Source organism: Pseudopipra pipra, chromosome 3 (genome assembly GCF_036250125.1).
Source record: "Pseudopipra pipra isolate bDixPip1 chromosome 3, bDixPip1.hap1, whole genome shotgun sequence".
In the NCBI taxonomy this organism is placed as follows: domain Eukaryota; kingdom Metazoa; phylum Chordata; class Aves; order Passeriformes; family Pipridae; genus Pseudopipra; species Pseudopipra pipra.
Window position 1 is genome coordinate 66,593,569 of NC_087551.1, and position 127,531 is coordinate 66,721,099.

A 127,531-nucleotide genomic window follows, 5' to 3' on the forward strand; every position below is an offset into this window, starting at 1 on the left:
GGAATTCACATATTACATAGTAAATATATCCGAAGATAAACCATTAGCTCTGAAATGCCTGACCATGAAGAATTAAGAAGAAACAAAGATGAGAGTTCTTTCTTGGATTTAAGGACCTTCAGGGCATGGAACTCCTATTTATGTTGTCCTGTAGATTTCACAAAACTTAATTCTTGCATGTTCTTTTGGTCACTTGGACATGAAAGTGAGGGTAATTCAGCTTTGAGCAGCTTTGCTTACAACTGTCTTTTTTCATACAGGAAATCTACATATTCCCCATTCCCATAGATTCTGACGCATTCACACAGACTGTCTAGAAAGGTAAGACACTTTATTGAATTTTTTGATAAATTAAGAAAGGACTATGAACCAAACTTATGGGTCACAGGTGCTTGTAAACAGACATCGATTCCTTCCCATAGAAAGCCTGACTCCACGTGCTCAGCCAGAAGTCACTTTCCCCAGCGTTGCTCACAGGCTGCATAGTGATGGAGGGCAGAGAAAAATTCTTCATAGCTGATGTTTAGGTGGGAAGGCAAAGAACTGAGAAAGCAAGATAGAGAAGTTAAAATATGCTTTTATAAACACATTATTTGTGTGACCAGTCAGGAATATCATTAAAGGCAAGCTATTGTCTGAGTAACCTTGTGAAGTTGTTCTCAGCATGGTTATTGTCACTCAACTCTAGTAACTAAACCAGCTGTTAATATCCTGTCACCCTCTAAATTAAAGCCTCCTGAGCACACTTCAAATTAGTGAGAAAGCTGGAGCTACAAAGGTGTGTCCTGATATTTCAATGCCCTATAAATTCTTTCAGATTTAAGAAGTACGGCAAATCCAGTCAGTTCAGTTATTGCTAAAATTGGAAAGTAATCCAGATGCACGATCATCTTATTTTATCGTATTTCCATTATATCTTTACTTTCCCCATTAGAAACCTGTAAGCCACTTGAAATCAACATAAGGAACACTGATCACTGAGACTAGGTGGTGACAGAAGTTATTCCTTAAACCTGAAGCATGAAGCCTGCTGTTGCCTAATCAAGACTAGAAAAACAACAATGAATGGTGGACAGGTTTCATTTAATAATTCTTAAACACCCTCAAATCTATCTCCAGACACTTGTTTAGATAAATCTCCTCTTACAGCTATTTCCATAAGCTAACGCTTGTTTAGCTAGATATTATTCCAGTCTGTTTCACAGCATTTGTAAGCAACTCACATGATCTCTGTCAGTCTGATGTGCCATGGAAGGAATCCTAATGTGCTGTCCACAGGACCAAACTTCAAGACTAAATCAGGATCAGGAAATCCATTTGTACCTGTAATAATAAGTTAGGTTTTATTTAATTCACCAGAGGATTTGTTTTAGTTCTAAACCCTAAGGCATTTGCTTTTTTAGTAAACGCTTCCCCCCCCCTTCTTTTAAATGAAGCTCCCAAGGACAAGTCAACAATTAAAAGCTCAAGAGGACAGACTGATCTTGAAACGTCTGACACAATCAACTGAACAAAAGCTTAGGCGGCCACTGCAGGCCCAGCTGGCCTCTTATTTTTATGCCAGGTAGTTTATAGAGACTTCATTTGGAAGTGACAGGAACAGTTACATTGTTTTGAACAACAGCAAACCTTAACAATGCAGTTTAATCTGATTTGCTCTAGTTTTGTCTTGGCAAACTCTACTTTAGTAGCATAGAACATGCTGTACCCTGATCCTACCTACTACAGTCCCTACTCAACTACATGGAGCTGCAGTCAAGTAAAAGGACTATTAACACAAAAAAAGCTTAGGGAGATTTCACTGAAGAACAACTTAATATTACAGGGCAGTATTTTTTTTTCTCTGTTACTATGTGGACATCATGACCCATTTCAGGGCAGAGCTAGGTAACACTGATGAACTTCATCAGGTGCCCACACTCTTATTACCCATACCTTAAAACCCCAGCCACTGTCATTTCCTTAGTAAGAGCACCCTATTCATCTCTTGAGGCAGAAAATAATCAGTGGCCAAACACTACTGCCTCTGTCTCCCTTCCATATATTTCTGCAGTGCCTAGGCTACTCCAGGCTAAAATTGGAAGACAGGAAATAGGCTCAGAATGAACAGCATGAGTTCAGCTTTTCCTGTTAATTCTAGCAAGTTGATTAGAGGAACATGTGAAAACCAGTAGAGCACCCCAAGGGGATCCAAGAAGCTAGGCTGTTTTTCTTGCACCTACCTAGCTCATATGAAAAGCATTCCAGCAGTCAAACCCCTACTTTGCTATCATGCTGCAATTAGTCATGATTATTGCGTGCTATTTCTTGTCATCCCTTCCATTATTCACCAGTTCTGCAAGTTAGCTGCAAGAGTGCTTATACTGCATAATGACTACCTCTAGCAGATAAAGTTTAATACTGCCTATTTGCTCCAAAATTCAGGTATTTTCTCTCATTTTTTTTTCATTTGTTTAAAAAACAAACAAACAAAAAATAACACTAAACAAAAGCAGTCAAGAGCCTTTTAAAATTTCCAGTTTAGTTGTAGAGCAGCTTAACTAAGGTCCTATCAGATTTTGCTCCACCCAGGTTTTCAAACTGAAGCTGGAGACTTCAAGAAGTTCACATTCACATTCTCCCTCCCCACTGAATCATCACAATAGTCATCCTTTTACCAGAGGTAAAAGCAAGTGCATTTCTAAGGAAGGATGAAATTTACATACAAGTGTCTTGTGCCACAGTCCAATCTTATCTCAAAGTTAAGAAAAAAATTGTAAAGCAAAAGCCACTTATGTGTTCAGAAGCCAGTATGTTAGTGCGAAAGAGCTTTGCAGGGAAGCAGTGAATACTTAGAAGTGGGGACTGGAGGAAGTGAACAGCTTTACTCATCAGCTGATTCAGTAGCTGAGTACTCCTCAGCTGGTTCAGCGGCAGGATCTTCAATACTGCAATGGCTTTTCAAACAGGAAAAGACCTTCAGAGAGCCCAGTTAATTCTAACATTTCCTTCTGGTTCCTAGCTGAAGGAAAATGAAAATGCACACTGTAGTACTACTGTCAGAACAGCCTATTAAAAAACACAGTACACTGCTTCCCACTCTACACCTATTCCTCTAACTAAACATATCAGCACTACATATAATTTACATTTGGAAGCTCCCTCAGAGCTGCTAGAGTTACAGCAGTCTTCAAGTTTAGAACACGCAAGAGAGAAGGATTTGGGAGCAGTCTTTAAAAAAAAGAGACCAAAAGACTTGCACACTCAAGGGATGGCAACCTGGCAACATCCCTTCTAGGTCAGGAGTTGTGCAAGGGGAACATGAAGCAATTGGTAAAACTGATAGCACAACTTTTCTCCACATAGATTTTACAGGGCAACTTGAGCAGCCTTAACTGATAGTTATGTTTTTTACTGTAAGGCAGACAGCAAGTAGAGACAATATTACAATGCAGCTGGCACCTACTTTTTTTGAAAACAAGCTGGTTAGCTGAGGCATTGCTCAGAAGAAAGTGCTCTGACACTGCAGAAAACTCAAGCTGTAAGAATTAATTGCATGACTGGATTAAGAATGAAAAAAGCCATACCATTTTAGGACTAGGCTTCAATAACTGCATCCTAAACATGAACAGAAAGTTTAAAAACTACATTATCAGGTATTTAAATCAAAATGTGAAAGCCCAGAACTTACAGAAGACACCATGAGCACAAACCCTAAAAATATAACTACTCAAGTATTGGTTTTCAGAACTCATTCTCAACTTAGATCAGTAACTCACAGATGTTTGCACTTGATACTGTTTCATTAAGGATGCACAAAAACTAAATTTGCCCACAACTAAAATGAAGTTTCACAAACGGCTGCTAAATAAGTCATGAAAGAATACTTCACCTCCAACAATGTCCTAAACATTAAACCAAAGCAAATTAATAAACAGGACTAGTTATAGATATTATCCTCGGTTATTAGCCACATAGATTAAGCAGCCTGTTTTCAAAGTTTGCAGTTTTGACAGGTTAAAAGTCTAGGAGATTTCTCCTTCTATGATCAGCTAGCATGCAATACTTCAAAAATAAATATGCTTGTTTTAAGACTGGACCTAATACTTTTAATATATCCAGACACTTACACAGACAGAAGATCCCCCAACAAGTGTTTGAAAAGCTTCAGTTACACATAGTTGGCCAAAATTTATAGATGGGTATCAATTGTCACCAGTTCAACATTTAAGTAGTGACTGTTGTAAAGAAGCAATTATTAATTTCCTTAAATTGCCTTTGGGGTATAACAGGACAGATGTCTTAAGCTACTTCTTAAGGTGCCTTAGTAAATACGTTTAATTATTCTGCTACAGGAGAAGCTCTGATGTAGCATGTTGACAATAGCGACAGAATTCAGGTTGAAGTGTCCAAACTGACACGGAAGTCCATTCACAGAGCAATTCAGCTGACCATCCACTTGAAAAACAGAAATCACTCTCTACAGTCCAATTAATGGAAGTCACACTACAATAATGTGCTCACAGGCATCCAAGTTGAAGTCTGCAACCCAAAACTTGAACCCTGCCAAGCTAATTACAGCTGCAATCGACATGCATTGATCACCAAGGAAAGCTGAGCAACTTATTACAGCTCCCTAGTACCACTGGAAAAGTGGACGCTTGTTCGAAACTACTTTTCCCAGATGTGGTATTTAGAGCAGCCCTGCCCTTTTCACAGCTATTACATATAGCCACACACCTCAGCACAGAGTCAGGAACCTGCATGAATTAGTAATGAAGGAAACTAAACTAGTGTGGGTTATACAGCAACAAACGATCACCAGGTGCTCTCTCATTTGCACTCAGGGTGGTAGTCAGGCAGCAGTAACAGCTTTAATCACTGTAACCAGATCTGGAAAAGACTCTGTGCATACCCACATTTGCAGCACACTAACTTGCAAGAAGTTAACTTTAGTTAGAATAGTCTAATATTAGGTGATCCCAGCAGTACTTTTTTCAGAAAGCTCATTGCAGAACATACCACAGAGGCTGTAAACTCTGAAAAGCCAAGATTCTGCAATTTAGCTTAATGTTTCCTTTTTTTGCTTAAAGAAGCAGTTCAAAAGGGAGTAAACCAGTAAGAAATTTTTAACAGAAGACTGAAAGCCATAATCATAACTTATTCTGATAGACTAAACATCAAGATGCATACATTCCAAGCAATAAATATACTACAAATCAAATCTGTTACGGTTCAAGTACTCTTTCCCTATATACCATATTATACTTACTACTTAATAAGTTGTCTAACACATTCACATCCAGGTCTGTGTGTGTTCTTTGCTGCTGTGCTACCAACTGACAGAAGTTCTGAGCAGCTTTTACTATATCTGCTTTTCCATCTTCTGGAGACAGCACCTTCAATGTAGATTGGCATTTTAAAACTGAAAGTACAAAACACAGTTTAAAAGCAGCAGAAATATAATTGTTTTGCATATGCTTTAGATATTCACAGGAGGCAATTGCAAGTAACTTGTAGTTTACTTCATGTATTACAGCTAGCCATAAATAAACCTTATCTATCTTAGAGAACTGGGTAAGAGTTTTCCAGATTTGCTGTATTACTAAAACACAAGCTTAAGGCAACTATTTGGGGTAGTCTTACGAAAAGGGGTTTCTTTAATTCAGTCTTGAAATGGAGAGTTTCCCAGGGAATCTGCATTGGTTCTTACGCTGTCAGGCAAAGCACTGAGAGGAAAGGTGCCTGGGTAGTAAACTAAGGGGTAGCAAGCAATGCAGAAAGACCTGCAGTTCAGGAAAAAGAAAAAAGAATAATCTAACTCCTACCTTAAAACAGAAAGGGGTTTTTAACAGCTACTGCGGACATTCATGTGTCACTATGATTAAGCCAGGGCCCTCCCTCAATGTGATCACAGATGTTCCAGCAGCACTTCAAAATTGATGCAAGAGTTACAAGTTGATCTAAGATTGCTACAGAGAAGCTAGGAACCAGATAATAGTCCAGAATTCACCTATTTATCAGTAATAATGGCTGCAACTTAGGAGGACACCTCACAACAATAACAACCTTAATGTCTGCACTATTGTGAGGCAAAGTCTTCTCACACTCCGTGATGCATCACTGTCAGTTCTGGTAAGGTACCTAAGACGTAAACTTACCAAGGAAGCTGAAGGCTACATATAGTGCACTACAGTCAAATGAAATAAGTGGGCTGAATTCTAGTGTATGAACACATTAGACTTATACTGAACTTAAGCTAGTTAAAACCAGATACTTTAGAACTGTAGAACTTGACTGCAAAGGACCACAGAGCACAGTCAAAAGCCTCATAAGATCACCTAAAAACCCTCAGCCACCACAATGAAAATAATTGTTCCTTGATATTGCTTGAGTTGTCAAATGTCCTGTGTTAAAGAATATTTCTCTAACAGTGTTTATAAGTGTAAGATACATCATTTTGCTTTTCAGAAGAAGTGAAAAACTGCAGCTTATTATAATAAACTGGATAGACATCAGTTTGTTCAGTTCAAAGCATGAAGGATCTGACCTGACTCTGAAGTCTTCTAAGAGAGAATGAAAATTTTAAAGAGAACAGAAAACACCCCTGCTTTTCACAGTCTCCAGTACAAAAGGTTCCTGAGACTTAAATGCACTCTTTCCGTCAACAAGTCCAAAGTCTCTCAGTAGTTCATTTGGTGTGAACATAAGTATTTCTATTTAGGTAAGTGCAGCTAAGCATGCTGGAGTTTAACATACTAACAGCCTCTCTACCCCATTTTCTGCTGGTTATTTCAACCCTCACAGGAATAAGAAGTAGTAACGTGAAACTTGGGTGCTTCCATGTAAATGCTAACACCTTAGGCCAAGTTGTTCATAAGGCAAGCTCATGCTACAACACTGAACTTTATACTGGAAAACTGGCACAAAGGATTTTGGCACCCTGTCATCTCTTGTAGGGTAAGTAAAACTCAGCCAGTAGCATTTTAAATGCAGTTGGAAGGGCTACAGTTTGTGTAGTCTTTTCAGAAGTTTTTGAACTATGATGGTCTTTAAACATAAGGGTTGTTTGGCTTTTTATTACAAGATGTATTTAAATATTACGAGTCGTATTTAGGACAGCTGCAAGCACTAACCTATCCCTTTAAGACAAATGCCTGCTTTTTTAAGTACATGCTTGTGATTTATTACATTTTGAACAGACTTCTAGCATTTGTGTTAGGCAGCAGACCTCCAGTAATGAACACTTACAGCAGATATTACTGAATAAGGAACATTAACCTTGAAACATACTCCTGCCTTCCACATCTAACCACATGCAAAAGCTGCTATCACCAAATTTTATTTTTTTTTTTTAGAGTTATGCCCTTTACCTTCCTGGTGTCATTATATATTGTCATGACAACTAGCAGTTCTGCTCTTTCCCTTCTTCATCTCCAAACATACCCCTCAAAGTGGGAAAGTGGAAGTGTACACATTGTTAACTTGACATCAGTTCCCTTGCTAGTATTCTAGTGCTTTTTCAAGTTTCAGTAAAAGAATTCACTTCACTGAAACAGTGGGGAGTTGAGGTACATAGCTGCATTGAAGGGGTCATGGCACAGCAGTCAGGCTAACAGGAGAATCAGGCCACCCAGTAATGATTACTATGGCAAGGAGAGAGCAATGCTTAGCTGTTAGTTAAGAACACATAAGCATAATCAAAGTTTAATACTAGCCCAGGAAGGTTGCATGTGTTCTGATAAACAGTGCTTAAAGAAGGAAAAGGTCACTGTACACAGGAATGTGTTTAAGTAAAAGCAGAATCATGATTTACATATAGCAATTTAGAGCCATAACAAGCCCCCCTTGTAGTTATCTTACCTTGACCAGTTTTGTCTTGATTTGCAAATTCCACTGTGTACTTGGAACAATCTAGTCCTATGAGTTCTTGCTGCTGTTTTAAAATTTCATCCATCAATCTTGAATTATTCCTCTTGAAAATACCTTTAAAAAAAGTTGCATGTCAGCCAACTCCTATAAAGGGTGCTACAAAACAAATTTGACACTAGGCAGGAAGAAAAAAGTAGTCAGTACTGGTTTCAGACTGGAGTTCACAAGCAAATGCTACTGCACGTGACTTAATCTCAGTAACCTTGGAAAGAACTCATATGCTTTTGTTCCTCTTTCATCCACCTGATTTAAGTAGCAAGCTGAAATTGTGGAGGACTTACTTTGTTGTCCTTAGTATGCTAGCAATAGTTTGAGAAAGCAATAACCTACCAGCACAGAACCACCAAGTCAGATTAACACCAAATTTCTTCAATGCCCACATTGCTGAAGTCTGCTACCACTTACTGCTCCACCCCAGGGCTGCAGGCTAACAAAGCAAGTCACCACTAAATCAGCATTTCAGGTCTTGGTAACCATCCACACTTACGCCATGGCCAATACCACACATTTCCTAATAAGAGAATTTCACAAGCTGTATATTCCAAGGAGTTAATGCAGTCCGAGGCCTTTCCATACTTAAATAATTATGGCAGACACATTTTGAGTGCAGGAAATTACAAAAGCTTGCTTAAGCAAACACACTTGGGTTCCTGTACTAAAATAAATTCTAGCTTTTAAGAAACATAATGCAGCAATTTCTAGTTAAAAGCCACAGTAGAAACTAAATGTTACAACTTAAATATTTACAATCTAAAAGCATAGTTAGGCATATTACTTAGGAACTGGACAGTGCTTTTATGTATTATATTCAGAGGTTGATACCAAGTTTCATTCAGAAACCTTATGTCAAGCACCTCTGTTAACCAGTCTAAAAATGCCCATACACTGATCTTACAAGACACACTGAATCTGTATGCAATTTTACGATCAGGCTTATGATTCATCACCTCAATCTGGTTCTAGCATTTGGAAATGCTACAAGTTTCCACATCAGCAGAGGTCAAACAGTATATAAGCACTGGATTAAGACCATAATACACCGGGAGTTTGTTTGCAATATGAAGCGATACAATACGTTTATTTAATATGCTAGCCCTTAGGTCTAATGAGTTACTACTTTTCTACTGGTTTCATCAGAGGTTTTAATAGATGGTAAAGTATCTGGTTTTTCTCCCATACTGGATACTTCCTGTAAAATAAAATACTTTATTTCATTACAGAAGTTTTAGTGATGTTTATAACTGACTTCACGTGCTTACAGGCAAAGAATCTTGGTAACGCACCAACCCCTACAGAAAAGAGAGTAAATACTTTTGTCAAGTCTAAACTAAAGTTAAATTGCTAGATTTGCTGCTCCTGCTTTGTAGTGTATATTTATACATAATAGCAATTGAGAATGTTGCTTTGAATAATACTGTTTGATACAACTCCGCTTGGCTAAGTCTGTTTCGTGTTAGGGTTAGCACTGTCTTCCCTACACCTACAGCCAGCAGCAGTGCTGCTACTGCAATTGCTAATCCTGCACCCTCTTCAACTAAGATCTGTACAAGGTCGCATGTGCTTCACCTCTAAGACTCATTTGACTTCCATACACTTTGAGATGAGAAAAAAAAAAATATGTTCAGTATCCAGACAAAGACATGACATAATTAGGAAAGGCTCCCAATCTGGGAAACAGGCAGTTGCTCTCTTCTTCCCCTTCTCCACCCAACACTAATAAAACCAAATACTTTCTCATGAAAGGTTTTTGCCTATTCCTGTCAAAGACCAGAATAATAGATTTAAGAATCCTCACTCCAGCTCTAAAGTAAATGAGGACATTTAGGACAACAAAAGAACAGACCAAGGTGTTTTCTGCTCAGTAAGACCAGACATCAGATAAAGGACTTGGTCCAGCTCTGAAGTGAAGGTCCTTAAACACAGCAGATACAGAAGACTTGCTACTTGTGTTATTAAGATTTATCTGAGTACCACCCTTCTATTCTCCTCATTTATCTCACCCAGTTGTTGAAACTCAGGTCCTGTGTGGCTCTTAGAACAGCAGTTTAACAAAAGCAGGAAGCTACTGTAGTTGTACCATACAGTTTCAGTATCCATTTCTTGGAAAGGCCACCACATCTAAATTCCCACTGATGCAGCAACGTTGATACATATGCACTTTTCCTGAAGAGAAGATCTTGAAGCACAGCAGAAGGTAGTAAAAATCCAAACTAACTGAAATCTTCATTTAAAACTAGTAGCATTTGGGAACTTTACTGCTTCAGTGTTTTGTCTCTCACTCAAGTGAACAAGACACTTATGAATGTATATGACTGCAAACACAGTCCTGCCAAAGGCAATGTTCATGAGCCAAATTCATATTTGACTTCAAACATTTTACGTAGTTGTGGCTAAGATATACGTTCCTTTCCCTTGCAATATCTCAAACCCCCATTTGTCTACAAGGTTCATTTTTTAAAACCTTGGAAATATACCTAAGTTAGCTCTGGAAGATGCTGCTGCTAATTTATACATGAAAAATAAGAGCAAACAAGTGCACAAGTAGACCAACTCACTAAGAGAATTAAAGTGTTCCTTTAATGAAAGTCAACAAAACTTAAGTCTTGATTTACTGCTGCCTTACAACTTTGTTCAGTCTCCCACATAAATTGAAAGAAAGTCCATAACATGATTTTAATGTTCCAGAAAGTTAACATTTAACAAGAGGTCTAATAAATTTTAGCAATACAACAGCTGTTTGCTGTTAAGTGGAAAAGATTTCAGCATTACTACTATTTCTAATATGGAACACAAAGATGAAATCATCGTTTTCTCATTAGAAATAATTTCTGGTTTTGAAAAGCAGAAATCGTTTTGTTCAGTCAGAACTCTGAAGCCTTTGCAAGTTCGTGCAAATGAATTGTTCTAAGAATTACACATATTTAAGCACTATAATTCCCAAAGTAAAAGTATAAAAATTCTAGTTTTGTGCATTTGTTTGTTTTGGGGTTTTTGTTTGTTTTTATTTTCAACTACTGAGAACCTGTGAGCTGTTTTCAGGGATAATACTTGCTTTTACAACAGAAGCTGCAAATATGCTGTTGCTCATTAGTTCCCACTGGAGCTGAGGCCAACCAAAAGTGTTTCAGCTTCCTGCAGTAGTCCTCCATTACACAGGTCTTTTCCAGGGCACATACCTTTTGCTTGGATTTACAGTAGCTACAAGCCAGGCCCCTTTGCTGGCAACCATGGTGGTGCAGCACTTTAGGGTTAGAGACTGACAAACAAAATTTGTAATTAAGAGGCTGAGAGTTCAGCAGAGGCAAAAGTGACAAGAATTGTGAACTAGAAGTCAAAAACTTTCAAGGCACAGAGAAACACCTGAGGATGTCAAGCATTTGTTTGTCTAACTAGACTACAACAGTCACCACCTGTTAACGCCTTGGTGGCATCTCAAAGTTCAACATTCTCAATTGGCCTGCTTTTTAAAGCAGCAGAATCTGGTAAAACACAGAATAAGAGTCAGCTCTTCCTTACAAGGGACGACCTTAACTGGAATGCTGTGGCAATGTGTTCTTCCCTATGCCCAACTTTGGTTATCTGCTTTTCTTCAGCTTCTTCCAGTGCTAACAAGTTATTGTAATTGTTATAAGGTAACAACCTATTTAAAGCATCAAAATATTAGCATTTTGAGAAACGTCAAATCAATCCACTTCAAGGAATGTACAAGCAAGAAACTTTTTGAACACATGAAAAAGTCTTGCCTACATCCTTGTGTTGGATCACGCTGGGTGATAATGGAGGATAACATGGTCACTACACTGGACCTCACAGGATATGGAAAGCCAGAAGAAAATATCTTTATTCCAAGAGCCTAGCAAAAAAAAAAAAATTAATTCAAGTTTGAATACAGCTGAAATAACTTAAATTTCAGCCAGATTAAAGCCACTTAAGATAGCGCTAACCAAACAGAAAGAATCTGAGTTAGAACCTTGTAGGTGACCATTCCTCACACAGTTCTTCTTGAAGGGGCATTCTGCACCAGAAGAACAGGAGATCAGCAACTGAGAGAAGAGATACTACTTTCATATCTCCCATACCTTTAAGGACATTACCTACTACAGATTAGCGTTAACTCTTTTAAAAAATGTGGTCTGAGAACTCCTCTCAACTCAACACCAAAACACAATTGTTGAACATCAAGTTTCACGTGAGTGAAATCCCACAGCAGATGCCATGTGATAGCAGTATCTCAAGTGTTCCTGTGACACAAAACCACAACATACTCATCTTCCTCAGTTAAATGAACACACTACACATCCAAAAAATTTAATGGATTGATCAAATCAGACAACTACCAACTAATTTGGAGGAGACTGAAAGCCTACGTTTGGGGCTAATTAAATAATTTCTTTTGCATACTGGAGTACTCTAGCCTTTCAAAGAACTTCTAAGAGAAAACTGGTCAGAAGCAAGCAGTTCACTGGAAAGCTAAAGCTAGGAGGAGGAAACCCAGGTTCTCAATATAGTCACACTGTACTGAGAACAAGAAACCTTCAACCTGAAGCATCTATTTGGGAACCCAAAGTACCCAAATACTAGGATTCAACAAGCTCCCAAAAATCACTCCAGACTTGTCCCCAGCTACTTCAGAAAAGCTTCACTGATGGACAGAAGTAACATTCAGGCAAGCTTTCCCAAGTGGCAAAACAACAAACAAAAGAAAAGTTTAAGTACATAGCACTGGTCAAATGCTTCTGCTCCCCAGAAGATATTTTAAATGCTACTACATAATTGCACAATCACTGCCTTTTGACTGCAGGAAGGCTTCAGTATTTCCTCAGAGATAAGGTCTTGACCAGCATCATGGCTGGATTTCTACCAACTAATAGGACTGGCAATACAGCAGACAACAGAAATAAATCTTGATCAAACCCCTACAATTTTAATCAAACTGCATTTACTAACCAAGGCACTCCCCGCAGCATTAAGTTTATTATGGCTTTGTTCTGCTGCACATCAGTGAAAATCGGGATAATGAAAAGGCCCCCTCCACACAAGAGGCAGTAAAGCCGGGCCACCTTAGGCCTCCAAGTGTGCTAGGGAAGCAGAGAAAGTCTCAGTTCTGAGCCCTGTACAACTCCAGCCAAGTTGCCTTTACAGTTACTGGTGCAGCTGCTGTAGCAAACCGGCGTCAGCTGGAATACAGCTACTATTGGACACTGAAGAATACACAAACAACCCTCTATTTAATAATTTTGTTAAAAACATAGAAATTCATACTATAAACAAACAAACAGCTTATCTTGCACTTCTTCTGCAAAGAACTTCATATGCTCTCTCTTCCTGTAGAGGTGGCAATTAAGGACACACTTTGAATTTAATCCTTCTGCAAGAAACTGACACATTATTTCTTCCAGAAAATGCAGCCATGGAAGACCACACTTACAATCAAAGTTTTCTGCTGCAATCCAAAGAATCTCAGCACTATAAACATGCAATGAAGGAAAAGGAAACAAATTAAAGTATACCTCACTACAGTTAACATTGATTCAGAGCACTCATCACTGGTTTTCCCTCTCCACCACAACCAGCATCAGTGGGGGCTTTCATAAGGCAATAGTTGGTACAGTTGTATGAACACAGAACCTTACTGAAGCACCTCAGCTTCAGTCCACAAGAGTCACCATCTGAGAAGACGGAAACAAGTGCACACTGTAATTAAGGTTCACCCCCTGCTACTGATAAGAACAAACTGTACCTGACTTTATTAACCTTCACTATACCAGTGTTACTGTTCAGAGTTCCAGACATCATTATTATTCATGACCAGATTTAGCAGCAACTGCAACATCCTACTTAATGACAAGTCTATCTGGAAATGGTGTAGGCTCAATCAAGACACCATAAGGAGCTTAGCACCAAAAGAAAGGCAACATATGTGCTATTACCAGAAGTAAGCATATACTAAATATACATGAATAACTACTTGCTCACGCTCTGAAACCAAGTCTAAAAAGCTCCGCTGTGCAACAAGCAATTGTGGCTGCTATCCTAGACAGTCCCACTGAACACCTGTGAAGGACATGGATGTGTAATGGCAGGTTGTTCTCATCAACCCTGAAAGTTTGGCTAAAGCCACTGATTTAAAACAGTTTAGTTCTCTGCATTGTCTTGCCTTCTTCAGTTATGCTCCAACAAATTGGAATTCAAGCTGGCAAATAAACTAGCATATTCTGGTATCAGATGATCAACAGAAGAACAAAATACTGAAAAGTATATGTTTTGATAATGAAATCACCAGATCATAGCAATATTTCCAGATCTCAAAGGTGATAGCAAAATCTCTTAACACGTAACTTCAGAATGAATGAAACAATACATGGAAACAGCAGAAAATAATGCAATTTCTTTTTTCTGAACTGCTAGCAACAACAATTGTTCTGCAAGGTCATTTCAGCTCTTCAGAGGATAAAACCTTCTCATTTCTGGTCATGACACGTAGTCTTGCAACAGTCAGTCTTAGATCTGACTGGATATCAACACACTTGGAGAAGCAGTAGTAGCTTCTCGAAAATTAATGCTTCGGACACTGCTACAGCACTGGCTCCACCTTGCTGGACAGCAGCTCAGCAGCAGTGGCTACCTAAGCACTGGCTGGTGCTTTCTCCCTCCTCAGAGTTGCACAGTAAGCAAGCTGAAAGCCAAAACCAACAAGAAACAAGATTCTCTGCTTCATCTGCTCCTCAGTCCAGTTCTCAGATGCATAATTTGTGCAGTACAGTGCTGGAATCTAAAAAGGACCTAACCACACATACATATAAGACAATACTGCTCATAGCCTACTTGAGGTGAGACGAAGTTAGAGATCCCACACAATAAAATGTCTCTCTTAAGGCTATGAGGGAAATTCTCACTCTTCTTTGGTACTAATGTTCGCTCTGCAGCATTACACCTGGCTGAATGCTTTCCAGAGCAAAAACTGTCAACATACAAATGACTTCTCAGAAGATGCTGTTTTCGGTATCCTTGAGATATTATACAAATATTTTATATCATTCCTTGACTTCCAAATGAGGAAGTGTTCTCCCTCTGAAACACAACATAATCAAGTTCCACAACAGCCCTGCACAGATGGCCAGTTTCAAGTGCTGACCGGTATTAAGCCCAGTTTCTTATAATTATCTTAGAGAAACTAGTGAAAGTCAAATCCTTTGAGTCTTGTTTCACACATGAAGGATCAGACGTGAAACAGAATTATAAATGGTGGTGGTTTAAAATAAAAATTAAAAAAAAAAAATCACAAATGCCTATACTCAAGGAGAAGCCTGCATACCTCAGATGCTTTTGATTATAAAAAGCTTTTAGCTTTTAGACAAAAAGGTTTTAGCTCCTCAATAGGAAAAGTGAGGAAGACAGATTTGTTGCATGACTACTTCAGATTGTTAAATCCAAACTCTGAGCTTATCTTTATGATACTCCATGATGTGGAATCAACATATCGGCAAGAGCAAGAGTTCAACAGCCTTACACCTGAGACCCAGTAACAAATAAAACCACATAGCAGATATGAAAAAAACACCAAAGTTTCCACAAGCACTGGCTCAGGCTTAATTCAAATGCCAAGCAGCACCAAATGCAGACCACATAATGGTGGTCTGGAAGCACACAAGACACACATGATTACGTTTAACTACCTGTCCATCCTATCTTTTCACATAAGAGTATGTGAAAATAGATGGCTACTTTCATTCATTCACTTCTGGAAATTCACATATAGCTCATGAACAGTGCTCATAAGAGCAGGCAGCTTAAAGCTCTTCCCTACTCCATCATGCTTTCGGATGCCAGCAGCCCCTGCCAGCCCAGGGCTAGGGACAAGGCTCTAGAAAGGCCCTACCTTCTGTTCCCTTCGGTGTGCAGGCAGGACAGGGTCACCCCGACACACGAGCCGGGGCAGGAGGGGCATTCCCCAGGCCAGGAGCGCTGCAGCGGCCAAGCAGCTCCAGGGGACGGGAGAGGAGCTGCTAGCACCGAGGCTGGCACCGGGCTTGGGAAGACCCCAGGAGAGGGCGGCCCCCTGGCTCCGCGCCAGGAGGCGCTGCTGGGGCAGGCACCGCCGGGGGCCTGGACTCGGGGCTCCCGCGCCGCCGCTCACCGTTGTGGTCGTAGACGCTGACGTAGGAGATGCCGACGGCCATGCACCACACCACCAGGCTGGCCATGTCGGCGTAGCTCGGCTCCTCCTCGGTCACCACCAGCCCCACGTGCACCGGCAGCTTCCCCAGGGCGCGCCCGTCCGCGCGCCACCGCTGCCGCCCGCGCGCCGCCGCCGCGCGCCCGGGCGCGTGCCGCCGCTGCCGCCGCCAGGCCGCGCGCACCTCGCGGAGGCCGAGCGCGCGGGCGGCAGGCGCGAGGAGCGCGCAGGAGGCGGCGGCGGCGGCGGCTGCGCGGCCGCGGAGGCACGCGAGCAGCGCGCGCTGCAGGCAGAGCAGGGCGCGCACCAGCGCGTGCAGCGCGCGCCACGCCAGCCCGCCCGCCCCGCTCATGGGACCGACCGACAGGAACGCGCGGAAAGTGCCTCAGCCGCGGCGCGCCGCCCGCCTCGCCGCCGCCATCCCCTCACAGAGCCCGCGTTCCCCGCCCGGCAACCACCCGCGCCGCCATCTTCCGGCCGCCCCGCCTGCTCTTTCACCTCTCGACCCGCCACACGCGAAGCGCCCGTTGGCCGCCGGGCGCTAACGTCATTTCCGCCCGCGGAGCGTGAATTACGTGGCCGCGAGGGAGGGAAGGGGCGGGGCCAGGGGTGGAGGCGGGTCCGGGAACGGCCCGGGGCCGGGCGGGGCGGCCCAGGGAGGGGGCGGGGCGGCCCAGGGAGGGGGCGGGGCGGCCCAGGGAGGGGGCGGGGCCGCCCAGGGAGGGGGCGGGGCCGCCCAGGGAGGGGGCGGGGCCGCCCAGGGAGGGGGCGGGGCCGCCCAGGGAGGGGGCGGGGCCGCCCAGGGAGGGGGCGGGCCGGGGCAGGGCCGCGCCTCCTGAGGGGCGCTCCAGTGGCGGCCCCGCGGGTAGCGGGTCGGGGGTAGAGAGAATGGCGGTGTGTGGGCGGCGGGCGTGGGTTCGCGCTGACTTCTGCTCGGCCCTTGACCATTTCTCGGGCTGGGCCGCAGCGCTGTCCAATCTCCTGGCTGCTCCAGGGGCCCGTTCCTCTCTCCGAACACAGCCTTGGTCTTCCTGGCGCCCGCAGCGCCGGCGTGTGAAGCGAGGGCGGGGAGCACATCCGAACGCCGGAGGAGCGGCCGCGTCTCATGGGTGTCTTTACTGAACAGCACGTTTCAGCGTCAGAGCGTCCTGGGAATGCTCACTGGGTGATTCTGCAGCACGGGCGTGGGAAACGGGGGGCGGCGCAGCCCCCGAACCTCGGGGAGTGTGCCCCTGCAGCGGCCGGGACCCACGTTTTGCACTCTCCCGCAAAACCTGCAGTTCCCGGGATTTTGCTGCCTCACTAGGAGGTACCTAGTGAGGTAACAAACTACCTTGTCTTGTGACGGCCCAAAGGTCCGAAGATGGAAACGCCGCTGCAGGCGAAAGATAGAGCAAGCTAACAAGCCAGCCGGGTGCTCTCAGGCACATAGGTGGGCTGAAATGACGCAGTGAGATATTTAAAGCACTCTATTGAAAGAATCTGCCAATGTAAAATTAAATGAAAAATTGTGTATCAGGAAAATATTTTTCTTGCTCAGAAAATAGCTACTTCCCAGTCTTTTAATACAGACCAGCATTAGCCAGCAAAATGACACAGTCAAACCACAAGAAAGGCTTGTGCTATTCCATAAATATCTGAACGCTTAGCTACCAAAAATGTGGGTGACTGACCGTATAATCATAGAATCATTGACGTTGGAAAAGGCCTCTAAAATCATCAACTCCAACTGTTAACCCAGCACTGCCAAGTTCACCACTAAACTATATCCTTAAGTGCCACATCCATGTCTTTTGAGCACTTTCAGGGGTGGTGATTCCACGACTTCCCTGGGAAGTTGTTCCAATGCTTGACAATGCCTTCCATGCAGAAATTTCTCCTAATATCCAATTTAAACCTGCCCATGGACTGCTTGAGGCCATTTCCTCTGGTCCTGTCACTTGTTTCCCTGGGAAAAGTAACCAACCCCAACCTTCTTCAACCTTACTTCAAGTATTTGTAGAAGATAAGGTCCTCCCTGAGCCTCCTCTAGGCTAAGCTGCCCCAGCTCCCTCAGCTGCTCCTCATATGACTTACTCTCTAGACCCTTCACCAGCTTTGTTGCCCTTGTCTGGACCAGCTCCAACACCTCAACATCTTTTGTGTAGTGAGGGGCCCAGAACTGGACAGAGGACTCAATGTGCGGCCTCACCAGTGCCAACAACAGGGGAAGAATCACTGCCCTGCTCCTGCTGGCCACACTATTTTGAACATAAGCCTGGATGCCATTGGCCTTCTTGGCCACCTGGGCACACTACTGGCTCATATTTAGCCAGCTGTTGACTAGCACCCCCAGGTCCTTTCCCGCTGGTCAGTTTTCCAGCCACTCTTCCCCCAGCATGGTGGTGTTGTGATCCAAGGGCAGGACCTGGCACTTTGTCTTGTTCAATATCATACAGTCGGCCTTGACCCATTGGTCCAGCCTGTCCAGATCCCTCTGTAGAGCCTGATGGTATGTAAATGTAAAGAAAAATGAGCTTAGGTCTTTCTGTTCCAGTTGCATAGCTTAAGAAACCCAAGTATCAGTTGCATTTGCATAGGTAACATAAACAAATAGCTGTGCTCTAACACCTGACAAATCAGCCTCTGAGAAGGTGAGTGATTGCTCAGTTACTGAACGCCAAGAGAAGGTAAAAAATAATAGAAACTGTTTGCTTTGAAAAGTAATTTGCTGATGTAATTACTCCTCAGTTATCACCTGAAATCATGAACTGCCAGGAAACCCTTTAGGTTACTGTTTGTAAGTCACTTCTTTTAGTGGACTCAGTAATCGAGTTTTGTTTAATTTTCACACGCTTTGGGAACTGCTTGATAAAATTTGTGCATGCATCAGAGTTAATGCATATACCATTAAGTAATTTCTTTTTGTGTGTGTGCAAAAGTCTGGAAAGTTCCTGCCAGTGAAGGGGGATACTTGCAGTGTGTATTTGCACATTAAATACACCTAACCCAAAAGCGTACACACAGCATCTTAAGCTATATTGTAACCAATTAGCTATTCAGATACCAAAATAAACTCTTGCAAAAATTCACCTCACTTGATCTTATCCTAATATTTGCCAGAGGTAGAGATCTATTTCCTGAGAATCTTTCTTCTTTTGTTTACAACAATTGAATAAGGTCAACTTTACCCCACAGTTTTCAGTCCTCACTATTAATAAACTTTGGAACTAATATTAAATCTTATTAACCAGGACACTGATTCTTTGTTTATTTCATTTGCTGTGATGAAGATTTTGTGCTTTGCCTGGAGCTCAACTAATTTTGTCTAATGTCATTTAAAATAGTCTCAAATAAATGAGGCAAATGTTACAGAAAAACTGAAATCAGTTTCTCAAAAGCAAGAATTTCTGAACAATCTCGAGAAATTTTTCACATCAGTGTAACTCTCTATCTGAAACTGCAAACCCTTGAGTTTAAATGTGTTGAATACCAGACTCCCAGTAATAGCATCTTGTGGTATTGCAAGATTTTATTTGTGGGGGTTTTATGCAATTATAAGAATTATAAGAATGTTCTACTATAAAAAGGTCCATACAGAGTTACAGGCTGCTTTTCTAAGAGATAGTATTTGTATTCTTACTTCCCTCAAACTACATAGTACTAATGGCATAGATAAACAAATAATTTTTTTTTACAATATGCAGTTCACAATGGGATCCTTACTACAGACCTTCTCTCACCAGTTATTACCTCTTATAGTACAAATAAAAGAGGAAAACTAATGACAGATGAGAAGGCTGCTTGCCAGTAGAGACACTGGTGGCAGTGGGCAGCTCTAGACAGCTTCAAGATTCAGTACAGATAAACCATGGGGTTAATCTAATTCATAATCATAGTAATCATCGTCCGTGTTTACTCCAATGCTGGAGGCTTCATTGGGTTTCATTTTCTTTCTATCCTCTTTATCTGTTTCTGTGGAAGATAGATTGCCTTCACACTGCTGCAGAATCTTTTTGGAAGACATCCAACTTTCTCCTCGGCTTTCTGCCGGCGCTGCACACTGCCCTCCCTGGACATCCGTTCCTTTGGCCACCAGCGCTCTTCTGGTTCTGAGAAGGTCACAGGTGCAGTTCCAAGGGTTTCCATCTAAATACAGATGACGAAGACGGGGTAAATACTCCAAGACTTTGCGATCCAAGGCAGATATCTTGTTATTCCGTAAATTTAAAACCTGAAGCTGTTTTAAGTCCTTCAGCTCTTGTTCTCCAACATCCTCTATGCCATTTCCTTTTAGATCCAATCTGGCAAGGGTGTCTGGAAGTCTGAATAAAAATAAAACAACACAAAGATGTTATGTTCGTAAGTGGTATTTGCTGATGGTTACTTTTCCAGGCACATCTGATGTACTAAAATAAAACTATCACTAAAAAATGCAATCTTCTGCAAAAAAAGATGGTCATGTTGAATTGGGAGTATTTGAGGGGGTTTATTTGTTTATTTATTTGTTTGTGGGTTTTGTTTGGTTTTATAAGTTATAAGTATACTGCCTGTGTACCCTTGAACTCTTTTCCCAAATTACTGCAGTTCTGACCTGCACTGACTGTGCTTGTGCAGCTGAACTAAACAGCAGCCTTGCTGTGCTATACTATGAAGAAAATTATGTTTGAGTGTCAAGCTTAAAAATACATTTCGTACTCTTCAATGCCATAAGCATGGCAATGACCAAATTATAGCACCATGAAAGATCAAAAGTTTAGAGAATCATGGCAATGCTGCTCTTTCAAGTGCTCCTATATATGATTTGTTTAAAAAGCTCTTTTTATTCATAAAGAACTAGAATTTTTCTTCTGTTTTGTTCTCCTGCTCTCATAAGACTCAAACATTAATCATCACAGCAGTAGTCCATCTGATGACATCCTGTTAATAAATCTGCAACAGGGAAAATACAAGTGCTTCTTGATGGTCTTTTTAAATTGTACTTCGCAGAATTAGAACTGGTTATATTTAAAAGAAAAAAAAAAGCTGATAATCTCTGGACAAGATACTAGACAGGTTAGTATAATTCTTATTTTCATACATATTACAATTTTTTATGATAAGACTATTATTTCAGAACTCTTGCTCATTTATGACCTAATTTTCTTCTGCTATAGTTAGTGACAAGTGCTTAACAAAAAAGCCACTTAATTGGTATGGAATATCTTTAATACAATTTATTTGAAAGTATCTTAAAAATCACTTTCGTATGGTAGTATGCAAGGTGATGAAATTAAAAGTCATAGTTAGAGATTTTAAGGAAACTTATTGACTGAAACTCTCAGGGAAATTATAAATAATACTACCAAGACCTATTTATAATAGAAACAGCAGTATACCACAACTGGTATAGATTCATGTGATAGTTTCTCTCAATGTAATAATATGAAATACCTTTGAAAATGACTAAGAGGGTAATTGTGGCCCTCACCAACTGTTTTTTGTGAAGCTGAGTTTGACCTCTTAAGCTGAAAAATGGTTCCCAAATTTATGAAAATCTGACACGTTCAGTGGTACTATTTCAAGAGTAGTGCAGATCTGTATTTTGCGATATTTCCAGTGGAGATGAGAATTTCACGTGTCGATACGGTGATTCACTCCACAAAATTTGATCTTACCAAATGCTTGTGCCTGCAATAAATCTGTTTTGAAACCTAACCACAGGCAATGACTATATTTGCTCAATATGACACTATAATGTCAGAAGGGTACTCTGGGGCACCCAGAGTGCCACTAATGTCAAGGGCAGTGGGAAATCACTCAAGATGTTTATCCAGACTGATTGCAGTCCAAAGCCTGACCAGCAAGTCCTTAAGCCTGTTAAGAGTCCTGTTGTACTAATGTTAGACTTAGGCTTTGTGGCCATATTATTTGACTTGAGGTTATGTAGATCTTGAGAAAATAATGTCACTGGAGTACATGATGACTGACCCTGCTGCTAGAAGATGAGCTGTGCTCACTCAGGAGCTGACTGTGGCAGCCACCTTGTGCTACTACCACTTTAGGGCACATCATCAGACTCTTCCCCACACTTGCACCACTCCCTGCAAGATTTTAGAAAGTACAGACTCTTCTCTAAAAGTCCTGAAAATACTTGGACTTAATGGATTATTTTCTTCTCAGAAAAGAAACAAAAGAAGTTTTCCTTGTCCTCATTCCTGCCAAAAAAAAAATTGCTAGGATCTATTCACTTTAGCATATTATCCATATTTTTTAACCTTTTACAGTGGTGACAATTCTCAGATAGCTGTCAAAAGTAATACTTCTATTTCTGTATATCCATTCGTACCTGGTCATCATCAGACAAATAAATTAAGTACATAAATTTTACATCTTGTAATTTTTTCCCCTCTTATGTGTTTACAGCCCTCCCTGGAAATCTGTATTCATTGTTGAACTGAAAATAAAAGCCTCTGATATCTCCTTAAAAGTTGTACTGTTTAAAGACTAATAGAGAACTCCTTCCTGTTAATTCTCTTCACTGCGAAGGTTGTAAAGTAAGATGGATTAGACAATCCTAAAGTAACTAGAAAGCATTAAACATTTCTGTCAAGCTAGGTCAAATCAAATATTTATACACCACTAAATCACTTTCTGATTATAAAGCTGCTGCCAAATAGATTCAAATGCTAAAGGACCTTATGCTAAACGAATTGAAATTTTACTGCATTATTTATTTGGGCTAGTTAAACCTGTCCACAAGCCATAAAAATAAAGTTTTACAGTGCAGTTTTGTTAAAGACATTGATGTTAATGGAATTACTTTGCTATTTTTATGCCATCTTATTGCACAGCTTTTTGTAATAATAAAATTGCCACTTTATATCAGAGCAACCTCCATTTGGCTTCATATGCTGTCTCTAATAATGGCCACGACCACACTTAGATGAATGTGAGACATCCTCTAAGCAGGGCATTAATGAACACAGTGTGCCCAAGGGATGTTTCTTCTATGCTGTTTTGACTGGAATTTTGCTTATAGCCTTAAGCTGGAGACTATATATGCATTCCAAATACCTCATAATGTGTGAATTTAATGAAGTTAGGAATGCTATTATCACTGAAAGAGTACATTCTTTTTGACCAGACTCAGTTCCTGAAATCTTAATATTTTAACAATAATAAACTCAGCATGGATTGGTGGAAACATCAGCTTTAAAATTGCTCTAGTTCCCTTTTTATCAAATGCTCTATTAATTTTCTTTTGTAGGGAAGATAAATCTAAGTAACAGTACAACTTCTGCTGCATTCTCCTAGCAGGTTCATCTTATTCATGTGCTAATTAAACAAAGTGGTCTCACTGGCAGGAAGAGATGTGAAATGAGCAGATTCACTGGGGACCACAGATGTAATGAAAACAGCTCTACTTCTATTCTAAGACTGCTAACAGGAGTGCTAATTAGTGCTAGTTATGGCAGTTGGTTTATGCTATGGATAGACTTCTACCATGACTGGGGCTGAATACAAATTTTTGGCTTTTATTCTCATAATGCAAGGAAGGAGAGATGACACCTTGGAACCAGCTGCACTCAGATTCACTTGCCTCAGCGGAATAGAAATGAGGAGATTCTGTTCCAGCGCCAGATTTGAAAGCTGTGCACACTGTTGAAGAGCTCCCGCCTCAAACATGCTCATAGCGTTGTTGTCGAGAAACAGGTGCTTGAGGTCTTGTAGTCCTTGGAAGTCCTGGGCTGTCACCTTTTGAATCAGGTTGTTGCTGCAGTCGAGTTTCTGCAGTCTGCCAGGCAGCCTGAATGGCATAGTGTGGAGCTGGTTCTTAGAGAGCTCCAATGTTGTTAAGTTAGGAAGAAGCTGGGCACCATCTATTGATGTTAGCCGATTTTCTGACAGGAAGAACTCAGACAAGTTTTCTAGATGTTTCATGTCTCGAAGTCTCACCATTTTAAGTCGGTTTTTCTCTAAGTTCAGTGACAGCAGGGATCTAGGTAGGTCAAGAGGCACTTTTGTCAGAAAGTTTCCACTTAAACTGAGAAACTGTAGATTTTGAAAAGATGCAAAGAAGTTGGTTGGGAATGAATTGAGTTTGTTATCAGCCATGCTTAGATACTTCAGCCTAGGAAGCTTAAATGGTGCAGACACGGATTCCATGTTGTTGCCATCCAGGATCAGACTTTGTAAATTGCAAAGGGAAGAAAATGCACTTGGAGGTAGAGTTGCAATCAAGTTGTTCCGAATATCGAGCACCCTTAGTTTCATCAAACCTGCAAAATCAGTCGCATGCAGAGTGTTGATGGAGTTATCAGCGAGTTTTAAAATTTCAAGGCCAGATGGGAGAAAGGTGGGTATTTGCTTTAGCTGATTTTTGCAGAGTTCCAGGGACTTCAAGGAGTTCAGAGCTTTGAAAGTGTTGTTTTCTATTGATTCTGTGCCACTGCATGACAGGACCAGCTCTTCAAGGACAGACATTCTCCTGAAGTCAGTAAACTTAAAGAGAAAAAAAAAATAAATTAATGTGATAGTACACCATCTATTTATAGATATCCTCACTGGTTACTTCTTCTAGATGCTCTGACAATTGCTAGTATATATGGAAAAGCTATATATTTAGAATGAGAAACAGATAAGTGGTAACTATAGAGGTGTTAACTAACTATAGGTGCTTGCGGTTTGTCACATTTCTAGAATTTTGTTGTTTAAGTCTATACTGTGTCTGGTTTTGAGCAAACACATCTTTTATTTCTGCCTGGTGGATTGTCTATATAAAATAGAGAGCTAATACAACCAGTGACAGAAATCTTTGCAGAGAGTAGATGGTTGTTAATATTCACCGTGCTCAATGGAGCTTGCTGAAGCAATTTTGAGTTTATCATACAGCCATTGCCGTATATCAACAGTACTGTCATTGCAGCTTGTATTCCCCAGAGGAAGTATACATGGATATCTTTACCTCTTGCTGCTATAAGGTTTTGGCAGGAAACTAGAATCCAACACAAAGCATGTTCTACAGCATAACCTCCCAGGAATCTGAGTGCAGTACGAGGTGGGCAGTACAAGTCTTTTTGCAGTACAGGTTCTGGGTAGTAATTATTTTCTGTCATCCTGGTTGAATACATACTTGTGTATATGAAATCAGCTTATAAAGATGACTGTTAAAAGATGCCTTCCAGCTTCATTAATCCAACTCCTGCATGTTTTGGGTTTTATCTCTTTATCTTAGCTATGCAGTTTTATCTGCATTTAACTTCTGTTAAAATTAAAGCCCAAACAGCTCTGAAAGTGGAGTCAGATTTCATTTTTTTCTGGTGCCCTTAGTTTATCCTTCTGATTAATTTTATTCTGTCTTGTAAAGTAATTTCTGAGCACTGCAAGATTGGATGCAGTAAGGGAAAAAGTATAGATATGGAACCTCTATTGATGCAGGTTTCTCCATCAATTACATTTAAATTCAATAAGGAAATGTACTCCATTAAAAACCTTATATTTTCAACAGCAATTAAAGTTGTCAGAATTGTATTTTTTCTTCTATAATGCAGTTTTGTGTTTTTTGTATATGTAGCTGTATATCAAAATCAGAATTGCATGTCCAGTTTTGGTCATGATTAGGGGGCTAATCTTGTAAAACTTCACAATGAGAAGTCCCATAGGAATAAACTGCATTGCTCAAGAGTACAAAAACATAGTCATATGTAATTATAAAACCATCTTAAGGAAATTGAAACAATTGTGAACCTTGACAATTCAACACATTTTCTCCTATTAATTCAAAAGCAGTATTTGTCTGCTTTTCCTCAGTTGATTTCTATAAGTCTCTAAGAGGCTTAATTTTCATCTTATTAAGTGACAGAGAGCTACGTGAAGTTCAATGTACAGACATTCACTCTGTAATGATGTTAGACTTCTTAATGTGTATTATTATAATTTCTATTTTCCACCTATTTGGCATGCTTTGCTAAGCTTTGTGACCATGCTGGTTCTAGACTTAAACATTTATCCATGCTGTTACAAACCACCAGTCTTTCTAATACGAATCAAGACATATTTGAAAGACTATCAGCTCTTTTTTTTGCTAGAAAGCGGTGTTTTCTTCTCTAACTGAATGGTCTATGAAGTGATACTAGTATAGTTTTACATTTTAAAATGTTGATCTCCTGAAAATGGATCTAATATACTATTATTTTAATAGAAACATTTTAATCAATTTGTAATTTTTAATGACTTTTTTTTCTTTTAGGATTGCTATGAACTGGGATCTGTTATAAACAGTTTTTTAAAACAGTCCTCTGTCATGGAGGCAAGATAGACAATTTTCTTTTAGCAGATAAAACACCACTTATTAACACAGTTAGAAATAAATTAAATCTTAAAGTTATACCTGACACTTGCAGCTCCAGAGGGGGAAAAGAACTTCCATTTCACTCATTAGGGAAATGATTCTAATGACATAAAACCTTTCAGTTTACAGGTTAAAAAATTACTCTGAAAGTCAATGTTTATTCGACCATATATATAAAACAAGTCACCATTTGGCTCCTAGTTGTAAATTACTATTTTTTTGAGTTTCATAGAAAATATGAGTGTGACAGCATGAACTACTGCTTGGAGATTGCAAGATAATGAAAACACTACAGGAATATATTTACACATTCTTAAAGAGTAAGTAAAAATAAAAAAAACAGATCTGTCAGCATTTCACCAGTTTTTAGAACATGGAATAAGATTCTCTCCTCACTTGAAAGGCACTACCATCTGGGAAGCCCAACTTTCAGATACAGTGCACTACAGAAAGTACTTTTGCTGAGTTTTCCTACCTGGAGTTGTTTAATTTTGCTGTGGCTGATGTAGAGTCTCCTGGTGGTAAAAGGAATCTCTCTGGGTATCTCAGTAGCTCTGTAGCATTGCACTGACTGGGCAGGGTCACAGCTGCATCTTCTTGGGCAAGTGGTACTTAGACCACTGTGAAAAGAAAAGAAGACGACTAAAAGATATGATAAATACATCTTCCAAAACAGAAACTCTGACATTGTCTCAGCAACAGGCAGCTTGAATTAAGCACCAAAGCCCTTTTATACCATGAAATCTGATAAAAGGATATTATGACTGTGTATTTTATCCCAGTGAAAAAACAGCAAAAACAATACCGTAATTTGCCTGGGTTAAAATGTTGGCAGGCATTACAAAGACTGAGAAACTTAAACAGTGATAAGGTGCCTTTACATTTGTAGGTATGCGAAATTAGTGTTATTTATTACCTGACATCTAATCTGCAAACATCCATATTATCTCCAGTTTCCTAGTTTTGTTAAATGTGACACCACAGAATTAGTGGAGAAAAGATAAAGAGCTGTTTTATACTGGGGCTGTAAAACCTTTGTCTCTTCTGTGACCCAGTATTAGAAACAGAAAAAACACAACTACAGCCAACACCAAAGCTTTTTCGCTCTTCTTCTTGCATTATGCAGATCACACACACACACTCCCCTAGACTCCCCAAACTCAGGCAGCTATTATTTTAAAGTGAAAATGTTCTATTCACTTTACGAATATCTGTGGTACAGCTGAGTGCTGCTGGTTGGACAAAAAACTAAGTCACCTGTATTTGGGAAATTCCCATAGATCATAATTTAATTATTCTTATATTTGAAAATTATAAATGTGAAATGCTTGAAAGCGTTTAGTATAAATCAAGTGACAGATATCAATAAGACCTATTTATCCCATGACAGATGGAGAGCACCAAAGTTCCCCTCAGAGTTTTCTTTCTACTTACTGGTGTTTCTTTACATATCTGCTAGCTGTGCCAGCTGGAAATGTAAAGTTTCGAAAGGCATACAGTTTGAGTTGTGATTATTTTCCTTTGCACTGAGCAATTTACAATGTACAAACTTGTGTCTTTGCAAACCTTTGTATCTTAGTGATCTGCTTTGCACTGTTACCTGCTTCCTTCCATCCTCTCAATCATATCTTCAGGAGTAGCTAATCCTATTCCTTAAATGCAGAACTAGGCCACTTATTTTTCCGAGCTGAAGATAATGTCAATTTGATTTGACAAATGGATAACAGAAGTGGGGACAGTCCTCGATGGGAATGCCTATTGGATGCAGCTGGGCTTACACTGGACACTTCCATATGCTTTCCTGGACACACTTTTGTCTTCCTAATCCTTTATACTGCGAGTACAGAACTGCAACCCAGCATCTGCTAAACCAAAGAGCAAGAGCAGAAACCTTTTCCAAAAGCAACCTGTCAAACTGGCATGTTTAACAAACTATGCAGAAAAATCCTGCCTGACTTATGCCATAGTGAGCACATGAGCAAAAATGAGTGGATGGAGAATTAGCAATTGTGCATTAAAACAAATATTTTAATGTGTCTCGATCTAGAGTTTGGTACCTGGCTTGTGGTTTTGCCTTTTTTTTTTAGCCCTTAGAAGAGTCAAAGTGCTCTAACAAAACTGTAAATCCCTCCTGCATCCTGACAGCTACTTATGTATTTCTTTGATCCCATCTTTCCATTGGCATGGGTTTAAACGCTGATGTCACCTAGACAGTAGTGCTCAGTATCCTCTGTAGGGATTTGTCTTCCTCAAAAATGTTGTCAGAAAACAATTCCTTTTTGCTCAAGCAGAGTCAAAAGGAATGAAGATCCAACCATATGGTTTGCAGTTTACAGCTCTAGAGTAACAACATGGTCAGTCTGCAAATCTCTTTAAGTAAGAATCATAGATTGCATCCTTCCCTATTTTGTAAATTTTAAGTCAGTCAGCTAATGTCAGAACTCATAGCTCTAGTTACAAAGTAATGCCACAGTAAGCTGTAATATTTTTGGCTCTTGGCCGAAAGTTTTGAGTAATATAATCCTTGGTCTTTACAAACTAATGAAAGGATACTTTATCGATTTAATAGTTTTTTTCCATTATATTAACAACAATGATGTAATCAATAATGATTAAATTTGATGATTAAGTTTGAATGATTAAATGATTACAGAAATTATGTATCCATTGATTTCTGATATATGTGTGCTTTTGGCAGCTAGGTACACCTGCCTGTAAAACCTGCAGGTGGATCCCTTGTAATGTGCAGGACTTGTAATGTGCACAGACTGCACAAGGGAAGATGCAGCCTTATCACAAAAGACATGGAGAAGCTGAGCTCCTGCAGCTGGCATGTTGCTTGCCTATGGAAAGGAAGAAGTGCAGGAAAAGACCAGCTTAGGGCCTGCATAGGGCATGGGTAGGAGCTTGGTCCCTGAGGGATATCACAAGCAGAAGGAGTTTGGCAACTAGAAGCTGCTAAGTGATGGCGTATGCTCTAAAGAATCCTTGGCGTATTTAGCTGCCATATGCTATCAAGTGCCTGCCACTGAGTATGTGTGAATTTATAATTATTTTTTACAGAAGGTTTTTAACTTGGATTTGGACCAGTTTTTCATAGGGACAACAAATGGCATTTGTCTCCAATCAAGCATTTCTCTCCAGAGTGGATCAGGATACTAAAGGAAACAATCATAACATTTTTTTAAAAAAACATGATGCTTCCCTTAATCATCTATTGGAATAACCTGAAGTGCTTTATAGAAATGTTTCTTAAACAAAGAGCCTCAGAGGGTTACACTGAATCAAAAATGTCAACCTATGAATTTAGGCAAATTAATGGGACCTAATTAATATAAAGCTTAAAAATGTATCAAAAGTGATTTTGTGTTTTAATCCTACAAAGTAGAGTTTCACAAAAACAACCAGAGACCTGTCTGAAAAAAATTAAGTATTAATCTTCTTCTTACACCAAGAATTTTGCAGAAATATTTTTTATCCATTTTCATAGTATGTGGAGAAGGCACATTCTAACTCCAGGCAAGGTCATCTTCATACACTGGAAACAGCTGCCAGATGAGTTAAAGCAGATTTTTTTTCTACACAGTAAGGTAGGTTTCCTTTTCTTCCTCCATGCTGGCTACACGAGGAGGTGAAATTGATAACCCCTCAGGAATTTCTTGCGTTTCACTTGTCTGTGGCATGTTTGCATTCCAGAGGAACTAGCACTGTGAAACCTGCTGAAAGGAATGAAACTTTGTTGAACAGAAATTCACATATTAAGGAGTTTTAGTCATTGCCAGTTTTATGATAGAGCTGAGGGATGCTAGCCCAGATCAGGTGGGACATGTCTGGGGCAGGCACCCCACAAACAACAAATAAGCAGAGGTCAGTTTAAATAATTTCATACCCTAATGCCACTAATGATGCTGTAACTGGCCTTCAAAGTATTGTAGCTAATGGCATCCACTTGATGGAGGACTGTTCTTCATTTCTTCCATGAAATCAGAGATTAGGATGTGGTGACAGCCTTTAGGGTGTGTGACAGTTTTCTAGTAATGACATTCCAGGTAAGTCTGAAAAAGGAATGAAGAGGGGGAAATAAAGAAGGCATATCTGATGGCTGAGTCCATTCTCAGCCTAGAGTACAAACATACAGGTCTTTTGTATATGAGCAGTTATGTAAGATCTGTAGTGAACTTATGAGACCATGCCTCGTACAGTACCACCTAAAAGTAACACGTCAGGGAAGGGTCATCCAATCAAAAAGGGAACCATGAAACCAAGGGAACTTTTTCAGAGTCCTGTAGTTCTGGCCCTTCCATTTCCTTTGGATATCTTTAGGCTTTAAGAGCAGCCTGCTAGTAACTGTGCATCCAACAAAAACAGAATGGAGCTTAAAGATTATTTACTGTTCAAACTGCAAGGCACAATTTCAATAAGACAAAGACTCTGAAACAGCAGTTTTCTAAATTATACACTGGGATCATGCACAGAAAGAGGGTTTCTTTCTTGCATGCTATAAAAGCTGAACATTTTTTGCATGTGTTTTATTAATTTTTTAAAATAAAACAAAAGTTCAGAGCAAAAATAATTAAGCATAAATGTATACATAGAAATAAGCATGAGAATAAGATCAGAATAGCACTGTGAAAAAGAAAAGCTGGCCTGAAGAAGTGACTTGTGGAAGTTGTGTTGTGTAAAAAGAGACCAATATAGAGTGAAGGTTCAAAACAGTTGTCAGTAAACTGTTGCACCTATGGGCTCACCTATAGACTGTAAAATGCAGCCAACTATGAACTCTCTAGGCCTGCAAGGCAGGAATCGCCTAAAATGTAAAAACTAAAAAGTCTGGAGTTTGTTAACAGAAATGTTCTGTAATGACGACTGAAAATGTATGCCCCTTTAGGTATCAATGCAGGTGGATGACTTCCTCCTCTCCTTCAGCAAGGAGTGTGCTTCAGAAAGATGCTTTCTAATCATCTAGTCTAACTCCTTTTTTAGCAAGAAAATCTTGCTTTATCATCTCTATTTTCTCTGATACTTTGATCCTGCAAGATATTACATGTTTTCACTCCATTTCCCCTTTGGTGCCCCTGCTTGTGACTGCACAGCCACCCATGCAATCAAACCACTCAAGATGCTTCAGCATTAACCACACAGGAGATGGCCTTGACATGTGCAGGCACTGCAGCCCAGCACACACAGCTGGGCAGCTGCAATTACAGGGGTTTCCGGGGGAACTGACCCTCATGTGCAAACATAAGTGTTTATATTGTAAATTCTTTGTGCAAGGGCTGGGTCTAACCAAAGGTTTATAGAGTATCTCACAGTCTAGGCATGGACACTAGATACAAAATCTACAGCAGTGGAGATGTCAATCCAAGCAATTTATTTTTTCCTTTTGATTTGGGTATTACTTTGGGGCTTTTTTGGTATGAAAATGTGTCCTCCTCATGCTTAAGGTCATTTACTCTTTAAGCTCAAAGTAAGATTTCAGATAATTAATTAGGTACTCCAGTAATCAGTCAAAGTATGCAGGTTTAAATTTATGAAGGACTGTTTGTACTCAAATGTACTTAATAACAGTATAATGCAGATACCTCACATGCTCTATAGCCTGTGTAAAATAATTGAAATTATGTACATAAATTATACATGAAGAAATGATCTGGTGATTAGCTTCAACAGAACTACATCATAAATAAGGTCAAAGAAACAAATCACAAAACTTTCAGTGAAGTCCTTTTGACATTAAGGGCATTCAGCAAATTTAAATTCTTCTTGACATATAACTTCCTCCAACTATTGTTAGAAATGTCCCTTGTAGAAATGATTCTTACTGCTAGACTGGTTGACTCAGACCACTGCTGCTCTTTAAATGTTCTTCAATTATTTTATTGATGTTATCAGGGTGTAGTATGCTACAGTTTACTCTAAATCGATTGAATTCTAATTGAAGGCCAAACTTACTAACCTTTCTTAGGTTCAATTCCATAATTACTGCACAGCTTGCTTACAGAACAGAGTTACAGTTGCTCTGGGGGCTTTTGGTAGACATTTCAAGGATAATTGGAATTTATCAGAATTTTCTAGAGGATCTCCAAGTATAGTTTTGAGATAATTCAGTTATTCCTGTGTTTACCCTAATATCAGAGACACTTGCTTTAAATTTCAACCCCTCTTTTACACAGTATTTCTGGAGAGGAATATAAATAGTAGCTAATGATAGCTACATTTATTAAGATTCAGTGTCAAAACTGCTGATTTCCTTAACAACATCTAGTATTCCTTCTCATTTATACATAGTCCAGCAAGTACTAGACCGATATTACACTGCAGGTAAGCTTCTAAAAGGATTCCATTTGAGAAGCTAATCTTTGAGTAGAATACGGAGAGACAAAACCTTGTTTGAGTGGTGAAATGTAAGGACATGAAAAACAAAGGTAGCACTGCTAAGGGATGAAAGAATTAAAATTAATGACCACAAAACTCTGATACCATTGTTGATAAAAACAATTTAAAATAGAGCAGGACCAACCTGTGAGCTAAAGGAAAAGGACACTGAAAAACTGACAATAAGCGATTATTTAAAAAGAAGCAGTCATACATAAATTACATTACGTCTAAGTTTTTAAAGGCAGTATTTGCTATAGATATGTTACATAGTAACTATGGGAAACTTCTTTCTCAAGATAAGTAGATACTGTTCAAATGCACAATAGAGGTATATTAGCAGAAAATGCTAATATTTGGCTAAGGGATAGCTTACTGTTCCATTAAATAAAAAAAGGCAAAAAATGTAACATGATTCTATAGGTACTTCTCCAGTGAGATATCTACCAGAATCAAAGCCAAAGCTAACATAAAAACTGATAGTTTTGAAACAATTAATTTTCTTGTGTGGCTGAACTAATTTAAACAATAAAATTAGTTTAGCTTTTGATACAGCAAAAAATGTGATTTTCTATGGGACGCTGTTGTGCAAAAAAAAGACAGCTGTGAAGAGTGAACGCCAGGACGAAGGTCAGGCAAATGCTCTGTTCAGCTGGGCTCACTCCAAAGTCATTGTCATGGCTGGGCTTTGTGAACGAAGATTTGGGAAGGGCTCTACCCACGTTTGTTACAAGCGCGCTGGTGGCTAAAAAGGCCAATACGAGATAGACACGTCCGGTTGCAAAAGGCACAACAGAAAGACTCCTTAGGTGGTAAATTCTGCAAGGCACAATTCTTTCTGCGTTGTCTTTTCTCCTCAAGGGTGATCCTGCGTGTGTTCTCAAAGGCATCAGCAGCGTTATAGATGGTGTGTCTCCAGACCTCCTGATTGGAGGCCAGAGTAGACCAATTATGTTGATCAATATGGCCAAGGCTGAGTAGCTGCGCGACTTTAGACACGTACACCCTCTGCTCAGCTGCTGTTCTGAATACACCAATTTACTGAGCCAGGTTTTTTTCTGTAGATATACGTAAAGGTGTTTGTAGCTTTTGTTTCTGTCATGGATGGGTTTAGCAGTAAGGGAATCCCGCCCAGTTTGTTGCTACCTACCTTCAGTTGCAGTGCAGACAATTTGAATGGTGTGCTGGTTTTGCCTGGGGTCGTTCATTTTCTCCACAGTGGTTACTGTGGGGATGTGGTTTGGATTTGTGCTGAACACAGGGCTGATAATACAGAGATGTTTTTATTATTGCTGAGCAGGGTTTACACAGGGTCAAGGCCTTTTCTGCTTTTTGTACTGCCACACAGGCAAGGGAAGTTGGGAATGCACGCGAAGTTGGGAATGCACAGAAAGTTGGGAGGAGACACAGCCAGGACAGCTGACCCCAGCTGACCAAGGGATATTCCATACCATATAACATCATGCTCAGTATAGAAAGTGGGGGCAAGAAGGAGGAAGGGGGAGGTGCCCTTACTGCTATTCTGGTATCCTCCACTGCTGACTGGAGGGTCCCTGTGCTCTCTTTGTTGCGCTGGGAGAGTATTTTGTGGGACCATGTTGTAGGCAGGATTAGGGTCCTGATCTGCTTTACAGTGATTTTTTTCTTTTTTCTCTTTTGAGGTGGAATTACGACTTCAATGCAATAAAACAAAGCTGCACATGTTCTCCACAAGACCTGCTAATAAAGCTCCAGCTGAAATCAACATCAGAGTTGCAGTATTGCAGTATTTCGAAGGAGACGAGCTGAAGCCAAGGTGAACGTCTTGGAGAAAGCACCCGTGTAGGGGTAGCTTGTTCCCTGAAATTTGTTTCATTGTCAGAACCAGGATGAGCTAAAAAAAAAAAAAGCAAATACCTTTTATTTGGGTATAACTGCATTCATTGGTGCTTCTAGAGATGCAAAGGTGACAGGGGCAGTCCATTTAGGTTAGATATCAGGAAGAAATTCTTTACTGTGAGGCTGGTGAGACTGGAACAGGTTGCCCAGAGAAGTTGTGGATGCCCCATGCCTCTCAGTGTTCAAGGACAGGTTGGACAAGGCCTTGAGCAACCTGGTCTAGTGAGAGGTGTCCCTGCACATGGCAGGGGCTGTTAGGACTAGATGATTTTTAAGGTCCCTTCCAACCCTTAACATTCTATGGTTCTATGATTTTATGCAATACTTGCAAGTCTGCATCTTTTCTGAGCACAAGCAATTGATGTGTTGGTGCAAATCCTGCCGTATGGTTTGCACCTGCTCATCACATCAGTGAATACAGTGATGAAGACTTCTCTTTCCTCTTCTTCTCCTTCCTCTCTTCCTCCTCCCTTATATATAAAAATAACCATATATACATAAGAATGATCCAGCTTTCCAATTCAGTTTGGCTCTATTTTGAATTCTCTTGTCTGGGAAATCGATAAGTCATAAATAGATTTTATATCTATTAGCTCAAATAAAACCCTGGTCCGTACTGCAGAAATTTTTGCAATGGTAGCTCAGAAAATGAAAAAGCTTCTCCCAAAAATGCTGTCATTATTTTATCTAATGATGTCATCTCTGTCTGCCCCTCAACCCTCGCAACTGGTTTCCCTTTTGGTAGTGAGGGTTTGTTTCCTGTCAATATGGTCTGTTAGTCACCATCTGAAGTTTTCTCTGTTTCTGTGTGTTCCCTCTGATGCTTTAGATCTGAAGAGGTTGTGATATTGCTGTATCCTAGTGTCTCATTCAAGCAGTGGTGACTTGCAGTTTTAGCTGCCATCTGTCTGCTTCCTGTTGTGCACCTCTATACACAAATACCTCTGCACTTATGCTTCTCTTTATGTTACATTTATTCATCATTTCCTTCACGTATATACATTGTAAGCTGTTCGGGGCAAGGTCCACATTCTTATTCTTCACCATGTACAAACTTAGCATAGGTCTTCTATGGACTATATGTCAATACAAAAGTGGCTATAATTACAATTACACGCCCGCTGCCTGCGGGGGTCGGGCGCGGGCGCGGACGCTCCCGGGGGCCAGGCCGGGGACATGGGGACACAGGGACAGGAGGACAGGGGACAGACGGACACGAGTCGCTCCCGCCCCCGGCCCCTCCGCCCCTCCCGCCCCCGCTGGGCGGCACCGCAGCGCCCCCTGCCGGCGCGGCCGGGGCGCGATCGGGGGCTCGGCGCTCGGCAGGTGCTGCCTGCCACACCGCCAGGCGGCCGCCGCGCACGCGCGTGCCCGCGCTCCCTGCGTGGCTGCTCCGGGAGCAGCGCCGGGAGCGGGACCGGGAGCGGCGAGTCCTGAGGGGCGGGAGCGGCTGCGGCGGGGCAGTGCCGTGCGAAGGCAGGGGGCGGCAGCGGCAACGGTGGAATGTCAGCGGCGGGCGGTGGTCCCTGCGGTCCGGGCGCGGCCGGGCCGGCCCCGGGCGGCGGCGGCGTGTCCATGTTCCGCTGGCTGGAGGTGCTGGAGAAGGAGTTCGACAAGGCGTTCGTGGACGTGGACCTGCTGCTGGGCGAGATCGACCCCGACCAGGCCGACATCACGTACGAGGGGCGGCAGAAGATGACGAGCCTGAGCTCGTGTTTCGCGCAGCTCTGCCACAAGGCTCAGACCGTGTCCCAGATCAACCACAAGCTGGAGGTGAGCGGGATGCGGGGCCGGGGCGCATCCCCGGGGGTGCCCGGGGAGGGGACCGAGCCGTGCCCCAGGGCAGCGAGAGCCCGGCCGGGTTTCTTCCTGCCCCTTCCCTGCGAGCGACTGGAGAGGATGAACCAGGCCCCGTGCTTTAGGATTCGGGCCTGGCCGTGACGATCCTCCCTCTGGGTTTGGTTGTTCCAGCGCGGGCATGGAGCAGTGCGTGCCAAAGGAGTTCTCTTGGATGTGGAAAACAGGAGTCTTGAGCAACAGATGCTGCTAACTTGTCTGCTGTTGGCATTGAGTCCCTGGTGAGCCGAGATGAGAGGACGCAGTCTCAAGCTGTGCCAGGCAACGTTTGGGCTGGACATTAGGAAGAATTTCTTCGTGGGAAGGGCTGTTTAGACATTGGAATCGGCTGCCCGGGGAGATGGTGGAGTCACCATCCCTGGGGATGTTTAAGGAAAGACTGGACGTGGCACTTTGTTGCCATGGTCTAGTTGACAGAGTGGTGTTTGGTCATAGCTTGGACTCAATCTAGAGGTCCTAGTGGATTCTGTGAATTTGGGAAGCCTTTTTTAAAAAGGGGACAAAGACAAGATCGAGGTGCTTAAAGCTTAGTCTCAGTAGTCAAAATGAGGACATTGTTCCTCCTTACAAGTAAAGAAAACATAAAAATGGACTGGGGATGGACTTTGACAGGTCCTCTTGTCCCTTCACACTACAAAGCAGATCAAACAGCTCTCTGCCAAGCTTAGTGACTGAAGATATTAGCAGAGGTCACACGTTCTGTCAGAAGAATAGTAACTGTCCTTCCTGTTGGAAAGTTTTCTTCCTGCCTGATCCAGAGTTTCAGTCGGGGTGGGAAGAAAGAAGCACCAGACAGAGCCAAGCTGTCTGGTGCTGATGCTGCTGAGAGGCAGGGTCCTTTGGCTTGTGCAAGAACTGGAGTGCTCTGGAAGGAGATTCTTGGAAACTTTGTGGTCATTTTATATCTGTCCAATCTAATCATCTTTGGTTTAGTAAGTGTTGTCGTTTGTCTCGACCTTAACAGGCAGGAATATGAACTGCCTGCTTGTCTTTCAGTAACATATTAGAAGACTGTTGATGTTTCTTCCTCAGTTACCTTTTCCCTGGGCTAAAGCCCTCTAGTTTCTTCAGTATCTGTTGGAGGCCATACTTTTTAAAGCTTTATTTATTGTTCTACTAGCTTGTAAGTATATAGGAGTAAGGGGGGAAATTCTGAGAAACCATGAAGATACGTGCTTTGTAAGAGCTTCAATAGACAGAATTCCATTCTTTCATTTTTTTGTGTCACACGTATTATAATAAAGGAATTCTAGAGTCTTCAAGCAGTCTTCTGAAGGGATGCCTTTCAGTAGGAAGTAAAGTAAGTAGATTGGCTTTGATTTTACTCAGGTTTCTTCCTGGTATGAAGACATTGTAATGGGAAAGAGGTTTAGAATATTTCAGAGTAGAGCAAAGAATTGGTTAAACTAGGATTTTTTTTAATCACATTCTTTATTTCAGCAGAATGCTTACTGTGGTGATGTTTATGTTCTTTGTCTTTATGTTGCATATATATACACTATCAACCTATACTGTAGGCTTAATTGTATAAGTGTAGTAAAATAAGATTTGTGAGTAGATAGATAATCAGTGTTTATTGCATATTATGCGGGGATGGCGGGTTTTGTGTACAGACCTGTAAACCAGGTGAGTTTTCAGGATATTTTAAGAGAATGGATTGGTGCTTGGTGCTTGGTAAATATTTCTTTGAAAGGTTGTTTCAAGCTTAAATGTTTTTAAAAGAAATTATATAACTCAGATCCTGAAAGATTTTGTATCTTTAAGAAATTATCAGGGGCACCTAAGGAACTGAAGATCTATACCTAAATCGCATGAGTTGAAGAGCAAAGGAGCACAGTTGTTAATAATTAGCATAATTATTGTGTATATCTGTGTCTATGAGGTAACTGTTTGATAAAAATGATACTGCTGGTCTAGAGTGAATGCTTTTGAAGTGAATAAAAAGTCTTTTATTTTGTGGAATATTTTTATTACTAGGAGTAATATTAGGCCTTATACATATAAAGGAGGTTTTTTCTTTCAAGTAGACCTTTAGAAGATTTTAGTATTGCCTTGAAGGTTGCTAATTTTAGGACTTCATGTTTATTGAAGTCATAAACTTGAAATGAAAGCTGCCATTGAAAATCTCCAAAAGATGGAGCTGCTCTGTTTAAAGTGAGTGTCTTGTCTTTTCATGTGCACAGATGTCTAGTGGAAAGCCACAGTGTCCAACATGAAGGGTACAGTGACGTATTCTGAAAGAAATCACTAACGTTAATACTGGAGCTTAGGGTGTGATCAGTGTTTTGTTTTTTTTTTATAATGCAAGTTACTGTATTTAATGTAAGTTTTAAGATTGTGGTCATTTCTTAATAACCCACAAGTGTAGTTTTATACTACTTGTACTTTTTATACAAAGCTTTCATCACATTCGTAAAAATGTCATCACTGATGAGTTTACTTAGGTACAAACACTTATTCAAGCCAATAAGATCCATCTTCAGAAATACGCCTCTGTTTGAATTAAAATAATACTTTGACTGAAGCTAAGTTTGATTAAACTTACTCTTGCAGCTGCATTTGCCTGATCTTGTCTTACTGAATGACTGATACTATTTCATAAAGAAAAATAACAAAAAATTATGAATATTGTTCTATTGTTTGTGGATTCCATTTCCTTGACCAAAATTGTTGGGTCTTATTATAATATTACAGGCAAGAATAAAGAAATGCAGTTCAGGCTTTAATTTATCCACTTTATCAGCTTAATATGCATTCTCTGGTTCGTACAATTGGTTTTAAGAGGCACAGCTTAGTTTGGTGGATGGAAGCTCCTGCTGTAGGACTTTTCAAAAAAGTTTTTGCCATCTTGGTGTACACCTACTGCTAGAGAGTTGAATCCGGATAAAATACTGTATGAGGGATGTTCCTGAATAGTGAAAGATGTGTTCCAGGAACATGGTAGTTTCCAAAGAGGCAGCCATATGTTGGCAATTCAGGGGTAAGTTATTTTTAGCAGGAGCCTGAAGGTATGGCAGATGCACGGGGGATGTATGCAAATAAATTTACTGGTGCATTAGGTTGGTGAAAGTTCATAAACATACTACTGTGCTAATAACATTTGCAGTCTTAAATTAAACTAGTGGTGTGACAGGGAAGGAGGACTTGTTTTCATGATTTTGCTCCTGGTCACAGTAGGACAAAGTTGAATTAAGTAGCTTATCAAAGCTTAAAAAAGTGTTAGGCAATAGAAGCCACTGTCCTTTCTGAGATCAGCTTCACTATGAAAAAATAGCGAAGTGTATCTTGATGGAGGACAGTCAGGGCCTCAGGCTTTTAGAACAAAAGGAGATGACAGCTATTTTAAAGGAGATTTTTTGTGGTGCTCTGTCACTTGGAAAGCCGTATAAATCAGCAGATGCAGGCTGGGAGTCAGTGTGTGAGATTTCAGTAGGTATTTAATTGAGAAGCAGTTAACAGGCTTTTGGTTTTCCTGTTTGACTGTGACTTGACTATGGCGTTGTCTGAATGTCCATTTCCAAAAGTTCCGTGTAGTGCAGTACTGTAGAAATAAAGTTAGTAGGTCAATGTGCCAGTGAAGACTGAGCTTGACTTTAAATCTGGCACTTTGCCAATCTGATTCTGCAATTTTAAATGAACAAGCTAGAAAGGAATGTCTGATGGAGCACACCCTGTATCTTGGCAGTTGCGTTAAGACAATATGCATGCTGAAGTTAAAGAAAATATATATGTCTAAGAAGTTAATTGCCTGTGTACTTTTATGTCTGTGATTAACTTGGAATCAGCAGGTTTAGAGGAACATATTTCTATAAGCTGAATTCTTCTGTAAATAACTCCTTGCTGTTTCAGCTAAAGCATATGTAGAATAATGTAGGTAATATATATGTGTATATATATAAAAATTATATATAAACCCTCCCAATGGCAAACTGAAAAAGCTAGATGTAGGTGGCTTTGTGTGTGTGATGACTTTTCATACAGTGTGTGAGTCTGTCTTACAGGGCACACTGCAGAGCTGTAGTCCTGCTTTGTTGTTTGATAGTACTTCTTAAACCAAGGTAGGACCTTTCACCTTCTTCGGAAGGTCTGTTTGGATTTTTTTCACCCTCTCCCCTTTATCTTGCACTGAGAAACTCACTTGTTGAAGATCAAGATATTTCTTTGCTCCATATGAAATATGCATATAAAACTGGGAGCATAGTTGCAAGAACTTGTTTAATTTTTTTCACATTTCATTAATATTTCTAGTATTTAGGGAGGTGTTATTTTATTGATTGTACTTTTGACTCTTAGTACTTTTTCTCTTTTGGATAGAATCTGTTGGTACTGGACATAGTGTGGTTTTTTGAAAAAACCACAAAAATGATATTTGATCCAGCTTATTTTATATCCTAAAATGTGAACAGTTTTCACATATTCAGGAAGTGGAAATATGGATTTATATGCATTTTCCAGTTGGTTTATATGCTAAATTGTCATTAGTTTGATACATATAACTTTTATCAGAATAATTAAGCTCTTTTAAAGAGGTCACCTCTACTTAATTCATATTTTCCTGTATCAGAAGCCCTGGAATTCTATGCAAGTTGAACTAGCTTACTTCATTTTCAGTCTGCATTTAGAAAGGGTTTTCCTTTTCTCTCTCTCATTTGTTGGGAGTTGCCAAAAAGAAATTGAGAGGGAACCAGCATTGTAGTTTATATTTCATAGTTTTATTTCCTGAATTACACTGCATAGCTAGTATGGCTTTCAAAATAATGACGGTAATAAAACCACCAACATGGTTTCTAAGAACAGATTTGTGTCTTCTTAATAAACAATCAGAAGCATGGGCAACCTGACAAAAAAAGTCTTTGTGAGGCAGTCAGAAATTTGTCACTGGTAGTGAAGTGTACAAGTAGTGATTAAAAAAAAAGTAATTTGTGCTTCTGTAAGTAGGTGTAAACAGAATGAAACAGTCAAATACAAAGTAAAACAGTAGCAAGAAACAGTACCTAAAGCAAAGTGAAAACGGTAAGAGATTGCTGCAGTAACAGGTATTTTAATGATAGAGCTGAAAAAGGTCAGTGACTGGTGTATAAATGGTGGTTGATGTATCCATTTTTGTAAATGGAAACCAAATTCTTAAGATGCTCTACATGTAGTATTATGATTATCTTTTAATTGTTGGGAGGAAAAGTGTGCAAACAATTATGTGTCCAAAACTAATCTTCAGCAGAGAAGATAAAAAAGGAGGAATGTTGTTTTGCATCCTTTTAATTTGCTGACCGGTCTTTTGAATGTTTTGTCAGGACCAGAATAGAATCTAAGAAACAGAGAGGTTAATTTGTCTCATGTGCTTTGTAATCTGTATGAGATATAATAAAAGTGGATTAAATTTATTTACAGTTCATTTGCGTCTTCAATGTCATACACTGCATTTTTACCAAGACTACTTACATAGCTATGCTACTGTAACTGTAATGTTTATTTAGGGAATCAGTAATCATCAATTTTGTCATTCATGTTCTTATTAGCCACACGATAAAGAGCATTTTATTAAATTTAAAGCTTTAGCTAAAAATTTAAGTCATGTGTCCTTTTTGGGGTCATAATAAAAATGAAATAAAAACTTTTAATATAATTTAAAAATTTGTCAGTACAGTCTTTTCAAATAATTTCTTGAAACATCGGCATCATTGACAAGTGGTAAGCATTATGTTAAAACTGGGGGGGATTTATCATCAAAAATTATGGCTCCTAAGTGAATCATCTATTCAGAAACATTTTGGACAGTGCTGTCACATTGTTTAGTTTTGCAAGGAGCACAGTGAGATTTATAGGGCTCTGATCTGTTTCATGGTTTCTTATTCAAAACAGTCCATTAAACTTAGTAGGGATGTGTGAGAAATTGCAGCAAATGTTGCTTAGCAGACAGGAAGAACCAAATAGTCAAGACTGAGGAAGGGTAGAGTGTTCTTGTCTTTTGGAGAGCTGTAGACAAAGTGGTGAAGTGATGCTGGTGAGATAATGGAGACAGTCCTTTTTTGTAGCAGTTAGAGAAACATAATCATTAAGAGCTTCAGCTGCTTCCCATCAGGGGGCTGATGCAAAGTTAGAGTTCCCCCTGAAAACTTGGTAGTAGGTGGGTTGTGTGGTTTATAACTGTGCACAGGAGGCTTTGTTGTTGTTGAACCAATGCCACTTGGGTGTCTGTGAGTGTGTTTAGGCCTCAGGCTGTAAGAGCTGCAGCTGTCACATCCTGAAAAATTGTTTTCTGTCCTGCATTTGTCTAATGTTATGGGAACACTTAGGAATAATGATTTTGTTGTTTGTAAAGCATAATTAGGGATTTTTTTTAATTTAAATGACATTTCTGTCTTTAAAAAAATGCCCCCAGAATGAAATGTTAGGCAAATATGCTAGTGTCATATCTTGATATTTATATTGCTTTTTTGTGCATATATGGGGGCATAAGCATTGTAGTATGCTCTGTTGGGTTTCATGATCCCAGATCCTGCAGCCTCTATATCGGAAAGGTAATAGTCCTGATCAGGAGTCAATGTTGAAATGTATAAACATGTATGTTGGTAAACGTTTTGGAGTCAGGTGTAGATTACATGAGGACATTCTTCTGAAGAAGTAAAACCATCTCATTTACTTGATTTGTCTGTGAATTTTGGTTTGATGCCTTGGCAAGATTGATAGGGATTTGTCCTGTAAAATTAGCTATTAAAAATATGTGTATATATAGTGGAGGTATTTTATTAGTAACAGAATCAAGGGAGCTTGGAAATCTTGTGCCCTGCTGATTTGTGGGGAGTGATTTGTCCTAATGGAAGTGTTGAGCACTTTCTCAAGTCACTAAAACCTTCTGATTCAGGCACTCCCCGTTCTCTCCCATGATCTGCGAGTTTCCACGTCACAGCATCCTTTGCCTTTTCATCTACCTATGTTTTTTGGTTAGTTGGCTGGACACAGAGAGCAGCTCAGTCTCAAGATCAGAACTGCACTTGTGCTGCACCACCAGGCTGTTGCCTCCTGTCTCTGGGTAGATTAAACAAATTAGCTGAAGATCTGACTCGTCCCACTTTTCCTTCTGTGAGGGCACTAGTCCCTCACTCTTTACTACTAGCAGCTGTTTTGTGCAAAACTTGTATGTTGTAGGAACTTCAATCATACACACCTTTACCTCTTTAACAGCTTGGTTTGAATCTTGAAAATTAATTCAGTTCAAGAGGGAAGGAAGGCAAAATGGGGAGAAATGTAGACATAGAGATAAAATGATGGCACTAGACTGTCTTGTTTAGGTAAATAAGAAATTCTGAAATTAAGTGCTGGCATTGAGAGATTATATGGTGGGAAAAATAATCTTTCGCTTTAGAAAGACAGTTTTCAGACCTTTATGAGTTTAGAAGGCTTGATATGAGAATGATTTAGGTGGACTCTGAAGGCCTGAAATTAAACGAAAACTTTAAAGGCATTTGATGAGTGTTCAGCTTATGACTTTTAGTCACTGGAGGCTGGGAATATGATGGATAATTTTGTATGTGTATTTCTTTTCTTTGCTGAAAAATATGAGTTTTCTAATACGTGGATTATGCTTAGTCTTTTTTTGAGCTAGAAATTCATATACCAAAAAATGCATTCGTTACACTTTGAGGGATTTCAGGTCTTCCTCTCATTTTTAATTGGTGTGGTGAATAATGCCACTGTGTTGCTATTCAGGCCTATGGCCCACCTTTCCAATTCAGTTTGGCTGTATTTTGAGTTCTCTTCTCTGGGAAATGGATAAGTCATAGGTTGATTTTGTATCTATTAGCTCAAAGAAAACTCTTGTCCATACTGCAGAAATTCTTGCAGTGATAGCTCAGAAAATGAAAAAGCTTTCCCCAAAAACAGTCATCATTTTATCTAATGATGCCATCTCTCAGTTTGCCTCTCACCCCTTGCAGCTGGTTTCCCTTTCAGTAGTGAGGGTTTGTTTCCTGTTGACATGACCTGTTAGTCATCATCATCCCACTCTCTTACGTTTACTCTGTTTCTGTGTTCCCTCTGATGCTTTATATCTAAAGAGGTTGTGGTATTGCTGTATCTTAGTGCCTCATTCAAGCAGTGATGGGTATGAGCAGTAAGTTGTGGTTTTAGCTGCCATCTATCTGCTTCCTGTTGTGCACTTCTACACACACATAGCTCTGCATTTGTGCTTCTCTTTATCTTACATTTTTTCTTCGTTTCCTTCACTTATTTACATTGTAAATTGTTCAGGACAAGGTCACATTTTTAATCTTTTCAATGTATAAAGTTATTATATGATCTTTGAGTGTATCTCTGAGATCTTACAGAAATAAATAATTTTGGTTAGTTATTCTAATGCTCACTTTTCTATGAAAAGTATACAGGTGACTAAATGAGTATTTTTTCTGAGAGTTCAGACTATGATATGAAAAAATTATATGATATGTTATAAACTAATGGGAAATACAAAATACTTGTTAAATGACAAAGTATGCCCCAAAACTGAGTAAATATTTAGTTAGCCTTTCAAAACTCTTTTTCTGGTGTCATCTGTACGTTAGATTGTTTGGAAGATAAATACTGAGTTGTACTATTTGGTGAATTTGACTAAGATCTTCAGTTTACTCAAATATAGACTTTCATGTGGAATTTAGAAATAGCTTGTGCGATAATTTGAAGCAGTAGCTCTTTCTGAAATACCCTGTGTTTACTAGTACTTTGTGGAGGAGAAGGAAAACCAGGCTTTTCTCCCTGCACCACAGACAGATCAGATCACTCTTAAAGGTTAGTTTGTTGTGTTTGTTTTTTTATTCTGAACAGTGAGGAGAAAAAAGGTAAGAAACCAAGAAGCATGTCTTGTGTACTTGACAGTGTATGGACTAGGGACAATAAGTACAAAGAATTAACAGTAATGTGTTTAATAATTATTGATAAATTAGGGAACAAGCTTGAATGAGGTACTTAGGAATAAGTGATGTCAGTAATGCTGTTCTTTTTTTGGTTAATGTTTTCCATGCTGACTCGTTTACATAACTTCTCTGAGTTCTCAGTTAGCAGGCAGTGCTTAACTGAAGCATTTTTCAGAGCACTTCAGGAAAAGTTGTCCATGACAAGAGAGGTGGGGAAAGCGGAGAATTGAAACGAGCCTGACTTCCTTTAATAACTAAGAAACTTGCTTATTTTCTAGTTGACTTCAGTAAGTTTTGGCTTCTGTTGTAAGGTCCAGACCAGAACTTCCTATTGCCATTGGCACCGAGTTCCAGTTACAGATCTTAGTCAGAGGAAAATATCCATGACTTCAGTGAGTCAGAGACAGATGAGCATATCTCAAAAGGCATTGACTTTACCAACATATGTCAGAATAAAAGGAAAAAAAGAGCTGTGCAAATTCTATCTCTCATGTCCTGTGTCCTTGATTCATCTAGGTCTAGGTGTAGGTTTTCATGATTAAATCCTAGTTCCATGAACCACAGTCCTGTTGTACTATTAGCTGCATGTTGGCTGGGGCATAGACACAAATGAGTTAGCAGGTGTAACCTTGCAGTGTGGTACTTGCTAATGAGTGATAAGTACTAATCTGCACAGTTGGATACTGCCCAGAAGAGTTCCATTTTTGGCTGAATCAGCAAGTTACAGTTAAAGGGATGTTATGAAAGTAAACACACTACCTTCTCTTCACCCTCTGCCCCTTATTGTTCCCCAAGGAAAGTTTATGTTCTCTGTTTGTTGTTTGATGGCTTTTCCTGAACGCTCTTGACCCTGAAACTCAATGGTCTCCTGTGACTGGGTGTTTGTTACTTCTGCCCACAGCTGACTTCTCTGCAAATTCTAGAGCAGTTGCATGTGACCATCAATATACGTGACATTTCTCTTCGACAGTCTTATTGGAGAATACATCCAAAAAAGCTGCCAGTGAAGGATTAGTACAGTTGCTTGTGCAACATTAATTTATCCTTGTGTTTATACAAATTGAAATATTAAAATTGTATTATTTGGGACCATCTTTTCCTGTAGAACCCTTGCCTCCTGCAGTGAATGATGCTCTAGGAAGGAATGGCCTTACTGATAGTTCTTGTTCGTGCTCGTCATTTCCTCTGCTGTCTCTGCCCCCTGTCTGGTTTTTACTGAGTAGCTTCCAAAATTGAATATAGAGCTGTTGAATTTCCAGCAGTCTTTCCATATGTTTCCTTTATAACAAATTGAGGGAATTTGGGTAAAAAATTGTGCTAGTAAGAGTAAAATAAAGGAAAATTAAATGAGCTGGCCAAGCAGAGAATGACGAGACTTCTGTGAAATAATATAAAGATTTGTCAGCCTTCATAGAAGTGATCACAGGATTTGAAACCAGCTTTGCTGTGTTTGCATTTTGGAATGTCTCCTGTGTCTGCATCTGTACCTGGGGATAGATTTGTGACTTTTCACAATGTGTAAACAGATTATTTCCATGATGTATGCTCATACTATTTCTCATTTTGCTCTCTTTATTTTCTTCTCTTTATTTATGAAGGCTTTCCAGTACCTGAAGGGAGCCTACAAGAAAGATGGAGAGAGACTTTACAAGAGCATGTAGAGACAGGACAGGGGTGAATGGTTTCAAACTGAGAGACAGTAGGTTTAGATTAGATATTAGGAAGAATTTCTTTCCTGTGAGGGTGGTGGGACACTGGAACAGGTTACCCAGAGAAGTTGTAGATGCCCCATCCCTTAAAGTGTTTAAAGCCAGGTTGGATGGAGCTCTGAGCAGTTGGTCTAGTGCGAGGTGTCCTTGTCCATGGCAGACTGGTTGGAACTAGAGGATCTGTACAATCCCTTTCATACCAGGCCATTTTATGATAAAAACAGCAGGACATGAATTTAAACCATAGGTCATATACAGAGTACAATTTTTATTTTTTATTATGAGTTTGACAGTCTTTTTGTGATACTTTTGGAGCATCATTCATGCCACAAAACTGGTAGCTGTCATTGGTCTTTGTAATTTGCACAGGGAAATAAATTTATTTCTTTTTTCCCTCACCAGAACTCTGATTTGTCTGCCATTCTCTACTAAGTGAGGCTGGACATATTAAACTGCTCTAATTTATCTGTTCTGCCACTTTGCCCTTCTACGGGTATTTTGAATTAGAACAGATGAGAGAGTGTGTTTACATGTATAAAAAAAGCAATAAAAGTCAGTATGTGAGCTGTAAGTACCTGTTAGAAAGGAGGAAGACGTTAGTGGTCTTTTTTTTTTTTTTTTGAGTAGAAGTGATATGTACCTTATGTAATAATAACAAAATACTCTTATTCAGAAAGTATGACTGGGACAAACTGTGCCTTCATTATTAAAGTCTTCGTTGTCTGCTCTGTACCATATCATTACCTTTTATGCCAGTGATATTTTCTTTTGATACATTAGTTCAGGTGTGTGTCTGCTTTTGTTGGAGGGTAGATAATCCACAGCAGAGAGACTGTAACCATGGCTCGTCACTGGGGAAAACAGTGCAGTTTTATAAGTAACCCATTTCTCTGAAACTATTTGGCTATGTGATATTTAAAGTATCATCTTTCTGTAGAAGGCAATTTCTGCTTTGGAGTTCTGCAAGGGTTTACAAATTTTCCAAGTTTTTTTGTCATTCTGGCAGTTGGAAGGTGGAAATGCATGCAGCTCCATTCCTTGGCAAAAAGTAAATGCTAGCCTGGTTTGTTGAGGCTCCACCTAAACGTGGGAAGGGAGATGTTTTTGTCGGCAGCAGCAAACTGGAGATTGGCTTGACCCATCTCATCAAATTGCACTTTAATTTGGGTGCTCTGAATCACCTCTGGAAAAGCCTACTTATGTCTGAATTACTCTGGAAGCTTAAGGAGGCTGTCCCTTTAAGTTATGTACCTAATGTTAGACCCAGTAAGTACTCCCTACTGATAGTCAAATCCTTCCTGCTTTTTTTTCATTAACTGATACAGACATTTTATAGCAGTGATTTATGTAGTTGAATGGGGTGAGCATTGCAACTTGCAACTTGATATTCATTGTGAATTTGAACATTAGTATAATGTTGTTATAATACCCTGCTTTAATATGAGAGGGCTTTTTTTTAGAGTTAGTGGCTTTTCCTTTTTGCTCTTCAGTTCCAAAGTTTTTGGTAGCAAAAATATGCTCTGGGAATTTAGCTAAAAATCCCCTGAAATTGTATTTGGGAGTGGTTTTTTTGGTAAGTAGTAGCTTTAAATCTCATATATATTTATCTTGTCTTATAAAATGCTAATTGAACTTGAGGATAAAAGCAACTCGGTAAACTTGTTCTTTTATTCCAGATATAAACCCTACATGAAAACTGGTTTTAAAATGTTTCGAAACCACTTTTTCAAGAGTTACTAGCTGTTTTTTGTTTTCTACATGTCCATTCTAGGGGCATGCTAATTTGTGGCTTCTGGTTTACCCACCTAATTTGCTGTTTCAGTTAAGCTGTTGATAATAGATCAATTGTAAATAAGATTATTTGATTTCAGCATTGCATAAATAAATGCCATTTTGCTTTGATCAATATTTTTCATTAAGATTTAATAATATTACAGTTTAAAATTGTGTTTACATTGGTACGGTTGTACACCCTACATAGGTTTAATGCCATTTCCCTGTTTTGGAGTGGACATCAGCATCACATGCCATTGTCTGCATGAGGAAGAACTCAGCTGTTGTTGCTTTTGGCAGTAGGGCCGTTTGATGCTGCTTTTGTGGGTAAATTAATTTTGTGGCAGTTGGGGAGAAAATTCTGCAAATGATCCAGTGCTTAGGTTGGGCTACAGAGGAAGAGCGTGTGCTCTTAGCTGTATACACCATGTATAACATGCATGTACCAACAAATGATGTGTTATGTATCATAGTTCTGGTGACTCTGTTTAGTCATTGCTCATTACTATGATGGATTATATCTTCACAGGCACAGTTAGTTGATCTGAAGTCTGAACTGACAGAAACGCAGGCGGAGAAAGCAGTGTTGGAAAAGGAAGTGCATGATCAGCTTTTGCAACTCCATGCTGTTCAGCTTCAGCTACATGCCAAGACTGGTCAGAATGTTGATTCTGGGGCTATTAAGGCAAAACTGGTGAGTGTGGTGGCTTAAATCTAGGATTATATTGTTCTTTTCCCTCTCTTGACTGAATTTTTTCACTGGAAGGTGTTAATAAGCTGATTACAGATTTTCATGTTGAAAATGTTAACTTTTTCTTTTTTAAGTAATATTTATGGTTGGTTGTTAGTAACCATTAAAAACAACATAAATAATGTCAGAATAAAGAATTAGAATTTAAGAAGTTGTTTTTACATAGTGGTTTTTTAAAGTAAAATAAGAAAATATGTTGGTGATTTATAGAGCTTTTCTGGAGACTGAAGTTGCCAAAGATAATAGTTTCCAATAAACAGACACAACCAAATTTTCACAGATTTGCAAAAGCCTAAAGTGAGATAAGTTAACTGTTTTTATTGTAATAACAGTCTGATAAGAGTAAGAATGGGATTGGTTTGCCATGCAGAAAGAGAGAGAGAGTAGATGGCATCACAGTCCTCTCTCTGTGGTCATTCTTTCTCTTTAAGAGTGCTGTGAATGCATGGATGGTGCAGTTACTACATGCAGCAGACTGTTGTAAAAGAACTCAGTAAACCACTGATAATTCTGTACAATATGTTTTTTAGAAACTCAGTCCTTTTGCGAAGCACACCAAAAGTTAACAATAATTAATCTGTGCAATTAGTTGGCACTGACTGGTAGCCAGAGCCTAGTCTGCCTTGTTACTACCACAGCACAAATTCAGGCTCTAACACTAAGACTTTGTAAATTAGAAAAGTAACACAGTGTTATAGAGATATGTTTTCTAACTGTTGGCACGAATCCAAGTCTATCTCTGACTGTTTCTAAAATTGCTTCACAGTTGGGTTGCAAATACCTAGTCACAGTATATGTGGAATATTAGATACTTCTGCTATTTTGTCCTGTTAATTAATGTACAGTAAAACACAGTAATAGACTATAAGGCTTAAAGGATGTCTAGGCTAATCACTGAATAACAGCAGTAACCCAAATTCTTCTATTTCAGATCCAAAAGCTGTAATTGAATCTTCTTAGGGCTACACGCTTGTATATTCAGTATAAGAATAACATTTTCTGGATTGTCTGTACATAATTTATTCTGTACTGATTTATAGCTTAAGTATGATGAAATTTATTTAGAGCTGTTAATAATTCTTATGGGTTTGTAAATAAACATTACTTAAATAAATTGTAAATAAGCATTTTGTAAGTGTTAGGCTACAGGTTTACATGTAGCAAAATTTTAAGTCAACACATCACTGTGAGTAAATTTTATTAGTTAGACTTAACTTTTGAGTGACATGGAGAGTAATACTCTTAACCTTTTTGTTTCTCTTTACCTTGTTATAAACAATTTCTAAAGATATATTAAATCTGTTGACAGCAGTTTTCTTCCCACAGGTGACAATAAATACATTTTACTCTACATAGTTTCAGATTTTATCTGTGCTGAAGTTGAATTTTGTTAACAGCTTAGACTGATGTTCTCTCCTTAATTTCCCTTAGTTTTTCCTTTTTATAAATATCAGAACTAGTCTTTAGAGTTTGCTTTACTTTACCTTTAGGGAATCCATAGTTATGGACAGAACCTCAACTTTAAACTCTTCAAGATAAAGCAAGCTGTAAAGGTCTGTGAAGGTAGAACAAGCAAAACTGAGGCTGCTGAAATAAGAATAAAATGGGAATTGTGATATTTGGGTAAATAAAAACTGTTGTACTGACCTTCTGGCAGTCAGAAAGCCTCTGAGGGCAAAGAAGGACTGTGTCAACAGAATATGTAATGGGGAAATAAAGTTCTGTACTACTTGACTTCCTGCTTTCTTTGAGAGACAGACACTCTTCTTTTGTATGTAGACTCTTAGCATAAATGTATACGCTGTAATCTATAAATTTGTACCTAGTGGTGAACTAAGACATTTCAAAATGTTTATATTGCTAAGCAGTTGATGACATTATGTAGTCTAGGCTGAATCCATTTTTAGGAGTGGTGAATCTCACTCCAATGACAGTAACACCTTCTTTTTAAAAAATATACAATTGCCTAGTTGAATTTTCTTCTCGAGTTTTGCAGTTGATATACCTTTTCTGATACTTCTTGCTGTCCTTTGTGTCCCTCTTGTAACACATATTTTGTTATTCCTTCTGAAAGGAAAAAATCTGTTATCTGCATAACAGATGTTATAGTGCAGAATGGTTTTTTGTGATACCTTCATGTATATTGCATTACCTCACTATTCTATATAGAGAAACTTGGTATTTTAGGAGAAAATATTGGTTTTAATGCTACAATAAGGCTAAGCTTTTGATAACTTCTACTGCAAAATACCAAAATTGTTGCTAAATACAGTTGTAGCAGAGTGCTTGTTCTTTATGCCTTCTAATAAAATATACAGTCTGCTGGTGAATGTCTTTTGGGGTAAATAATTTATGTTGTTGCATTTTCTTGAAGTTTCTGTTGCCTTTTTCTCTAATTATGAAACTCTTTTCTTCTGTCTTAAGTCTGTCCTTTCTGTGGATGAAATGGTAAGTATGCTGATTGCCAATTTTTCTTTATGTTTAAGCAGTGCTTTTGTTTTGTGCAACAACTTATATGCTTGTTGGCCTCAGAAACTGGCAAAACAGATCTGGCTTGTTCTTTCCTCCTAACAGTTGGCAAGATGCTGTGTAAAGAATTTCCTTTGCATTTTAAATTTCTTTTCTAGATGTGGTGCCCTCTTTCCTAAGTCTATATATGTTTTATTTATTATTGCTACAGCTAATTTGAGGTGATATCTGGAAGCTTGACGTTGTGAAAGATTGTCCTGGCAGTATCTCAAAAAATGTGTTATACAATTTCTAAAGCATAAACACTGTACACATCTGTGAGTGTAATCTGAAGTATTTTGCATGTTGTATGTAAAAAAATCCTGTCAACTTTTCCTTTTTTTCCCCTTTTCTCTATTCTTTTTATGGGCCTGATTTAATATGATGTACTGTCTTGTGTAACAGCCAAAAGCATATAAACACGATAATACATAGATAAGAAGACAAAGTGAAGCAAAGGTGACTTTTATCTTTCGGTTGTTCTCAGTGATAGACTTGAAAGGTTTTTAAAAAGTGTTTCCACTTTTATTATCTTATATACTTTATTATCATTACTCAGTATTTGCTTTTTGAAAAGCCATGGGATAGCTGGTAGCTGTAAGCTTTGATCTTCAACCTTGCAGTTGCATTTTTGGTTTAGTTTTTTTTTTATATTACCAACAGAAAATATGTTTTCTATTTTCAGAACCTGTGCCATACTATCAACACTAGAAAACATGAAACTATTCTGTAACTTCTTTGATTTTTTGGAACATTTTTGGGACTTTTGTCACATCTCCTGACATTCAAAACGAGATATGTTCTTTCAGTACATCGTCAGAGATTCCGTATTGCAAACCTTTTTATTTTTTTTATTTTTTTTTTAAATTCATGTGGTGATCAGTTGGAGACAGTCCAGAAAAGAATGGCTTCTGGGTGTGAAGCCATTTCCACCTCAGTCATAGAACACTAGTTGTAGTAATGGGGAAAATAGCAAGAAAATACTTCTACGGGATTGCACTGTTACTTGTATTTTAGGTCTAACATTTAAAATGCATGACTAAAAGTGATTCTACTTAGAAATGTAACATTGGCTTTCTGTTTGAATTTAATTTAAATAACAAACCAAATTCAGAGAAAATCAATGGAAAATTTCAGTCCTGATGAGAGTGTGTAAGCTGGATACTTTGTATAAATACAGTAAAATGCGCTGCATGGAATTTGCTCGTGTTATCAAATATCTTGGATTGCTTGAACAATTCAATTTTCTGAAGCAGGTTGGAATATGTCTGTCTTAAATTCTAGTCTTTAGCTTTTTATATTTGTCAAATAAAAGACATTCTAAAAGTCAGTATGTGTACAAACAGGGAGCCTATCCTGTTTAGAACACCTTGGTGTGATATTGGCAATATGTACATAGTGAACAGGGGCACTGTACCTGTATATGGACTTTGCAGCTACTGTAAAACAGGTGTTATATCTGAACTGTGACCCTTCTCACTGCCAGGGTGTGTGGCAGAGACAGCACAGCATGGTTGCACTCTTGAATTCTGGTAATTGCCCTTTGGCCACTGGCAGTAGCTGTGAATTAAAGCCCAAGACCAAAATAATAGTAGAAAGAATTGGTATAATCTTCAGAACTCCTATTCTTGAAAGGTAGATTAGTGAAAATTCTTGGCTTAGGAGTGATCCTGCAGTTCAGAAAGAGATTTGCTGAAGAGAGTCATTCTCACAAGACAAACCTCAACTCAAAGACCAGAGACCATAAGTGGCTTTGTGTGACTTGTTTTCTAATGTGCATATGGGAATGACAGGAAGTGAAATGCAAATTTCAAGCAGTCTTTGTGCTGCTCCTACTGAGCACTATGCTAGGCTAACACGTACATGGGTGTTCTCTATTCATCTGTCTAACCTGATACAAGTATTTAACAGCTGAGAGAGATAGTAGAGTCCGTCAAATTCAGAGTTGACTTTCTGGCAAATAGCTATAAATGCTTACATGTATCTATTGTAAAAATAACTCTGGGAGGACCAACCTTGCATAATTTCTCAAATGTGGTAATATTGACTATATTAGTGGTTTATATCCAGGCTTGGGACAGTGAATATCATATTCACAATTTGACGACAGATTTGTCTTGCCAGTTCTGTAAAATTTTGTATCTGTCCTGTTGCTTCTTTAGTAGCACTTCCTGGTTTTATTTGCTTAACAATGTAATTGATACAAGCACAGAGAAGAGTTTTTTTGGGTACTCTAAATGTCTTCAAAAATGCATTATGGTGAAATTAGTTTTTATTGTTGTTTGAGTTGTCAGCCATTTTTTAAAGGAAACAGTATTAGACCCTGTGTCTCTTCCATTTTCCTGTTTCCTATTTGGGGTGAGGGGGTTTCCTCTCCTTGTAAAAGCAATTCAGAGCAAGATATGAAGATACAAGTAATCAAACGGGCTCTCCTTAAAGTAGATTTTGTAGATTAGCAATCTGAGCATACTAATTCCTTTTGCTCCAGTGCCCTAGGTATCGGAAAAGGTAATAACTATGCCGTTTCTGTACATTTGGGATGGAGCACTGTGGGACTAATTTATGTTTCCATAATTCCTTTTTCAGAGGGCAGGGCTTAAAGTGTGATTTTAGTGTGGGTTTTGTTTTTGTTTAGTTTGTTTTGGTTTTTTTAACAAAACTATTTTGCACTAATTTTCCCTTAAGTTTGTCAGGGTGGGCATCTTTATGTGTAGAATCTCTGGCATTATTTATGTGGTCTTCAGACTCTAATTTGGAAATGTCTCTGGCTGGACATTTCTCAGTTGTTTGCATGAAAAGAGTTGTCATTTTAAGGACACATGGTGTTATTAAACGTTTCCTTGACGTAATCATCATCATCATCAAATAGTTAAAGAATGTGGTCAAATTGAAATATTAAGTGGCTTTATAGATACCCTTTAATTTTAAAAATAGTATTCTTTACCTTTGAATCTTCCATTTGCAAGACAGTAAAAAGTAAGGATGATATTTAGTCTACTTAAATTTTGCCAGCTTTTTATAGAATAGTATGCAAACCACTAGCTGTAGTGCCAGTCCATGCTTTTTTTTTTTTTTTTACTGCATGCATATCTTGTACGCAGGAGAATAATTTCAGTTTGTGTGTGCAGAAACAGTAAGTGCTCTTTCATTATTAACTTGGATAAAGGCTTTTCAACGTATTTTTCCTTTTTTTTTTTTTTCTCTTTTTGCTGTTGTAAAGGAGAGAGAACTTGAAGCTAACAAGAAAGAAAAAGTGAAAGAAGCTCAGCTGGAAGCTGAGGTGAAGTTGCTGAGGAAGGAGAATGAAGCCCTTCGTAGACACATAGCGGTGCTTCAGGCTGAGGTTTATGGAGCAAGACTAGCAGCCAAGTATTTAGATAAGGAGCTAGCTGGAAGGTATGTGAAGTCAATCTGCGTCCCTTAGCACGAGATGTTCTTTGTTGCTGTTTTCTTCCTTTGCATCCCCAGAGGCAGGTTCAAAGTTAAGACTAAGTAAGAAAAGTCTCATATTTCCAGTTAATTGAACAAAAGGTAGCAATAAAATCCCCACAGTTCTTGCAGTAGTTGCTGCGTGACTATGTGCTGTAGCCACGTGAAGTGTATGAGTCGTACAATGCATTGATTTTTTGGTTGTAATACAGCATCTTGTTTTACTCTCTTTGTCACTCTGTAGGGTCCAGCAGATTCAGTTACTGGGCCGAGATATGAAAGGACCCGCTCATGACAAGCTGTGGAATCAGCTTGAAGCAGAAATACACCTTCACCGTCACAAAACTGTTATTAGAGCGTGTCGAGGTCGGAATGATCTAAAACGACCAATGCAAGCACCACCAGGCCATGTAAGTTGAAAAGATAAGCCATTCCTCCAGGATTTCCACCATTTGTGGGAAACAGACACAAGTTACTTCATCTTTGTGATTGTTTTCACTTTGATATTGTGTTCTTTCAAATGTCACTTGTAAATGCATAATTCTTCTGTATGCTGAGGGACAGTTCCATGCTGAATAGTGTGTCCCTATAGATGACAGGAAAGATGATACAATTCCTTTGACTTACCTGGGAACACCCAGTCCTTCTGAAAACTGAGCCTCTGCTATGTGTGTTTATAAATATAAATTTAACAGTATAATTTTGTAACCTGGGTTTCGAAATGTGGAGCTAACTTACTTACAAAAAACAAGAATAACATTTTTAGGATTAGATTAAACTGAAGTCAATTTAAATTTTTTTTTTAAAGACCACATAAATTGACACTGTAAAATAATTGTTTGTTGGTATGTTTTTTCTTTCCTCATAAAGGTACTTTTTAAAACTAAACCTTTAAACAGCATTTCACTGTGGGTATCATAGAACTCACCCAATGTGGCACATGTCCTGTTAATCACCCCAGTGTTCAGTGCATAAACCCAAACGTTTTCAGGAAAGTGCTTTACTTTGATCTGTTCTGAATACCTTAGTTGGTCAGGTGGGTCTTACTTCTTATGTTCCTGATTGCATACAAAATATTGGCGGACAAATATGTGTGTGATTTTAAGAGTGTGCATAATGCTGTCAGTGACTTAACAAAAGCAAAAACCAATACTTTGATTTATTTAGTCTGGCATTTAGTTTTGTGTTCAATGGCTTTTGGTTTGGTTTGAGCAAGCAACCTCTTCTTTGGCACTTTTTTACCTCTTCTGTCATTTGGTTAGTTATAAGTTGAGTTTACATCATGTAACGTTTTAGCAGTGATCGGCATTTCTTCATGTAGTCCCTTTATATTTTTAGTATGTGGGTGATTTCCTTCTTTTGAAGTTAAGTTCTGTGTTGTGCATCATTCAGCACTAAAATAATTTAAATAATTACTCTCATCAGGGGTGCATGATGGAGAATCTTTTCTGATTTCATACTGTTTCTGTAACGGGGCACTGTAAGTTGTCCTGCCTGGAGCTAGCCTAAAACTCTGTTGCTCATCCAGTACCTGTATATAATTTAAAAAACCCAAAATGCTGCAACGCATCAGTTTTTGGTTCACACATTCGTGTTCGTGCTATGTTTGTTTTTTATCAAACTAGGATCCTGATGCCTTAAAGAAGAGTCAAGGTGTTGGTCCAATCAGAAAAGTTTTGCTAGTTAAAGAAGACCATGAAGGCTTAGGAATTTCAATCACAGTAAATATTTGCATTTATTTTCTATGACACTGAAGTCCTACTTCTGTAAAATATGTGGATCAGTAAATGTATTGTTAGAACATATGAAAAAAACATACAAAAATTCATAGCTATGGTCATAGAACTTGAAGACACATTTTGATAGATTAGAGAATAGATAATTGCTACTTTATGTCTAACTTATTATTTTGAGGTTTAAGGTATAGACACTTGCCATTGGTGAATTTCAGGTGTGGTAAGTGTGTAGAAGAGCAGAGGCAATCTAAGACCTGACTACCAGACCTTAGCTGTTGTGATTATAACCTTTTTTTTCTAAGTATCTGTGTTGGCATCTCATACCTAAAAAAAGCTGTATAAACTTTTTACAACAAATTTTAAAAATTTTGACTGTTATACTTGTATTCGAAATATGAATATTGTTTCTAACAAGTCAATATGGTGCCTGATAGGCTTTTTTTAATGAAGTTTTCAGCTTTTCATCAGCTTGTATATGAGTATATAGTGTTATTATTATTCAAAATTGCCTCCTTTGACTCTTTGAGTACATATTTGAAATATTCCATTCTGTTGTGAGGAGAAGAATTAAAGGAAGCATTGCATGTGTTCTTCTTAAAGATTCTTTTTGTCTGAAGAATGATTTCTAATTTTCTAAAATAGAAGTTGAAATAAGCACTTTAGGAGCAATTACCTGCATGTTGATTTTATGTTAAAGGGCATCTCAGTTTATTAAAATATACTTTTTTTTCCTTAAATAGGGTGGGAAGGAGCATGGTGTTCCAATACTGATCTCCGAAATCCATCCTGGGCAACCTGCTGATCGATGTGGAGGACTGCATGTTGGTGATGCTATTCTGGCAGTAAATGGAGTTAATCTAAGAGATGCCAAACATAAAGAAGCTGTAACTATTCTTTCCCAACAGGTCAGTTGGGACCTGTTATCCATAGGCACGTTTAGGTGCTTCTTGTGTTCTGCCTGTTGAATTACTTTGAATTTTTATGTTTACTGTTAAGCACAGTGTAATGCTAAGCTGCAGTGATTCCTGAGGCTGTGTCACCTTACATTTAATCCTCTTATGTCTTGCAATTTAAGGAGGAAAAATGCTGGGCCAGTACTGGTTCAGTTAAGCGCGTGTATTGGCTAATTCAGTTAGGCTGATGGAAATCAGTTTGTCACATTGCCCCACAGAAATAGTTCTTTAGTGACATACACTTCAGTCTTTTATGACTGAACAGCTCCAGCCAAACAGTGTTTCTTTGTGGTCTAGAATCTTCTTCCTGCCTCTTTCAGACGGTTAACAGGTCTGTTTAATTTAGCAGACGGCTTCCTCATTAGAAGTCACTGTTTGAAATATATTAGACTATATCTAAGAAATTCAGATAATTTTGTAAAAAAAAAAATACAGCTTAGCTATAGAGCTGTACTATTTTAGTCAGTAAAAGCTTAATTCAGATATGTGTCCAAAATACTCAACACAATTGCAAATGTGTTTACAATAGTAAAATGTATTTGTTTTAGTAACCTAGTTCATCTTGGTAATCCTATTAGGTAGCTGTGCAGTAGTAAGTAAATTTGTAATTTTCATTGCATTTCAGAGAGGTGAAATTGAATTTGAAGTAGTGTATGTTGCTCCAGAAGTTGATTCGGATGATGAAAATGTGGAATATGAGGATGAGAGTGGACACCGTTATCGTTTATACCTTGATGAATTGGAGGAAGGTGCAAATTCAAGTTCTAATAGGAAAGATGCAAATGTGGATGTCAAACCTTCACAAGGTAAACCTTCTAAAATGTGTTACATGCAGTTTAATTCTCAATATGCAAACCAATTTAGGGAAAACACTGGTTTTATATTCATTGTGAAATTAATCTACTGTTAATTCAATTAACCTACTCATAGACCGTCAGCTCTTCTGGTTGGTCCCTCACTCTTTGGCCTGGTTTACTTAGATACACCTGAATTAACTGAATTCATTTATGGATTTTTTTCATGGTCATTTTTTTCCAAAGGTTGAAATTCAAACTTATTCCTGTCTTTTCCTGCCTCTGGGAGTAGTAACACATAATGTTGTTGGCTTCATCAGATACAATTGTTAAGTTAGAGAGGTAAAGAAACAGTTCCTGTTTTCCTGACATACTACGTTCTGCTAAAAAACTGTTAGCTTTGAGTAGTCCTTTAAGCACGCTTTCTAGTTTCTGAAATAAGGATCACTGATTTGTCCTTCCCAATATTGCTTCACTTCCTTAAATAAACTTTCTTTTTATCTTGCAGTGTTTGATAAGAAGCCAAGTATCGATGGACATGAGAATGGAGACCTGGGAAATTCAGTTGAATGTTCATTAGAAGACACTGCACCCAAATTAGCCCATTCTGCTGAGTCTTTATCCTAAAAACAATCAATCAAACAAAAAAATCAACTGGACAAATCCCATCTTTGGGAGCAATTGATAATCAATACTGACTGCTTAAAGTTGCATATACTAGAGTAGGTTGTAAAAGGATGATTAAATGTCAAGAGAACTGTATTACTGTTGCCTGGAAAAAAGGCGGTTACCTCAGGGCTTCATTGTGAGCAATTCTAAATGTGGAAAACTGTCTTTTGCGTGACACACAGTAGTTACCTAACACATGGCATGTGAAATGGATTTCTTTTAATAATAAAAGAGTAATCCACCAAAGTGTGGGATTTCTAAAATTAATTAACCTCAATACACTCCACTTTTAGTCTCATTGATGTCCCTAAGGAAGTAGAATGGTATGTGGCCAGCTTCATTTTGACCCTTGGAGGTTTTAAAGGGACAACTGATGTTAAGTTTGGTGCTTAAACCGTAGAAGGATGAGGGGGGCAGATCAGAGCTTTTATTTGAGCAAAGACTATCAAAACCCAAATAGGCAGTGGGTTACTTGCTAATCATGATCTTTCAGCCCATGATAATTTTATGAGTGAGATTTTTGGAATTGTTGTTTTAATTTAAATTCACCACCATATTACAGGGTTCTAAAGGTGAAATTAGTTTAAAAATTACTCACAATTATGTGGGCCCTTTGGTATTTTTTTTCTGAGCATCGTCAATGTAGTGTTTGGTTTTGAATGGATATGGTTACTGCTAATGGAGTTGGTCATTATTAGCTTTACCTTATGAAATGCTCAGTGCTTTTGATAGGTACTGAACATATTAATTCCACATTAAAATAATCCTTAAAGAAGTGGAAGTTGAGTGCACAGTACTTTACAGAAGGTGCTCAGAATGATACTGTGTCTGGCCCTATCCGTGTCCTATTAACTTAAAATTGTTTTACTGTTGAAACAAAATGTTACTACCTTTGTGAGAGCAGCGTATCTTAAAATCGTTTTTGATTGATGTACATCTAAAGGCCCATGACAGGGCTGCAGACAGCAATGTTGAGGACAGTGTCTTGACCAGTTTCTCATACTCCATTTGTAGATCTGTTGGTGAAGTGCAGAACACTCCACAAACAAGCTCTACATTGTCATCGCACTTATTATTTCAGCATGCAGTGCTGTGTTTCCTGCCCGTTTCTCTGCGGGCTGTGGAACTGTAATGTGAAAAGATTTTGTACATTGAAAGAGGAACTAACATGAAAAGACATCTTTGCAAGTGTTACTGTGTAGGATGTACATACATAAGAAAAAAACTCAAAGGCCTTTAGAGTAACATCAACTAATCTTATGTTCTAAATTGTGATGTAGAACACAGTTACTTTGTCTCTCCTAGGAGCACTATATATATATATATGTTTATAGAAAAAGCCTAAAAATGTATATACTTTATTAAAAGATTTTGCTATTTATAAATCCCTTAACTTCGCTATTTACACGATAGTTTTGTGTGTGTATACGTGCGTGCATCATTTCCACTTACTCAGTGGAATAACATTATTTGGTTCATTTTTTATAATAGTCTTTGTCATACAGCATACTGTTGAAGGTTTTTAAAATAGTCAAGGCTGTACAGTTTTCACTGAACAGAAACTAGTATTTAAAAATAAAGTTGTGTGAAGAAGAAACAGGTCCCCAGGCATGTTTCTTTTTCTGAAGCTTCAAAAACTTGAGGACATGTTGGCTGTGTGTTAGCAGATGAATCCACTGCCAGAACTTTGCATTCAAATTTGTGTTTTTCCCACAGCTACTCAAGCAGAGTGCATTCTGAAACTGTATGTAGCCTGGAACATTCAATGTCCTCTCTGTCAGGAGGGATAGTTCAAAGCTAAGTAGTGGTCATTTTGTCCTTGAAAATCATGGCTTTATGGAATCTTGCTGCAATTCTTAGAAATTAGGCTTGTCCAACCAGTCGTGTAACTTTTTTAAAAGGCAGTAAGTTTGCCTGTATGGTTTCCCTTTATTTGAGGGAAAAGTGAAATTTTTAATTTATTTGTTCTTCCTTACTTCTTGGCACAACTGTTTTCTGTTTAATGCATTTGATCAGTTTTAGCCTGAAGTGGGGGAATGTTTCTAGAGTTATTTTCCTAACATTTCTTGTCCACCAGTTTTACATGATGTTGTATTCTTTTCTTCATCTGCTAGACCCTTTTCTCTGCTCTTACCTTGTCTGTTTTTGACTATATATGAGAACTAAAGGAACATGACTAGGAGTAGATGAATCAGGTAGCAATAAATTATCATCAGATTTCCTTCCCGACAGTTTTTATAATTTTGTTTAGAAAGTCTTGAATGGGAGGATTTTGCTCAGACGCCACAGTCTGTGTCCATGTACTCTGTACTTCCTACCAGCTGATTTAACATGCTGGTTTATTTGTAATCATACTGAGATGCTTAGAGATTAATATTTAAACTGAGAAGTTTTGCAAGTTGAGATTTCCAGATTCAGTAGACAAATATGTGTTCTTCCCTTTGTCAGTAACTGGAAGACTCAGTCCTGCTGATTCCCAGGGGTTGAATGAGTTAGACTTGGAAGAATTCCTGAGGGAAGTCAGTGTTCAGACGTCATTTTTATTTTTTAAAGTGTAAAATGGTTTACTTGTGTGTGCATATATATTTTTACTTAAAAAAATAAAATAATATTCTAAAGATAATTTTGCAATTCTTTTTTTTAGTAGATAATTCCTTGCCTATTAAAATTTTCAGTGAGACAATTGTGTTCTAAGCTAAAGGTGGACAGTGTTGGCATCTGGGACCATTGTTAATTAAAAGCATGTAAGATAAGGAAAATGCTTTAAGGCAATAAATTTAAGTCTGATCAAAGGCTGTATGTAGTATTTCCTTTGTAGAAGTGTGTTCTTGGCCGTGAAGATGGTTTGTATCTGTCTCACTATATTTTAATCCACAGTTGTATCAGACAAAATTAAGGTATTTATTGTATTTGTCCAAACATCATGGGTTACTCTCATTTCTGTAACAGATACAACATTTTGCAAAAAATGTATACATCTCGTTGAGCTGAATATAATATATTTTTATTAACCTGCAAATAAATATAGTCTTCTGCACTGCAGTGATTTCTACACCTAATTCAGACTTGTATTTAATTTTCTTCTTTTTTTATATATAAAAAACACCCAACTTTGTATGTGATATTTTTCTGTTAAACATGTAGTTCTCACCTGGCCTAAAAACTAATATGGAGCAAACCAAAACTGCGTAATTTTGACTCTACTCCAGTCTTGGCCAGCAATGGTTAGTAGCAAATTACATTTTTTGAAAGATAGTTATAGGATATGTTTATAATTTCACTGAGATACATTTTCTACCGAATGTTCTTCAGTTAAAAAAAAAAAAAAGAAATATTTGCAGTGTCTGGCTGTATAATAATACCATAAGTATTCTGAAGCCCTTGACTAAGAGCTACAAAGACCCAAACCTGTCAACCAATTAAGTCATTTGGGTAAAATTGTGGATACTGCCTTTTTGTTTCCCATGCATTAAGAATAATAATAACTCAGTGTATTCTGAGTTTTCCACTGAAGTTACGAAACACGTTTAAGTTACAATTTTTAGTCCTGATATTAAGGTCTTGTTGTTCAGATTAAGTGTCTGTTTTGTATTCTAAATTGTATTTTAAAAGAAATAATCTCTCACCTACACTCGAGCGATCATCTTGCCCTAAAGCATCAAGTTCATCTGAATGAACAGAGAGCTCCAATGAAAGGTAGTGGTCTGGTAGCTGTGGTTAGTAGTATAATTATGGTAGTACTTAAGGACTTATTGAGAGGGTGTAAGTAGAGAGTAGAAAACTGTGAGCGTAGGAACTGTCTCAATAGACAAGGCTGAGTCATTTTGGATGAAAAGATGTATAATGGACAATTGGTGAGGGTTAGAACTGTAAGTATTTTTTAGCTCTAAAATTTTTAGAAGGGTTTGGATATGGGTGACTTCAGCAGATGGAAGGAAGAGAAAGCAGAGAACTCTTGCCTGAGTTGTCATAAAACAAGGAGAGGAATAGAGGCAGCTATGAATGAAGATGAAAATGGAAAGAGGAGAAAGAAAATTACTTTTTTATGTCACCTGGGGTCAAGGAAGATCATTCAAAATTTCTTTGTATCCCAGTGCCCTACTGAAAGACTTCAGAGGCTGCTCACTAGTCCTCTGCATTTTTCTTCCAGGAATCCACATGTGACAGAAGAGAAGAGAAGAGAAACACATCCTGACTTAGGGTGCATGTGGGAAGTCTGTTTTGGTTAAAACTTCAGCTCAGTGACCTGAGAAGAAAATTGTCTAAAATATTTCAAGCTTGCTTTACAAGCTTGAAATTATGTTACAGCAATTGAAAAATATTACAAGCTTGTCCAGTGTGTCTTTTCCTGCACAATGTGATTTCTAATTCTTTAGAAGTTTCACAGTTGGAAGGGAACCTAGGAGTTGAGAAGTGGAAAATGTGATGACTTTGAAAGATACATACTCAACTTCTTTGGATTTGCTTTTCTCAACAAGGCAGCTGTTGCTTCTTATGCTTCGGAGTAGTCTTGCCTTAGCTGTGTTTGCCTGATGTACCCCTACTTCAGACATACTTCGGTATCTGCTCCTCATGCCTGCTTCTGTGCAGGACAATGCTTCTAAGCCAGATGGTTGAAAAAGGCCAAGTGATATTTTTTTCAAGGGTTTTCACTTCTTAGGTGAAAAATTGAAGTCACTTGCGTAAATTTTCCACACTCTATAAAAAGTGTTTAATTATTTGGTATCTCTTTGTCAGCCTTCAACTTTGTGTGCTGAGACTTGTGCTTCCCAGCTCTACCTAGGTAAGTGTTGGAGCTGCCAGTGTTTTGAAGGCTCTGCCAGGAGTATGCTCTTCCAGTCCCCCGTGAGAGGTATGTTAGAAGTCCATCTATTGATCCCTAAAAAAGATTGCAGGAAAACCAGTTAAAGTTGTGCTGGTTTTCTTTCTTTGTAACTTTCTACAGGAGATAGTAATCACAATTCCATCATTGAGTTTTTGGCACTCTATTTCTTCAAATTTCCTTTTTGAAGTGCAAAAGCACTGCAGCCCGAGCCATCTCCCCAGCTTCCCCTCCATCAATTGTGAGGCCATCGGCACTCTGCTGCCTAGTTTTCAATAGCTGGGTCTCAATCAGAAGGTTAGGAAAATGTAAAAACAAGTAAAGTGAAAGAACAGGCAGTCACAGACATGTTTTGATTGCCTGTAGTGCTGGAAGTCAGGGGTGCTTGGGAGACAGCTGGTAACTTTTCTGTTAAAACTGCAAGTCTTCAAATATATCTGTAAATGTCTGTAAATCCTGTTGATTAAGTCTTCATTTACCTATTAACTGTCTAAATATTTGCACAGATACTACTACTGTCAAATGAAATAAACCAGATTGGCATGAAAATATTTTTTCTAATGTTATTTTATGTGCTGTTGTCCAAGTGTTTATGTCTGTTATCAATTTCTTTAGGGGAATGGAAGCATTAACAATCATGCTGCTGAACTGGGCTTGAATGTGTTCCCTTCAAATAAGAAATGAGGTGTCTGTGTTCACTCTCTGCTGGAACAACCTGTAGAGAGTTTGCTGCTATTGACTCTTCTTCAGCTAAAGGTAGGGGAAGCAGGTTGCTGTAGGTTGCCTATGCTGGTCCTCTTATGTCCACAAATGCACCAGTTCCTCTTGTTTTGATTTATAATTCGCATGGTTATCCATGGTTTTGTGAGAAGGGATTCCCAATGGCTGCTACAATATAAACCCTGCGATGGGAACATCCCTCAGCTCTGGGCTTGGAATTGAGGAACTGACATTTTATATACAATAAATGGGGATTTCTGTGTAGCTGTCGAGTGCTACTGCACACATTCCCCTTTATTTGATCTTCCTTTTTGGTGAGTGTGCCAGTTTAGGTGTTCTAATTTATGACAGACATGGGGTGTTATAAGACAATTCAGGAAGCCAGCAGGATTTTCTTTTTTGAGATCTGTTGTGCTTATTCAAGTGTTATTTTAAATCCAGGTCACGTATTACTAACTTTTATTTTGAAATGAAAAACATGGCAACTCTATGTATTATGACCCCTACATCTCAGTAAGTTAATGAGGTTGTCTTGAGTGGCCTGGTTAAATAGGCAAGTGCACTTCGGGCTGTCTCAGTTTTATGGTATTTTCACCCCCAAACTTGTACATTACTTACATTGCATTGCAATTTGTGACCGGAATCCTCATTTTTAGTGCAAAGTATTTGCATTTGTATGTAGTGCCAAGAGGGGGCAGCAGCTTCCTTCAAATCTTCAGCATTAAGGTGCCTTTGAGAAAGAGAACCTAGTTTTGTGGGTTGGTCGTTGGGTTTTTTTGTGAGGAGTTTTTTTGAATTTAAAAAATAGAATACTTTATTCATTAGAACTATTTCTAGTAGCATGTAATCTTAAAATTACAAACATCCAGTCTAGTTGACATCCCGTAGCAAGTACTTAGCAGGGGACACATCTTACAGTTAAAAATTGTCCTCTCTATATATCAGTGTAGCATATGTACAAGCACACATAAACACAGACATAAATAATTTCATATAGCTCTGGATTCATGACTTTTTAAAAAACACAAATATCCCCATCAATTACTTTAAAAAATGAGTGCTCTGCTCTCTTATAATCTCACACCCAAGCACTGAAGTTTTTAATCTTTGTTTATGGTTGGGTTAAGGCTTTCCAAAACAAGGGACCAAATGCACTGATGAAACATGAAGTGAGGTATCAGGTAGATATTAAACACTCCTGCCTGCACTTTGCCAGTGCCCTTCAATCATGATATGGAACCAGCATTGTCACATTCCTGGAATCTTTGCTAGGACAGAGGCTGCCCATGGTCATGTCAAACTGTGGTGAGGAGAAGTGGGAAAAAAAGGACATGATGATTATATTTTGCTCTAGTCTAATTTCAGGCAGAAGCCTCTTGATTGGAAAAAGAGGAAGGTCGCTTCACATTGACCCACCATCATCTTTTCTCTACTGCTGTTGGTTTCCAGTCACCACCAAATGATAGTGCAATCTCCAGACCCTGTTTGTTGTCATTAACCAGGTGATCAGTAGAGCCGTCAACAAAATGTTCTGAGACATATTTATGTCCTCAATGCTGGTCCTTTTACAGTATTGTGATCATACTATAAAAGCAGGAGAGGATGGAGCATGACTTCATATGTTAAAAAGTTGCCTATATAAATTAAATACTTACCTTAAAGGAGTATCATTTATGAACACCATTGCTTGGCCTTTGTAAGATAGTAGAAAAGTTATTGCAGCATTGTTATCAAAACCACGTCTCACTTTGTGTTGTGGGGTATCAAAAAAGACTTGTGCTACCTTTTGTGATGAGATGCTGAAAGTGCTTGGATAACTGTGGAAGAGAAGCTGCATGAGCCATCCATGACCTTTCCACATCCACATATGACACTGGCATTTCCATATAACAGGCATGCTTTAACCAGGTCACCTTATTCAAATTTTATAAAACTGTCTGTCAGAACAGATGGTGTCACTTAAGGATAAAAAGCTTAGCCATAGATGTGAAGAAAAGCTGCCTCTTCAAGTGAGGTCTGCTAGCTTGTCTTAGTTTTTATCACCCCTGCCTTCTCTCCCTGCCCAACCAAGGACTTTTCACAGGTTCGTGATTGGTGTTTTCAGAGGCCTCTACGTTTTTGGATGGACTTGATTTGTTGCTACAGCTCTGCACAGGTGGCAGATTATTTATCTCAGTTCACCCATCTGTGAAATGGTGTTTTCCTAGGCCAGAGAAATTAAGATGCACAAAACAAGTTTGTAAAGACTGAAGTTTCTAGTATATGCTCAAGGGGTTAAATGGTTCAGACCAGGGGCTGGGTGGTGGGTAATGGAACTTACTGTCTTTTCTCCCTTCTTTTATGGCAAGCATCACCATCAGCCACTCCTCATGGAGGATGACTTCTGATAAAGTCCCTATCGTGGGTCAGGCACCAACCATTGCTGTATATTTCTGTATTGTTTGTATTAAATTGCTCTTGGTGTTTCTTTTAAACCTAGAATTTTGTCATTAGTTTTTTGTCTGCCTTCTAGTAGGCAACATACATGTGTTTTAAAGTCTGTTATTGTCTGTTGTCATCTGATCCGGCTGAGAGAATGTTACAGGTTTCAAATAATTTGTTATGTTTGTAAGTTTTCTCACTCTTTTGGGTAGCTCAGACTTAACAGGAGGAGATACTGTTCCTCTTTGGGTTAGCCAATAATGCAGATAATCAATGCGTTAAAGGAGATTTTCCAGTAAAGTCTGTTAAAAATTTTGTGCCTAGTCAGAATTATAGGTTCTTGAGGTCAGTTCAGAGTGGTTATTAAGGGCACAAATGCCTTAGTAACACTACTATGTTGTATTTGTTGAGTTATATTTTTTCTATGCTGAAAAATGTTATATTTTAACTTGATAAAGTTGTCTCTTTCCTGGATTTCTCATTTTTATACTTGTGGCTGTATTAAAATAAATGGGATGATAATCTCTTGGATGTCACATGGCAGCACAGTAGCTGTGTTGTGACTGTCTGAGTAAGTAATGAATTAACTCGGCCCAGGACAAGAGGTTATTGAATAACCTTTGCCTACTTGTAGATGGCAAATGTTTTTTAGGACTTACAGCCATTTAATGTGAGGCGAAGCCAAAACAAACTGGTGAAGTTTTAATGAAAAAGTCTCCAGATTCTCATGTCTAGACTATACAAAGAGATAGCAGAGAAAGTTGGATGTGAGGCATCCTCCTTATGGATAACATGAGTTTTCTCCAAGTTCGAATGTCTTCCCTCTTGTCTTCATCTAGTTTAGAAACACTTTTCTGGGGGGAGGAGGGGGAATTGAAAAAAAAAGGAAGCCCTCAGGAGAGGTTTCTATTTTAAGTTTGAAAGTGATTGTGCAGAAATGGCACCTTCCTATTAAATATGTTCCGTGAAATGTATTCTGTCTTCAGTAGTTCATAGGAATTGCAACATTGTTAGTCCTGTTAACCCCACAGAGCTATGGCACTGTGATTTTCAGTGTAAGTATCAACACTGGTGAGTTTCAAATGAAATGGTAAATACTGTTTTCACACTGTACTAATTGCAGTGGAGGTTCTCCAACAAGCTTGCATCATAGCTGACACTGGAAAGAAAAGGGCAGTATAGAATTTTTATTATGGAAAGTAATAAGGAAAGAAATGCAACAACATAACCTTGTTATCCCTTAGGTCTGGCTTGATTACAGACACTCACTCACTGAGCAAAGCTAACCTGGTTTTGGAGAGAGGGTGAACAGAAAAGTACAGATGGATTTATATAAGGTTACTTTTCAGTGGACATCCAATCCCACAGGACTGCTGTGAGACCACTGACTCCTTTTTTAGAATTCTCTTCATTTTTTCGCTTTTTATTTTAACAATAGTGATCCACCAAATAGGTAATCACAGTTAGGCATCTGCTCCTCTAATGGGACCTACAGCCTGACATTCCCATCCTGTGTAGGGAGTATTTTGGGTCTCAGACAGGGTTCCACTAAAATCTGCCCACGGAGTGAAGAACTGCCAGTTCTCTGGCAGGCAGTGGGAAAAACCTGAAGAAAATCTGTATTAAAAACTCAATCTTCCCAAGTTTTAGCCATGCCAATTATGCAGACCAGCTATGGGATTCACAAGCTGCTTCTAATGGTTGTAATCCAACCTCATGGGGTTTTTTAAGTAAGGAGGCAGGGATGTGTCATTTACACACAGGTGCTTGAGACACTGTTGTGACTGCTGACATTTTGACTCAGTGCTTACAATACTATCAGATGCAGGGGTTGCAGATTGTCCTTGGTGCTTTTCCTGCCTTCCCCCTTCTATGCAGACTGCTGTAGTCAGTGCTGAGCTGGTTGAACCCGTCCTGTGTCTGGAGAGGGAGGTGAGGCCAAGTTTTTGATCCAGAGAAAGACCATACATGAGAGCAGGTGATACTATACGTGAGCAAGTAGGGCATCACCTGAGCCAGGATATCCTAGTTCCAATCTACAAGGGCTACTTTTATTCTATTGCCTGTTGGATGTAAAGATTCTGTTAGGTATTAAGGTAGAGTTTAATATCTGATGTTTAGCAACTAAAAGAAACAGAGAAATACTCTTTAGAATTACACTTGAAATGCTTTTATATCAAGCATTAGAAAGATACTTGATAGAAGAAATAAGAATTTGTGATCTATTTCCCAGTCAGAGGTACGAGCAAAGAACATTTGTGTTTTTCCTGTGGTATTTTCAGAATCTTTGTTGTAGTTGCTTTTTGTAGGTTTTTTGTTTGTGTTTTAAATATGAGGCACCAGCTGGAAACATGCTAAGCCGTTGGTTTTTTATTTCAGTTGTAGGTAGCGTACACCATCTTTTACACTTTCTTACCTCAAGAGGTACCTTCTTCAGTTCCTTTGGTCAGACTTGCGCAGTTACAGTGCTGCCCCTGTTCCTGGCAAAGTCAGAGACTTCCTGTCAACTGCAATGGGGCAGGCAGGCCCTTAGTGCCATGAGCAGTTAATATTTAACCTTCTTGTGGACTCTGGCTTGGTTTTAGTGCTCCAGCCCACTGGGAGTGCCTGCTCAGGAAAGAAGTTCGGTACCAAAATGCTATTCAAAGTCTCCATTGAGGTCAAACTCAGCTCTCCCACAATCTCTAGAGCTGTCGGTGAGAGATCCAAAGCTAAAGCAGCCCTTCTGAGCATGAAAATGTCCCAAAATGATGCATTCTCTAACCTTCACTGTGAAACAAAGTTTTTTAAATGTGTGATGTTTTATAAGGGTGCCTTGCATCAGGGTTTGATAGAACAGGTTGATGTAGACAAGCTGGAGTTCGATGTATCAGTATGTAAGAGGCCGTTCAGAGGACAAACATGGGGATGAGCACTAGCACTGGTAAGATTCAGGCATTCCCCTTTCCTTCCTACAGTAGGATTTTGTATCTCTACCACTGTCAGGATAGAAGAGGCTACATGGGTAGGAAGTTCCCTTGCATGTCTGCTGCTAGGGTCACTAAAAGTTTCCCAGGCCAAGGTGGAGAAGCTGAGGCTTTTTAGATTAGCCACCCTCAGCAGTCACTCCGTCCCTGTTGGCACCAAGCCATTCTGAAGGGAGGCTGGAGATGTCTGGGGATCTATTTTAAGCCATCTTTGCAGGGGTTTTTTGGATGGCGGGGAGGTGGGGGGAATGAAGGGAAGGTGCAAATTGAGACCCAACCTTTCATTAGGCTAAACCAGCTGTGTTAAGATGTGTTTGAATGACAGCAGAAATGGGCATATGCTGCCAAGAACCCTTTGACACTTGTAGCATGCTGCAGATGCACCAAGCATGTGGCAGAAGCATATGAAAAGTTCCTTAGAATACAAGTAGTGTCATCTGCTGCCTAGTCCCTTGCATTTCTGTGTTATTTAGCTGCCTCGCTAGGTGGGGAGTAGGCCTGATTACTGACTTGTTTGTCAAGTGAGGCTAATTAGTTGCGTGGGTGGAGGATTGGTTTCAGGCTCATCAGGAGGGCATCCTCATCCTTTCCTCAATTATATGCATCCAGCAGCGGGGTTGGGCATAGATGTTATTTTGTGGCTTCTTCTATAGAGTTTATGCACAGAAAAGCTGGGCTAAATGGGGCACTGAGAGAATCTTTTTTTAGCCAGTCACACTGGGACCGTGAATTGCGGCAGCACAACTGGCACTTTTGCAGGGCGTAAAGAACTCTTCTTTCTCACCCTGCAGCATATGTGACGAGAGTGGGTGTGCAGCGATGATCAAGTCACTGAGTTAAGTGGCAGGCCCGAGTTAAGTGGCAGGCCCGTGTGACTGATTTACAAATACCAGTGTTCTTTATTTACACAGACATGTAAACAACAGAAGGTAAACAACACCGCCCAGCTCAGTCTAACAAACAGGCTGCTGCTGTTTCACTTCAGGACCTGAGGTGTTTTAGACATTTCACAGAAACTGTAATGACAGGAAACACAGGAAGGCTACGAGGTTACCTTGACTCTTCTTTGCGCAGGAGTTGCATGCACGGTGCGGCGTGGGGGAATGGCACCACTAGAGGCCACAAAACACGCGTATGCAAAGAACCCACTCAGACCTTGCCTCAAGTTCGGGTATGGCTAGAGTATTCATGAGTAGTATCACTGCAACCAGTCTGTCCTCTGACAGCACTTTCCACCCAAGGGTCTGAAAGCACTTTACAAACAGACTGAATAATCTTGGCTGCATCCTTTGCAAATTATCCCATTTACACACAAGGAAATGGGGGGCTTTCGAAGAGTGACTTTCCCAGAGCTCAGGTTTTACTGGTCTCGTTTCCCAACCTTGTGCTTAAAATATAGCACCATTCTTTCTTCACAGAAGTATATCACTTCTTGACACTTCAGGACAAGCTTTTGAATTCAGAGAAATGCCCCAAGCACTGGAGGTAGAAGGGCAGCAGATGGTCCCAGTTGCTACCAGAAGCTGTTTTGCTCCAACGCTGCTTCTGTTGAAAGAGGAGCCAGCTACTGTGCGATACATTGCACCCATCCCCACACTTTTTCAAGTTTGTCCAAAAACAGAACTAAGGGGAACATCAGCTGCAAAAGAAAAATTATTTGAAAACAATGGTGCTGATCCACTGTCTTGCAAATTTAACTGCAACAGTACACACACTGTTATACTTAGTTGAAATATTTCAAGTAGAAATGTTACACTAAATTTGTAAGACAGAAAAATACCTAGTGGAGCAATAAAGAGTTCAGGAAGTTTGCTGCTTTGTGCCAAGGAACAAATGTCCTTACAGTTTAGCAGCAAAAAGGTCAGCTAGGGCTTGAACAGGATTTAATTCTCAGCTGTAAATTCACATTTTGGTTCCATGCACACTTCCTAAATAAAAAAAAGAAACAAAACCAGATTAACTGGTGTTGGATTTGTTGTTTGGTTTTGTTTGGTTTTTTTGGTTGTTTTTTTTTTTTCTGTTGTAGAGTGATCACCATGGCTTGAACCCAAAACCAGTTTCAGCCTTTCTAGTTATTTCTAACATGAATTGCAAGTTAGATGGCTCAGCTCATATGCTAGATCAAATTAAAGCATGTGAGAATTGCTGCTAAAAAAGCAGCTGGGAAGTTGGGTTTGAGCACAGTATTTAAATGCTCAGCTGCCTTCTCTTGTGCACATTATGCTTCAAGTAGTTTAACTTCTACCCTCCCAGAAAGAACTACAGTGATGCCCTATCTTCAGTTTTCATAGGAAAGGAGATGAATCACCACAACCATAAGATACACCATTTACAGCTGCCAATACAGCAGCAGGTAAAATAAAGACAGAAAAGGAGGCCTGTTTTTTCTTAAACAGGCCTTTCTGCAATCCTTTCAAACCCCCAGGTGAAAAGGAAACTTAAGAAATTCTCCTTAAATAAAAGCTATGTACAAATTGCACACATTGCAAATGGAGCACTGAGATCAGTTACAGAAAATAAGATGTACAGTCTTCACTGATAACATCTCTCTTGCTACAAACAGTGATAAACAGCATATGCTTTCTTCAGATGTCAGAACCCAGCAAGACAGCAATATTATGTACACAGGGCTTGTTTGCCTTCTGCCTCCCACAGCAGAGTCCCTCCAAACTCTGTTTTTGCTTCAGAAAGCTGTGCAGTGATGTTCCTATGCACCACACCTCTCCTGCTCAGCAAATCACAAGAGAGCTGTCATTGCTGTCTGACTTATGGGTTTTAGGCAGTCTCTGGGTGTTGAGTAACCCTCGTTCCCAAGGGCATTTTGCTGAGGTTTCTGGTAGTCTGTGCTGTAGCTCACAGAGGTCAGAACACCATTAACTTTGGGTTTGTCATAGTTTATGACACTCTGGGGTGTCTGATAGTCTCCGTTCCTGGTGTCAGTTTTACATGAACTGGAGAAGCTGCCAGCAGTAAGGGAGTGTATCTGAGATGAGACAACAGGAACATTGTAGCCATTTTCAGAAGGGAAATTATTTTCTCTTGCTATGTGCCGTTCTATGATGGGGGTGGCGTATTCAGGCTCTTGGCTGGTCAGGGGCAGAGCATATTCATGCCGGTTAGCTCTGTGAGGGCAGCGATAGTGATTTTCAGACTCGGAACTCCCCCTTCTTCCCTCATCTTTGGTGTCCACGGGTCGAAAAGTAGATCCTTTACGTGTTACTGTCCCAGTCCCAATCATGAGAGGCTGCTGATAATCTAAAAGGAAGCATGAACTGCTCAATAAGGCACAGAATGACTATTTTATGTATGTAATACTTATGCATAGATAGGTATTTTATGATGAAAAACTACTCACTTATTATATCAATTGCGTGGTTATTGGGGATATGAGGAAACTTTTCCACAGCACTTATCCTGTAAACTCCTTCCGCGAGCAAGCGTTGTAGAACGTGGCAGAAGCTCTTCCGCAGAGGAGCTCCAATCTGCCACCCCTTTTCCTACTCCCTCCCTCCCTTTCCTCACCTACCCACCCAAATAAATTAACATTTCTGGAATATACTTAAAAGCCCTAGAAAAACAAGTGAAGTCAACAAAATATTAGCACCAAACTGGACAAAGGACATTGCATGAAGATCTTCAGGTGAGAAATTCTCCACAACAAGTGTTCCACTTTTGGAACAATTAAAATACCCAGGATTCTTAACGAGACGGCTTTATTTAAAAGGCATCTCACAGTAGCTGACTGACAAGATGGATGAAGTTAGGCAAAACGGCAGCCAAGAGAGTCAGTGGAAGTGTGAAACACACTAAGCCAGCTCGCACGGCTGCAGGCATGCCAGGGGGAATGAGTGTGGGAGGAGAAGCAGGACTGGTGCTCCCAGAGGAATTGGGCAGTCACCCTGGTGAAGGGGGATGACAGGGATACAGCTGGCGACAGGCAAACGGCCTGAGCAGGAGCAAGGAGTGAGATGGAGGAAACACGGCCTCAAGATTTGCTTGTTTGCACCTCTAGTCAAGGCAGATGCCAGACTGCCACGTAAGGAGGAGGTCTGAACTAAAAAGTTTTTTTAAAAAATCCAGTAATACTATTATGAGAAAATTCAATGTTCTAACTTTCTCACTTTGGCGTTGGTGACAATCTCATGTGGATACATACAGTGGCCTGAACAGTTCTAGTAAATGACACTGCTAAAGTATCGTGTTTTGATGCAGGCGTGAAAGAAGTTAGCTCAGTTTCTGTTCTGGCATCGTGGTTCATCTGACATGAGCGTTGAATTCGATCCCATATGTCCTGTGAATCTTTTTGGCAGTTTCTGGCTAACTCCCAAACTTCAGCATGGAGGGTGAAGGTGTTATGATATTTCACTAAGTAAGTGGTGCAGCTCTCCTCCGCATCGCTGCCGCCATCCCCAGCAATCTCTCGCTCAGGATGCAGCATCTCGACTTGCTCCTGGCTGCCTTTGGGAACCAGCAGGCAGATGGGGATTTGAAGTGAGGGAATTCCATGTAGCATGATAACCTATATGCAAATTGTGTGCTCTCTGCAATTAAATTATTAAATTTTCTGAGTTGCATTCACATTTTTATTTCATGTTTCTTATTTTTAAGGAGACTGTAAATGAAAGGCTAAGGCTGGGAAGCTGCCTGGGCCAGGCTGAGAGTTAAGACTTCCCACAAACACAGCAGGAGGGGAGGATGGACAGAGCAGAAACTCCCCAGGCATGGCCAGGGGAGCCAAATAACCATGATGTTTGAGCAACCTTTATTCATTCTCTTTCCTTCATGATAGAAAACTGCTTTATAGATCTCTGCATGTTTACATTGAAAGTTTCTATAAATGATTGAAACTGTCTTTGAAAGATATGGAGGGTAGCACCATATGGAATTACAGTAACCATCCATTTGTTTTTAAATGTATTTCTCTGCCAAACACTCTGAAGACATTCTAAGGAATTTCTGAGGTCTGGAGGCTGGAAACAGCAAACTAGTCTTTCTTCAAGATTGCTGATCACTGATCTCATGAAATGGCTGCTCTCACCAGCCTTACCAGACAGACTAGACTAGGCGGGGATAAGATCTGCTAAGAGGATGAATTAAAAAATCATCCCTTTGGAATGCAAATAGTACTGATGTGGGGATTTGCTCTATCCAAACAGTGACCTAGAGCTAAGGTAGCACAGGAGAGAAGCACTGGCTTTTTTCTTCTCTGCAGTCTACCTGCTTCCACTTCAAGGAGTCTCATCTCCCAGATAGTTCAGCACCAGGAAAGCTGCACCGGGATCTCAGCACAACTTCCAGCTGGGCAGGAAATCCCACCACAAACCAAGTAATTTTTCTATTTTCTCAGCAGAAAGGGGCATTATATTTTGTTCCATTTTCAGAAGCATTTGTTTTTAAATAGAAACATAAAAATTAGTCAGCAAAGGCAAACGATCCTATCCTAGGCATATTCTTGCATTCCATCCATGCCTGAGTGCCTTCCAGCATTTCAGAGTCAGAAAATCTTTCCAACAACTCCAAGAAAAAAATTCTAAAGTAGTGGTCTTTCCCTCCCTAATATATTTAGCTGCTTCACTACATATCTGGGATGAACATGGATAAATCTATTCCTGGGCCTCAGCTTGCATAAGAGCTGGAGCTTGTAATATTGCTGGGCCATCCCTCTCCATTACCTGCTCTGCACATGGAGCAAAAGGAATGCAGATGAGGGGAAGCAACTGTTACCTGCCATGTCACTGGTGACCAGATCCAGTTTTTGTGGTGTCTCCTTCTCATTGTTATAGCTGATGGTAAATTCAGTTGACTGATGTCTGGTGAAGGGCTGCTTGATTTGTTTCCAACAACCTATGATAAAGAAATAAAAATAGAAGGCTTATCAGCAAGTTAAATGCTTAGAATCAGAAGATTTACCGGGAAGTTTAATATTTGGTGTTCTCTTTGCTGTCAATATATATTTAAAGTTAAAAACCAAGGCTAAAATAGGCTGCTTGTAAAAAGAGCCCCCTAAATATGGAGGGTGAAGGAAAAAGTGATTCATCAACTGGGATTTCCAAATGAAAATGAATCTTTACATAGGATTTTTTGGCAAGAAGGGCTCAGATTCTGTAGGTGCCTGCATTGATGCCTTAACAAGGTATATTGATAAAATACTAGCTTTAAATCAGTTACATCTTATGGCATTGATTATGTGGCAAAAATAAGGCTCAATTTTTTTTTCATTAGATTAGTGTGGCTTTCATTTTGTTGGTATCTGAGCATCTGCACTCATCAGTTCATTTGTTCTCACAACATCCTTGTGAGACAGAAAAGAAAAAACTCCACAATGTCAGGCACTTCCCCGGAGCTGGCAACAGGAGGTCTGTGGAGAGGTAAGTTCGACTACCAGCTTTCTAAGTCCCAAGCTTGGTTCACAAGGGCTTCGGAGCTTGATTTATGAAGCACGCATGCAACAAATGAACTGACTGGATAGGAGGCTATCTCCAATTTCTTGGGATTTGTCCTCATTAGCAAGTGAGAAAGGATTATGATGTGACCTTGAAAAATCATATTAGCAAATATGATGTTAAGTACAAATTAATTTTCTAATGAGGGCAAGCTGCAGTGGGGAACAACATTCCTTTCACTGACGTCAGCGCCTGCTGAGGGATGAAATTTCGCAGCTGAGCTATTGCAAAACACTTGTCAAGAGACATATGAACTGCTTAGTGGTTTCTTTTTTTAAAAAAAGCCGAGGTTCAGGATATTCCTCTATCAAGTTGGTTGGCCAGGAAAAACAGCTAAACCCCAACTGCCAAGCTGATGGGAGATCCCACTCCAGAAAGCGTTATTGAGCAAGACAAAGAAAATACTTCATCGGGGTTTTGCAGGCATCTCCTAAAGCAGTGTTCTCAAGCCAATCCCTCATTCGGATTTTACACATGCAGTACAGTTGAGTATTGTTAAGCTTTATAAACACAGTCCCAAACAGGGAGGGCAGTGAGATAAGAATATTAAAGCCATAAAAAATGATTATCCCTTGCTCTCTTGAAGAAAGGCAATCCTCTCTGCTGCAGGGAAAAGAAAAAGAAAGCAGCAATTTTCTGCAAAATAGGTATTTTGGAGGAGGGAAGGAAAAGGAGGGCACCTGGGAGCACTCTTACATGCTAATTTATGCACTCTGTATAATAGATCTTTTGTTAATTGCCTTTCTGTCATAGAAACCAAATTATATTGTTTCTCAGGGCACTGTACTAGGATGACACAAGTGGGACTATCGTTTGCCATTTCCCTTGTATGAAGAGGTGAATTTGAATGAGGAAATGTGGATGCTATTTCACAAGCATTAAATGCTTAGTTGCATAACCCCCTTCTTGTTGGCCCAATGGACGGGACAGGATGAAGTGCATGATTCTCCACTAACCTGATTTCTGAGTACTGGATAATCCATAGGAAAGTCCTTTGGCTTCTCGCCTGCCAGGAGAGAAAAGGAATTATGAATGTCTGTACTCACAGCATTTCAGTTTCATGCATTAGCTCCAGCAGAGCTTTGTGTTTAGTGGCCAAGGACAAGGCTTCATTTCAAGTTCCTGGAGGCTGGTGTTTACCAGAACGTCAGGCATGCAAACCAGCACTTTGACATTTTCTATTTCCCCATCTGTGTGCAAGTTGTGAGTGCTGGTGCTCAAATGTCTGGGACTGGCACTCATCAATTTGATGTGTTCATGTCTCTATGTCCATAGACCCAGGCTATGTTTGCGTCTGCTCTTCTGAATTCTTTGGCTAGTTTATAGATTTACTGGGAATCCAGGGCAGATTTGGTGATGAAGCAGCATCACCAAAGCATTGCTTATACTTCCAAATTGCCATCCGCTGACAGAAATATTTTCTGGCTCTACATGCAAGTGCAGGTTCATATGAATGGGCATGTGGCAAGAAGCACAGTTAGCAGTGCTTCTTCCAGTCCTCTGACTTGTGAGTTAAAGTAGCTTAGTTTTGGCTGCTTACCCCAGTGTATGTGTGCAACTCCTTATAGCTGAGCTCTTTCTGCTTTCAGCCTGCTAGGTTAAGTGCTCTGACTTAAGGCACTGGGAAGCAGAAGCACAACCGGAGGGAAATAAAAGAAAATGATCCAGATAGATAGCTAAAATCTTCCCTTCACTGAATTTTTACTTGGCTTTGGTGTGGAAAGTATTCTGTCTTCGATTGCTTTACACCGTAGTATTTTTGGGTATATGTAGGCTGAAGAGAACAGCTGGTTACCTTGGACTGTAAATTGGGGTGCGCAGTTCTGACCTGCTTTACCTTTGTTTTTCTCTGACTAGGGGAGGCATACGATAAGAAATACAATTTACAGAGATACAACGTGTATCTCTGACAAACAGGACTGACAAACAGGATCAATTCCCAGCTCCCTGGTAAAGAGACTCTGGAAAGATGGCACAAAGTTGGACATGCTAGCTAGGTACCCACAAATGCCTCTTGTGACAAAAGTTATATCTTACTTGCGTAGGGCTGCACAGATACAAATTCCAGAGAACACGAATAGACACAGCACAATGAGGATGGGGACAATTATAGCTGTAAGCTTTAAACCTGCATGAGAAAAAAAAGTGATAAAAGTTTAGAAGGCAAATTACTCTGAAGATAATAATTTTTACTACAGAGAATGCAGCAAAAAGTAGATAATGTTGCAGGAATGCTCCTTGAAGAGAGCATAAAAACGTACATCTATAAAACTAAAATACTACTCCTCAGCCACACTTTCTTGCCATGTACCTACGTGGAACAATGTTGAGATGAAAGACTTGAATATACTTTCTCAAGGGTGACACTTGACTTGGCATCTATATGCATCTTTACAAAGAGCAGTTCTTTCTTATTACACACCAGATGACTTTTAAAAAGCCACTTACACACACTTTGTTTGCAGTTGCTTATAAATCTGCCAAACAAGGCTGCAATTTTACATGCTGAGTACGTGGCTCGTGGAACAGACTGAAGCATTTCAGTCAAAATAGCTCAAAGCTTTCCATGAGTGGATCTAGGGAAAAACCTGTTTAGCCCCTGTTAAATTCTAACACAACATGCTTTAGCACAGGGATTTGAAAATCAGCAGTGGGGTGGCTCTCGTGTCAGGAGTGTTTCATCCCCTGTTTCTACAGACACTTGCCAGCTGTGACAATAAGGTAGTACAAGTGTCCACGGGGTATTTACAATTTAACAGATGAAATCTCAGTAGATTTAATTTTCAGTGAACATGGATATGGTTTACCCATGCTGCTGCACAGATGAATTGAGCTTCTTTGCTCTTGGCAAGAGCTTCAGAATGTTTTTTTTTATTACAGTGATTGCTTCTACAACCAGTTTTTTCCAGAGCCATTCCTACAACTATCAGCTATCTAGTGGGTAGAAGCATTTGGTACAGTGGATCTGGTAATGCCTGCCTGGCTGTGGGTCCACCAGTCAGTATAAGCACCAAATTTTGTTTGTTTGCTTTTTAAGATCTTAGATGCTAGCTCCACAGCATTAAAGGATGAAGACTGCAAATTCAGGAAGAAGTATGCAAATTAAGGTGGTCTGAGCCCCCATGAACACATGCATTATGGAAAAATGTTTAATTACATAACTGTGCACTACTGTATGCTGCTTTTAGCTGGGGACCCTCTCTGAGAGGGGTCATGATTGTGTAGAGAGAAGGTAACATTTTTGTGAGACCACTACCTCACATTTTTAACTAATTTTTATAATTTAAAAAATTCATAAAATATAGGAAAATAGTGAGGAAGAGCTCTTCCAAAAATTCCTGCTGAGTGCTCACTATAGTCCCTTGAGCAACCCACCAAGCATGGCAAATAAACCAATAGGACAGGGAAACCAAAGCCTGATGTTAACACATCAAGGAAAATTAAGGCTTTCGATCTCTTTCTGTGCCTTAAGACAAAAAGAACGTATGTTCCTCCCTCTTCTCTCTGTCATTAATCTTTAATAAAGTCTGAAGGGAAAATCAAAGTTTTGGTTTGTGAGAAAGTTTAAAGTTCACTCAGGCTGGACTGAAGACATGATGCATCCTAGAGAAAATGCAGCACTAGGTAGTGTTACCCAAGTTTGTTTCTTCTGACGGGATGGGCTCTGTAACAGTCCTGTCTTCTTTTCCAAGGGAGGTTTCTGTGCTCTGACTTGGTTTCTGCCACATTGAATGCGTAAATGAACTGTTAGCTGCAAAAGAGAAGGGGGCATCAGTGGCACTGGGGTAGCACAGTGGTTTTAGAGGCACCATGCCTGGGGACCACTGCTTACCCCATACCTGGCATTATTCGACACCCCATCAGCTCAAGCTTCAATGCTATTCTTTGGTTCCAAGTCTGAGGGATAATTCGCACATAACGGGCCACTATTGGAGGGATGAAGTTATTGCGTACTATGTCACCGGAGTTGGAGTTGCCTTGGAATACCTGCAATGAAATGTGCACACATTGTTTGCTCGGTTCTGAAAGTCTCTTTCTTCAAAGTGTTCCTGACATCCATCTTCAAAGATTTTCATTATCCTAAAACTAATACATTGATAATCTGGGATTCAGACACAAGATTTTAGGAATTGAGAGTTCTGGAAAGAAAGAAATAATCTTTTCAGTTCTGCCAGATGATCACATTTTTCTGTTAGCTCGGAGGAGAAAGATTATCACCATTTCAATTCTGTGTAATTTTTAGTTAATGTATGCTGGTATAATGCTATCATTTTTTATTTAATAGCACAGCAGCACCCTTTCTTGGGAACAGGGGATAAAGACATAAAAAGAAAAAACTGAAGAGTGACTTTTAACCATGCAGTTGTTATTGCACTTATACAGTATTTCCTAGAATCAGCTCAGCCCCTTGTGCAGAACAGTAGTCCTTGCAATATTAATTCTTAGAGATGCTTCAGCATGATCTAGGAAAACTTAAAAGCCTGATGAGATAGAGAAGAGAGCTCAGCATATCTTAGATAAAATGCTAGGCCACACAGGGTTCTGATAGGACAGGTTCTGTCATGCACCTTAGCTGAAACTAAGATCATATATAATACTTTAATAAGATTATTTGCATATAGCAAGTCATTGTGGAAAACCACAAGTCTTTGCAGTTCAGCCACTACTAGGTTGATTTGTCACTTTTTGGGCCAACATCCCCTCAGTTTAATGTTTAAAAGAAACATTAAACCAGTTAATGTTGGGCAGTGAAATTCCTTGCCATGTAAGGAAAGAAAATCAGAGCTAGCAGGAAATCTCTCTGCAGCTCTACCAATTTTTTAAAACCTGTCATCAGGCCTGAGGACCAGGTAGAACCTTCTCCTGAGGCAAATTGAGCTCTCTCAGAAATAATAAGTGAAGGTCTGACTTTGAACACTGTGGGGACACGGAGTGAGGCTTTTGGGTTTTCTTTTGTTTGAAAGGAAACATGAGGTTTTCAGGGGATAATGTTATCAGACAAACTTGTGCAGCACGTCTTTTGTCTGCATTAACTTGTTGCACTTCTTTTATACGTTCATTGCCAAAGTCACATAGAGTCTGTGAAAGCTGTTGGGTATTTTAGTGTAAGAGTGTATATTTTACATTCTGTTACACCAGTTCCTAACAGACGTAGGCTGTGCCCACTTGTGTCAGAAGAGTCCCACCAGTGAGGAGTGGGGAGTGGTGTAGCCCTGGTGATGGTAACACAGGCACTGTGGAAGCCACAGGCACAGCTCCAACACCTGTGCTTTACCTGAGGGAGTTGTTTCATTTGGCGGGGGCGGTGGATTGACCATCCAGATGCATTTGAAGCTGAGCCTCAACTTTGCTGGTGCTGTGCCGACCTACGCTTCTGCACTGGTACAGCATTACTAGCACAGGCAAAAAGCTGAGCTGAGCTAAAGACTTGCCCAAACAGCCTGCTGTACAGCTTTCATTACACCGTTTTTTTGAAAGAAGGGTACGGACATACACATGCCTCCCTGTGTGTGTCCCACAACTTCATCAGTCCCTGGATAACTTCCTTGTTTTGACAAGCTTACTGTCTACTACTCCAGGGGCAAAAATTACACTGGTGAAGACAACCCAAGTTGAGACTAGTTTGAAACTCCTAATCTTTCTTGACAGTGAAAGCCTGCCCTTCAATGTCAAGGCAGCATACACATTATTGCTTTGTGTTTTCTTACCCTTCCCACTTTCCGTTACCTTTTCTTCGTTGCTCAGAATCCCTTTGTAAGTTCTCCATTTTGAGTTGTTATTTTTATAGTTCATTGTAAATGTCTTCACGTAAAAGTTGAAATTCAGCATTGTGGATCCAGAACCAGTGGTCTTAATCCCTTTTGACAAGATGCAAAAAAACATTTTCGTTTGCTAGGTGTCTGTTTTAAAGGAACATTTTCAAATGCAAACACAGAAGCCAAAACAATTTGGAAAATTTTGCCTTCAAGGTCTTAATTTAATTTTCAAACTGTGTTGAAATTGAGTTTAAGGTTGGATGAAGAATGGAAATCAGTTTTAAATTGTCAGAGCCATGGATATTTTTAACAGAGCACAAAGGGCTGAGAGAGCTGGGCCTGTTCAGGCTCGAGAAGAGATGACTGAGAGGGAACCTCATCAATGTGTATAAGCATCTAAAGGGAGGGTGTCAAGAGGAGGGAACCAGGCTCTTCTCAGTGGTGCCAAGCAATAGGACAAGAGGCAATGGGCAGAAACTGATGCACAGAAAGTTCCACCTGAATAAGAATCATAGAATTATAGAATCAACCAGGTTGGAAAAGACCTCCGAGATCATCAGTCCAACCCTTGATCCAACACCCCTGTGGTTACTAGACCATGGCACTAAGTGCCACATCCAGTCTCATCTTAAAAACCTCCAGGGATGGTGAATCCACCACCTCCCTGGGCAGCCCGTTCCAATGTCTGATTACTCTCTCTGTAAAAAATGTCTTCCTAAAATCCAACCTAAACCTCCCCTGGTACAGTTTAAGACCGTGTCCTCTTGTCCTACAGCTGGTTGTCTGGGAGAAGAGACCAACACCCACCTGGCTACAACCTCCTTTCAGTAGTTGTAGAGAGTGATGAGGTCTCCCCTGAGCCTCCTCTTCTCCAGGCTAAACAACCCCAGCTCCCTCAGCCTCTCCTCATAGGACTTGTGCTCGAGTCCCTTCACCAGCCTTCACCTGGAGGAAGAACTTCTTTACTGTGCAGGTGAAAGAGCACTGGGAACATGTTGCCCAGAGAGGTTGTGAAGTCTCCTTCACTGGAGATCTTCAAGAACCATCTGTACACAATCCCGTGCCATGTGCTCTGCTTGAGCAGGGAGGGTGGACCAGATGACCCCCTGTGGTCCCTTTCCAACTTTATCTATTCTGTGATTCTGTGACTCCAAAATGATAATTGCTTTTTGGTATTATGGTCCATATCAGCCATCTTTACATCTTTAGCAGCAACTGTAATTTACATTTTTACACCTAAATCAGGAGATGGAAACACGAATTTCTTTCACCTGGACCATTGTTTCAAAGGCTATGACTTTCATGTTTCTTATTGATTCCAGAACTGCACCATTAACAGATCCTAAGCAATTGTTTATCATCCACCCCGGCTCTACCAGTCCCTGTGTGTTTTGTTCTGTCAGCATGTTTATAGATCAGACACACATGACAATTGAGTTGAACACTATATCTCCATAGGAAGACCAGTCTTGTAAATAGCCAACATTTTTTTAAATATTCAAGAATATTTTTAAATATTCTTGAATGCAGAACATTTCATTACATTTAACAAAAGAAACATTGCATTTGTGCACTATTAGCTTTTCTGCTGCATTCATTTTGTTCTTCAGCTGCAACACCAGTTTCTAATAACCAGACAGCGACATACCTGTTATTCTCTTCTTCTCTCCCAGGTCTATCTCCAACCATTCACGATTGCTGCTGTGGTTAGAGGCCCAAGCCAATCCCAGGACTTGAAGCCAAGCCTTGTCAGGAGACCACTGGAATAGTTGCCCAAACTCGTTGGTCTCCTCCCAGTAGGAAGATGCAGTAACCTGGCTCTTGGAGAGGAATCCCTCTTCCAGACTGAGAGATTTGTTGCAGCCTAGGAGTCCCCACACAGACAGGCAGAAGGAGTTACTTTGCGTTTTCACAGGATATTTTTACATTAGGCTAGCAACATTTAAAGACCACCCACAACAGCCAAATCAGACATTGCTGAATCTACTGCTAGCCTGATGCTCTCCATTAGCTGTGGTGTTTACCAGAATTTGTAGTGGATGATCCAGTACCAGCGTGGTGCAGTCCCTCTCCTTTACCAATCTAACTCCTACGTACAAGACACCTTCTGACTACATCTGCTATTTTTGCAATTTTGTTTTTTTAATCTCTGCACTTTTGTCTCATTCCTGTGAAGACTTTTTATTTTTAAATTTTCCTTCTGAAACATAATATTTATGTTTTGAGATTGGTGTTAACTAATTCTGCTCTACAAAACATTTCACAGATGAAGGCACTGTACTGAAAGGAACACTTTACTGTAAATATTTCATGATTCTCACCTGCAATTAGGGCTAAGAAAGTTACTCATTAGAGAAGTTCCTTGATACTGCTGCCAAGACATGATATCATGAAGATAATAGCTGCAGGTAAGTATTACAAACTCCACCAAAGAACCCACAAAATTTCTGCATATCGAGGTTCTTCAGAGAAAACAGGCCAGTGGAATATGGTTTCAATGAAGTTAAAAATAATTCCTTGGCAGATTTAAAGGCCTATACACGTTTTCAGTTTTCAGTGGAATAGTAAATGATTTTATCTCAAATGAGTAAAATATAATCCAAATGAATGAATGTGAACTTTTCTCCCCTCTTTGCTGTGTTTTATGCAAATGAACAGCTTGACAGATTAAAAAGAGGGTTTTGCATCTTGGAAAGTCATAAACAAAAACTCGTTCTATATCAGTGCAATATAAATATATCTTCGTTCCTCCTATGATTTTTTTCTCTTCTTGTATGATGAAGATGAAATTTATAAATGTCTGAAGAAAAATTGCTTTAATTTTTCTGTAGCCAAAAGTACATAAAAATGGGATTATCTGATTGCCATTTTTCATATGCTGGCACTAGAAATGCAACAGCAGAATACTATTTCGGTTTCTCGTCTATGTGCGTATGACCGCACATATTCTCTGTTTTTTTTCTAGCTCACTTCACATCCCTTCAATTTTTTTATTCACTTACCAATCTTAAAAAATTGCTGTCCTAAAACATCCTTCTTAGACACAGCCTGACATTCTCCTGATCATTTTTTAAAACTTTTGCAGAAAATACTTAAATAAAAAGGTAACATATGAATAGCTAAAAATAAAGCAATTGTTCTTACCATTCGAAGTAAATGTAAACCGCTTATCTGACAGTGAACCACTGTAAGAAAAGAAAAAGGTAATTCAGCCTTTCATGAGGTGATCACAGGAATGCTGAGGTACAGTTTCAGAATCACTGTTTATCCAGTAAAATGTCTCTGGCCAGACAGCCGCTTTCTTTGCACTCTAGTGCATCTCTTACTGTGACTGAATTCCAATCATTTTGTAAATGGATTTGAACATTTGTTATGCTTTAAAGTGACTTCCTGTTGCATCAGCCTGTTACTCTTGCTACATGTGAAGGAGTTACACTTGATGGCAACTAAACCACACCAGCTCTGGCCATTCCTGCTTGGGCTTCAGGTGTGTCATAGGATGCCACTGGATGAAAACTACTTGTTTTAATCTGGGTGGGAACCACTTCTTTATAACCATGGCCAACATCTCCCATCAGGAATGGTTCTTTATGCTCCATTAACCACATCTATTCATCTCTTTTTCTTCCTGCTTCTGACAGGGACTGCTTTGCTTCAGGAGAAAAGCCATTTCTTGGGCCACTCCACACAGGCCTGCACAATGCAGGACAAGATAAAATCATCACTGTGAGGGAAAGCTGAGCTTCCCTTGGCCTCCCAGGGAGCACTTTCTGATTCCCAAGGAGATGCCCCTGAGGTTTCATTCCAGAAGCAATGACGCTGACTGGCTGCCTAATAAAAAGGAAGGCCTGGGTTTTAACGTGAAATTAGTTTGGATTTCTTAAAAATCTGACCCCTTCACCGTCAGTTCAATTAGCTGCATGCATCACTTGCCCCTTTTGAAAAGCCTTGGCCAGCGTGACTGAGCAGTAAAACAACTTCTGCACTAAGCATCAAGACAGTTCCCTTTCAGGCTGCCCTTTTGTTGTTGACCAGGAAAATTTCCCCCCGAGGTACTGTCTGCAGGCTAAACCACGGTGTGCACTGTCTGTATGTTTTGAGAGTACTGCAAATGGGGAATAGGAAAGTAGTCCCATGTCAAGGTCAATAAAAACACTGCCTCTTTCTGTCACTGAGGGAAAACTAATGACTACAGGCAAACGAAGCCCATCAGAGATGATGGGGAGCACTGGGTGGGAGCTGATTTGTTTGGGCATGTAGGTGGCATGTAGCTAGAAGGGGAAACACAAGCCCTCCCTCCCACATCTTCCCCCCAGGCAATCCTCAGGGGCGATCAGATGCACTCTGCTCACTTCAAACCAGTTCAACATCAGAGCCAAAATATTTTTTGCTTTCTTAGTAAATGCAAAGCAATCCATTTCAAGAGAAAAGAAGAAAATAAACACCTATAGTGATCAGTAAAACCTACCCAAAACAGCAATCACGGCACTCCTTGAATATGATAAAGCTTTGTAATAAAAAAGTCACCCAGATCCCTTTCAAATAGAGAGCAGCAAATTTAGCAAATAAAGGGAGGAGATTACCATTTCTAAGGTTTATAAAGCTATGAAATCAAGCTGAAATACTTCTTCTATAATTCACTAAAGAGGAAAAAGTAATTCAGTAAGTGGTAATTCATCAGTTTCCTAATGTGACAACTGGCATTCGTCACACAAATTCCACTTTGTCCTTTAAGGAAGGGTATCGCCCCCTGCTCCTCATTTTCCTGACAACCTTCAGGATCCTGCCTTTCTAACAATACTAGTGGCAGCACTACATAGAAGACCTGTGCTGGTAGCTCTGCAAAAAAACGGATGCTACTTCCCATAATAAGTAAAATAAATAAATATAAAATACAATTTTTTTCCAGAGTTGGTCTCAAGCAAGCTTTTCCTAAGCAGTGAAAGTTAACCCCAAATCTCATCTTTCTCTGTTCACAAGCACACAGTATCTTCTGTTTTCAAAGACAAATGATTTCATGTGCGTAGATGCATAGTGAGAGGCCAGGCCACGTCACAAACTTAAACCCTCCTGTATTTGTACTGGGTAGCAGAACTGCCCAATAAATTCAGCCACTTGGTCTTCATTACAGCATTTGTGGGTGCAGGTCCATGCGTGGATCATGAGAACTGAAAACCTCACAGATGCTGGTGCGTAACAAGCGCACTGAAAAATGGAGTGGGGAGGCGAAGGTCAGCTCTCCCGGGATGATGGGCAAGAGAGCTCTGTTAACAATGCAGATACTTAACAGCTCGATGCACTCCAGCACCAGCTTTTGATGAGGTCAATTTCAGCTCAAGCCACTAAATAATTTAAATCTTTAGTACTGGAATCCACTGTAAATGAGATTTTAAAAGCTTGAGTAAGCTTTTATTTAAGGGCACCTGAAAAGCTCTTAAAGCACTGCTGCTCAAGCACCAATTTTTTCTTGCCAGCACTGGCTTCTCTGCAGGATTTTCTTTCACTGTGTAGGTACCCTGAGGACAGGGAAGCCATGCAACTTTGCAAATACCTCTTGTAAAAGCTTTCTTAAAGCATATGTGTTGGTTCATTTTTTTAGTAAACAGGCTCACTGTTTCTAGGAACATTTTTTCATGATTTGAAAAAAAAGGATTTCCCTGAATACTCCAGATTTCCTCTCCTGGCATAATGGGCTCACATCAGCAGTTCATCTGCTCCAGGGATTGTCCCAGCTGCCAGGTATGGCAGAAGCATCCTAGGAATCCCATTTTTCTTAAGGTCCATGCCATCTAGTTTGCAGGCATCCAACCCAGTATGAGCCTGTTTACCTGTAGCTCCCTGTATAACCTGTAGAAAGTGACAGTTGTCTCCTCAGGGCAATTCAGTCTCTTCAAGATGTGCATCATGCTCAAGGAGTGCCCTAGTAGGCAGAAGAGCTACAGGGGCTATGCTCCTTCTTAGGCTGCTTTCTCAGGGGCTTCACATTAAATTGGCTACATCCAAGCCCTGGAGGCTGGCTTCAGCCTGGAAGCACGTTTCAGCTTTCCTTCAAGTAAATGGGAGTTTTCCCACTTGATGTAACAGAGACAAGTTTGCATCTCCATGGATACTTCTATTACTCAAGTGAAATGGATGGGATATTTTGTGAATAGCAAAATTAAAAGGACACAGTTAAGGCGATTGGTAATTTACACAAACTGTTTTCCCCCAGCACATGCGCATTTGCTGTCTTAAACACTTAATTCCTTGCCCATAGCTCTTGTACTGTGAAAAAAATACAAATGGGAATCATAACTGCCTTTCATTATAAAATTTCATGTGCTGCTATCTGAGTTACTCCTACTGGGACTGTCAAGGATCACAAACATATGAATGTATGTAAACAGTTCTGTAACATCTTCAGGTAAGGTACAAAGTATTAAATTTTTGGTTTCACTAAGCTGGCATGTGTGATGGAAAGAATTTGTATTATTTGTTTTATGGAGGAGCTTGGTGCCTGAGCAGAGCTATCAATCCTGCTCTGCTTGATACAACTTTATATTAATTTTCTTTGGCAATCAACTTTCAAGAAATATAGAAAATATTTAGGCTTTACAGTTCTTTGGCTATGATCTACATACTACCCAGGTTTGTATACTTCAGTTCCATTATATATAAAGCATTTCAATCTGTGCTGAAGTTTAAGCACAGCAACAGAGCAAATGAATGCCTTTTTTTTTTTTTTAATGAATGAAACTATGATTGTAAAATTGTCAGGAGGGTGTGAGAAATCATGGAGAAAACAGGAAAATAGTATAAAAAACACATATTCTCTTAGCTCTCATAGCTGTGGGATGGAAATTTCCCTTCCTACTTAAAAAAAAAGCCTCATGTAAAATCCAGATAACATTTGAAAATTAAAAACTATAAACCAAGAGGAATGACAGAAGCAGTTGCTGGAAGGGCTTACTGTGCTGGATAGAGATTAGAGGATTTATTTCTACTTCAACAACAGTACAATTAAAAGTGAGAAGATAAGCAGGAAATATAACACCCTTGCTTTAAATATTCTAAAAGAGAAAAACTCTGAACATGTCAATAGCACAGTGTTTAAGAAGTTGTTCATTAAATCCCCTATGGCTCAATGGCACTTTTTATTTATTCAGTCTTCCTAGCTTTTTTCAAACTTTAACATGAATTTACCATGATTTATTAGCACATCGATTAAAGGTGTTCATTGCAGAACATCATATTCTCTTGTATCTGCTAACAAAGTAATTTGTAGATATGTGTTGGAAAGAATAGAAGGAAAAAAAGAAGAAAATACTTCACTACATGGTATAGAGCCACTGAAAACTTTGAATATTTTCCTATCTCCAATGCCAACACCATTCTAATAAAGCTATAGAAGCTAAGCCCAAAAGCCTCTAGACCCACACCTAACATCCTTTCCTCCCCAAAATGGTGTCCCCAGCTGCTTCTGCTGATGTGGACAGTGCACTGTACCCCGGGATTTGCCCCCAGTGGGAGCTCCACCAGTGGTACTCACTCTTGTGAGGGGATGCCATTGGCGACGGCGCCTTCGTAGCGGCTGATGCCCTTCTGCTGCGTGACGCTGATCTGCCCACCCAGCTCGTCCGTGATCACGCCCGCATGTATCGCAGATTTGCACAACAGTGAGGTCTGAAAGGCAGAAGCCAAAACTCAGAAGATCAATCTGACAAACTGCAAATGCTTTCCCTTCCGAGCCACTAGTATACAGGTGTTACAGCTCATAAAATCCAGGTAAAGCTCAAGAGAAATACGAGGCAGGGCAGGAAGGAAGAACAGCAATCTTTGAGAGATATACATTTCCCAAAGTAATGTCTTTTGGGTTTTTTTTAAATGAAAGATCAAATAATCTGCTTCTGAGAAGGTGCTGTAAGATTGTCACTCCTCAGGAAAACAAAGTCAAAGGCAAGGCGGGATTTCCTTGGGAAGATAAATCAGTAATTGCTTGCTATTCGTGCCTGAAGGTAGACCTACCTATTACTGCACCTTAGGACTTGAGTCATGGCGTACATTAGGAGATTTAGCTATGTGTTGACTAGCTGCTGCTGGGTTTTAAGTATAGCCCATTTACCAGTGTCTGAGGTGGGATAGCGCTGAAAAATACAGGCAGGACAACTTCTGTGCTGACTATGTGGCTGCAGGCAGAAATTGGTCTGGTTCACAGAGGCCCTGCTTGGGCTGTGCTACTGGAAAATCTGGGCTGCTGGGCTGTTCCCTCCAGGGAGGGCTGGCGGGGAGCAGGGGCTCAAAGGCAGCAGGTCTCCAGGGGAGCCCTGCAGGTTCTTCCCATCAGATAAGCTAAATCCTTCTTAATGGTGAAGGGAAAATGTCTTTCACAAATTCCTCAGTGCAGATAAGATCTGCATGAGGTCATGCCGTGTGCTGCTTTTCTGTCCTAATCATCCAACCCAAGGGCAGAATAACTCCAGCTAATGAGAATGTAATGTGGCATTTCTTTGTTTCTTCAGCTCTGCCACTTTCCAGGCTGGAGCCGGCAAGCTTGAGTAACTGGATGAACAGGTTAAACATCAACACTGACTTTTTGGAAACACAGCAACTGTTATAGTTGTGATAGGGTGGGATTTTACTTCAGGGATATGATTAAGCTTACTCTTTGAGATTTCACAGGCGTGACAGGAGGACAGTCCATGGTGAGTGGCACAGAGAGGGCAGAGCTCTGTGTGATATGAACTGTGGATAAATGCAAGCACTTGGGCAAATTCTTCGCTTTAAAGAACAAGCAGTTAGAACAACCCAAGAGGTTGGTAGTTATCAGTGGGATGTGATTAGGCAGTGTGTAATATTTATTTCATCTCAGAGGAGATTGCTAGGATACTGCAGGCATAATCCTAAAGAAAAACCATGTGTTACTGAAATGTATTTTTTTCACATGTGGACACCAGAAAAGTAAAAACTAAAATCACAGAAATATTTGGTACATGGATGAACACTGCCTCAAGAGGGACAAACCCTATGCAGGGTTTTTCCAGAAAGCCAGAAACCACAAGTCAGTAGGTGTATTTGACAATTAGTGGACTTTGTTCTCACACAATTGATTTGTCTGTTTGACAAGTGTCTCTGTGTGCTTATATACTGATAGCTTACTTATATACTGATAATAAAGGGTCTATTTAACACAGTTGGGAATAATTACTGACAAAAGTCAAGCAGCAAAAGTTTAAACTGAGTGGTTCTATTCATGTTTCTTTCATCTTTATGAATTTCTCCTCATTATTCTGTGTACTTACATCTCTGTATCCTTCTCCAATATTCCCAGAAATGTCACCTGCTATGTCTCTGCAGCCAGCAGGACAGTATCTGCTGTAGTGAGAGGAGAAAGGCTTGTTTAAAACATGAACCGCAGTGATGATACACACAAATAAACTCATACAAAAGAAATACCTTCAAACCAATAATTATTTTAGCAGCAATTTCTGGCTGGTGGTCTGTTAGTGAGTCTAAGGGATAAATAAATGGGCCCTCAAGTTTATAGGTGGACTGGACACAGTAGCACACAAAGAAACAGAAAAGCAGTTTTGCAAGGGCACTTATTTCTGTCTAATTCTCTTGTTCTAGAAATGCTACCATGTGAGTTTTCAGTGCAGACCAGATAAGAAGCCTATATGCACACTCAGACAGCAGCCAGAAGAGCACAATTTATTACCACTTCAAATCCTATCACAAAGTTCAAGGAATCAAGAAATTATAGCTTGTCCTCAGATAATCTTATATCAGCTGGGATGTGATCTGCTCTCAGAGGGAGCACTGGAATTTAAAGCTATTTTGAATTTCAAAGTGGAAACTGTTTTTATATATACCACATATATGTAAGCCCTAATGAGTATTGCTGAGAGCTCTGCAACTCCATTCCATCATTTTTCTGGGCTGCAGACTTCCATTCTGCACTACTGCTTCTCATAACAGAGCCTTGGACCATTACAGCATTGGAACTCAAAAAAATTCACTTCTCCAGAAAACCAAGACTGTTTTCTAACATTTTCTAATGACTGGACCAGATGACAGATACAGCAAAGCAAGCCAGAATGCAGAGAGCTACAAACCCTCTTTACCTGAATTCAGCCTTTGTATAGTGGTTTGCCCGTTCCAAACAGGTGATTAGATCTGTGGAAAGTTTACAAATGTCAATTCCCATTGTAGGATGTAGAAATAGAGACAAATATTTGGTTAAATGTGTAATTACATTTAAAGACCCCTCTGTATAATATTTAAGCAATTTTGTTAGACTGGAAGCAACAGATATGGTTCTCCCTCATTCTTTTCAACTCTCTCTTTTACTCCTCTTCTGTTTTACACCTTCATCAAAGTTGAACAGACCTCCAGAACATTAAATGTAGGAAGGAAAATAATAATCTGTCCTACCCCGTGCTCACCCCGTGCTACTGCTTACCACAGTAAGGTGGATGCTGGAGCCCAGAAAACAGTGGAGCTTCAAGGAGAATGTATTAATTTTCTCTTTCACTGGGCCTTTATTGCAGGTGGTCTAACAGCCATTATATCTGGTTAATGCTACAACTATTCCTTGCATACATGCTATTAAAAATACCTTGGTTGATGATAATCTGGAAATATTTAGGATCAAACATTTGGGCTAAAGTCTATGTGTGTAAAGAAAATAATGAAATAGGGGGGACTATGCCACTAATCCTCTACTACTTTTGGATTTCACTTTACCTGGATGATCACTACTGGCATAGGACAACAGAAAACCTCGTCCTGACACATGGGATCCACTCTCAAAGTGAATAGTTGCCTCATTGCTATCCAGAATGATTTCTTTGGGGACAGGCATCACATTACCACAATACGGCCCTATGGCAGAACAAAGAAGATTTCAAAAGTTTAGATGACATAATTAGACTGGAATATTCTCATGATTAGCAAAGAGTTTCATAACACATCCATTCTCTTTCAGTAACAATCCAAATGTTGACAAAAGGTTTTTGGCTTCAGTCCTTTATGGGTATGAGCTATAAAGTTATCCTGACAAGGAGTGGCCAGGATCCAGTTGTCTCTCCATGGCAGAAATTCCATTATGTGTCTCTCATCACATAAGCCTTAAGAGAATGATTAATGCCCTTTGACCTTTGAAGTATAGCATGCTTACAATCAGCAGTAATTCATTAGAGAAAATAACAGAACATTTAAAAGCAATCCAAGGGCTCTAGGCAGGGTCCCCTAGATAAACTTTCCAGATGCATACAGCTCGTGCTGCTGTAGCTCAGCAGCCAGTCAGGAAGGATTAGGATCACAGAGTACCTGGTTTTCAAGGACCTTCGTGCCACAAATCGTACTACAAGACATTTAACACCTTACTGGGAACATTTCTTAATCTTTTCCTTTTAAAAACACCATCAGGTCATGGAATTACACAGTTCAAGTCTCCAGAATTTTAAAGGAAAAGGAGAGGTAGAGAAAGGGGAAGATGAAGGGAGCGGGACAGGGAGACAAGAGCCTTGTGCTTACATTGAATTAGATAAGGGTTTTATAGCTACCAACTACAGTATCTTGGAACAGTCTTTGGGACACTCCTTTCTCGTGAGAGCAGACATGCCCAGGACTCCTAGTAATTACATTTGCTTCTTCAGAAGTCAGTTCCCAAAGGGAGCATTCCTTTGAGACTGCCACAGTCTCTGCGCTTGCCTTCTGTCACCATACCTGGTGCAAACACTTGTCCCTGGCTACCCTCAGGCACAGATAATACAGAAAACCCCAAGTAGTTTGGGTACACTTGTCTGAATTTATGAGGCTATTTACAATATAAACTGCAAAGAGGTTTTGTGAGGTGGGAAACAGATTTTTTTCCCAAGAGAAAAAAAGATACAAGCGACCCCCTTTACGAGCCTTCAGCCCATCTGTTCTGTTGAGGTGAATGACAGCTTTTGTGTCCTAAAGTAAGTCTTTGGGATGAAAAATGATCGGTTTGATTTTTCCTAGACAACCTCATTTTGTTGATTGTGGCTACTTTAGGGCAATTTGGAACTGACTTCTGAGACACAAGAAATTACATTCACAGCATGACACAAATTTGATGAGTGATACCCTTCCTAACAGGCTCCTAGAAGCTTCTTCATTTTACTTGATATCCTGGAGTTGGGGGGAGAAGGAGAGCTCTTTCCCAAATACTTCATTTGCCTTATTACAGCTATAAGGTCAGCCTATAGAGTAGCCCGACAGGAGCCAACGACAGCCAGCTGTCAGCAGAATGGGACAAACAAAAGAAGGAACTATTGTCTTTTGGCTTATAAAAGTCACATGATGAAGCCAGGCAGGCAGAGAAACAAGAGAGGAATATGACATTTCCCTGGACTACTCATGTGTTGAAAAATGACTCACGACTTAGTCAGAGAAAACAGTGTCTATAAAAAGGGTTAAACAAATTGCTTAGGAAATGAACTTATCAAAAAGACAGCATCTGACACCGTGTCATACCAGACAACTGCACAAGTGATTTTTTTGAGAAGGTCTTTTGTGTCAGATTGCAGTGGGAGAAGTAAAGTGCTAACTTAGATATTTTTTTTGAGAGAGAGAGAGAGAGAAAGGAGAAGAAGACAGAGAGGCATTGCAGTTCTTCAAAACAAACACCTGAGAAAGTTTTAGTCCTTTTCTTCTCTGAAGGACTGTCTGTACATATTTTCTCACAAGTACTCTTTGGCTTTCTCCCTCGCAGCAATTGGCACTGACCTATCTACTCTGTAGGTATAATTTAGATGACTGATTCACAAAACCACACATCAGCTGGATCAGGGATGAGTGTCTCCTCCAGTAGCAAGTCTACATACGTTCCATATAATTATACAAACAAATCACACATCATGAGCAAAACCAATAAAATAAAATATAAAATAGGCTAGACTTACAGAGTTGTATAATCCAAATGAAAGCCAGAAATTCAGAAACAATCAGCTTAAGAAACCAGCATTTGATGTCTAAAGACAAGTTTTTACTTGTGATAAATCCAAAAATGGTATTTTTTGGATTTAAATCCAGGCTATGGTATTTTCTGCTAAGAGCAGTTCTGGTGTACTGAGATATTTCCATGGGTAGCTCAAAATTAAGGGGGCCTATGATGAATTCCTTAGAGAACACAGAAACAAGAAAGATTATGCACTCAAGGAAGGACTATTTTCTGAAAGTTTATCAGTTTTCTGCAAAGATTTTTAAGAAAAAAATAGGTGTGGGATTTATTAATACTCTAAAACATTAACTTGTTCTCTTGATGCAAACTAAGGAAGGCTTGCAAAATATTTAAATATATTTTTTCTCAATAAATCAGGTAACACCATGTCAGCACTATCCTGTGAGGTCCTCAGACTTGCCTGAGGTCTAGCAGAGTTTATTTCCATGTTATCAAATACAGAAATAAGTGCTGAGAGGTAGTGCTCAGAAAAAAAGTGTAAGCATTATCTCACCCCTATATTGATGTTCTTAGAGAAGCTGATCAGACACCAGGTTGGCTTAGAGGTTTTCTACTCCCTGAAAAGGTAGACGTGTACAGTCTGTTTTTCAGGAAAAGGTGTTAATCCACTATTTTTGCTGTTTACTGTGTTTAAAATGACCTGTGTAAAAGCACCTTTCTGATTTGATTTACCTAATAATATTGGTTCTGGTTTAGCAGCACCTCACTCCATTTTGCCAGGTTTTTGCAGAGTGGCTTTTTTACCTCAAATTCTCATTTTCCCCCCGAATCAATTTATTTTACATTGATGGTCTTCCAAGAAATTCTCCAGGGGAACAACTAGTAATGCTTAGAAAATAAAACTGATTCAGGATCAAGACAATTCTCTGGGTTCAGTTTTGACTGATGAGAGAATTTTATGCTTTCATCTGTTTCCTAATTTTCTTTAGAAAAATAACATCTTTGTTTTTATGGACTCTTTCCTATGCACTTCCATATAGCAATCCTCCATTTCCTTTCATGCTGTAAAGCCAGAGACAACATAGTCTTGTGGTCTCTCTGCATTTCAGCTTGTGGTGTGCCTGAATTAGATGCACTTTCTATATACACAGTAATGCCTAGCAGATTTGCTCTCCATTGACTTACCCATTACCTCGAATACATATATTGTGAGAATTTATAGGCATTAGAAGTATAAAACTAATCAGCATCTGTAAACATTAGACTTCATCTGAAAACTCTATTTACTACTCAGTATTTTCCATTTTAAGACAATTGAGGTATTTGGCAAAAATACTTCTAAAACTCATACATTCATATGTGCTCCCTGTGTTGTCTGTCCATTCCACCTAGGATTTATTGATTTTTATGAGCTGTCTATATGAATACAGTACAACCATAGTCGAGATGAGAGATGATGGAGAAAGCCTTGGTTTGTGTCTGGTATGAAAATGAGAAACTTGCTTATAGGGCCCTGTTAATTTTTGCTGCAGCATTTGGACTTGACTCTGGATAAATATCTAATTCCCAAAACTGGAACTTAGCCAAAAATTTTTAAGATCCCTTTTGAGAACTGCCAGATCACGTTATCAGTTTTTCATCTCCTAATGTTAGTTGTGAGGTAAGTTGTTTTGCATATTCAGTTTGAAAAACGAGTCATGAATGCTGATCTCTCTCTGTTTCCTGTTAAAGTCACTTGGCTGGAGCTCTGATGGGGTAACTAGGCAGGATTATTGAGTTTGTTTACTAAGAACAAAGAAAAGAGTTTGATTTAATAAACAGATGTGTTACATGTGATGAAACTGAGTAGGTGTTTTCCATATTTCAGTATTATTACATCTAGATGCCAGGGCCTTTTCTTCTTTCCGTGTCTCATTAACAAGTTGACCCAACTGTGGTTCCGTCTGTTCGCTCCAGATTCTTTATATATATATATGTATATATATATATACGTATATATATATATAAAAATATAATTCTGCAGGAGAGATATTAGGAGTCTAAGGATTTCAAATATACCTAATTTAATTTAATATTCTCTATAATTAAACTAACATTTAATGCCTTTCCTCCAGAACATTTGATCTGCTGGTATGGTCTAGGTGGCTTAAATTAAATACTTTTATTTTGGAATCACTGTCTCCAAGTAGTATTAACATCCTGCAAGATACACAATAAATTGTCTCGTGGATATCCTTTGGATTGCTTCTCTGGAGGCTGAAGAGACTATTTTATGTGTTGTTTATTTTTTAAATGTTAGCAAAGGCCTACTGCTTTTGTCTTTTTCATAATAATGTTGTTTTGCAAATCTGATGATCTTTACAGCATTGTCTGGTTTTATGAGGTCTAGTTTATTTCTCCTGTCAACCAGGCTCTGGCACAGCTCATGAGCTTTCTTTGTTGAATTATGTTCCTTTATTTTTTCTACTTCCCATAAGAAGTACTGTGCTTAGAGGACCCTCTACTCTTACACCAGCTGGCAATGCCTACATGCCGTTTGTTTCTGTGGTTCTTAATACTTTCTGCCTCTTCTATAAGGCTTTTGCTTCCTTTTAGAAGCAATTATTTCCCTCTTTAGCTATTGAATGTCTGGTTCACTATGCTCATTCTCCTTTCAAATTCCCAAACTTCACTTGAAATCTGCAGTTTGACGTTCACAGAGGTCTTTAAGAAACTCAGTTTAGATATCAAATCATAACATCCTCCGTTCAACAGAGAATCTTCTTCATTTTTTTTCAGTCTTTACTTAGAGAATAAGGCACAGTTGTCAGGTAAGGTGCAGCAACAATCCCATAGATATTCCTCTCCAGTTTTAATATGTCCTAATGCATTTGTTTGGGGAAAACAATGTTTTAAAATGTCATCCTTATATTCAGTCGCCTTTTCTCAAATAAATCAACTTGGCATTACCTCAGTAGCTCGGGAAGGACAGGGGCTATGATGAACACAGATTATGCTTGTTTCACTTCAGAGCTAAAACCTCATCCAGAGTGCAAGTCTTTCACAAATACCACACAAAACCAGCAAGAATCTGTTGTATGAAAACACCTGCATTCTCAAAATTCATCTCCATCCTACATTCACACAAATACTTCATAAGCAGTATGAAGTAACTCTTGATAAGCAGTAAGTCTTCCTCTCCTCCAGACCAAGAGAGGTCCTCTTTGCTCCAACCATGACATGCACATGTGCAGAGGTAACAAGCATGACCCCACAAGGACGTGCCAGGAGAGAAAAAGTGCTGCTCTATGTCCTTCTTTGCAGGACTCAGGCAAAGTGGTGTTTAATACTCGGTAGATACGAGTTGACAGAGTAGTCAAGATGAGACAGCCTGATTATTCAACATTTAACTCTGTGCAACACAGTCTGACCCCAGGCTGAGTGGTAAACATTTCTTGTTTTAGGAAAAACAAATATAACTTTCATTTAGTGTTTCCAAAGGGTTGCCAAAGACTGCAATAAAGAAAAGAAAAAGGCATCCTCGTTTGACTGGAGAAGTAATCACAATTAAAAAATGGAGGGTCTGGACCACCTGCACAGGCTGTACATCTGACTGCTTGACTTCAAGTGAGATCCCTCACTTCTAACATTGCTGTGGTTTTAGCCAAATCCAAAGACAGAACCACAGCAACAGCTAGGAATCGTGAGTGAAGAGCTGTAGTTTAACAAGAACCAGAGAATAATACATAATACACTGTATGCAGCTAAAAGAACGGTCCATTTGATAAAACAAAACACAGACATTCTTTATTGCATCGATCTTTCCAAATCTGAAACCTCAGGATACTCAAGCAACCACTGAGGCGAAACCCAACTGTTAGAAGAGTTTTGACTGTTAAGAAACTGCTTGACTTGATCTTCAGCAAGAACTTGTCTGGGCATTTCCCTGGGTTTCCTGAAATACCAGAAACAATACAATAATAACAAGTTTCCTTTGAGGGACAAAAAAGAAACCTGGACACACCCTTTATTCAAGCAAGATATTTATTTCTATACATAATAAGAAGAGACTGGTTTGATGAATCCCCTCAAGTCATAATGACAGGTAGGAGGCATCCAAAGGCACTTGGTTCTCCTGCACACCTGCACACACACATGTGCACACTCTCAGCAACTATTAGACACCAGTAAATGCTCAATTTGTCTAACAGCCCATAGTGGCGGGGTGTGGGGAAGAGAAAGCATTTTCAGTAATTTCACTATTTCACATTAGTTACTGGCTGTAAATTATGCAAGAACAAGTCAACTGCACTAACTCTCCAAATTATTACTAGTCACTCAGCAGCTCTGACATCCACCCCAGAGGAACACATCAATCTCCTACTGACTGGAAGTGAATGGAGAAGTAAGTAGGCACTTATCTCTTCTTTAGTCTTTCTCTCCAGTCAGGGCTGATGATCAGCTCATAAAATTAAGGGAAAAAATATTAAGCCATTAGATGGGGAAAAAGACAGAAAAGGCAAGGAAAAAGGGTCAGAAGAGGTACAGAATTGTGATAAAGACATATAAAGAAGCTGACTAAAAGCAGTTCCTGTCATACTCTTCAAACATTTATGTTCCACCTTCCTAAGTAGTGCAAATTTTGTTCTTGAGAACTACAAGGCTGACATGGTTAATCTTGTTTTCACATATCCCTTTAACTAATTAAAAAATCAGAAGCTCTACTTCAGAGCTCAGTATTTTTAATATGCTCAGATAATGCAATTAACTCGAGAAGAAAAGCATTTCGGTAAAGGCTTCACCTTGTGTACACTGTGAGATTATGCTCATAATTATTTTTATTCTAGATTCTTTTTGTGGGACAAAACCCTCCATATTTTAATCCAGTGAAAAGCTATGCCTTTGAAACAGAATGTGATCATCTATTTATTTCTCCTAGAGACAAAACTGTGCTAATATTTAAAGGTTTGTCAGACAAAGGTGACTCAGTTCAACCAAAATGGGTGTTAGGCTCCCTTTGCTGACTGATGATTAATATTTTCACATCTAAGTCTGGATACAAAGATAACAGCTTGAAAGAAAAGGCTTGCTACAGGTTCTTTTCTATGGTGAACACTGAAGAAAATAATTTGCAGAGTAATAACCCAGAAATACGGTGTTCAGACATTTTATGTCTCCAGTTTTAGAGCTTCATTAAGAGTATTTAATTACCATCTTTTAATTGCAATATTGGAGAAATCTAAATGCAATAGTTGCCTTCACAGGTCCATCAAAGGTGAGAAGAACTGTAGTGTCACATTAGTGTCTCAGTTGAGACTCAGAGAGGCTTCAGTACATCAGCATACACAACAACACGCTTTTCTAGGAATGAATTGTACTCTTCTATCAGTCTACAAAAATCAAGGAATGTCCTGAACTTGAATAAAATTTGCATGCAAGTGGTCTAATCTGTAGTCACCAATTTACAAAAGTGAAGACATCCATGTTACAGCTAACATAAATCAACTAATCCATTTATTTGTATTTAACAGTTTCCCCTTATTGCACAGAATAGAAATACCCCAAACACAAATTGAGTTACTCTTTGTTGTATTGCATGAGTCGCTGCAGATGGTTATAATCATGAATGAATCACAGTTAAATGTAAAGACTGGAAGAAATCTGAAAGGAAAACAATACTTTGTCATCTGAGTCTTCTTTACCCTAATTTTATATTTACACGCATAATCTAGTGTTTTGCCTCTGACCAATTTTCTAAGCTTCAGATTCACCCCTCAGCAGATGTTTGTACTCACACTGACATTCACACTGTTGTCTTCTGTAGAGTTGAAGAGATCAGCATGATATTTAAAACATATTTCCCTTTGGACCGTATTGTCTTGCAATTGCAAACCTCCTAAATACAGAGCAAAGACTGCTTGGCTAATTTGAAACATGAACAATATTCACACTGCCAGCTTTCCTACTTTGCTTTTTAGGTTTTCTTTTTTAAACCCAGGTCAAATACAGAAAAATGCAAAGATTAGTTTTTAATTGCTCAGATGTTTCCAATGACTGCAAAATATTTTCAATGCTCTATCTTCCTATGAAATAATTTCGATGGCAAAGATAGGTGTCTCCTTGGCCAAAGGGAAGATGTTGACCTGCCTGTAGATGTTCATGAGGAGGAGACAGTTGCAAAGAGGAGATCTGGATTCAGAAACAGCTGTCTAAAATGACACAACAGACTGAATGGATGTAGCAGTGTCTACTCACAGGGCTTCTTTTGCTGACATAAATGCATATTAAAAGCCAGAGCTATGGCAAAACTATTGAAAAAAACTACTTAGAGGAGCTCTAGTCTCATCTAAGAATTACTGTGTCTTTTAAAACACAGTATTATTTAAAACACAGAACTATTTCCACACTGTTGTGCATGGATTGACCTGAATGTAGAGACTTCGTAGGTATGCTGGTGGGAAAGTCTACAGTGAGCTGCAGACCACAAAAAAACATTACAGAGGGTATGTCTGTTTAACCTATAAAACTGGTTTAATCAGATATAAGCAAAATCTGCTAATTGTGCAGTTCATTATGAGAATGCAAATTATAGTCCACATGCATGTAACATTAGCAATCAGGTCTGAAAATGGGTGTGGGAATACTTAAAAAAATTAATTATGTGGAATTGATTGCATAATACACAGGTATTCTGTGCTTACAGGATGAAAAACTGCAGGATAAACTATGTGAAGACGTCTTCATGCTGATGTGTAAGGACTCAAAATTTCAATAAACATCCAACATTCATTTTTCACTTCAGAAAACAATATATTGATTCATCCCTGTTTCCAAGATACTTTGATTAGAAATGCCAAGATAGTATAAATAAAAATTATTCAGATATGTTAATGTAATATCAACCACCTAGTTCTTACTGCCAAGTACAGGCAGACTGTGTCAGGTAAATACAACTCATTACTTACAGTTATGAAATGGATCATAGAACCATGGAATAGTTTGGGTTGTAAGGGACCTTAATCTAATTCCAGCTGCCCCCACCATGGGCAGGGACACTTTCCACTAGATCTGGTTGTTCAGGGCCCCATCCAACCTGTGTTTAAACACTTCCAGGGATGGGGCATCCACAACTTCTCTGGCCAATCTGTTCCAGTGCCTCACCACCCTCATAGTGAAGAAAAAAATAAAAAAACATTTAAAAAAAATCCCAGCACATGTGAACAAAGATGTTCCTTATGCCTCAAATCAAGCTCTATGCAAGGCTTAGATATCAGCATGTCACTGCCCACTCTTAGTGAAGGCTGTTTCAAAATGTAATACCTCCCCCATGAGAAGAGTAATTACCTTTACCTTCCTTTGAGAGCAAGGTTTTAATACTTCACTTGATCTTCTCTTACCAGATGAGTGATAAGCCTATCATGCTGATGAATGAAAGGCAATCAACCCTCCTTACTACTAAGATATCTGTTAGATCTCATCCTTGGAGAACCACATACTTTTCTGAGCCAAGCAATAAGCTGAAAAACCTGCAGAGGCTCTGTGTAGCTCACGTCTTTATCACATTTTCCCATTGAATCCATTCTGCTTGTTAAATCCAGTACAGCACATTCAGCTTCAGCTGACTGATGGGCTACAGCCCATTCCTAACAGGCAAAATCTTAGGAACTGTCAATTCTTGAGTTTACTCCTACATTGGGGATCTCCTTGCAGCCTTGGATTTAAATTAGACTTCTGAAAAAGGGCACATTGACTTGAAAATCAGTTTGACTCTTTTAGAAAGTGCAGATCAAAGTTTCAGTGACATCTGATTGGGAAAAACAACTTGAGAAAGGCCTCAGGTTCTCCCTGGGGGAGGATCCTATTGTTATGATTGTTTAAAGTGCACAGCTATAGCAGATTATTTACTTATCTTCCTGTGCAAATCTCTTACAGCAGTGCAGTCTGGCTTCATGCATTTAATATCTACATGTATTAAAGCCTGTACATTAGCAAAGGTTATCAGTGGCTAATAGGTAGCAATAATAAAGGTTATCTCTTCCCTGCGCCATGAACTGCCTAGAAATAGAGACACGCAGGATCATTTGGCTCCAATTTCTCATCTTTGTCTGGTTCACGAGCAAGCTCTTTCCCTATGCAAGGGAACAGGGCTGCTATAGATCCACAAACTTGCTGTACCAAAACTGTGACAGTGAAGCTCTGCAGGTCTGAAGGCAGAGCCCTCGAGGTGGATGTGGCAGAGCCAGGCATATGCCCCTGTGTCCCTGGCAGCCCCTCTGCAGCACAGCATGGCAGCACCCTTGGCCTGGGCAGAACTACACACAGTGTGAGGGGCAATGGCCTCCCATACAGAGAAGGACACACTTGAATATGAAAAGGAGGAGGAGGGGACAAAGGCTGACATTTCTTGCATTTTGCTGAGCTGGCCTTTTAGTCACGCTTTCACCATTTCATGCATTGACCATTGTCTTGTCTTTTACGTACCGTGCAATGTTGAAGAGCTCTGGATGGTAAGGTAGCTGGACTCGCATTTCTGTGATTCGATATCCAGGTCTCCAATTTTCAAGATCAGGCGTTTTCCTGGAGGCACTTGGATTTTCTTTTCACAAAGTGTGTAGTTTGGGTATGTACCGGGATAGTTCTTGGATGCCAGCGTCCCACTGTCTTGATACATCACTGTGTGCCCACATCCATCCCCTGCAACAGGAGAACAAAAAAGGAAGAGAAAAGAAATGTAATAAGAAAAATGTAAAAGAAATAAAAAACATATAAAGAAATACTGGCCACATAATCACGTCTCGTGCACTTTCCCCTTTTAAAAAAGTATTTTGAAATACTCCATTTCAGTTCTACTTCTGTTGGAACATAGGTAACTAAAATAAATCTAGCCACATTTCTCTTGTAAAGCAGTAGAAAGGGGGTTGGAAACACTAATGAACTAAGCAGTATTTGAGTGTACTGTACAGACAGTTTCTCTGGCTGTCTGCTTTACAGACAAACCCTACTGAATTCTGAAGAGAGGGTAACTGAATCATACATGAAAGCACAACAGACATGATTTAACTATGTACTGTCATAGACCAAACACCTTACTTTCTTGTTGGCTTTCTTGTCTCAATTGCACAACACAAAAAAACACGGAGGACAAGGTGAAGACACAGGAGAGGCTTCAAAAGGGGGATGTGCATTGTTAATGGTACGCAGGCTACTTCACAGTACATGCCTGGAAATACAAGTGCTGCTGCCTCCTTGCTCAAGGGCTGAGGGCAGGTGCCTGCAAAGTGTGTTTTCATGGCACTGTATAGGAGCCAGCTTGGTTTGGAGCCTTTCCTTGGTGGAGAAGCATCTGAGGAACAGCTGCAGCAGAACATAGGACAACAGGAAAAGGCACATGGAAATACATGGGGGGATGTGTGGACTGACATGGAAAACAGGAAGCATCCACAGAGGGGAAGGAAGCAGGTATCAGATAAGAGACCTTGACTATTAAAGGAAGCAATTTTTACCGAACTATTTAAAAGTATACTAGTAACTTAAAACTGATATATTAAAGCCTAAGCCATTTCATTCTGCTCAATCATCCAAATAATGGAAACTTTTGCAACAGCGAAACTAGGATCATATACATGTGCATGTAGGCAGTCCTTAGCTTTAGGTCAGTTAGGGCATAGGCATTCTTTACATAGGAGTCTTGTATACTGCTTTTCTTTATCTCTGCAAAACTGAAGCTAATCCAAGAAATGTTAATAAAACAGACAGTCCTGCAGAGCTGAGAATTCACAATGTCCTCTTTAACTACCCAAAATTTTACTTTTGGGGATATTTTGGTTAAACTGTTTTGGTTTGTGCATTTTCATTACTATCTGAACTTCCTTCCACAAACACTAGGAAAAACAAACTTAAGGTTTCATAAGATTATTTAAAAATAAACAACAAGAAATGAAGTGTTGAAAAAGAAACATGACTTATTGGGGTTTGTCGGGCAAAGTGGCATGCTATGCAAAGATAAGCTCCAAGCTATCAGACTTTGACTTACTACCATATAATTACACTGCCATTTTATCCAAATCACTCAACTGTTTTTTCACAAGCAACCACATTTATTTTGAAGTTTCAGCGTTATTACTAGCTTTGTTGCCTGCTATTTATTTTTGTTGCAGGTTCGTGCTGGCAATAGAAGGGAATAGAAGATACAGATCCAAAATCAGCTCACTGTAAAACATATTCAATATGTTGTTTTCAGATCTTGTTCACATGCTTTAAAAAAAATCTGTTGTTCCAGTTTTTTATCTAAGCGTTATTGATTTTAGGATGCATAGGAAAATACTCAAGATGAAAGAAAAACTAGCCTCACGAGCAAATAATCTTTTAATGGAAGCTTTCTGCAACTGGAATAAAAATATAAAGGGCAATACAGTACATGAGCTATCAACTTTCTGAACAGAGAGAGGGGTCCACAGAGGTCCAGAAAATGTAAAACCAGATCACTGCTAGCTGAACACAGTACAACCTTGCTGCCTATGTAGCCAACTGCTGTGTAATAAAAAAAAATGCCCATGGCCTTCAATTTACACTGCATGTTTCTATCTGTGAGCATTTGCTTTAGCTGGGCTGATGAAAATAAAGTAACTACAATCTTGAGCTTAGTTTGTAACTTATCCTTATTAGGAAAGAAAAGGGAAAACAAAGGGTGAAGTTACAGGACCACATGGGGATGAACTCCTTAGAATGGAAAGTCTAATATTCACGTAGTTTTCATCTCATTGGGCTATATTCTGGCCTGTGTCACCTTGGTACACTCCTAAGGATCCTTTATGGTATAAAATGCTCCTCAAAAAACTGTAAAGACATTGCTATCGTGGTAAGACCCTGACAACTGTCCAGGTCACACAGCCTTATATTTCTGCAGAAAGTGTAGAGGCAAAACTGTGCATGAGAGACCTCAGCCTGCCTTTGTCGAGGTTATACAAGGTCTTGTTCCCAGGGAAACTCCTTCTTTTTTGTTAAATCTGTCTTTGAGTCAGAGTATTAACACCTGGACATCTTTTGAGCTAAGAATGCATAAATGCTCTTTTCTGACTTTTCACTAGTGGGTCATGGTCATTCAAACACTCTAGCTGATGAGAGGTAGGCTCAGCATCAGCCTGCACCTGTGACATCCCTTGCTGCCTCTGTTCTTGCCTACCTCAAAGGAAAAGCTAATGATAAAAGCTTGTTTGCCATAAGAACTGAAGCAATGTCCAAGAAGTCAGACCAAGTCCTAGTAACTATTGTTTCTTACAGAGAAGGCTGACTGCAGCTCTGAATTTTGAGTTTCTCAGCAAGATTGCCAGAACAAAGAAAAATCTTACACTGAAATTTGCTGTGAAACCCATCCTAGGGAAGGAGTCAGAAGGTATAGAGGGAAGGTACAGCAAAGCTCAGGATCTCATGGTTTAAAGAGAGATTTAATGATTAAATGTTAGTGAAAAAAATTACAAATATAACACCATTATATAACAAGGGCTCAGAAATGGAGGCAAGTTGTAAGAAATTCAAAGTATATCCCTATTTTCAAATGAAAAATGTGAACAATACTACCATTAGTTTTGTTCTTACTATTTTCCACAGAAAATTTTGATTTCCAGTAGAAATGTATTGGCCAAACATCAAAAACACTGAGTTGAAAACACAACTCCTTGTCCTTATGAAAACTATCATTTAAATTCCTGACGTCACACTCTTTTCTATAGGCACAGCTCTTCTGCCTGGAAATATGTTTATTCGACTAGTCAGTTTGACACAGAATTTCTTGCTGACACTGAATTTTAAATTAGCACTACTTCTGAGAACTGTTTTCTATCACCCCATTTGGCAAGAAGCTGGCAGCCTTGCCTCAGACATCCAAGTTTCATCACTTCTCACTGGACAGGAGCAAAGTAAATATTTGAGCACAAGGTATTCAGCAACCAGAGTCTAAACCTACTTAGATTTAATAAAATCTCCCCACAGCACTAGAAGTTATTTAAAGCACATCAAACATGCTTTATAAAACAAGTTCCCATGGGCATTTGAATCAAGACCAAGATCATAGTCTCTGGATCATGGCCCTCGGCCTCCAGGTTGTACCGAAGATAACACAGTACTGAAATTAGGGTTGTTTACCAGAGATAAAAATACTCTCCTAGGGTAGACAATGGAAACAGCTCCCCAAGAAGTGAGAACCACAGCTGCCACCTTCTGCCACAGCAGTGAGCACACCACTCACACCTTGCTCTGTCTCACATGGTGCTCACTGAGAGCAGTGCATCTTTTTAAAACCAAACCCGGGACCACAGCAGAAGACACCAGCACATGTCTCTGCGGTGAGAGCAAGAGGAGATACCAAGTGGCTGGCAGATAGTACCATTTCCCACCCTCAGACACACACACGATGAATGTGTGTGGGACAAGGTGGAAAAGTATCTCCAAGCTGCTGTGTCTGGGCTGGGTCTCACCATGGCTGCTGGCTAACAGGCAGGAGGGCCCCCTGTATACAGGCAGGGGGGGATCTAACTGGTTAGATCCTGGAATCTAACTTGCCCAGGAAGGACGTAGGTAATGAAATCAATGTTCTCAAACAAGTTCTGGCTCCACACTGTGAGCTACCCTCGGCACAGCCCCTAACAGATTCTGAGGCTTTAGCAAAATGATGGTGGTGCCAGAGGCAGCACAGCTAGAGATCTCTAAAATGATGCTGGTTCCTTCAGGCACCCTCTTATCATCCAGAATCACCTGGCTAGGATGATTCGCTCCTCCCTTCCCAAGCCCAGCACACAAGCTGAGCCCTGGTCTCTCACTCCTCTGCTCCCTGGGCTTTTCCACCCCTTACAACACATGTACATGTGCACAGTGCCTTCATCCAAGCAGTCATCACATCCCCTTCTCAGCTAGGGAAAAGGTTACAGTTTTTAAAATAAGTGCTATAAAAAGTTTCTATGTGCTGCACCTTTCAGAAACATGTTGATACGGCCAACTACAAAACAGTTACAGAGTATGGTATCAAAGCACATTTTCAAAAGCATTGCTACAATATCCTGGCTGCAAACAGCTGCCTTTTTCATCCTGATTCACCCTCATGAAGCAATTCATAACAGATTGGACCTAATCCAGGGCTAAATACGTGTTATACCTAGGCCTGTTCATACGCTCAGCTTGTGGTTCCCTTCCCCCCTTCCATCCCATCGGACAAGCCAATTCACTCTTAGTACCAGCATTTCACTCTTGGTGTCTCTGGTTACAGACTCTTGCTACCTGCTGCCCCTTGGCTGCCCGTCTCTTCCCACCAGCATGAAGCCCCACAAAGCAACTTTATCTCCCTCTCTGCCTCCTCTCCCAGTTTGACATCCTTTTGCACAGCCACCTTCATGGTGATGCCTGGGACAAGGCATGCTCTCCCCACCCTGCATGAGGCCAGGGAGCAGAGCTGTTGGGGGCTGATGGCCTACCCTTCCTTCCCACTCCTTTCTCCCTTGAGAGGAGAGAGCAGAAAACTGAGTCTGTATACCTAAATTTTTGATTCAGCCAAAAAAAAATCAGCATTTTCTGAAAAGCCACAGCTGCAGATGGACAGTGTCAAGGTGGAGACTCAAGGGTACATCTGAGAGCTCTGAGAAATAAGATTTGTCTCATCTTCCACATTGCTTTCACTGAAGTAATCACTCCAGCTTATTAAAAGCTACAATATAACTGAGCCAAGAAGGAGTTTTGCATCTGTGTTTGAAATGAGTTATGCATAAAAACATAGAAGTATCTAAAAAAGAAATCAATTCCTTCCAGTCAAACCTGTGCCATCCCTGCTCACGTGGGATATGGAAAAAGACAGGGAAAAACCAAGTTTCTTGCTAAATGCCATATAAATCCACTGGTGTGATCTGAAAACACTTCATGTTTTCATACAGCTACTTTAACTTCCATTACTAGTGGAATCATGCACACTGCAAACACAGATGTGTTCATGCCTTCACTGCTTTCTGAGGTGACGGAGTAAAATCTAGACTTTAGTTCTTCATCTCTAACCTCTCTGCTGCCAAACCTGGGTCAAGAGCATCAGATCCTTATTGTGCCATTATAACAGAAGGGAGAGAGCTCCACACAGCCAAGACCTAAACCCATCACTTTTCTAGAGAATGGTGAGATGTCAGACCTTTGTGCTTTTTCTGGCAGTGACATCAAGCAGGTAACTAAAACGAAGGGCAACATCACAGTCCTGTGGCATTGCTGGGCAGGTGAGTACCCCCAGTCCTCCTTCCCAGCAGTGCTAGGGGTCAGAGCCACAGGCACCATGTGGGCAGCGGGGAGATGGCCATGCATTTGAGGATTTCACAAACCACCAAATTCAGGACAGATGCCACTTACACCAGCCAAGCAACTGGCTGAGCCCTGCTTCTAAAGTATATAAATACACAGCAGGATTTTTTCAAAAGTCCAGCTTTACATTCTTCACAATATTTTGTGGATACAGCAAAAATAATTTTCAAATAATGAAAGAAACCATTAAAAATTAAGGCAAGTCTATAATCATCTGAAAAAAACCAGTGATTGGTATCTTCCATGGCCTTTTAATTAGTATTAATATCTGTTTAAGGGAAGACGTCTCCCACTCCACAATATGCCATACTACAAAAGGGAAAACAAATAGTGTGTAAACATTTTCTTTGAATTGCATTTTAATTTGACTCCATTAGGTTCCCAGGAAACCTAATTTTAACCTCTGCTGTAGCAGCTCCTGAGGACACCCATTTTGCTGCCCAAGCTAACCAAGCAGTGGCTGGCAGGAGGGCCGAGAGCAGGAAGAGAGGGTAGAGCAGCAGAAGAAACAAAGGAAGATTGTGGAGTGCTGATTTTGTTGCCCAAATTATTTACTTATGAACTTCAAAGGGATGCAAAAGAGAAGGAGGCCAAATAAACCACAGAATGTTTTCCCCTCCTCTTCACAGACGTTATTTACTGTAATGTTGCTCTTAGAGTAGAAATGAGAAAAAAGCAAATGATCTCCAGTTGGTTCCACAGTGGTTCCATAAATCACAAATTCTCACCATGTGCCCATCTGCAATCACCCCTATAGCCTTTCAGGCTCCAGCTGGGGGCTGGCTTTCCTCAGGGTGTCCTCTGCAGCCAGCCTCAGGAGATGCTCTGCCTCAAACGTATAACAAGTTATTTTGGTAACCAGTTGGATTACCATCATCCAGTACAGAAAAAAAAAAAAAAAATCCCTGACAACCCCTCTAAATGTCTTATCTAGCAAAGTAGCTTACATCCATACTACCATTTTTCAAAGTTAAAGAGTTTTTTAGCAATTGCAGCACAGCCATCTGCCAGTAGCCAGGGAAATCTTTTCAGCTGTGCTGACCTACATGCTAGTGACTTTGCTGGATTGCTACAACTGACCTGGGCAGCCTTTACTATCCCAGAAACCTCTCACCCTTGCAGAAATTCACAAAGGCAAAAACCTAGCAAGATCTGAGATTTTATTTATTTAGCTGCTAAAAGGTCAAAAGAAAGCAGAAGTCTCCTTATAAGCAACTTTGCCTGTCAACAGAAAGCCATATTCACTGAAGAGGGAACTTTACATTCAGCATGCAGGTTTGAAACCTGAACAAGTAGTGAAGTCTTACTTAAACTAACAAAAATGCAAACCAGAAACTCTCTCACTGAAACTCTTCCACTATCCATAAAGACTTGATTAACTTTGCTACTTAAAATAACTTCCTGGAAAGCAACCATCTTATCTGCATATACATTTTAGGGACTTGTATCAGGATGAAGCCTAACACTACCTGGCAGGAGACCTCAGTGACAGGACAATTCAGATTACTGTAGAAATCACAGTGCAAAAGAAGAGAATAGCAGCTACAGCCTGGTAGTTCCTTTCCTATGAATTATTTATGAGTACACAGGATTAAGAAGGTGCTGCATTCTGTGAAGAACAAAATCCTGAAACACAAAAGGGATAAGGTTTATACAAAATTGCAAATAGCATTGTACAGTTTTCTTACTTTGCTTTTATTATATATGCAAATAGTAGCAAATGAGGTTTGCCTTTGATTTTCAGTATCGCTATCTGGTTCCATCACAATCTGTGAAGATAGACAGTACCAGAGTACATGTCAAAAATAACTATGGTTTAGTTGCTGCTTCTAGGACTTAGGTAGAATACCCAAATGTAGTCCGCCAGAGTGGCAAGTTTCAGTATTGGAATTTGCTTTTCAGCACTCTAAATACAGCAGTCTTGTGCTTGTGGGTGTGAGAAAACTTCTATGCCTTTTTAGCTGCTGAAACAAAGGAGATTTGTAGATTATTTACTTATTTCCTGCATAGCTGCATTTAATATTTGTCAGTGCTTTTCTTTTATGAATGTGGCATATTGCTGAGATTGACCACCTCAACATCTTACTATTCTGTGTGGTTTTGGACAGAGATAGGAGAACAGAGTTACATATGTATGGAAATCTCAGATGAATTTTTGCAAAAGGGAATTTGATTTTTTGTTTTCTAAATAAATACCTGCCTTCTTTGAGATACATGCCCATAGTATGCACCTCAAGTGCAGGGAAGGCACTGAGAAGTTAATTCCCAAGCACTTGTAACTGCATACTTGGAAAGAACTGTGAAGGATTCTAAATGAATGGGAAGATGGCCATGCTCCACCCATGGCCATCAGCCACCTCTGTAGAGTAACTCAGAATCCTGTTGATGCTTCAGTGCTATGAAGGTTATGGGGAACAAATATCCCACAGATAGAGGTTTATTCTCTGCCCCTCTGCCTACAGCATCCCAGCAAGGTGTTGACGACACAGGGCTGCTGCAGCAGGAGATGGAGTTCTCTCCAGCTGTGTGCTGGGCTGCGCCTGCATTGGAGGGACATTTTGCCATTAGGGCATCTCCTCTGATTCTGCTGATTTGTGGTAAACATACAGTTGAATTTTTATTAAGGGTTTTTTTCAGGCAAAGTAGGAAATGCTAATCTTAACTGAAAGTCATATCATATATATGCAAATTGTTTGCTCTACTTTCTCCATCTGTTTTCTTCTCAGGTTTTTCTCTTCACTATGCTTTACTGGAGATTAACTTACAGTATATTGCACCAAATTTGGACTGTGTGGGAAACATATGCTGCAATCTCAGGGCCAGACTCGAATATTGGGTTGCACAGGAATATTCACAGCAGTGCTAAGGACTGACAAACCCACAGGGACAGGAAATTTAGAGACACCACAGTAAGGAGAGGCTGAAGCAGAGCTGTTCCAGTTACAGTAGCAGGTGGGAAGGCAAGATTTCAAAACAGTTTTAATTTGGGCAAGAGGAAATGGCTGAACATGACAGAATGAAACTACACACTCCCCTTATTTTAATATGTAATTCCCTTGTTAGTGTGATACAAGTCAAGATAGAAAGTTAGCAATGATGCAAGGTGGCCTTTTCTTCTTGAAATCAAACCTATCCTGGCTTACTTGACAAATCATGCATTCACCTTTTATGCCTGTATTTCTAGGTGGAATATGTGATTTGTTAGTAAGAAAGGACAACAGAAAGCATGCCACTTTTCTGCGAGCAAATTATGCAGACACTCCATTATCCCCAAGGTATAAATTAACAAATATCTCTTAAAAAAATTAATTGGTTTCTGATGGAAACAATAATCACCTTTTATTAGCAAGATATATTTTTTTCTTTTGTCTTTTTACTCAGTGAACCCAACATCTAGGAAACTAGCTATTTCCTCCTTGGTTATTGCAAATTAACAAGAAGTGGTTTCTTGCAACTCCAGTAGGAATGGAAGGAAAAATTAACTGAATTAAGATTAACTTACTATTCTGACCTGAAGCACTGAAAGCAAGAAATGCCTTCTATCAGTATTGTCACATTACCAGCCTGCCTGATGCTTGTCATCAAGGTATTAACCACAATGGTGCATGCAGAAGCTCCATACACCAGGAAACTTTGTGACCTCTCTGGCTAATTGTGGTTACAGATAGTCGCTGTGAAACATATTTTAAATTAAAAAATAGAGAGGAAAGCAGCTACAGCATTACTTAAGTACTGTAGTCTTGGTTGTGGTACCATATATGGCCCACACCATCATTTCTGTGACATGTTAATATGAGACTGCACAAAAGGTATTTGCTAATGGATGTAGAAAATAGCACAGAAGAGTGTATTTTATGCCCCTCTGTGTACATCACGTACACTGAAACTCCATAATTTCATTTTGACTGGAATTTTTTGATTAGCAGTACTATCAAACAATCATGTTCTCCAGTTTTGAAACAGGATACAGCAGAAAGATCTGAACAGTTTTTCACTCATTTCAAGAGTGAATACCTCAGTGTAACTGCTCAATTTATTTTGACACAGTTTTATTTTGCTTTCCACCTCCAGAATACAGGGACTGAAATTCATCTAAAAACAAAATAGCAGATTAATTTTCAAATCATAAGCACTAGCAAGGACCATGAGTTTAACCACACCTCTTCTGTCTGTGCTAAAATACCAATAGAGCAGTAAGTGCTGACTCTTCAGGTTTGAAAATGTTAACACTTATGACCACTCAAAAAACCTCCAGTTCTGTAGCTCACAGGCATTTCAACTTCAATTCCCTTGTAGCATGCTGACATAAGAAACATGGGATAATATAAACTTCTGTCTTTGGGAGAAAACTGAAACAGGGAATGCAATAGCTCTAATGTGAGCCATGGACCTTGCTGCTGAAGTCTCCCAGTGGAGGGGGACCCACAGGATACCTGAATTTATTTTACAGGTTAAAATATGTATTTTCATAGCTGGAGGACAAAGTGGATTTATTTTTTTTTTTTTTTAGTGTGTGTGTGTCATGAATTCATTTTACAAATGAAGCATAGCTGACATTAAGTCAAAGCAACACGCCAACACAGAACTGGTGTGGCACCAGAGCAAAACACAAGTAGTTTCAGACAGAAGCCGCACATTTCCCTTCTGCGCAGTTACCACAGCTGCAACAACAAGGCTCAGGCATGTAACAAAAGCCATTCTGTTTGGGTGGGTGAAGAAATCCACCTATGCCTTCAGCTTTTTGAGGTCTCCCCTGCTACTCCATGAAGAAAAGTTTTGTTTGATTTCTGACAGGCCTTTGTATAGCATGAGGGATCACATCCAGAATTCCCCATGTGTTTTTGTAATTCGAAATAAAACAAACAAACACAATTTTTATTCAGTAGACATGAACATCTGGAAGATGACATCAACATGACTTCAACTTTAATGTCAAAGCAATAGACTGAAATCCAATATTGTTGAACAATTTGTGGTGGAAGTGCCAGAAACCTGAACATCATGGAATAAAATTGTGATGGATACAAAGTTTCTGCCACAGCTGAGGGAAGAAACAATGTTTTAGAGCTTTACTAAATGACTCACCAACACTAAGGTAATTACAGAAGCAACTTGGGCATAAATGTGTAATACTAAATATAAAACTGAAGAAGATACTGGTCCCGTAGGAGGACTGGGGATGGGATTTCTAGTCTTGCCTCGCTCTCTTTTCCCCATTTATTCTTCTGTCCCTCATCATGGCACTTGAAAACACCTTTAGTGAAGCTCTTTAGAGATGGGTAAAGACTGCAAAGCATGGGCACACTTGTCCTTCCCTCTGCCCATGTGGGAGAGGAAAGAATGGAGCAGCCATCCAGGAAGCTGCTACCACCAGACAGTAATCCTGTCCCATCAGGGGGATGGAAATAACGAGTAAGGTCACATTGGGACTGGAAATCCTGCTCAGGGAGGATGAGAAAGTCCCATCACCACCAAAATAAGCCTTCACATCTTGGAAGGAAACTCCTAAGAAGCAAGTCCTGTCTCTGTCAAAAGAAGAGACAGGGAGAGAGGGAATGAAAAGACCAAAATATTTCCTCCTCATAACACTCAACTCCCAGGCTTAATTATACAGGATCAACAATCCTAACCATAACTACTGGCAGGCTCTCTACATACAAGAGCCAACCTCAAAAATGTGGCTTTAGCACTCACACAATTTTTACAGACAAAAATCAGTTTAATTAGATAGCTTGTAATTTCTTTTGAAAGCAGAAATGAAAATCTCTGTATACTCTTAAAACTAGTCAAACCACTCTCCTTTTTTATTTAAACATCACTATTAGCTTGTCCCAGTTTGAAGTTTCCCACTCACAGTTGTAACACTAATTAAACCTTTTGGGGAAGTTGTGTGCTCGTTCTTATGCATTGCTATTAATATTTTTTATTGCAGTTAGCTGGGATCCAACACCATTCCAGTCAGAAGGATTTTATTTGGATTTTGTCTGGCTTATTTTATTCTTAGCAGATGGTGCAAACCCATGTGTTGATGAGTACATGCCACAGGAGAGCATCTGATACGATACAGCCAGCCCCAAACTACAGTGATGTCTATGCTGAGGACTTCATTGCCTGCCACCATGTAGGACCACACTTCTTGGCACGGTGTGTTAGCTCAGATGGGCTTTCAAAACTATACTACTGGTACCTAAGATGGGTTTGAGAAGGTATCTTAGGCATCTATATACAGTAGCGTGAGCATCCTCAAAGTTGGTTTTTTCAAACTAATTTTTACTGTGCTACACATGTAACTCAAGTGGACCAAAGGTGACATAGTTTTAATAAACAGAAATGAATGTATTTTTGCATGTGCAAATCAACAAATAATTTTCATGAAATATCATTCAGTAGCCATGTAGGTAACAACTTTCCCAAAGCATCTTCTCCTTGCATTGTCAGCAAGACTCTTGGTAGCCTACCTGTCTCTGATTTTGTTTGAAATACATCCCCTGATAAACTAAAGAGAAGTACATGTAAAGAGCTTAGCGCTATTTATAGCAAAGTCTGTGTGACTGAAAACATAGCAGTTTTCTTGTGGTGGGTACATGTATTGCTTACGAACTGCAACTGGAAAACTGTTGCCTCCCTCTTTAGCAATTCTAGTCAGCATTCCCAAGGCAAGAGAGAGCGCCAAGGAAGGAAACAAGACATAAGGACAAAACACAAACAAACTGAAAATTTACCAATGACTTATATTCAAAAACTTTTCTGTACAAGAAAAATTCATCTCAATCTGCATTTCAAACTGCTGGAAATGGGCATACAAAGTGGATTAGCAGGATCACATCAGTATTCTTCAGGTAAGGGTTTTGTGAAAGCCTCTGAGAACAGGTATAATCATTCATAATTACTGGATACACTGTTGTCACATTAAATAACAGCCTTTCCTCAAAACATTTAAAAGTCTACTGCCCATCAATTGTTGCAACTGGGCATTGGGTGCAACTGGCAACAGATCCAGGAATACTGCAAGCACAGCTCACTCCGGGATGCTGATCTGCAAATCCCACATGAACTAGTTTCATAGCTGTGCTTTATTTGAAGTGAAAATAAATGAGGTACAGCAAGAGCAGTGGCTTAAATCTTGTTCTTAATAGATTAAAATCCCCATTCCTCTTATGCTTTCCTACAAACAAACAACTCTTAGGTCATTTTAAAGTCCTATTGGCCAGAAATGTGACAGAAAATGAATGAAAGCTCTGAAAGACTAAGATCCAACTCTCATTTCTGATACCCACAATTATATGGTTCAAGGTCTTTTAAACGACTCCAGAAGAAAAAACAGGGAATGGTGAAAGGCTTTGCCTCCATTCTGCCTTGGGTCCTAAATGCCGGAGGAGATTTTTAGAAGAGGTACCAGGTCAGGCACAGCTGTGTGAGGTTGGCAGGCAGGGAGTAAGGTATGTTTTGTAGTCATCAGCAAAGAACTGAAACCCCAAGAGAAGATCAGCGTAGAGCAGAGTAAAAAGAGAAAAGAACCACCTTTTATTAGAAATCCCAAAGCTATTTATCACTCATGGGCAGTCACAGATGCAGTATTTGTCCCCAGATGAGACCTACTAAGCCTAAAAGTATTTTTAGTTAAAATCAGCTCCCTAAGTGCTCAGCCTTTATTATCATTATTTTATGGATGACAAAATTCCACATTCATAGTTGTCCTGGGACAACACATACAGTTAACATATTTTCAAGAACAGAAAGAGAGTTGACACCTGGACTCTGCACACACTCAGATATGAGCCATTCTCTGAAGTAACCAAGCCACAGTGAAAAAAGGGCACTTTCCTTAATTTGAAACTTACTTAAGTAAAAGAACATAAGCTATAACAGCTGCTTCATCCTTGTTCTGTATCACCCCCCCCAAGAAAAACACTAAGGGAAATGTGAAGGCTGCAGGTTGTGCAGCCAGCTCATGACAGGTCAGAAAAATGTATTGCTTTATTTTTAAAAATGGGTATTTTAAAATCAATATACTTACACCAGCACATCTTTGAACCAGCTAGTGGGAGATACCAGTGGTGAGGAGATACAGAATTATCTGAAACTCAAGCCTGATTCACTCTGGAACTTCTCCTGCTCCATTACAACTTTTAAATCAAGTCAATAAGCTTGTGTAACAGGAAGTTTGTGTCCACTTATCTCCTTTCTCCACTGATGTGACTTTAGAACACTTAGCCCCTAATTTATAGGGTAATAGTAATAAACAAACACATAGAAAAACTGCCCTCTGAGGAGAAGTGAAAGCGGGGGCAGAGAATCAACATCTTTTCTGCTTTCTAGACACTGGACAGACTTGTAAATTTGAGTTTGATCCAAAAAGAACCAGGCAAAATATTACTTGTGTTTCCATGCTGTTGGTTTGATATCATGAATACCACATAAATGCTTTTACCAGTTAATGTGGGAACACAAACAAGGAGGGACATTCATACTTACTGCTCTGTGTTACTGTATGCACAAAACCCCCCAGAAATCCCAACAAACTTACTATTTCTCACTCCTCGAATGACTTTCTTCTCCTTGAGGTCATTGTGTGAGAAACAAACATTGGTGAAAGAGGAAACAAACAAAAAAAACCCACGAAACACTGACAAAAAGAGGAGATTAAAGGAATATTTTTTGTTTGCTACATATGTTTCCTGAAACATACCAAATTGGAGTCCCAACACACTGAGGACAGAATAGCACAGCTGCCATGAAGCTGGTAGGTGGAAAGGCAACACGACTCACACCAAACTCTCCCTTCTGTGGAGATCCATACCAGAAATCTCCGTTAAAAGAAGGTTTTAGGAAAAATAGGTATAAATCAGCCGAAGTACTTTGTGTCACTGCCTGCATGCAACGCTAATTCACAGCACTGGATTCTGAGATTTGCAGCCAAGTTAGAACATTGATAGGGGAGCTTCTAATTTATCTGAATGCATTGTCAAGTTCATTATGACGCTTAGCTTCCAGTATTAACTATTTTATCGGTGGCTGTTAGTGAACTCTTCTAAGACGGGTGCATCAGGCCATGCAATGCCACTGCCAGAAGGTTGCAACTCCTCGGTAGGAGATGTCATGTGTACTTGTAATTTACACAGCTTAACCGTGAGCCACATAAAAACAGATGCTAAAAAGAACAGTATCTGCGCCCTAATTGCAACAAACTGCACTATCACAAAAGGGCTCGTAAAATCCCCTCGAGATTCCTACGGAACTTTGTCCCGGCACGAGTATGGGCATTTCCCATTTTCAGCGAGGCAGTGGGAGAGCAGAGCTGCCTACGGGCAGTCTCAGCTGTGGGACAGGGGCTGCCGGCCCCGGCCCCGGCCGGAGCAGACGCGGTACTGCCGGTGTCCGAGCGTCTCCCGCTGCGCCCCGGGGCTCCCGCCAGGGCTGACGAGGCGCGGCCAAAGACGGGCGCCCAGGTGGCCGCTCCCTGCCTCCTGCGCGCAACTTGCCGGGGACTTTTTCGCCACTCACTTGACTTATTAAAAAGCAAAACAAAACAAAATCCTAATTAACAAAGATCAAGAAAGACGTAGTATACATTCACCATAAGGCCGGTTACCACTTTAATCTCGCAGCTACTCAGACACGGGGATAAACCCGGCGAGGATTAACGAGGTCAACTATATACAGCCCTGAGAGCAGCTCAGGCTACGCTCACGCCGAGCAGCGAGGCGAGGACGGTGGGGATCCCCCCCCAGCAGCCACCGCTCGCCCCCGGCGCAGGGAGCCCCTCGGGGGCCGTGCACGCCGCCGATCTCCCGTCCCCCACCCCACCCCTGGACTCACCCAGTGTCTCCGCCCGCAGCCAGAGCGGGGCCGAGGCTCCGAGCAGCAGCGAGAGCAGCAGCGAGGGGGCGGCCCGCGCCCCCCCGGCGGGGCCCATGGCTCCGGCTCTCGGCGGGCCGGGCAAGGCACAACTTCCCCACTTCCCTCCTGCTCCTTTCTCTTCCTCTCCTCTTCCTCCTCCTCGTCGTTGGGGCGGCTCCGGGGCCAGCCAGCGCTCCCGCGGAGGGGGGCGGTCAACTCCCGGCATCCTTCCCCCCCGCAGGTGTTCCTGCGGAGGCGGAGAAGGGGCCGTGCAGGGCTGCCTCTGGCCCCGTGCCCCGCCGGTGGCCGGGCTGCAGCGCTGCTGCCTCCTGCCTCCCTCCTCCCCGGCCTGGGGCTGGGGGTGGAGAGAGGAAACGGGAGAAGGGGAAGCGCCACTACTCCCATTGGGCTGCCGCGCGGGGTATCTCCTCCTCCTGCCGTGGACCGAGGGGCCGGCGGTTCCCGGCGCCCCCTCCCCTCCCCGAGTGCTGTTTCTCCCACCCACCGGCGCTCTGGGGTGCTGCACCGGGATCGTGGGGCTCCCCGCGGTTGGGAGGCTCCTCCAAAACCATGCAGCCCCCAGCATTGCCTGCGAAATCCCGAAGTTGGCAGGCCATGTGCATGCCCACGTATATACACGCACAGTCGTATATACATGTATGTTTATAAGGAAGCAGGATTATTTTGCCTTTGCAGGCTAATTCCCAGGAGTCGCTCCCGCTGCCATAGCGGAAAGGGTCGCGGGGGTGCCTACGCAGTGGGGGGACACGAGTGGGGCCGGTGGGCAGCGGAGCCGACGGGGCAAGGGGGAGCGTCCGACCCCTTCAGCATAGCCGGGGTCGTGATGGGGCTTCTCTCTCCTGTAACCTGCTCCTTGGAGGGCATCTCCATGCAGGGCTGCAAACGCAAGGTTAACCTATGCGAGCTTTTGTGCGTTACCATTATGGGCTGAATTAAACACAGCCTTTGTAACCATGCTGTGTGCATCTTTCTGTCTGGGTGGGATGATCTTGGCTCTGGAGAAGACCTGTGGCACAGAGAGGGACACAGGTGCCTGGTAGGGAAGCAGTGCCAGTGACCACAGGAGACCCCCATATTAAGCAAGCCCCAGCGGTTGGCCTTTTAAAAGTATTCTGGAGTATTGAAGCTAGCCTGTCTGACTCTATACAGGCTTTTCAGGGGTGAGTTGCTGTGAGGCAGGTGGATTCACACTGCTGGCAGGTCAGAAACACTGTACTACTATGCTAAAATGAAGTACAGAATTAACTTGTATGTCATAGAGATAAAATGATTAGGTTTTATATTATGTTAGAAAAAAGTGAAGTTTAGTAAACCTTTATTTTAATTGAGTTCTTGTTTTATAAGCGTTAATGTCTGTTTTTTAACTTTTCAGACACCATATGTGATCAGGCATATTTTTTACCACGTACTCAGTACATTATATTCTTGGTATATGTATTTAACACACGTTGTTAGTATTTGAGACTTACCCTTCTTTACAAAGGAGAGTTTGAAATCTTAGACTAAAATGGTCTAAGATGTAAGGCAGAAAGAGTGTTTGTTAATGCAGCAGTTTGGTGGTCAGACTAAGCCGTGCTGGATTTTGCCAACAAATGGCAGCATCCTTCTGATTGAAGGAGGCTGGGATGGGCTACTTGCTTCAAGATTCTGAAGGCTGAGAGGCTTTTAAAGAAGAGTGTGTCCATGTGAATAAAAGTGGCCTGTACTTGTACTTGTCTCACAGATTGTCAGGAACAAATCCATACAAATGAAGGTGATTATGAAGAGGAAGGGACCAAAAAGTAAAATTCTGCGACATCCTCAAGATTGGATTTGAAAACCTCACAGAATTGATGAAAATATTGTAGTCATAGAAAATAGTTTTTCCAATACCAAATACTGGTTCAGAATGTACAAATGAGACCCGATATAAATGAAAACACGAGGGAGATAAATGAACAGGACAATATATATGTTGCAAAACATATATCATCCTTGAAAGAGTTGCAGTTATTTAAAAGCAATATAACAACACAAGAGAGTGCATTGTTTTGTGTCAGTCTGAGCAGGCAATCAAAACCAGTCAGTCACACACGGGTTGGTACTGGGAATTGTACTGATTTGTATTCCATCAACTGAGATCTAAAACATGTTCTCTAAAAACAGAGCCAGGTTCTAGTTGTATTTGTTAAGGGTTATCGTAAATATTGAGAGAACAGTCCTGTGGGTCGATCCCAAGTAATCTTGGCCAAGCAGTGATGCAATAAACTGGTTTTGGTGAGCTTGAGCAATTTAATGTGCAAAACATCAAATTTGCCATGGAGCTTGCAGATAATGTCACTAATGTTGAGCTCTCCACAGAACTTGGGTGGCTGATAATTGTTAGAGGCAAGTTAGCAGCTTTGGAAATCCAAAATGGTTTTTGCCTGTCACACATGTTTAGGAGGCCAAGAGTGAGGAGGAAGCTTTCTCCTTCTCCTGGGTGCTGGAGGTTTGGCAGTGCCCTCTGGAACAGATATACAGAGAATAATTTCATTCACAGTTATTTTTCTTTCAATGATTTGTAGTAAAATGGTAAGTCGTGCCCTTGAGACTGGAGATGTAAAATGTCTGGGAGTGGTATTTGTTTTTTGTTCATGGTTGGTACAGGAGAGCACTGGTCGAAGGAAGGGCATGCAGGTTGCCTCTTCAAACTTCTCACCACCCAGGGCTCATCCAGAGCTGGTTGCTTGCCCAAGGCTACATGTTTCCTACTGCAAATGTACATAATGCTCCCGTGGAAACTCTGCACCTCTTGCAGGTGTTGGAAGCACAGCTTTCGTATTGACTTCAGTAGGATAATAATAACAATGTAATCAGTGCAGTAGCTTCTGTATTATTTATTTTGCTATTAAATTCACATTACCATACCATCTCCCTGTCAGTTTTCAATATGCTGTAGGCAAAGAACTTACTGTCATCTTCCAAGATTAAATAATCATTAAGATGAATGAAGTAGTCTATAGCTCTCAAGGCTCTTATTCAAGGACTTGTGTAACCCGTCACATTGCTACATTGGTTCATACGTACTTTTCCCAATTTCCTTTTGTAAGGAGAAGAGTTAAAATGAGCTTTTAAATAAATACAGTTTTAAAGGCAAGGACTTGGAGTCAAGGCAAAAGATTAGTTCAGAAAGAAGGCATACATGGAGCCTGACTAATTAAAGTTTTCACACAATGGGAGCTTCACAATATAAAAGTTCCCTGGCAGACCACTTCTGGCAGCTTAATGAAGTTTATTTTGGTCACTAAAACTGACTTAATTTGGAAGAGCCATAATTCACCCAAAGATATGGATGGGCTGCTTTTTAGCATGAGCATGTGCCCTTCATTTACAGGTAGTTTTCCAAACATATGATTTAGGAGTATTTTGTGTGTTTGATGAAATCGGTATTAACTGAGTCACCTACAACTAGATAATATGTATCATCTCGTATTCATTATATGGATACTTTTACTGTGCAACCACCTGCAAACGAGAAATTCAGTTTTTACTTCACAGCTCACTGGCCTCGGGGTGAAGAGCAAGAGAAGAGACTTCAGGACAAAATCAGCTCAGAACACTTTAGAAGGTGGTTGGTCAGTATGGCGGGGACATACGCAGGTTTCATTTATAGACTTATACAGTTTCTAGCTTCACAGATTTACCTTCTTAACCTACACTTTTTATATACTGTTGCATACTTGTATGTAACGTGCGTTGAAAAGCTGCTTCTAAACAGACCTAAATAATCCGATGAGTCCTTGAGTGCCTCGTGTGATGTTAAACTGGTAGTTTGTCTGGGGCAAGGGGCAGGGGAGGAAGAAAAAACACACTGAAAAGTTCACCTAAGCTTACCTTGCAAACATGACACTTTCTTTCAAACATGCTTTCTTTCAAAAGCATCTTGTTCTGTACATGTTCTGGGAAAAAAAAATAGAAGCCAAAAACATAATATATACAAAGACATTCAAGTTTAACCTTCTTGGAGCAGCCTTGCTTTTGTGTGGCTAACAGGAAAGTTCCTGTTAGTAAGTGGAAAGCGTTTTCTTTGCTGACTTTATAAAAGAAGGGGGAGGAATGGAAAGCATAATGAGATGGAAAGGACCCAAGGTTATAAATTGCAAAGCACAAGAGCAATTCTAGACATTGAGAGGTATGCTAATCTCTTCATTAGCAGAAGGATAGCTTGCAGATTGAGAGGCCTTATAGCAGTCTTTATACATGGGCCAGGTTTTGCATTTTCACTGGGGCAAAACAAATGGTATAATGAATTTACAGGATAAAGCTGAGATCAAAGTGCTCTGGTTGCTGATCTCTGTGTATTCAGATACTGTGTTCTGCCAGAAGTGTATGTGGTGGTTGTATAAAAAAGCCAGAAAATAAAACATATAAAGTAGCAGCCTGAGATGTGTCTAGATTCAACATTTGTATATCATATGCAAGGAGCCCTCTCTGTTAAAAATGGTTAGGCTACAGCAAAGTCAGAGCTGCTGCTAGGCTGTGGCATGGCTTAGAAAGTTTGGCAAGTTCCTTGAGACATACATGAATTATTCTGTATATTTAGAGTATTTAATGGACACAGTGCAGTGTGCTGTGTTTTTTCCATAGAAAGGCTAATGCCATGCCCATGAAGCAGCAAGAACATTTCAGCCTGTATAACATCACCCTCTATTAAGGTCTGCATACCATTAAACCAGCAGGAGATGGACTGACCTCCAGGACTCCTCTGGGCTTCTGGATATTTATCTAACTACTATTGCAAAAAAGGTCTTACCCATTTGTAGTAAACTGTGGGACTGAGTTCTCCTTCTCAGAGCCAGCCTTGGTTCTGGTGACGTTCCTGTTAGCAACTTCCATCCTTGCTTAATGTAAGCATCCCTCCCCAGGTGTGAAAATGCACAGGAGTGACGGAGTTAGTAAAATAACCTTTCCACTTTTTAAGTGGTTCTGAGCAAGTAGCTAAGAGGATATCCTGACCAAGTGCTTCATTGGTACTTTAAGGCAAACACGAGGTAAGAATCAGACAGAAAAAAGAAATCCTGATAGAAGAAACAGTTCGACTTGCGCTAGCATAGGTCACTGCCCACACCCATATGGATGAGTTAGAACCATAGAGTGGCATTATGCAATTACACTGGTAACAGAAATCCCCAGGGGGTAGAGACCATAAGTATTCTTAGACCTTAAGAATATGGAAGAAGAAATTACAGGCAATAAATACTAGGAGAGAAAACTAAAATGCAATAGGCTTGAAGACTTTGTCTTTTCAGGAGACGAGAACTATAGGTCTTGTCTGGGTGGGAGTGATAGCAGGGCTCTTACCAGCACTGGCAGGAAATGTCCATGGGATAATTGGATGCTAAGAGATAGGCAGTCTCATTCACTACAACAGCAGCAGTTGGGTGTAACTCTAATGAGAGTCATAAAGGGGATGAATGTGCACTTTTCATCACTTTAATTGCTGTAACCTATCCAATCATGTCACCTATTATGATGTAATTATGAGATCAAGTTGAAGACTAATCGTTTGTCCCACTGCCACATATTTTGCAGTTTCTCACAGCTGCTCAGTAGTCTTAGGTCATAATTTTTCTTAGTTTCAAGCAAGAAGAAATAAAGTTGCTAATCATCTGGATTTTGAAGATAATCAACAAAACATGCTATGCTGCTGTCAAGAAATATGGGGCAGAATGTTCCTTTTCATTTAAACATATTGTTTTAGTGTTGTCTTGAAAAATATTATGATCTAGAGATTCATGACACTCTTTGTCAAAACAGAGCCTTCTATTTTATAACTTACTAGTTGGCAGCATCCTTGATGAATTTGCCAGTGACAAAGCTCTCATTGTTTTTTATAGGTGTTTTAAAGAGTTCTCCTGTTTCTGTAAGGTATTAGTCCGCATACTTTTTAAAAATATCAAATTTTGTCCCTTAATGCATAGGTAGTATATAATTTTTAACTGTAGCATGTTTGGGATTTTCAAGAAGGAGTTCACAGCTGAATTTGCATAGTCTGCATTTTTTTCTGTGAGAAACAAGTGGTCTTAATCATTACTCATGTTTATGAGTCTGCATCCAAGTAGGAGCTAAAAAATAACTTGTGCAAACTGTGAAGCAATCCCCTGGTCACTTGCAGGAATAACCAACTGTGTCTGAATCATGACTTAAATAAAGAGAGCAATTGGTCTAATTATATTCTTCCTCCAAAAGGTGTGGAGTAATGGAAAGTGAATGAAATTAAGTAGTTTGACCATTTCTGATATAAAGACTGTAGCACTTTTTTATACTGGAGAGGGCAGTTTACATGTTGTTTTATTGATCATTATACACCTGGCTATATAAGTAACAGCTTAAAAGCTGAAAGCAAGTACGAGCTGAGTGACTGCTTGATTTAATAGAAATCATCCTGTTTGCAACAGATCTAACTCTTCTTCCTAATTTCGAGTGTTCTTGCCATGTTGCAGTTTTTTTGCATGGTGTGATATGAACTTAGGCTGAAAGCCTCAGGAGTTGAAAAGTAAGACCAGAGATGGCCTTCTTTCCCTTCAGTTGATTTGTTTCAAGAGAGAGGTTTGGGAATCATGCTTATTCATTTAGTAATTAGTGGTGTGCTCCATCCCTTCTCCCTGTGCTCTGTTCAGGCCCTGTGGAAGTCTGCAGTCCTCATGAGCTTCACGGAAGTAAGCCAGTTATGCGTAGTGGAAGCATAGCTCATAAATCTGCAACAATCATTATGTATGGAGAAAAAGATTCTTGTGCAGCTTTTCTACATAGCATTGCGTCATCACACCATGGAATCACAAGGTCAAATTCTTGTAATTCATAACTATCACAGCTGTGGGTTACAACTGTATATACAGTTTAAGGGTTCATTGTCAATAGCTTTTAAGGCCAGGCTATTTGTCAAATGTGAAAACCTGGTCTAATGTTATCTGTTTTATAAAGACCTTTTTGGCTTTTTTGAAAATAATTTAAAAAAAATGTAGGCTTGAGTGAATATTTTCTCATGTTTTACTTACAGTATTCAATGTATTTTTGTGACTGTTTACAAAATACAAAATGTTAGAGCCTGCCTTAGGTTCCTTGTCAAAGATAACTGCTCAACAGAAGGTAAATATAGTATGTTGGTGAACATCCAAATCAATTTTAAACTTTCATTCCTCATAAGATAATAAATGACCAATAATCGAAATTTTTATCCCTGAAAGTTAGATTTATTTGGACAGTATAATTTCTCAAATATTCCGTTTAGCATCCTTCTGTCTACTTCTTTTCATTAAAGGTATTGTATATTTAGTTATGCTAGACATGCATAGTGGTTGTTGTTCTTGGTCAGGGTTCACAAGTGGTCCTAAAGGCCTTTTTCAAAATATGCTATATGTAGTTTAGCCCCAGTTAGATCTACCTCTTAGACTTAAATTGAGCCTGTATTTAAATTTTTTCCCCTATATCCAGTATGCCATTTGTCCACCGAAATCAGATGTTCTTTATCCTCTTTCCCTTGAGCATGATGGTGGTTTTGGTGTAGAATGGCAGGGTTGGGCTGATTGCCCATGTGGATTCAGCCCACAAATTCATCTCCTGTGGGCTGCTT

At 39.9% G+C, this 127,531-nt stretch overlaps 4 protein-coding genes and 1 long non-coding RNA gene across 9 annotated transcripts; 2 read left to right on the top strand and 3 right to left on the bottom strand.

The window, feature by feature from the left end:
• Positions 1-310: 310 nt before the first annotated feature.
• NUS1 (NUS1 dehydrodolichyl diphosphate synthase subunit) lies at positions 311-16,583 on the bottom strand. 2 transcript variants are annotated; one of them, XM_064649685.1, is made up of 5 exons: positions 16,049-16,583; positions 7,843-7,965; positions 5,252-5,404; positions 1,224-1,323; positions 311-543 (listed from the first exon to the last, which is right to left on the bottom strand). In XM_064649685.1, exons 1-5 carry the CDS (start codon positions 16,437-16,439, stop codon positions 453-455), a joined length of 858 nt encoding a protein of 285 aa, XP_064505755.1. In that variant the 5' UTR covers positions 16,440-16,583; the 3' UTR covers positions 311-452. The 2 variants fall into 2 exon arrangements, 1 of the variants encoding a protein (XP_064505755.1); XR_010429262.1 differs by lacking the exon at positions 311-543 and adding an exon at positions 2,868-3,001.
• A 357-nt stretch (positions 16,584-16,940) lies between these two features.
• Positions 16,941-20,423, top strand: LOC135411710 (uncharacterized). 2 transcript variants are annotated; one of them, XR_010429264.1, is made up of 2 exons: positions 16,941-17,519; positions 20,051-20,423. It is a non-coding gene; the product is annotated as an uncharacterized LOC135411710 (long non-coding RNA). The 2 variants fall into 2 exon arrangements; XR_010429263.1 differs by having other exon boundaries at positions 20,055-20,423.
• Positions 20,424-23,452: 3,029 nt separating this feature from the next.
• Positions 23,453-24,532, bottom strand: LOC135411709 (nephrocan-like). Its single transcript, XM_064649686.1, has one exon. It carries the CDS (start codon positions 24,530-24,532, stop codon positions 23,534-23,536), a length of 999 nt encoding a protein of 332 aa, XP_064505756.1. The 3' UTR covers positions 23,453-23,533.
• An 11,493-nt stretch (positions 24,533-36,025) lies between these two features.
• On the top strand, positions 36,026-60,004 carry GOPC (golgi associated PDZ and coiled-coil motif containing). Of its 2 annotated transcripts, XM_064649689.1 has the most exons (9): positions 36,026-36,425; positions 49,427-49,591; positions 52,073-52,096; positions 55,377-55,552; positions 55,830-55,995; positions 57,211-57,306; positions 58,062-58,226; positions 58,900-59,080; positions 59,577-60,004. In XM_064649689.1, exons 1-9 carry the CDS (start codon positions 36,156-36,158, stop codon positions 59,693-59,695), a joined length of 1,362 nt encoding a protein of 453 aa, XP_064505759.1. In that variant the 5' UTR covers positions 36,026-36,155; the 3' UTR covers positions 59,696-60,004. The 2 variants fall into 2 exon arrangements, with proteins under 2 accessions (XP_064505759.1, XP_064505760.1); XM_064649690.1 differs by lacking the exon at positions 52,073-52,096 and having other exon boundaries at positions 36,071-36,425.
• An 11,538-nt stretch (positions 60,005-71,542) lies between these two features.
• DCBLD1 (discoidin, CUB and LCCL domain containing 1) lies at positions 71,543-120,325 on the bottom strand. 2 transcript variants are annotated; one of them, XM_064649687.1, is made up of 15 exons: positions 119,896-120,325; positions 104,233-104,445; positions 93,588-93,725; positions 92,966-93,017; positions 92,144-92,216; positions 90,394-90,527; positions 86,010-86,050; positions 84,514-84,729; positions 82,837-82,967; positions 80,949-81,096; positions 80,744-80,860; positions 79,147-79,237; positions 78,066-78,115; positions 76,391-76,510; positions 71,543-73,921 (listed from the first exon to the last, which is right to left on the bottom strand). In XM_064649687.1, exons 1-15 carry the CDS (start codon positions 120,140-120,142, stop codon positions 73,404-73,406), a joined length of 2,289 nt encoding a protein of 762 aa, XP_064505757.1. In that variant the 5' UTR covers positions 120,143-120,325; the 3' UTR covers positions 71,543-73,403. The 2 variants fall into 2 exon arrangements, with proteins under 2 accessions (XP_064505757.1, XP_064505758.1); XM_064649688.1 differs by having other exon boundaries at positions 73,764-73,921; positions 79,151-79,237.
• Positions 120,326-127,531: the final 7,206 nt, after the last annotated feature.

Excerpts from the sequence above, each read along its gene's own strand:
- NUS1 (XM_064649685.1), bottom strand. The coding sequence starts at position 16,439 with ATGAGCGGGGCGGGCGGGCTGGCGTGGCGCGCGCTGCACGCGCTGGTG. Across the intron at positions 7,966-16,048 it reads CAGCGTCTACGACCACAACG|GTATTTTCAAGAGGAATAAT; the intron begins GTGAGCGGCGGC and ends CTTTTTTTAAAG. Across the intron at positions 544-1,223 it reads ATCAGACTGACAGAGATCAT|TTCTTTGCCTTCCCACCTAA; the intron begins GTGAGTTGCTTA and ends TTGCTTTCTCAG.
- LOC135411709 (XM_064649686.1), bottom strand. The coding sequence starts at position 24,532 with ATGTCTGTCCTTGAAGAGCTGGTCCTGTCATGCAGTGGCACAGAATCA.
- GOPC (XM_064649689.1), top strand. The coding sequence starts at position 36,156 with ATGTCAGCGGCGGGCGGTGGTCCCTGCGGTCCGGGCGCGGCCGGGCCG. Across the intron at positions 49,592-52,072 it reads GGGCTATTAAGGCAAAACTG|TCTGTCCTTTCTGTGGATGA; the intron begins GTGAGTGTGGTG and ends TTCTGTCTTAAG. Across the intron at positions 55,553-55,829 it reads GATAAGGAGCTAGCTGGAAG|GGTCCAGCAGATTCAGTTAC; the intron begins GTATGTGAAGTC and ends GTCACTCTGTAG.
- DCBLD1 (XM_064649687.1), bottom strand. The coding sequence starts at position 120,142 with ATGCCGGGAGTTGACCGCCCCCCTCCGCGGGAGCGCTGGCTGGCCCCG. Across the intron at positions 92,217-92,965 it reads TATACAAAGGCTGAATTCAG|CAGATACTGTCCTGCTGGCT; the intron begins GTAAAGAGGGTT and ends CTCTCACTACAG. Across the intron at positions 86,051-90,393 it reads AATGGCATCCCCTCACAAGA|TGGTTCACTGTCAGATAAGC; the intron begins GTGAGTACCACT and ends CTTTTCTTACAG.